Source organism: Microtus pennsylvanicus, chromosome X (assembly GCF_037038515.1).
Source record: "Microtus pennsylvanicus isolate mMicPen1 chromosome X, mMicPen1.hap1, whole genome shotgun sequence".
Lineage (NCBI taxonomy): Eukaryota > Metazoa > Chordata > Mammalia > Rodentia > Cricetidae > Microtus > Microtus pennsylvanicus.
The window spans coordinates 142,266,868-142,411,046 of NC_134601.1; the positions used below are offsets into that span (position 1 = coordinate 142,266,868).

At 40.7% G+C, this 144,179-nt stretch overlaps 1 protein-coding gene and 1 pseudogene across 1 annotated transcript; one reads left to right on the forward strand and one right to left on the reverse strand.

The window, feature by feature from the left end:
- Positions 1-1,898: 1,898 nt before the first annotated feature.
- On the reverse strand, positions 1,899-57,553 carry Dipk2b (divergent protein kinase domain 2B). The gene is made up of 5 exons (XM_075958130.1): positions 57,207-57,553; positions 34,393-34,657; positions 12,350-12,523; positions 8,995-9,283; positions 1,899-7,893 (listed from the first exon to the last, which is right to left on the reverse strand). The coding sequence occupies exons 1-5, from the start codon at positions 57,440-57,442 to the stop codon at positions 7,553-7,555; spliced, it is 1,305 nt and encodes a 434-aa protein (XP_075814245.1). The 5' UTR covers positions 57,443-57,553; the 3' UTR covers positions 1,899-7,552.
- Positions 57,554-134,710: 77,157 nt separating this feature from the next.
- Positions 134,711-135,382, forward strand: LOC142841630 (mortality factor 4-like protein 2; annotated as a pseudogene).
- The last annotated feature ends 8,797 nt before the right edge of the window (positions 135,383-144,179 follow it).

Sequence of the window (144,179 nt, forward strand, 5' to 3'; positions counted from 1 at the left end):
CAGTTTTTTAGTGATACTATTCTGGTCTGGGTCCTCAAACTATGATTATAGAAGTCTTTGCTTTTAGGATATGGACTCAAGTATATAGGTACACATGTGTGATCTTCCCAAAATAGCCCAGAAAACAGTAGGAATATAAAAGGTGGAGCGCGAGGCATCAGAGCCATCCAGGGAGAGAGATGGGTGAAGAGGGAGGGGTGGTAAGATAATGCAGGCATGGGGAAGAAAGCAAATAAAGAGCAATGCAGATACAGGGTACACAGCAGGCATTTGGACTTTTCTATCACCTTTTCTGAAGGCTTGAGGTCATTTCAAAATAATGTTGGGACTCAAAACCAGAAGGAAAACAAAAGGAGCAGGGAACTGAAAAAGATGACTGAGTGCTCTGGAAAGCACATGGGGGTTGTAGGATGTGACCTGGTCGGGACATGATGAGGGGGTTATTCGAGGAGTTTCTCATGTCAATCTCTTCCATGAGGTTCTGGGATTAGGGATCACTCATCTATTCTCTAGCCTGGAGGTATGGGAGAGGATTGGGAATTTTGAGTCTTCATGCACACAAACTTTCAGGCCCTCTCTGCACATGCACTGTCCAGTACATAATAGAGTGTCTTATTCTTTGTTGATCTTTGAGGGCCTTGACATTGGATCTGAAAGCTGAGGAATCGGGCAGACATCCAATTGCTTTTAAAAAGAAGCCTTATACAAACCACAGCCACCTTTTTGCCCTCGTTTCTGGTGTGATCTGATGTCAGTCTCAAGCTTTTGGAGGGAAGGGTTTTGTGGTATGAGTTGATCTGGTTCTCACATTCTTTGCTGCCAATTTAGAATCCTGTTCTTTTGCTTCTAAATTGTTTGCTTTTGGGCTTTCAAAGTTGTGATTCTGTTTTCTCCTCTCCCATGTTACTCTGTCTTGTAATTTATACCTATTAAAAATACTACCTACTCTCATTCAGTGAAGGTCATGAATGTTCAACCCATGACTAATTTGCAGTTGGTCTGCACACACATCTCTGCATTCTTGATGGCTTCCTCTGGACGGCATCCCAGAAGTGGAATTACTAGGTAGAGTGTGCCATCCCTTTTTAGGCTCCTTTCCCTTCCTCTCCCCACTACTCCACTTTTAAGGCTCTTGACGAACTTTACCAAATTGCTTTTCAATAGTTTCCATGACTTGCTTCTTTTCCTGAAATTTTGCCTTCCCTGGGTAGGATCTTTAAAACATAACATATTAAAATATTTGTATTTTCAGCAAGCCAAATACTTTTGGCACAATTCCCCTTAATGAGTGATTTTCTTTTCAGAGAGTTATTACAGGTACAGGCAAGATGCAAATGGATTTGGCTAAAGTATGACAGTGGAATGCCAGGGTGGGGAGGTGGGTTAGATTGTGTTTGGTAGCTGCTCTCCAAAGAACACTGTTGTTTGTGTATAATAGGGAAAGAATCTGGGCTCTGAGTATCTGTTTTCTTCAGCTGTGATACAAGTAGCCCTGGTCCCATGATGGACACGTTCACATAAACAAATTGGATCAAAGAGATGGAGATAAACGACAGTAACAATGGAAATGGAACAGTAATGCTTCTACCCAACTAACACTGCCCTCGACTATACCTCCTATGGGTGACCTGAATCCTCTTGTGATGCTAATTCAGTTTCCATGTGCTTCTCATAGTTAGGGCTATTGTGTCACATAGATAATGCTTTGGTATTTTGATATGTGCATTTTGTTTTGTGCAGCACAACCCTGACATGCCAGACAACAACATGAATGTTGTGGTATACACTCACACACACACACACACACACACATGTGCACACACACACGCGCGTGCACACACACACACAGAGCATAGCACACAATATAAAAAAAGTTTTTAAATTACAAAGCTACAAAATAGAATGTAGGATCCATTTATTATCTTCATTCAGGTTCCTCATATGTTAACACATCACTCAACCAAAATCTTCACTGATACTCAGAAATTAATATTCATAACAGCCCCATTTATTGACCTATAGACCATATTTGACATTTACCAATTGTCCTACAGAGAAGGAGATGCGCACCCTAGAGGGGTGGAGTTGGATTGGCATGGTCATTTAAGCCTTAGCCTCGGTGTTACCCACAGCTGGCTTGGCCAGCACAGCACAGCCCTTTTGTTCTCCTTAGACACAAACAATTTCTCAGAATGCCAACATCAAACAAGGCCCCTCTTTGACTAAGAGGGATCAAGACAAAACAAGGCTGCTCTGTACTCATGACTTAACACAAACAACAACATGAACATTGTAGAGACAGAATGAGCAAGCATCTCTCACCCTGACCTTAATCATGAAGAAGCTAAACTAAGGCTGCTGTTTTCCTGATGGAGCTCCAGACATGCTTCATCTTTTCCAGCCTGTACTGTGGATGTCATTTCTTCCAATTCCTCATAGGATGCAGTTTAGAATATTTCAAGTGAGCAGGCACATACATGGGATTTTATAGCTCTTCTTCCTGCACACAAATCAGCCTGTTTTAAGTGCTTATGGTGCGTTTCCTCATGTGAGTTCAGAGTCACTCATTGTCCTTCGGTACAAGGTGGCACTCGGTTGTATGGATGCCCTGGAGGTTATTCTGTAGAAATATATTTCCAACATTTTGCTATTATAGTGCACACCTGTTTATTTTATCACAAATGAAGTGCTTATTGCTTAATTGCAAAGACTAACATTCCTGCAAACAGTAACTTGGATATATTGATTTTTGCTATGCTGACTGTGGCAGGATCCAAAGGCATACATGTCTGCTTCCTTGGGATTGCCACGCTGGCCCTCTGGTCACAGTACAGGCCTGAAGCCATTCTTTACTCATGCAAATACTCAAGCAAACCTGCAAATGCTGTTGTCCCCTGTTTGGGTGTCAAGCTTTTCCTATCATTTGAAATTCCTTCAAGAGCTGCAAGCTGATCAGAGAATATCCTATGTTCTTGTGAGCTCAATTGGGCCAATGTGTGTGAAAAGCAGGGGTAAGGTGGATAGGGGAGCCACAGCACCATGAGCTAGCTAGGAGACTGGTGCTCACTGGGACATTATGTCCTTATTTCTCTTCACATAATGAGCACAGATGGACTTGGTAAGGCTCCCTGTACCATGTTCACTGGAAGATTCCCTTCTGAGCCTGCTGGAAGGCCAGGCTAGGGAGGGAGGTGGGGACAGAAACTGCCCAGCTGCCTTTCATGATTGACCAAGGGTCTGAATGGGAGAAGCACCAAAAATGACCACAGTCAGACTGTCAGCAGCCAGAGGGCCAGTTGCCTCCTGGGGAGGAGTCAGAATTTCCTTCAAAATGTCACTATGTTCTCTATAGAGAATGCCTCTGTTCTTTCCTTTCAAAAAGAGACCCACATCACTTATAGGGGACAATATTTCTGCAAGAGTAAATCTCTTCCTCCATATTTTATACACAAAAAGAGTGAGTTCTGGAAAAAATAAATAACATGGAGAAAGTTATACAGTAACAGGATAGTCATGATTTGATAACAAGTCAGTCTATTCCAGAGATCTGGACTTTCCAGCAAAGACCTCAGTTTCAACAAAGCATTTCTGTTAACACCAGAGAAAGTGTTCAGACTTAGGGAATCACTTATAGGCAGAAGTCAGACGATGCAAGACCACAGTCAGGAAACGTAAAAACAATCACACTTAACAAAACACTGAAGCCAGCATTCTCCTGTGCTAAGTCAGACTTGTGGGTGAGCTGGCATTATACCTTCCTGATAACTGCAGTTGGTGGAGTCTGATCTCATAAGCCTTCGGCATATATTACATTTCATCACTGTCCTAAACTTGCTCCCTTTGGTGTGAAGGTTAAATGAGCCCTCAGCCAATGCCAGTAAGACTCAATGTCAAGTGTAAGGGGAATCCGTATCTGCAGTCTGTCCCCTGGGCCAGCTTGGTGAGCCTGTAACCTATAGAGCAGAGGGCCTCAGCTTAGCTTTGCTGGTTCAGTTTGCAACTATTAGTTGTTTCTGTACAGGTCCATCTCAAATTTTCATTTGTCTTTGGGCCCCACAAGTCACATAGCCAGTCCTAGAGGCTAAAAGGCATAGCTGACAAAAACTGGCGAAATAATGCCTCCACTCAAATCCCAGGGAGTAGAGAGAAGCTGGTGATAATTTTATTCTGGTTGGAGGCTCTTGAGTTCTGACTCAACTGTTTCTTCCATCTGATGGGTAGCCAGTATGGCGTATGAACAATGGAGGGAAGGGCTAAAGAAGGCACTCATTGTTCTCAGCCTCTGCTCTGGGTCCAGCCCTCCCTTGTTGAGGGAACACAAAGTTCTCCACATCACTCCCAGACTCAGGAAGCTCCCAGACGGATGGGGAAGCAGGACACAGGTCTTCCTGAAATCATACTCAAATGAGGCACAAACATGTGGACCAGAATTTCAGGGACAAGGTTCAGAAAGTGTTCTGTAGTTGCTGGCCTATTTTAAAGGCTCTGCATAAATGGAGGACTGAGCAGGCTCTTCAGTGGTGTTTAGAGCTTTGGAGGAAGGAAGCCCTTAGCCTTGCACGGGGCTACAGCTCATGCTTCCCATGCCAAGACATGCTTCTCTTGTCCTGGGACCGAAACTAGGGCCGTGAGCATGCTAAGCAAGGGCTCTACCAGTGTGCTACATCATCAGCCCAAGGACTACTTTCCATTTGCTCACGGTAGACTGTGGACAAGTATTGCAGTTGGAGCTCTCTGGAAGCTGATATTCAGTAGACTTTGGAGTATGTATTGGATTCCTGAAGGTATTTAAACAAATCACTATACAGGAGGTGGTGTACCAATAGATTTATATCCTCTCACAGTTCTTGGGGATCACTGGGTTAAAGTTAGGGTAGCATTAGAGCCATATTCCCTCTGGGGGATATGGCAGAAGGTTCATTGCTTGCCTCTTCCAGATTCTGGTGACTGCTGGAGGCTTATAATTGCCCTCATTCCAATCTTAGCCTCTGCTTTCACATCACTAGTTCTTCTCTCTTAAAAGTCCCCTGGCCTCCCTCATAATGAAGACACATGGGCTGCCATTTAGGACCCATTTAGATAATCCTGGAAAATCCCAGCATCCTTAACCATATCCCATATAAGGCAATTGTCACAGTTTCTGAGGATTAAGATGTGAACATACTTTTCTGGAGCTACCATTTTGGCACAAAATGGGCACAAGTTGTCTAGCCAACACCGTGAAAAGAATTCAGAGGGAAAGGAGGAGTGGGGGAAGTTGGACTGTGATGAAGGACCAGTAAAGTCTTGGTCTGATTCATGGAGAGTTTTGGAATAAAAACTACCCATCAGAGTTGTAGCTAAGTGGGCCAAATTGCCTGAGACATCACATCTTGCCAAGCCCAATGACTCGGTATGGATAAGCCTTAGGATGGGTGTGGCCTGGAGTGAAGCCACAGAGTGACCAAGGCAGAGCCCAAAGGGCTGGCAGTCAGTGCTGTCTGCCTACTACTCTCCTGCGTTGGAGAGAGAGGTGCCCTTTGTAGAAGGAGCGGCAGAGAATAAACAGATGGCAGGTAGTGGGGAGTATATCCCTTGGAGATAAGACCTAGGAGGGGGCCTGGATCTTCAATCACGATGAAAAGAGCAAGTCTGCTTTGTTCTCAAAAGGCATGAGAAAAGGGACTTCTCAATCTCCTGATCTTGCGAAAGGTCACTAGCTGAGGAGCTATTTCCAGGCCACTCCAAAGTGTTAGGCCCTGCCTAAGAGTTGTTTGTCCTCCTTTGGCCTGCCCTGCGGATCTGCACACAGCTGCAAAAACATGTAGTTTGCTTTAGCTTGTACTAAAAACAAATATCCCACTATTTTCCAGGGGGTACTCAGAAAGTTTTGTTCTTTGCTCTCTCCTGGGATGCGATCAAGGAGGACATAAGATGTCTTTGTCTAGATTCAAGAGGTGTCTAGGGCTATTTTCCCTTCTAAGACTCAGCAGCTTCACTCTTTAGAGTCCCAGGTCACTGGTCCAGAGGAGAGGTCTTCATTTGTCCCCCCTTCTTGCCTTCCCCACAGATATGTGATAGAGGAATAAGAAGAGGGTTACAGTAAGCTACATTTTTCAACTCACCCTGGGGCGTCACTCAAAGTCACTTACAGTATTTAGTGGAAAAACAATGGTTCTGTTGAGAGAGGCCAGGCCTGGCATGTGTACTGGAGAGTCCTGAGGACAGTCTTATGTTCATGTGCACCTTTGGGGAGTCTGAGACTGTAGCCCCTTCCCTGGGTTCTGGTCAGGAGGCTGTCTGGGAGCACATACCCCAAGCAAGTCAGTAAGGAGATGTGGTCGGACTTCATTCTCAACAGTCAACCAGAAGACATCAGCTTTAAAGCTTCTCAAGCATGACAAGCCAGTCCTTGCAGCAGCTTGGCCTGCCATCCTCACTGTTGTGGTTTTCAGGGGACAGAGAGTGTCTGGAGCAGTCAAAAGGCAAAACTGAAAGGTCCCCCAGTATACCACAAGATAGGGATTCATGTTTAAATGTGAATGAAATTAGAACTGAATTGTCCAAGATGGGAGTCTGAGACTGATGGGGAAGGCAACAGGTGAATGAACTGGTAGGGAGGGTTTCGGCATTATCCAAGCAAATCACATCCTCCCTGGGCCTCTGTTTCCCCATGGGTGCAGCAAGGCTTGTTGACTGAGTGTTCTGACCTCCAAGGTGCTGATTTAGAGGTAGAAGAAAGGAGGTAGATTGATCAATTCCCAGGAGTAGAAGTCTAGTAGGGAGGCTAGGCAAAGGTCTAAGAGCCCTTTATAATTATTAAGGAGGCATGCACAGAGGCCCATAAGCCATGTAGTTAAATATTTTAAAAGCACAGCAGAGGAAAATGCATTCCATTGGTTGACCTTTAAAAAAATGGTTTTTTTGTTTTGTTTTTTGTTTTAAATAAAACTTGTAAGGCCACATTTGGATGAAAATTTTAGGACTCCTTTGAGTCTTGCACTGGAGCACGTGGTACGGAAGAGACCAGGCCCTGGTCCCAGGCTGAAGTTACAATGAACAATGAAACCTGTCTGGTACCCTCAGGCTGCTGTGCTCTGAAATCTGTCTTTGTAACTAAGCTGTAGTCACACTTGGACAGCCTGTTCTGCATAGCCCTGAACACACAGGGCTAATACAGCAGATCTGTTGGTGGGAGACATGGAGCTCTCTTGGTGTATGGCTCCATATTGGTCTTGTAGATATCCAGAAAAACTTTCTTGCATTGACTATTTTTTTTTTTTTTTTTGCTGGCAGGTCAGAGTGCAGCACGAGTTTGCCTGTCAGCCTCTGCCTGTTTACCTTCCCCATAGCATGTCCTCTCTAAGAAAGCTCATGTTTTGACACTTGTCTTTTAGAGGACTTGAAGGCAAGCACGTTAGACGAGTTTCTTTCACTAGTTTTGAGTGTTTCTTAGGAAAGGAATGTACTTAAATATTTAAACTGAAATTGCTTCTTCTATTTGGTGTCAACTCATCCATGGACATGGAAGAGCTTGTGGATTGTCCCTTCAAGCTAGTTAGGCCCCAGTCATTCAGAACTTGTCATTATACTTGCAGTCTGGGTAGCGGTAGGCAAATCTAGAGTCACAGGTTCTCAGTGGTCTTAAGATGTCCTTCAGTAGGTTGGTGGCCCCTAAAACTTCCATGTCTGTGCTGGCATTCTTGCTACACAGACTGAGAGCAGAGTCTATTTTCTCTTGCACAGGGGAAGGAAACTTTCCCTGGAGAAGTCGAGGCAGCAATTGTTGACACACCAGCACCAGGTTTTGCTTCTCAGGGACAGTGTCACAGGAGGACAGCTGGACCGTGCAATCAGACACCAGGCAGCTAAAAATGTCTTCGTTCTCTCCAGTCCTGGAAGCTGTTTGGCTGCCTAGAAGAAAAGTGGAAAATATCAGATATTGTAAACCTATTCTTGTGGGGGTGGGGACAGGGTGAAGGGGGACTGCCAATTACAATTGCGGAGTGAAATGCTTTAGTATCCAAGCATTTCCCTGTCATCAGATGTAGGGCTCAAGAACACAGCAGCCCCTTTGGAGAACAGCATTGAGTAATACTGTCCTACAATTAGGCTAAAGCCCAAGCATGGAAAACCCACTTGTCTCTACCAGAAGCTGGGCTATAATTATAAAAATTATAACCACATTGTTACTTTTCTTTTATTACTGAATTAGGGAAGTGAGGATGGTATTAGGATTGGTTTTATTGTACCATTAGGATAAAAAGTCAGGGAGGAAAACATGTCATCCAAAATATGTGTTCAGCAGGTTACAATGGAACTGATGTTTGCATAGCTGGGATCAATCTCTCTTTTAATTTGATTCTTCTTAATAAAGGCAAATCAGGAAGTGAGGAAAGGTTTTTTTCCCTCTACAGAGTTTGTTTAAAAAAAGTGTCAGAAATGGGAAAAAAATCTTTTGTCCTGTTATTGGGCTCAACAAATTTGGTCACCTTGAGAAACTGGGGCTTAATGGTCTCTAGAACACTTGGCTGAGCCGTTGTGAACAATGAGAACTGTGACTTGCTCACACACCTCGTTCAGTTCCCTGTTTGTGTAATTTTCAAACCTTACAGGGTCAATATGTCAACACTAACTGCAAAGTGAACTAGGCCAGCAGTTGTATCTTAGACCAAGGCTAAGAGCATCTGAGGAGAAAGGGTCTGAGGGGGAGAGGGGCCTGTGACTTGTATGTGAGTGAGATCCAGAACTACCCTGGGAGGGCTCACTGGGGGTCCATACCACCACGGACAATGCCCCTTACAGGCAAGACCAAGTTCATTTTCCCTTTGAAAATAAAGAGAAAACCAAAATTCAAATGAGGGTGAGGAGACATTGTGCTATGACCAATAACATTTCCCAACTTGGATTACTCTGTGACATACAGAGAGTACAAAGGCCCAGGTCACCCCTCTTTAGCCTTGGTCACCCTAACATCCCCTTTGACAGCTGCTCAATGAAGCCCATGCTGAGTACCTTCCTGCTTGTCGATGACACCTAGTGCACTGGCATCCCGGATGAACAGATGCCCATTGTCAAAGATGCCAAACATGTTTGCATCAACATGGGTGAAGTAGAAGAAATAGTTCAAATCATTGCTCCTCAGGGACTCCAGGACCCCAAGGAGTTGGTAGGCAAGGTCAGCAGCTTGCTCTGGGGGTGCATCGTAAAATTCTTGCAGTGGTCTGGTGCTGGTACTGATCAGGAATCTACCACAGGAGCCCAGGTACTTGGGCAGTGGCCAGCCCTCTGCCCCCGGGAAGATCTGCCAAGCCAGAAGGAGCAAGAATTAGACACAGAGAGATCTCACAGAGCCGTTTGTTTTCTACCTCTCACCCACAGCCCACACAAATAAGTCTTACTGCCACCCTGGATCTCAAAACATGCTGGCAAAACATTTCCCCATCTTTTCATACCTTTTGGAACATAGCAAGGCCCTGCCCTCCCCCTACTTTGAGAGTGTGTTGCTAATGGAAGGAATCAGGAAGGAGGCCGCTCTCATTTATGCAGTGGATCAGATTTTACGATTTTCTCCAAGTGGAACCTGAGAATGCTAACCAACCTTCAGTGATTTTCAGTGGTATCCAGGATTCAGGGTATTTTTCTTTTAAGTTGTGCCATTTAAAAAATATGACTAGTCTGTACTTTCCAAGATATCATTACTTAGGAAGAGGCCATGGAAAAAAATAAAAGAGAAACTTCAGGGCAACTGAAAGACAAATAATAATAATAATAAAAAATAAATAAATAAATAAATACATTACAAATAAGGTATCATCTGAGCTGGTTTCTTCCAGCTGCTCAGGAGGATGAGGCAGGAGGGTTGAGGTCAGCTTGGTCAACAGAGCTCATGAATAAATAAATGAATAAATACAACTACCTGGTTCTAAAATGGGAAAGAATAATTCTGGTGGCTGTTCCCGCTGCTAGACTGGATAATCCTGCATGGTTCAGGTAACTACACACTTAAAGATTCTTCTCCACTGGTGGGAAGCTTCCAGATAGACTAACATTGGTCTGGGGAAGCATAGCCCAGCCTCTGTCCTTATAAAAAGCTCTCAACTTGTGGATTTGGGTGATATAAAGTTAGGAAGGAATCCTAGCTGTTTTTTCTTGGCCATTTTTAAGTTTTTTTATTTGTTTTTGTCTGTTTTTTGTACATCATAAATGAACCCTGTATCTCCATCATTCCCACCCCTCCTTTCCTCCTCCTAAGTCCTGTGTCCCCTTTCTTTCTCCAAAATTCATGATCTATTCTTAATTATTGCTACACACAGATACATATATTTATAGACATATATAATCACACATATATATTATATACAACCTACTGAGTCCATTTAGTGTCACTCATATGTACATGTGACCAGAGTTGACCATTGGAATTGGACAATCTATGTGGGAATTTGTCCATGGAGAAAGATGACTGATTCTCTTTCTCTCAGTAGCCATGGGCCACTTGTATTCATCTATTGGTAGGGCCATAAGGAATATTCCCTGTCTGTGTTAGAGCCTCAACTGTTGATCATTTTCTCAATAAATCTGTGTCTAGAACTGACAACCAAAACTATAAACACCACTTTCCCCTTTGTTTACCTTAAGAAAACAAAGTAAGTCTGAGTGATGCATCTTAGTAGCAGACCACTTATCTGATAAACACAAGGCCCTGGGTCCCATCCCCAGCACTACAGAAAATAAAATAAAAAGTAGACTTCAAAGTTCTGTCTGTCTGTCTGTCTGTCTGTCTGTCTGTCTGTCTGTCTCTCTTTCCTGTATCTTCTACCTCTTTTAAGTCACGTTATAAAGAGTCATGGTCTTTGAGCTTCCCTAACTGGAGTACCTTATACACTATGTGCCTCCAAGGGACAACCTGGACCTACTGATCTTGTTTAAATATGCAAAACCACTCTTTGGTCCCCTACCACACTCTTTCTTGGTAATGCCCAGGGTTGAGTGGGGTGTCTCAGCCACATGGTTCCAGGTCAGGTCTCTCAGGAACCAGACCTTCGGGTAACCAAGGTGACAACTAAAGTTAGAGTAAAAGTTGTGAGTAAAAGGCCTCCAAGAAGACCCCTGAGCATGTAGGGCAAAGAGCAGCTCCTTCTCTGCTGCTAGCATGTCAAAGACACTAGGCAGGTTTAATGGGTAGCTTTTGTTGTCTCTGATGGCAGACATCTTTGTGTTTAGGTGATAGTGGCTAAGGCACTTCTCCCGTCTTATTCCCAATGGAGATGACAATATCATTCTGGAGGTTTGTAGTGAGAAATAATTGACAACGATAGCCATTATTCAGCACACCTGGTACGCAGCAAGAACCTAATAACCAACAGTCTTCATTGTGTAGTCATCCATTAGTTTTTTGGCAAATATTTATGAACTATCTGTGTTGTGGCTCCTTTCTTCCCTACCTGTATTTTTATATTATGGTATTTTAAAAGATGGTCTCATGCCAGGTGGTGGTGTACACCTTTAATCCCAGAACTCAGGAGACAGAGACAGGCAAATCTCTGTGAGTTCAAGGCCAGACTGGTCTACAGAGTGAGTTCTAGGACAGTCAGGGTTACACAGAGAAACCCTGTCTCACCCCCCCCCCAAAAAAAAAAAGAAAGAAAAAAAAGAAAAAGAAGATGGTCTTATTATACAGCCCGTGTCACCATGCCAAGCTTTCCCTCCTCTTTTCCTTTTCTCCCTCTCCCTATTATTCTCTTTCTCCCTCCTCCTCCCATCCCATTCCTTCACCCTTTACTCTTCTTCCACCCCTTCTCTTCCCCTGTGACTTCTGGTATCTTTTCTGTCCATGATGTGACTTATGTATCCATGTCCTGACCCTTGTTCTGGGGGAATTTAGCTCCATGAATTCTATGGATAACTGTTAACATGGTGTCTCTATCTTTTTCACTAAGTGTGTCCCGGGCCCAATATGTCCTCATTTATTTGACCACTTCTCAATAATTTCACTTTCAGTTTTTTTTCTCCTTTCCAAACACAGCTTCAAGGTATATCTCTGGGTAGCTGTCTCACCAATCCATGAAACTTGCTCAGATCATGTTTCTCTTAGTGGCAGAGATTCATGAAGGCCTTCCTGTCTGCCTCAACTTGTAAATTTGACTGCTGTTCCCTGTCACCTACATTCCCAGCCCTGCACTCCCATACCTCTTTCCTCACTAGCTGCCAAGGCTGTCAAACACTTACCTGATGTTGCAAATGTATGAGCCCAGATTTGTGGCCCCAAGACATGAAGCAAGAAGGAGAGAAAAATCAACTTATGGATGGCCTCTGAAATTCCAAGGTGGTAACATAACCTGGAGAGCTTGTGGGGGTCACCAAGTACCTGCAGAATGATGGGGTGTGCATTGACAGCCAGTGTGTAGAGGAGACGCAGCTTGTCACGGTCGGTGAAGTGGTCCATGAAGATGCTGCCAGCATCAACTACTTCAGCATAGCGTCGAACCACACGATCCAAGAGTCTTTGGGAAGGGCAGCGCAGGAAGGGACTGGGCAGGCCCTGGAGACACATGAGAGAGACCCAGGATGAGTTACTGGACTCTTGTAAGGGACACAGATATCGGACTGGGAGTCTAGATAAATAGTAGAGGAAAGATCCATAAGTGGTTGAGGATGCTGAGCAAGAGGGTAGAGACCCCTGGGAGGAACATAGAGAACGGGAGAGGGCATAGAAGGCCGTGCAGGAATTGGGGCACTGGGGGGTTGGAGGCCAGCTCTGCCTCTTTGAAAGTTTGAAGTTTTGCTTTTTTTTTTTTGCTTCCATACAGAAAAAAAAAATCAAAATCAAAAGAGAATTAACAGTACAAGTCGTACTGCTGTCCATGTGCTTATAGTGGAAGCTCCTTTCCCATGAATGCCTGCTTAGAGAAGTAGAATAAGAATAAGGCTGTCTTGGATGGATCCAGAATTTCCGAGGTAAGGACTCTTCCTAATGGGACAGACGGTAAAGTTAGCTCAATCCCCTTGAGGATTTAGATTTGGAGATCCATCTGAGACAGAGGGTCTATGAGAGAGCTATGAAGAAAGCAAGAGATACTGTGAACCAAAGTGATTGGAAACTTACGAAAGAAAATTTAGAACAAAAAAAATACAACGTTGTTTCATTCTAGAGCACAAGGCCTATAAACTGCTATACTAAAAGCTAAGTCAGAGATGGTGCCATGTTTTGACTTTGTCCCTCAAATTGGAACTTTAAATCCCAGTCATATGTTAATGGTATTTGGAGGTGGGATCCTTGAGTGGTAATTAGGATTGGATAGTCAGGAGGGTAGTCCCAATAAAAGCATTAGTGGCTTTTTAAGAAAAGGAAGAGAGACCTAAGCTACAATGCTTGCTCTGTATCTCACATAATGCCTCTGCTGGGTCATAATAGAGCCCACACCAGATGCTAGTGTCAAATTCTTGGACTTTTCATCCTCAAAAACCATTAGTGAGACAAACAGCTATTTTTTAAAACTTGGGGATGGTGTTCACACATGCCAATGGGAAACAGATGAAGACAGCAGCACCACAAATTCCTTTTCCAGAGAGTGGCTTCACTGAGTCTTTGTTCCTTGTCCCAAGGAAGCCAAGCAGCTTTAGCAATTCAGGGAAATGCGGCTTTACTGAGGCACTGAAGGAAAGGCAGTGGTTAGGATAGGAAGCCCTGAATCTATTGAAACTTAACCTTAGCCTCAGGAAACTTTACCTTAACCCTTTCTCTCACCTCACAGGAATGACCCTTCAAAAAGTTCTTTTTAAACACTCAGCATCCTGGGTTTCAGAAAACCACATTATGGTTAAGCTAAAGTGTATATTAATCACTCAAGGTTGCTCTCACTGACTTGATGTTTTCAAAAGCAAATACTGCTCGATTTATCACTGCTGAACAATCTGAATATCTGTTCTGATGGAAATATAAATGTATGAAGGAAACGAACACCAGTTATTCTGAGAAAGAAAATCTATGACCAGAAATATGGCTTTTCACCTTAAAACTGGAAGTTGGCTCTTTTCAGTAAGGTTGCCTCCAACAACTGACTTTAGAATGCTGAAAGAAATGTCCAGCAAAGGAAGTTTTACTTTGAGGAAATTGGCTGTTCTCAACCTCTTCTAACCTCTAGGAGAAGACGTGAATTTGAATAAACTTACTTCCAGTTATACACCTGAATACCTTTTACACGACTGTGCACTTAAGTATGCTTGTAAAACAGAGCTAAGGTTAACCATGCATCACAGTTAATCAACGGGCTACTATTAAGACAATGAAATTTAATAATTGTCTCAATTGTTATGGATAGTTAAGCTCACTGTTACTAGAGGAGGGAGGGGAAGATTTAAGTATATGGTCCCTAAATAATTTCAATTTGTCTTTGAAATCCATAAGTTAGGGCAGGCTATGATAGGTCTCTTTCCCCTTAGGAAGTTGCTCTCTGCAACCTAGGCTGATCAACCCAGAGTCCCTGATATTAAGGCATTGGTACAAAGTCACCCTAAAAGGGTAGAGGTAGAGAAGGAAATGAGCCCATGGGGAGTGCTGAATTTGGAGTTTGTCTTAGATCATGTTAGAGTGAATAGCATACTCAGGACAGTTGAGTAGACATTAAAGCCATATTCAATTAGCCGAATGACTTGTTAGGAAGGGTAAACAATATGGAAGGTACAGTCTCTCAAAGACCAAGTTTTTATATAAGACAGGTCCTCTCACTTCTGATGACATCTTTCCTTAGGCAGGGTTTCTGTTTGTTTAGATTCTTGGTACTTTGCAGAGACTCTAAGTTGTTCTCTGAGGAGCAGAGCAGTTGTAATTATGTCCCATTTTGGTTGCTGGGGGGAAGTTCCCAGGAGAGGAGTAACGAGTGTGTGAAGTTGTATTGGCTTTATCCTTTTTCCTGCCTCTACCAGAGTCTTCCAACACATTTCTGTCTTACCTCTCCAAACTGACTGCCTATTTCTCTTTATTCAACCTAAAGAGGGATTTCTGCTTGGATGGGTAGACAACATTCACAACCAAGCTTGGATTTCAGAGACCTTCAGAATGCAGTGTGATGAAATAGTTTCAAGCACATCCATTACAGAAAAGCTGGCAGGTTTGAATCCCAGATCTGTCACTTAACAACTGCATGTTCTGGGAGTTTTTTATCTTATATGTAATGTAGGGATAATTGTTAAGGGGATCATTTGTCTTATCTTCTGAACCAGGAGCTTTTTTGAGAGTGAAAGAGGTGATTTCAAGAATTTGATTAATTAAAAAAAGATAAACATACTTGTATTACATTCACCTCCACTACCTTATCTAATCCCTCCTCTACTTCTATTGACCTCCTCTTTACAATCAGTCTCCCTCCTACCCTCGTGTCCTTCCTTTCCTTCTCCCCTGCCTATCCAGGCAGTCACAGTTTCTGTGTGTTCGTGATTCCATAGCTGTGCCATATCCAGAAGACATACTTCACTGCACTCCTCCTGGTTACTTCCCACAGTCCTTCCACCCACTCTTCCTCAATGATCCCTGTATTTTAAAGGGGGAAGTGTTACATAGGTGACCCTTAGTAATCCAAGCACTCAGCCGTTACTTATTCTTAGCACTTTGATCAGTTATGGGTTTCTGCTTTGACCATTATCTACTACCAAAAGAGGCTTCTCTGATCTATAAACGATACGTTCTCTGTCCTACCCTGTCCCATAGCTGCTTCCAAATAATCATTCAGAGGCTTATATTAATTATTAATGCTCAATCAATAGAATACATATTCACAGCATACAGAAATATCATCCCACAGCACTGACCGAATCTGAGAATTCAGAGAACCACTTGCCTCTACCTCCAGAGTGCTGGGATTAAAGGCATGTGTCACCACTGCTTAGCTTCCTTTTTGACTTTAATTGGTTCGAACACACTTTTTGATCCTTGTAACTGAAACACACAGGAACAGAGAAGGCCAGCAGGAAGTGAAGCCAGGCTATAAATCCACAAAGCCCAAGTGACAAGCTTTCTCCAGAAGTGCTCCACCTTTGAAAGGTCCCATAGCCTCTCCAAATATTGCCACCAACTGCGGACCAAGTGTTCAATACATGAGCTCATATATTTCTCATTCAGAGCTCACACCACAGTGAGCTCATAAAGCAGTAAGTTTCTTTGTGGCTTTTCCATATATTCTTAGTTTGGTTGACCATCTCCCCAACACCAACCTTTCTCTTATCTGCCTCCTTCCTCTTTCCTTTAAATATTTCCTACCCCAGGATTCTCCCCTTTTTCTTCCACATGTTATGTTCTTCTCTTTTAGGCTTCTTCCTCTCACTCTGTAGTAGGAGACCACTTGTTTGTTCCCGGTTGCTCAGCCCCGAAATAACCACATAGAAACTGTATTAATTAAATCACTGCTTGGCCTATTAGCTCTAGCTTCTTATTGGCTAGCTCCTACATTTTAATTTAACCCATTTCCATTGTTTTATATTTTACCACAAGGTTCGTGGCCTACCGGCAAGGTTCCAGCTGACAACTCACATCTTTCCCCTCTGGCGGCTCTATGGTATCAATTGACTCTGCCCTCTTTCTCCTAGCATTCAGCCTAGCTTTCCCCACATAGTTCTGTTCTGCCCTGCTATAGGCTCAAAGCAGTTCTTTATTAATGAATGGCAATCAAAGCATACAGAGGGGAATCCCACATCATCACCCCATTAAAAAATGTGATTTTAACAATGAAATCAGTACAGTAGGCATTCAATGAGGCCACTTGAAAGAAGTCTGAACAACCTATTAATTATACATGCTCATGAGTGGGTTGAAAGGATTAAACTATGTAGAAAGCTAATAGGTATTATGCCTGTTGACTTTGTGAGAATAAAAGTAGCAGCTAATATTATTGAAAGCTTGTTCTGTGCTGGGTAAATGTTGTATTAATTTTTATACTTTTAGGGGAACAGACTTGGTGGTAACTCACAGTGGAGATTTGTTTGCCAGGGAGTTGAAAGACAGATTCATAATTTTGTATACAGTGATGGTGGCAGTGATGGAGCCAGGATTCTAACCCAGGTTTGTCTGAGTGCCAGTCCATATTCCCTCTTTGTATTGACTCTCCAGTCTCTGTTGGGCCTTTTCTCTCCAGTACTGGCAGGGAGTCCAGATGAAGGAACTGGGTCTCACATGCCCTTGTTTCTCCACAAATTCCCTTCTAGATATTGTATGGCCTATGGTAAGTGCCATACCACCTGGCTCTTCTCTCCCTTCCCTACTTTCTCCATCAGTTCGTGTTAACCCCACTCTATGTGGGTGTATCCTGACCTACTTTTGCCATGAAGTCTCTAATTCTTTTCTGAATCCCTTCCTGTTTAACCTGTATACCACATTTAAACTTCCTTATGGAAAGACCCCACTGTCCTCAGTTGCTTTTCTCTACAAATTCTCAGAACCTGCTTAGACCTTCTGAAGAAGCACCCTGGGGGCCAGAACCCAGTGATATATGTGATAAGAAGCTCTTCAGGATTCCTGATGCATGTTGGCAGCTGAGCACCATTTCCAACAAGTGATGTTTAGCTACGTGCTCCCAGCTCCAGCCTGGTCATCCAGGCTGTGTTTGTAAGTTCAACACAGTGACAATAGGTCATGACACTTCCAACTTTCCATAATCACACCTTATTTTCTATTCTCTTTGTGCTGCCGACAGAGGATACATAACTTTTTCTCTACCTCATCCTTCCTCTTCAGGCCACACCTCCTCCAAGAAGCTTCCTGGATCTTGCAACACTCATTTTCGTTTTTCTCTTGTTACCTGTGCCTCATAGGTCTTAGGCTATATGCTCATCACATGTTTCTTTAGTCATCTGGTCCCTTGTGGCCAGGACTTTGGAATTTCACACTTCTGTAACTTAGTAGTTTGTGGGCAGCTTTGAAATTTTAAGAAATAAATTCTTGTTCACAGACTGATATAATGTAGTATGTAATTATGTACTTTCTTGGGGTATGTGCCCTAGTCTTCAAATCCTGAGAAGCTTAGTAAGGCAGCTGGTATTTGGTCCAGGAACTCTGACTTCTCGTGATGTTGGGGGAGTAGAAAGCATGAATAACATGGAAGGATCCAGTTGACCCCACAGGTCATAGCATGGACTTCCAAAAATAGATATATACAAGAAATAAATGGGCCATGAAACAGACATAAGTGGACTGAGCGAAATGTCTTGCAGCTTCCATGATTCAGTCCTAGCATGGGGGAGCCTAAAGCAGGAACACCAAGTTCTGCGCAGCCTGGACTTCAGAGTGAGGTCCTGTTTAAAAAACAAACAAACAAACAAACAAAAAACAAACACCACCACCACCACCAAACAATTGCTTAGCAGATTTGCCTTGTCATGTAGAAGTAGAGGACCATCTTGGCTCAACATCCTGTACTGTCATGCTTTGTGTCTGTGTAGCCATAGCCCTCGTCAGGCTCCTTCCCCTTTGTGTTTCCATGGCTCTTATGTTTCCATGGCTCTTTTTGGTGAACCATTGGTATTCAGAATCTCACCTGGTTTTGCTCACAGGGTTGTCGACATCCTGGACTACCTGGCAGATGAAAATCTTAGCTGGCTTTCCTTTCCTGCTGGGGACTCTTCTTTCTTTCCTCCTGCTTCCTGTTCTGTCCTGCACCTTCCTCTCTCCCAGTGCCCCTGGAGCTTTGCCACTGAAGCATTTGTGGGTTGCTCAAAGATTTTCACTGGGCCAGATGATATCATCACTGTGGCAGGCAAAGTAGTTGACAGCTGGGGCAGGCAGGGCAGCTGATACAGAGTAAAATGTTATTCAGTGATCTGTCATTTGGATTCAGGCATGCTAAGGTGGATCCTAATTCTCCACTGGGCCATTTCTTTTTATGGGCTACTGATTTTCTCTTTTCTTCTTCTTTTTCTAATAAAAAAATAGGAAGCTAAGCATGTCTGAAAGGTCTGGTCCAGGAGGCTCTGACAATTCTGACTGTCAGAAAAGCACTCCTGTTGGCCTAAGAATGGAGGGGGGGCATTGCTAGGTTTTTTTCTCTACCCATCCTTGAGTCCTTCAGGTGCTATTATACCACATGTATTAGGCAGGATTCAAATAGAGAGGAAGATTTATGGGACTTTTCCTTTTTGTGCTGGGAATAGATCTCAGGGTCTTGCACCTACTAAGCCTGTGTTCGGTTTCTGAGCTATAGCCCCAGCCATTGTATCTTTGTTTCATTTCTATTTTAACCCTATGTTTCCTCTTGTTAGTATCCCCACTCCTGTACACCTAGAGTGGCTTCACAGGGTACCATCTACTGTGCCTTTTTTATGGTGGAAGGAAGGGCTGTGGGCAGAAAAATGTAAGTAGCTTCCCGGCAATGAGATAGTAGTCTCAGAAACAATGGGGAAAGAGGTCTAGAGCTGGGATCAGTCTCAGTTAAGCACCCCTGGCCCTCAGAAGGAAGTGTTAGCAGTCCTAACTCACTGTGATTGTCTCTAAGCTCAGATCCAGCCATTGCATTTCAGATAAAATCAGAAAGAATTGGGAAAATAGACCAATCCAGTCATGCACATATGTTAAACAAAGCTTCTGTCAAAATTTATGCAAAGTGTCTTATATAAAGAAGGGGTCATAGAGATAAATAAAAGAAGGTCCCTACCTCTAAGGAATTGGCACTATTATGAGCCAGAATAAAAAGTCACAATGTTCACTGTGGGATAGAATACAACAAATGCTCCAGGAGGTGTAAATCAGGCGTTGTGGAAAGCAGAACAGCAGGGGAATCTGGATATGTGCCACAGAAGTGGCCATATGTGCCTGGCTTTGAGGCTGAGTTGGATTTGGGTCAGTGGATATTTCAAGTCACTGCTCTTCAGGCCACAAGGTCAAAATTGACAAAGAATAGAGGCATATAAGGAATAGAGTTAAAAGCTATCTCTGGCCTGAAACATACAGACATGGAGAAGACTGGAAAAGAAAGCTGAAAAATGAACCATTTGAATGTTGATCACATAATGTACATAAACTTAGAGGCAAAGTTTATAGTTCATGAAGATGCTATGAGCATACTTTAAAACTTTTAGTGAGTGGGAGGATGGCAAGATGGTTCGGCACTTGCCGAGTTGGATGCCCGGGACCCACACCGTAGAAGGAGAACATTAGCACCTACAAACTGTCTTCTGATTTCCAAACAGGATATGACATGCTCTCTCTCTCTCTCTCTCTCTCTCTCTCTCTCTCTCTCTCTCTCTCTCTCACACACACACACCTCTAGTGCAAAATGCTCACATCCTTGTGGTTACTTGTTCTACTATAATAACATAATAAAACAACAGAGAGTAAGCAGTGTTTATGGTTGTAATTTCTAGAGTCAGGAGAAAGGCCTGTGTTCAAATCCAAGTTCTAAAATTTACTAGCAGTGTAAGATTTGAACACATGTTTTAGATTCCCCATCTAATGGGGACAAAATGTTTCAGGCTTCAAAGATCAACTATCACCAATGTGTATGAAGTATGCTTGGTCAGTATGTGGTAGCTTTGAAAAGGAAATTTATCTCAAGGACATAATAAGATTCAGACAAAGCCTTTGCACTAACATGTTCTTCAAAGTATATTTTGATAAGTGAAAAATCAAGCAATAACAACATTCAACAATAGTAAATTAAACTGTGTTGTATCAACATGATGAAATAATGTTTATCATTCCAATAGCAAGGGGACTAGTATGGGATATGCAATTAAGGCATAGGGAAACATTACACATAGAACTCATCTGCAGCCAAGTTAAATTAAACACGACTAGAAAAGGTCTAGAAGGAAGAACTGCAGTATGTTCAAGTTGTTGCCTCTGTTATAGTTGATTTTCACCTTCTTAACTTCCTAATGTTTTGTTCCATTGTTTTATGGTCTTGGGTATAAAATTCAGGGCTTTCTACATGCTAAGCAAGCACTCTGTGACTGATCTACATCTCCAAACTTCATTTTTGTAAACACATAGAGATTATAATTTTTTTCCCAAGACAGGGTTTCTTTGTGTAACAGCCCTGGCTGTCCTGGAACTAGCTCTGTAGACCAGGTTGGCCTCAAACTCAGAGAACCACGTGCCTCTGCCTCCCAAGTACTGGGATTGAAGGCATGTACCACCACGCTGGATGAATTTTTATAAGTAGGTTTTTTTCTCAGTATCCATGGGGTATTAGGGACTACCCTATAAGTGCTAAAAGTCCCTTGTGTAAAATGGTAAAGCATTTACATAAAACATAGGCTTACATCTGTCTGTATATGCCAAACAATCTCTAAATCATTTTTAATACTGTTATTGGTTTAAACTGAAAATGTTCCCCAGAGGCTCATGTTTTGAACATTTGTTCCCCAGGTGGTGGTACTATATTGGGGGACTGTGACACTTTTAATAGGTGAGACCTAACTGGTAGTTGGCTAGGGTAGATCACTGAAGGCTATAGTGTGTTTCCCGGTTCCAGTATCAGACTGTGTACTTCCTGGACTGTCTTTCTACCTCCCAGGGAACAGAGACTAAGGGTGCTATGTAGGAGGGTTACCTTGTTGGAAGGAGAGCCTTCCTCATACTGGCAGGTCCATGCAGAAACAAAGAGATCTATAAGAATCTACCTATAATATACATATGTGATAAAGAAATAGTGTTTGGGACATAAATATAATTTGTGTAAGTTGTGAAAATCAATAATAAACACAGAAAACCTTACAAAATGGACAAGTACCTTATCAAAGATCAAAGAAGCCAATAAATACATGAAAACAGACCCTATATTATGTTATCAGAAAATACAAGTGAGACCATGTGAAATACTCTAGACACCCACTAAAATACCTGAAGTGCAAAATTAATAAGAATGAGCCAACGCAGATTGAAAAGAACAGTCAGTACCCTCTCTTCCATTGCATATAGGAGAAGCATATATTGCATACTGCATATAAGAAAACCAGTAAAAAGTCCCTTCAGACTCTGTCCATATGTAATGTTATGACCATGGAAATTCACTTTGACATGCTTAAGTTCAACTGTAGGCACAAAGAAAGTTGACATCAATCATTCTGAGTGAAATAACCCAAATCGAGAAAGACAAACATGGTATGTTCTCACTCACAAATGGATATTAACTGTAAAATAAAAGACAGCCATGCTACAATCCACAGACTTAGAGAGGCTAGAAAACAAGGAGGGTTTATGGTGGTGGGGCACTCAGATCTTCCTGGGAAGTGGAATAAAAGAGATTTCTTGAGAGAATTGAGGACTGGTCAGGATGGGAACGTGAGTGATCAGCTTGGGGGTGTGGAACTGTGGGAGAGAGTACTGAAACAGACTACTGGAAAGGGGTGCATTTGGGGTCAGATAAAAATCTGGTGCAAGAGAATCTCCCAGGAATCCACAAGGAAGACCCCAACTTAGCAATAGTGGATAAGTAGCCTGAACTGACAATCTCCTGTGACGAGCAGTTTTCATCAGAGAGGCTTCATCCAGCAATTGGTGGAAACAGATGCTGACCCACAGCCAAGCATTAGGCAGAGTTCTAGGAATCCTACAGAAAAGGGGGAGGAAGGATTGGAGGAGCCAGAGGGGTCAAGGACATTACAAGAAAACTCACAATATTAACTAAACTAGGCTCATAGGGACTCACAGAAATTGAACCAACAACCTGCATGGGACTGACCTAGCCACTCGGCATATTTGTTACAGTTGTATGGTTTGATCCTTTTGTGGGACTGCTAACAGGGAGAACAGAGGCTCTCTCTGATTCTTTTACAGGTTCTTGGGATCCTCCTCCTCATACTGGGTTGCCTTGTTCAGCCTTAATACATGGAGGAGGAGGGTACTTAGTCTTATTGCAACTTGCTATGCCCTGTTTTATTAATACTTATGGGAGACCTGCCTTTCATAAACAGAAACAGAGGAAAAGTGGAACGAGTGGTGGGAACTGTGAAAGGATGGAGGAGAGGGACTGGGCGGAGAGGAGGGAGGGAAAACTGCAGCCAGGCCATAAAACAAACAAGCAAACAAACAAATGAGAGAATGTTGACATAAATTTCAATTGACAATAACCCAAAGTAAATGCAACTCAAATGTTCATCAATGGCAGAATATGTAACTTGTGTCATCCAAAGTAAACTATCATATTTTTAGAAAAAAGAAAATTAACTATTGATTCAGTAACTTAATGAAATACTAACATTATAATACTGTGTTATTTCATTTAAATAAAGTTCAAAAACAAGCAAAAATCGGGAGATAGAGGCGGGTGGATCTTTTGAGTTTGAGGCCATCCTGGTCTACAGAGCGAGTTCCAGGACAGACAGGGCTTCACAGAGAAACTCTGTCATAAACAAACAAACAAAAAACAAAGCAAAACAGACAAAGAACATCCAAGGTGGTTCAGCCCAGAAAGGTGACTACTTTTAAAAGGAGATAGAGTGAGCTTTTAGTTGAACTGGAATTGAGAAGTTGCCTGGGATATTGTACTTTTATTGCTAAAATCAAGTAGTTCTGAGCAGACTGGGATGGTTTGTCATCCTAGGAAGGGACTTTTTACTGGAAAGGGACAAAAAAAAAAAAAAAAGCCTTCTGAGGGGCCAGAAACATCCAGGATCTTGTAGATGGTGTTTCTGAGTGAACCCACATGTTACATTTTACCCAATATACTTAAGATTTATGTAATTATGTAATTCATACTTTAATTAGAAGTCTTTAAAAATAGCTATTTGAGCTGAGTGTGGTGACACATGCCTGAAATCCCAACACTCAGGAGGCCAAAGTTGGAAGATCATGAGTTTAAGGCTAGCCTGAGATAAATAGCAAGACCTTGTCCAAACCAAACCAAACCAAACCAATCAACCAGTCAACTAAACAAACAAAAAAGCAAATCCAAAACCAAACAATCCGAACACTTGGCATTGTACAGAGATTTAAAAAAGGCTTGTTAAAAAAGGTTATGGGAAGAATTTTGGTCGTTAACAAACTGAAGGGTCTGCTTTTTTTAAGGTTTGACTGTCTTCTTTGCCAGATGATGAAACTTCCATCTGAAAAGAGTGGAACAAAGTCTGGTGAGTAGCAGCAGAAAGCCAGCGGCACCAAACAAGCTTGTACTCTTCTGAACCAGACCCGCAGAGACTTTGCAAACAGTATCTCTGGGCCATGGGCAGTGGATGCAGGTATCAGAAAAGACTTAAAAGCACGTTTTAGATATTCCAAAGGAGCACAGGGTGGATTAGAGAAATCGGCTCATCTTGGATCATGGTAAATATCCTAAAGTAAGGCTGTAGTGGGATGATTTAGAAACTTCTGGGAGGATACTTGATATCATGAAGCAACTGAGAATCTGTTAATCAAGTATTTCCTAACTGGCTTTCTTCTTTGACCTGGTGATTTTATTTCTTTTTAAATCTCAGAAGTGAAATGGACTTAGAATATATGTACTTAGTGAGATATTCAACAATGATTCTTAGTATAACACTGAACATCTTGACTGCAACAAAACAAAGATAATGCTAACTGGGTTTGCCTGAAAACTAATAGATAAATTTCCATGGAACAATAAGGTTTTCTTTTTGGCTCTGTCCCATGTAGAAATTTTATTAACAACTGAAACTAAAGTTCTGTTAATTAAAACTGAGGGTGATGTGTACTTGGGATGATAGTAGTATGAGAAGGAATCAGACTCAGGAGGCTCGAGAGCTGGCTCAGCAGTTAAGATCATTGGCTCTCTTTCCAGAGAACCAAGCTTTGGTTTCCAGTGCTCATAACTATTTGAATTGCAGTGAATCTAAAACTTGCCTTTGGTTTCTGCAGGCACCAGCATGCATGTAGTGCACACACGTACATGTATGCAACACACACACACATTAAATAAAAATAAATAAATATGACTCTTTTTTAAAATCAGGATCAAGCTGGTAGACTAGAGTAATGGATTTAATCTAGGATAATATTTAGTGGGTTAAATTAAATGTTCTGTTCTTATGAACTAAAATCTAGCCACAGAGTTTATGGTTGATATAAAGATGAATACACTTCAATATGAGGGCAATGGGCAGATGGGAAATAGGACTAGGGATCTTAAGACTAGAGACACAACAACTTAGGAAGACGATCTTAGAGGAATTGAATAGAAATAATTTATATGCAGGAAAGTTACAAGAAGATAGATTGACAGTGCATTTTTTAGGAGACTTCTGTCCCAAGACAACCTATTTTTTCCTGAAGGAATGAGTTTTCTGTCATTGTGTGGTAAGGTAGATAATCCTTTGTTGTTGTTGTTTTTCCCTTACTTTAAACAGTGATGTTTTAAGTTTATTTCAAGAACCTATGACATATGCTTGACAGAAATCTAGCTGCTCCTGACTCTTGCAGCTCTGCCTTCCCCAGTGTGATGGACTGTATCCCCTAAAACTGTGCCCCCCAAATAAATTCTTCCTTCCCCTCTCAAAAAACCTTAATTAGAGCCGGGCGGTGGTGGTGCACGCCTTTAATCTCAGCATTTAGGAGGCAGAGGTAGGCTGTGAATTAAGTCCAGCCTGGCCTACAAGAGCTAGTTTCAGGACAGACTCCAAAGCTACAGAGAAACTCTGTCTTGAAAAACAAAAAACCAAATCAAAGCAAAAACCTTAATTATTGAATCAGTGTGTGTGTGATGGGAGCACATGATATGGTACTCATGTGGAGGTGAGAGGATACCTCGTGGGAGTGCGTGGCTTCCTGGGATTGAATTCAAGTCCTTAGGCTCGGTGGCAGATACTTTTACCCAGTGATCCACCTTACTGGCCTCAGACATTTATTTTTATCTTGCTCTGTGACCTGTTGTCATATACAAACTGAGAGTAAATTTACTTCCTAACAGGAAAGGTTTAGGAATCATGCCTTCCACAGAAGTCTAGATAATATTTAGAGAGGAGAGTTGACTCAGTTGGAAAAATTATGTCTACTAGAAGTGGCCCTGATTTCGTATTGAACAAACATGCACTTTGTATCTTTTTGTATTATTCTTCCACATGAAGGACCAAACTCTTTTGACAGCTGCCCAAGACAATGCTGCACTGATTTCTGATTTTCTGCTGAACAGTGGTTTGGTAAAGACTAATAAGTCATATACATAGTGGTAATATAGAATTTTCTTCATTGTTATTTTCTCCTTATTACAATTTCAATACCTTGTTCCGTGATCTAAAGATTGCTGTCAAATCCCTCATTTTTTTCTTTATCTTTTTATTTTTGTGTCTGATGTTACTACAGTTTGATTAGAGAAAGTGGTCTTTAATATTTATAGTTCCGAAAATTAAGTGGTTTTATGACCTGATAAATACTTTTAAAATATGATGCATAAGCTGGTTCTGTATTTTTTTCTTCCATATATCTTTCTTTGCATGTAGAAAGTATTCAGTAATTACAATGTTTAGTCTCTGCTTCCTTTGTGTTATGTGAAGATATTTGTAGACACAGCCAGTCCAGAGGCCTCTAAACCAGATCACATTTATAGGAAAAGCATCTGCTTCATGACCGCAGGTACTTTTCTCTAAGCTATTCTGTATATGAGCACCAATTCTAAATAAACTATTTTTCTCTATATCCAAAGAAGTCTGGAAAAGTCTAATTTATAAATTAGTTATGGTAAAATGTTAATGATAACTCATACAAAAATACAGTAATTGTCACGCTAGGAAGTTGGCTGAGTTCATAAAGTGCTGTCTGTGGAAGCATAAGGGCCTAAGCTTGGATCCCCAGTGTCCATATAAAATCTGGGGATGGTAACCTGAAAGTTGGTGAGTAGAGACAGGATCCTAGGGACAGCTCTAGGTTCAATAAGAAACTATGTCTCACAGAAAAGAAAACATAGAGAGGCACTTTAGGGAAATCCTGATACCAATTAAATGAAATATAATAATTATAGCAACGTACTATAATAAGACTTATTTCAAAGCTATGAAATATTTGCTTCTGGCATTTCCTGTTTGATATTTTTTGAATGACTGTGGGAACTAGAAAATGGAACTATAAATAAAGGAAGGGCTACTGCATATCAAAAGAGGGGTAGTGAGATCTCTAACGAAGCATTTCATAGCAAAATGGAGGCTTGATGTCTTTTGAGGGGTTTGGCTCACTACTGTGCAAATGCCGGGCAAGGTTAAAGCCCCCTTTCATCGTCTGTCTTGACTGTCCAGACTTCAGTTCTCTTTCAACTGGGGGCTTCTCTTTTTCTTTTTTTTGAGTAACACATGGGCAGGCCTAGGACCTGTCTCATGCTTACTTTTAACTTAGTCTTCTCTTGCCTCCTTTTTCTTCTTAAACTTGGCCATGCTGAGCCTGAAAAAGCCTTTCAGCATGTTTTGTTTTCATTCATGAGGTCCATGAAGAATGATTTTGGAGTTATTTTATCAGATCAAGTGGGTGACTTACTTGCCCCTTTATCGCGAATCCACAATGCAAAGGACGGTCTGGAAATTAGTATGTCAAGTGTCTTAATTTTGTTTTTGTTTGGTTGTTGTTTTGTTTGTTGAGACAGGATTTCTCTGTGTAGCAGCCCTGACTGTCCTGGAACTCAGAGATCCATCCGCCTCTGCCTTCTGAGTGCTAGGATTAAAGGCGCGTGCCACCACCTCCCAGCTTAATTATTTTTCTATTGCTGTGGTAAAACACTATAACCAAGGTAACTTATAAAAGAAAATATTTGATTTGGGTTTATGATTTTAGAGAGTTAGAGTCCTTGATGGTGGAGCAAAGGCATAGTGGCAGGAACCGTTGGGAGCTTACATCTAGATGTGCAAGAAAGAGGCAGAGAGAGGAAGGGTGAGAGAGTGAGGGAGCTAAAGAGATAGAGATAGATAGATAGAGGGTAGGAGAGAGGGAGAGAGAGAAGATTAGGAATAGCAGGAGTCTTTTGAAACCTCAAATTACCTCATTTTACCCCCAGTGAAACACTTCCTCCAACAAGCTCCCCAATCTTTCTTCCAGCAAACATATGGGATCATTTCATTCATATAGCCTAGGCTGGCTCTTCACTTGCACTCAGCCTCCCAAATGTTGGGATTACAGATGTACCTCATCACACTAGGCTAGTCATTTCATTTTTGACCCCAGTGTTAGACAAGTATGAAGACGATACAGCCAGCATCAAGCTATTTTTATGTTCCAACAGCAATATATTCATGCTAATATTTAAACAAAGGACCAAACAAAAACCTGTTGAAAGGTTTGGAAGGGTCCTTGACCTGGTGGCTTGTGAGGAATTAAAATTTTATATTCTGAAAAGTAACCGTGAATCTCATATAAAATTGCTTCCATGATAGCACTTTGTCATTCTATGTCTGATATCAGAATACAGATAGTGCAGTCTGTCACCACACTTGAAGTGGCATCTTCTAGAGTTTAGGGACCTGGTTCCCTCCTAGTGTCCTTCCAGTTCTGTAAACATCCCTTTACATATTTTTGAGCTAAATCTAAACAACAATGAATTCACCTCGTTCAGCAGTTGCAGATTAGCCTATATTGATTGAATGATTACACTGTATTTTGGTGAATTTTATCTATTAAAAAAAAAGGAAACTAGGAAGTAAAATTGCCAGGCGTCCTGGTTTAAACAAAGCTGTTGAAAGACTCTGTAATGCCATCTAGTGGTCAAAAAGCTCGTCTTCAGTCTAGCGCAATCTCCTTGGAGGTTTCCCGACCTGCAGTTAGGACTACGTCCCTGGAAGATTGCTGGGTTCTTGAAGGAATGGAAGACAGACACGATGGAGGGTATGCTTTTCCCTCTCCAACACCTGCCTGGCTGGGGTTCTTTGCACTTGGCATAAAAACAGAGGAAGCCTTCTTTGTGATTTTACAAACAAGCATATCGCGAAAAACAGTGTGGTGTTCTTGGCTGAGCTGATGTTCGGGGACTGGGGGGGGGGGGGCTAGCAATTTAGGCTGTGGGATATTTCCATTAGAACAATGCAGGAAAGTCACGGTTTAATTACTGTAAGCGCTGGGAACACACAGCCACATAAGCCCTGAATTTTCAACTTCCTCTTGATTCTTGATCCTGCCACCATCTCTGGCAGCTCCCCCTGTAAATAATTTGTGGTTCCAGGGAGTGTCCTTGTGACAGAGCTGTACTTGGCTCTGTAGGAGGGGAGCCCCAGACTCCAGAGTCAGCCTCTAATAGTGGTGACCACTGGCCCTTTCACCCATGCCGACTTTATTACCAAACAAGACACAGTGTAGAGATCTAAGGTCCACTGGTCAGCTGGATGGCTCCTTGGCTCAGTTCACTTCCATTTCTGTAATTTTTCCCCCTCCTCTCCTGTTGTGGGAGCTATGGGTTGCATTCCTGCTGCTCTGCTCCCAGCTGTCTGGCTAGCTTATGCCCCAAAATAATGACACACAAATTGTATTCATTTAAGTACTGCCTGGCCCATTATATCTAGCCTCTTCTCGGCTAATTCTCACACCTGGACTGGCCCATTTCTAATAATGTGTGTAGCACCCCAAGGTGCGCTTACCGGGAAGATTCTAGCCTATGTCCATCCTGGGTTGGAGCTTCATCGCCTCTGCCCCAGAGAGGAGAGCTATCGAGTCTGAGCTCACTTTCTCTTCCTCCCAGCATTCTGTTCTGTTTACTCCACCCACCTATGTTCTAACCTATGAGGACCAAGCAGTTTCTTTATTTTTTAACAAATGACCTTCCTCCATCACTCTCCCCTCTGCCTTTCCAGTTCTCTGAACAAGGCCTGCTAGTTTATTGTAGCCATTTTTTACCTTCCCCAAATATATGAACACACACACAATGTTCTCTCTCTCTCTCTCTCTCTCTCTCTCTCTCTCTCTCTCTCTCTCTTTCTCTCCTCTCTTTCTCTCTCTCTCTCTCTCTCTCTCTCTCCATCTCTCTCTCTCTCTCTCTCCTCTCTCTCTCTCTCTCTCTCTCTCTGTCTCTCTCTCTGTCTCTCTCTCTCTCTCTCTCTGTCTCTCTCTCTCTGTCTCTCTCTCTGTCTCTCTCTCTCTGTCTCTCTCTGTCTCTCTCTCTGTCTCAGTCTCTCTGTCTCTCTCTCTGTCTCTCTCTGTCTCTCTCTCTCTCTGTCTCTCTCTCTCTGTCTCTCTCTCTGTCTCTCTCTGTCTCTCTCTCTGTCTCTCTCTCTCTCACACACACACACACACTTAAGGGATATTGCTTAGATCACTGTTACAAAGTGGCACTTGAGGAAATGAGAGTTGGGGTGGGCAGCTTCAGTTAAACACTGACAGATGCCAGGGCTGGCTTGGCTGGTAGGCTGAGCTGGCTCTGGGCTATTTGGTGTAAATTGAAAGATGAGGTACATATCCTTTCAATACATCCCATAATAGCTCCCCATTTTGTTCATACAACTCATACATAAGTAAAAACAGGATTTCCCAACCAGAAATAAGGACGCATGCCTGATGGATTGTCAGAAAAACAGGGCAGAGCTGTTCAGCCAAATCAAGGATGAATGGTGTCAGAGGTCTCATTTTTTTCTGGATGAGAATAGGAACAGAGGCTGCTTGTTTGGAATGCTATTGAGAAGGATTCTGTAGCTATATTTGACCTCCAGGAGAGGAATAGGTGGGTATGGGGTTGGTTTTATGATCTTCCACAATACTTGATCATTTGTAGACAATGTTGGAGTGCTTGTGTAGAGTCTAGGCTAGATGACTTACAAAAACAAGCTTCATCCCAACAATACTCACTCTGAATTCTCTCCTATTCTTAGACCTTGTCAACCACTAATTTTCTTTTTGTCTCTGTTCATTTGCCTGCTGAGACCATTTCCTATAAATAGAATCACACTTGCCCTCTGGTGTCTGGCTTATTTTATGGACCATGTTTTCAAGGTTTAGCTGTGTGGATGTGAATCAGTATTTTTTCCCCTGTTACGGCTGACTAATAAATAGTTTGTGGTTTGGACACAGCACATTTTATTTAGCCATCCATCAGTTGATGGACATTGGGGCTGTTCCCACCATTTGGCTATGATAAGTAGCACTGTTATGAATATTTACTATAACACTTTTTTAAAGTCTGGTTTTCAATCCTTCTGGGTTAGGCTAGGTGAGGGATTTTTCCCTCCAGTGTTAGTAGAAAAGGATCTATTTGAAACTAAAATTTTCTCAAGCTAAGAAGAGGCTTGTGGGTGATAGTCAGATGAGTCCTAGGAGTAGAAAATTCAAGGGCAGTTAGCTTTTAGACTCCAAGGGCAAAGGTCTCTGGGGGAAAAGTATGATAAAAAAGGGAGAAGATGCTGCCAGAAAAGAATACTGAGAACTTTGATCTTCATGAATAGAGAAATAATGGAGTTTTTCCTGAATTTATAAACTGGTTGGTGATATTTTTTCTGTTTTTTAAATAATTTTTTTTCTGTTTTTTAGGTCCAGTGGGGATGAAAAGATGTGTTAGGGGAGGGCCAAGGAAAAGTGAAAATAGTCTGGTTTGGGCTGTTTTATTGAGTGTTGGGAAGAGATATTGTTTGGGTAGGAAGAAGGGAAACTCGCAAGCTACACGTCAAATACAAAAGGAAAAAGCAGACAAAGAAGAATTTTGCATAATGAATAAAACAAAGAGGCTCAATTTTTACCAAAACTCTACATGCATTTCTGTAGTGATGGGGCTTTTCTAAAGCATTTCCTATCTCTACGAATATGAGGATGAAGGAATCAGGCAGACAAGGAGCATGTACTGCTGTTTTAGAAATGAGAGAATCCAGGACCTCACAGTACAACGGTAGCATGTCTGCCTCCAGAAATGAGAAAATCCAAGCCTAGCCCAGCACTTGGTGATGGTAAATGTCAGGTGCATCTGTGAAGTAAACGTGGCAGAGTCACAGAAGTCAAGGAATGTCAGAACCTGGAGGGTCTTATGTCAAAGCAGCGTAGGATAAGTCTAAGGCTTAAATTCAAGGCCATTGGTCAGTGAATAAAAGACTTAAATCAGTACTCTGGTCCTTGTCCCCATAGAGACTGTCATCGCAACATGAAAGAGTTGGTAGTAAAAGTGGTCTTATCTGTCTCCACCACTGAGCCAAAAGACTAGGGCAGGAGGTTGTGTGTGATTCATCTCCAAATCCACAGCTGAAGCACAGTTGTTGAACTTGTTGAATGTTTGAATAAGAACCAGAAGCACCCAGTTTTTCTTGGGACTCTGTTTCTTCTCATTCTGCCACAACTTTTAGTGGGAGATCCTAGATTCAAGCACAGTTTTTAAATTCCATGGAGCTCTGGCCTATACCTTGATGTCTACATATATGAACACAGGTGATCCTAGATGTATCAGAAGGGTGCTCTGAACTTGTCAAGACCCAAGGGATAACTCACATCTATTGTTAATATGGAAGTGTCTAGAACTCAAAGGGAAGAGACTTTACCTGAGTCTAGAGCAGTGGTTCTCAACCTGTGGGTTGTGACCCCACTGGGGTCACATATCGGTTATATACATTATTATTCATAACAGTAGCAAAATTACAGTTATGAAATACCAATCAAATACTTTTATGGTTGGAGGCCACCACAGTATGAGGAACTGTATTAAAGGGTCTCGGCATTAGGGAGTCTGAGAACCACTCTTGTCTAGAGCCTAAGACTCATCTAGCCACATTATAATGTCTTTTGTGGAAGGTATGGTGGTTGTTGTGCTCACAGATAAGCCCTAGGGGAACCAGGAATGTTACAGGGTTACACAGAACCCGTTTTTAACCCATAAGAGTGGGAGCAGAGATGACTGATGATTTTGTACTATCTGTGTGGCCAAGATATGAGCTCATCAATGAATCAGATCTGTTTTTCTGGGAGATGTCACATGTACTTTACAAAGAGTATTATCAATGTAGTGTAGCGAGCTGCATGGAACCACACCTGATGGAGATGTATAATCAACTCCTATGGCTAAAGTCTGACTTATGCCTGATCACGCAATGATCATCAGCTGCTTGCATATGCGTGGGCCTATGGGCAGTGCCCACCTGGCAATCTGGGATTGGCAGCCCATGCGTACTTAAGGGCTGGGAGAGGTTTGCCCGGGGGAGAGGTCAAGGAGAGAGAGAGAGAGGAAAAAGAGAGAGGAGAGAAAGGGGAAGAGAGAGAGAAAGTGAATAAAGTCCTGGAATAAACTGCAGTGAGAAGAGCTCCGGTGGTCGCGTCATCCTTGCTGGACGAGGTAGAGTCGCGACAATGTAGTCATGTCTTAAATTTTCTTGTGCACATGGGACTGAGTGATTTATAAACAGGAAGTTATTTACCAAATTTTGCTGTGTTTAAAAACTTAAAAAAAACCCTCCAATGCCTGAAAAACTATTTGTGTTCATATTACCAAAGTTTGAACCAACACTGGCTACTTAGTCATGCTGAACCAAACTACTGCTTTGCTTCCCTGCAACAGAATTGCTTGCCTGTGGGTGTGGTGGTAGTAGAGATTCCCACAGACTTTAGAATTTATCTTGTACACTAGGAAGTTCCTTCTTTTGCTGTTTCCCAGTTTCCAGATGGAAATATTCTTGCCTTGAGGGACTGTGTACCTTGGGATGGACTTGTGAACAAGAAGGTAGGGCAGAAGGACAACCTTGGGAAGCTCAGCTTTATCCAGTGTCAGATGGTGGCTTTGAGACCAACCCTGCACTCTTCCTGATGCCTGCTTTCAACAGTCTCCACATGTACCAGTCAGGTTTGCTAAAGGGGCAGAGCATGGTGTGTGCGTGTGTGTGTGTGTGTGTGTGTGTGTGTGTGCATGCACACACACACGAGTGGTGTAGGAGGTCCTTCTGTATTTGTGTTGATTTTATTGGTTGAATAAAGAAGCTGCCTTGGCCTTTTTGATATGGGAGCCCTTGGGTGGGTGGAGTAGACAGAACAGAATTCTGGGAGGAAGAAGGCAGAGTCAGAGAGAGCTGCCATGAAGTCGCCAGAGTCAGACATGCTGAATCTTCCCCGGTAAGCTATGGCCTCATGGTTCTACACAGATTATTAGATATGGGTTAAAGCAAGTTGTGAGAGTTAGTCAATAAGAGGCTATAGATAATGGGTCAGGCAGTATTTCAATGAATACAGTGTCTGTGTAGTTATTTCGGGCATAAACTAGCCAGGCAGCGGGACTAGGCCCACGCTGCTCGTTGACTGGACTCCACCTTGTGTCATGGTCCTCCTGCCTTTGCCGGCTGAGTACTGAGATTATGGGCACATGCTCCCATGTGTGGTGATTCCCCAACTATAACATTATTTTTATTTTCATTGCTACTTCATAACTGTAATTTTGCTACTGTATGAATCATAATATAATTATCTGGATTTTCTGATTGCCTTAGGTGATTCCTGTGAAAGGGCCATTCAATTCCCAAAGGGGTCATGGCTCACCGGTTGAGAACTACTGAGCTGTGAGCTATGAATGGATATCTCCTGCCACCCCTCATTCTACCAAGGCCCACACTCACCTGCACTAGGTCAGGTGTGAGTCGCTTGGCCTGCAGCCATTTCTGGAACCTCCCTGTCTTTCGCAGGATGCTCTCAATGCTGCAGGTTTTGGGAGCCGATGCAGAGGCACATATTCTTTTGTCAGAGATCTCGCTTTGGTACTTGCTGACCAACCGAGAGACCTCCACAGGGCGCCAGGTTTTCGAATCATCCGAGTAATTTGCAGCATAAGAAGGCAAGTCCTGAGGAGGCAGTCTCAGGTGGGAAGTCATCAAGTTGTCAAAGCTGTGGGAAGCATAGGATAAGCCTGTGAGGCAGAGGTGAGCCAGGGAGACGGGGCAGCAACCTGTCGGAACATTTCTTTCCCTTTGCTGTGTTTCAAATTCCTTTTCCAAGAGGATTATCTGGTTTTGGCCAAGCTCAGAAGTGTACATGTGATGCCATAAGAGGTCACACAAAAACTACCCTCTTCCCCCAGTGTACAGAAGGCTCTTTGAACTTCAACCCCATTTAAAGACAATAGCTTTACACCTCTGTTTCTTTTCATGCCCCACTCTCCCCTTACACATGTAGAAATTGAGGCTGATAGAGTCTATGTATCTTGCTCAAAATGGAATATAATGTTGACAGTCAGAGGTATAAAGCACCAAATCTATCCTTTACCTACTCTGCTTGTCCAAACCACCCATTCTTTGACCAATGCCTGGGTTCTGGGAATACAGTTCTCCAAGAAGCTCTTGGGCCTGAACTTGAGAGACCACTCCACCCCCATATCCAACACCAAGGAGCCCCATCGACATTGATTTAAGTCATCAGCACCAAGCAAATTTCAGGCATCCATGGCAGCTTCATGTCTGTTAAGTCTAAGCCATCTGGCTCCAGCAGCTGTGTGACAGTGCACTGTGGCGCAGTCAGCTTTGAACCCTCCTCAGGGGAGAGGCACTGGCCTCTTGTCATCTGCTGGTTTTCTAGGCTCCATGGTTACACTTTCTAGCAGAGTCATCTCTCCAGCTGTGCGCTGACATTTTGATTAGGGAAGAATGTTGAATCTGCTTTTGATTTATGTCTGAAAAAATTACTCAGAAAAAGTTTGCATTCATTATTATTAACTGAAGGTCATATTGCAAATGCAAGTCAGACTATATCAAATACTGAACTTAAAAGGGCGTTTTCCATTCTTGTTATTGAGCACTATCGGGAAGTCATTGGTAATGAGTTTTAGCTAGTATATTTTCAATGAATTAGCATTTCAATGAACCCAAAACTGTATATTGTTTTATTTTCTTACTCATATAATTCTTTGTTGTTTAAAGAGATTACAAGTTTTCCACTGATTGCTTGTTAATTGCCATGCTGGGGAGGAATCTCAGGACCTTGCGTTTGCTACCGAAATGTGCTACAACTGAACCACACTATCAGTTCATTCCTAGTATTTTGATAGGAAGGCAAACCACAGAAAAAGTTTAAAAGACAAAAGGTCAAGGTCAAGAAAGAATAGCCGGAGATCCCAGGTTTCTGAGTCCCTTCTGTATTAGAGCGCCAGTCTCTTATAGTTGGGAAAGAGCTGCCAGCAAGCTGCTCCTGCAGTATAACAATGCAAACAGCAATGGATGCAGGCCCAAGAGGTTCTGTTTAAGAATCTTGCCACAGGGATATTGAAGAAGAAGAACTTGAAAAGTGTCATCCCAATGGAAGTTTGAAGACAACTGCAGAGAACCACTTTCCCCTCTAAGAAGGATTAGAAAGGGCTCAGGGTCCAGAGACAGTCCTGCTTTCATTGGTTTCTCCTGCTCATGAAGTTCCAACCCCACAAAGGTCCTGGAACTTAGAATTTCCAATGAGAAACAGTAACTTAAATTTATGAAGCCTTTAAATATGTCATCTTCTTTCCTAAACTATGTGTATTAATTCATTTAATCTTTTTGTATTACACCCAGAGTATCAAACATACTAGGCTCTACCACTAAACCACATCCCTAACACATAATCTGTTGTAGGAGGCTGCTCATTCATTTCCCGGTCACCTAGACTCCCAAAATAACCGCACAGAAACTATATTATTTGAAACAGTGCTTGGCCAATGACTCTAGAGCATTCCTAGCTAGATCTTACATATTAAATTAACCCATTTTTATTATTTTATATTTTACCACGAGGCTCATGGCCTACCGACAAGGTTCCTGCTGGCAGCTTGTGTCTTTCTCCTCTGGCAGCTCCATGGCTTCTCCCTGACTCCATCCTTTTTTCCCCAGCATTCAGCTTGGTTTTCCCTGCCTAGCTCTATTCTATCCTATCACAGACTCAAGCAGTTTCCTTTTTAACCGATGGCATTCACAGCATACAGAGGGAAATTCCACATCACCATAATCCTTTCAATATACCTATGATGTTGTTATCATTACAAATTGTGCAGATGAGGACCCAGAGGCATGGGATGGCTATATAATGTTTCCAAAGATATTTGACCAGGACTTGGAAGAAGTAACATCAAGCCTGCAGAGTTTGCAGCCCTCACAATGTTGCAATTGTTTATTCCTTTATAGTCCATTTTATGAGTTAGCTCATGGGAGCAGGTCAATAATATTATTAAAGGCCACAACCGGCAAGTCCTGAAAGCTTATTCTTACCCCCATTTCCATCTTGTTTTGAGGATGAAAAACTGAAGACAGATATATGTGGTTTCTCTGAAGAATCACAATTACTCATAAAGGGAGGCAGCTCCTAGGGATTCCTTCGGCCAATTGGTAGAGTTGAGGGGAGAGAGACTTCCTACTCTGTGGGGCCATGGTTATTGTTCTTTTTCTCTGTTTTCATTTTCTGAGGAGGCTTGATGAGATGACAACGTGTCTTTGTAGGTGATCGGCAAGTTCAGTGATGGCCGAAGGGATTTCATAATGAATTTGAAGGAAAACAGACAGGTTCTCTCCCAGTCAAAATGGTGTGACATTTAGTGCTGCAAAGGGGAAGTGTGTATCTCACAGTATCAACTGCCTCCTTCACAGACTAGAAGAGTGTTGGGGAAAACATGCTCTGCTCTTCATTCATTAAAATGCCACTATTCTGGAGTTTGGAAAACAAAACAACAACATAAAATCCAGGCACCTTTGTACTCTTTCTTTTGAATGGAGATCAAAGGCATGATTGAGGTAAGGCTGGCTGCAAAAAGGGCAGATGAGCAGGGCCATACTTCCTCAGAACTGGAGAGAATCAAGGTGAGTAGGGCAGACATGTGGTTGCTAGTGGTGGTGGTGCTAGGGAAGACGGAACTAGAATTGGAATGAAGTATTCTCTTTTTACTGTGTTTGCACATACCTTTTAAAATATTTCTTGTCTCCTCTTTTCATGTCCCAGATTTATGCTGAACCCCCAAAACACCCATCTTCTTTCTAAAACTCTCAGGATACAGTCATGGTCTTTAGCACAGTCTACAGTGATCTTTCAAGGCTCATCACCTGCTGTGCTTTCATTCTCCTTACACATTTCCTTTGGTCTCACTAAGCTACTAGGTACCCTTGGATAACTACATTATTTCAGGTTCTTGACATGCCCTTCCCTTTGTCTGAAACACTTTCCTCTTGTTTCTTCTCTGGATGGTACCTACTCAACCTTTTAAATCCTTGACAGGTACCTCTCCTGATCTTTATTTGTTTTGTTTCTATTTGAGATGGCTTTCTTTCTATATGTTCCCATGACATTCTGCATTGGACATTTTATATATTGTGCTTTAAATATTACTTTGTTTGTCTGTTTTCTCAATAACAAGATCCTCATGGGAAAATATTACAACTTTATAACTCAAGAGTTTAATAGAATGCTTTCTACCAAGTTGGTACTCAATACCTTGTAGTTGGATGAATGAATGTTTGGATGTATAGATGGACCATGGTGGCTATTTGGATGAGAGGAGAGAGATGATCAAAGGACACGATCATAGAATGCACAAAATGATGGTGGTGTAGAGAAGAATGTATGGAGGACTTCCTGGATGAATAGCCAGTTGGACAGTGGATGAATGGGCACATGGATGAATGGATTGTATAGGTCCCAGAGCTGACAAGACTTCTGAATTGGGGTCAGAAAATAAATTAAGGCAATAATTACTGTTCTCTTTGTTAAGAGCCAATCTTTACTACCATCTTGAGTGGATTTCAAATTACCTGAGACATACCTCTGGGTATGCCTTGGAGGGTGTTTCTAGAGAGGTTGGACTGAGGTAGGAGGATGCACTCAGAATGTGGTAGCACCATCCTGTGTACCAGGGCTCCTGACCGAGTCAAAGGGTAAAAAGGAGGAAGCTGATTGAGCATCAGCAAACACCTATTTTTATTTCTCATCTGCCAATACTATGCAGTCAGCTGCTGATGCCTCCTGTGGCTACAGAGCTGCCTAGTGTTCCCTGACATACCTTCCCTGCTATGATGGATTGGATTACTCTCAAACAAGGTACAATTAAACCATTCCTCCATTAATATACTGGGTTTTTTTTGTCATGTATTTGGTTACAGAGACAAGAAAAGTAACTACCAACTCTTTTTTGCAGGGGACCAAAAAAGGAAAGGGGAAGGCAAAACAAACAAAACCTAACTTGTTTTCCCGGCAAGCCCTTCACTAGTCAGTAAGAGGTGTATGAACATTCTTTAAGGTTTTGAGAGTAAGAATTAGAGATGTTAGCCCAATTACATGTAGTCAGGAGGATGAGATAATGAATCAGCCCTGGTTCAAGCCCAAGATTCCCTAGGAGGGATCCTGGTCATACATGCCTCCCAGAATATTTCTTTCTTCTCTTCTCTCTTTTATGTGCCTCTGCTCCATACCAAGCCCTTGAAACATTCTGGATCTTTCCAAAGCACTTAGGGTAGAGTCATGTTACTTAGCACAATTCACTATGACCTTTCTAGGCCCACCATCTACTGTTCCCCTTATAAACTTGCTTTGGTCTTATGAAGTCCCTGTTGACTCTTGAGTAAACCACATATTTTAGGTCTCTGTCAATATTTCTAAAACACTGCCACTAAGTACCCCTGCATGCACAATATGGACAAATATTAATAGATCTAGTGGTTGGAAGCATCACCTCAGCTCCCTGGCACCCCTTTATACAGAGTCTGGAAAATTTAGTCGGGGGCTTCACCCCAGCCCCCTGGCATCCACTTTTGGAATCTTGGACAGAAATCTCTATTCCAAGTTCCCTCCCATGGGAGTCTCCTCAGTCCAAACTCCACCTCCGAAAAAGTCCACCAAAAGGAGACCCCTCCCCAGGGAGGGTCAAGGAAGCCCACCAAATGGTGACCCCTCCTCAGGGAAGATCAAGACCACTCTCACAGGCTATTTAAACTACCCTCTAGAGAATAAACATGTGGTCTTCCCTTTTCATCTCTGGTGGTCATTTCAGCTTTTCTCCCTCCCCTTTGTGTTTTTCCAGGACCACCCAAGAGTGAAGGCACTCAATTAAACCTGGGTATATTTTAATTCAGTCTAATTTGGTCTGATTGGGGTTATTTGCATTGGCGGAGAAGTTTGTTTAAGAAAATACTTAACATTTGTAATATTAATATATGTAATAACATTATTTATTAGTATTAATATCAAATCAAATATTTGTGAATGTGCAAGAAATGAGCCTTATAGATAGGAGTACTCTTTCAAAGATGTATGCATGTATATATGTGTAGGATTTCCAAATATTGTTTATAAATGTTTCTTTACATTTAAAGGAGAATATGCTATAGAGATCAATACTTTGCATTGGTATGAATCTTGGTTTATTGATAAAAATTTAAGATCAATTTTGTTATATATATTTCTAGTCTTGATTAAGGCAGTATGCTTGTGCAGCTCATTTAAAAATACAATGTATAATTAAGAAATACAGGTTAATAGTCATCTATAATAGTCAAGCTTATAGCCATGCTAGTTAGGTTTTCTAAATATATAGAGATATATTTTAGTTAGGTATTCTTCAGATCTTTCAGAGACCTTCAGAATATGGTATTTAAAATGTTTTAAAAACTTAGGACTTTTCATGACAATGAGACACATCTGGTCCTGGCAGTACCAATTACTTCAAGAGGATGATGGGCATCAAAGAGGCTTCTCATGGAGTTGGTTAGCCATTTGGGCAAGAAACTGCTCTTGCCTGAACTGCTTGACTGGACTTGCAGGACCCACAGAAAAATGACTGCTGAAGCTGCCTAAAGAAGGTGAGCAGTCCTTCAGGGTTCCTGTTTCATGAAAGAGTCTGCCAGACATTCTGCAGGACAACAAAGAAAGTGACTGACAAACTGCCAATATAGGTGGAACTATCTTTGACATTTCCTGCTTCCTGGAAAAGTCTGCCAGACAATATGGGCCTATAGGCTGAAGATGGGTGCCCCATTGTTACAGAAGAACTTTAGGTGACTGTCTAGGCAGTGAGATGTCTCTGTCAATTCTAGAGTTTTGGAAGTTGCTTACAATGCACTTTATGTTTACTTAGGTAATATTATATTTTTCTGGAGTCTTTGATGGAGTAAAAGAATAGAGTTATAATTATAGTTTTCCGTAATTATGATAAAAATAAAGTAAATATAAATATTGTAACTATAATTCTTGCTTGATACCGGTTTTGTTATAAGTAATTTTACTGTGTTAAAGTTAAAACCTTCCTTTTTTGGAGAGGGACATTTTATACTCATAACAGGAACAATTCATCAGGATGAAGTCTCAATTCTGAATATCTACGCACCTAATATAAAAGCACCCACGTATGTAAAAGAAACATTACTAAAACTCAAGGCAGCCATCAAACCACACACACTAATAGTAGGAGACTTCAACACTCCTCTCTCACCAATGGACAGGTCAATCAAACAGAAACCTAACAGAGAAATTAGAGAATTAATGGAGGTAATGAAGCAAATGGACTTAACAGACATCTATAGATTATTCCACCCGAACAGGAAAGAATATACCTTCTTCTCTGCAGCTCATGGAACCTTCTCGAAAATTGACCACATACTCGGTAGCAAAGCTAACTTACACAGTTACAAAAAAATATTAGTAACCACCTGCGTCTTATCAGATCACCATGGATTAAAGTTAGAATTCAACAACAATGCTACCCCCAGAAAGCCTACAAACTCATGGAAACTGAACAGTCAACTACTGAACCATACCTGGATTAAGGAAGAAATAAAGAAAGAAATTAAAGTCTTCCTTGAATTCAATGAAAATAAAGAAACAACATACTCAAAATTATGGGACACTATGAAAGCAGTGCTAAGAGGAAAGTTCATCGCACTAAGTGCCCACTTAAAGAAAACAGAGAAAGCACATATTGAAGACTTAACAGCCCACCTGAAAGCTCTAGAAAAAAAAGAAGCAGACTCACCTAGGAGGAGTAGAAGATTGGAAATAATCAAACTGAGGGCTGAAATCAACAAAATAGAAACACAGAAAACAGTCCAAAGAATCAATGAAACAAAAAGCTGGTTCCTGGAGAAAATCAACAAGATTGATAAACCCCTATCCAAACTAATCAAACGGCAGAGAGAGAACACGCAAATTAATAAGATCAGGAATGAAAAGGGGGACATAACCACAAACACAGAGGAAATTCAGAGAGTCATTAGATCTTACTACAAAAGCCTGTATGCCACTAAACTGGAAAATGTAAAAGAAATGGACACTTTTTTAGATAAATACCATTTACCAAAATTAAACCAGGACCAGGTGAACAATCTAAACAGACCTGTAAGTCGCGAAGAATTAGAAGCTGTTATCAAAAACCTCCCTACCAAAAAAAGCACAGGGCCAGATGGGTTCAATGCGGAATTCTACCAGAACTTCCAAGAAGACCTAATTCCTATTCTCCTCAATGTATTCCACAATATAGAAACAGAAGGGTCACTACCAAATTCCTTTTATGAAGCTACAGTTACTCTGATACCAAAACCACACAAAGACTCAACCAGGAAAGAGAATTACAGGCCGATCTCACTCATGAATATCGACGCAAAAATCCTCAACAAAATACTGGCAAACTGAATCCAAGAACACATCCGAAAAATTATACATTATGATCAAGTAGGCTTCATTCCTGAGATGCAGGGCTGGTTCAACATACGAAAATCTATCAATGTAATCCAGCATATAAACAAACTGAAAGAAAAAAACCATATGATCATTTCATTAGATGCTGAAAAAGCATTTGACAAAATTCAACATCCATTTATGTTAAAAGTCTTGGAGAGATTAGGGATACAAGGGTCATACCTAAATATAATAAAAGCTATATACAGCAAACCAACAGCTAACATCAAATTAAACGGAGAGAAACTCAAAGCCATCCCGCTTAACTCAGGAACATGACAAGGCTGTCCACTTTCACCATACCTCTTCAATATAGTGCTGGAAGTTCTAGCAATAGCAATAAGACAACATAATGGGATCAAGGGGATTCGAATTGGAAAGGAAGAAGTTAAACTTTCGTTATTCGCAGATGATATGATAGTGTACATAAGCGACCCCCAAAACTCCACCAAAGAACTTTTACAGCTGATAAACAGCTTTAGTAATGTGGCAGGTACAAGATCAACTCCAAAAAATCAGTCGCCCTCTTATACACAAAGGATATGGAAGCAGAGAGGGAAATCAGAGAAGCTTCTCCATTCACGATAGCCACAAACAGCATAAAATATCTTGGGGTAAATCTAACCAAGGAAGTGAAAGATCTATTTGATAAGAACTTTAAGGCATTAAAGAAAGAAATTGAGGAGGATACCAAAAAATGGATGGACATCCCTTGCTCTTGGATTGGGAGGATCAACATAGTAAAAACGGCAATTCTACCAAAGGCAATTTATAGATTCAATGCAATCCCCATCAAGATCCCATCAAAATTCTTCACAGATCTGGAGAGGACAATAATCAACTTTATATGGAAAAACAAAAAACCCAGGATAGCCAAAACAATCCTATACAATAAAGGATTGTCTGGAGGCATTACCATCCCTGACTTCAAACTCTATTACAGAGCTACAGTAATGAAAACAGGGTGGTACTGGCATAAAAACAGAGAAGTCGACCAATGGAATCGTATAGAAGACCCAGATTTAATCCCACAAACCTATGAACACCTCATTTTCGATAAAGGAGCTAAAAGTATACAATGGAAGAAAGAAAGCATCTTCAACAAATGGTGCTGGCACAACTGGATGTCAACCTGTAGAAGAATGAAAATAGACCCATATCTATCACCGTGCACAAAACTCAAGTCCAAATGGATTAAAGACCTCAATATCAGCCCGATAACACTGAACCTGATAGAAGAGAAAGTGGGAAATACCCTACAACAGATGGGCACAGGTGATCGCTTCTTAGGTATAACCCCAGAAGCACAGACATTAAGGGCAACATTGAATAAATGGGACCTACTAAAACTGAGAAGCTTCTGTAAAGCAAAGGACACTGTCACTAAGACACAAAGGCAACCTACTGACTGGGAGAAGATCTTCACCAACCCCACATCAGACAAAGGTCTGATCTCCAAAATATATAGAGAACTCAAGAAACTAGACTTTAAAAGGCTAATTAACCCAATTAAAAAATGGGGCACTGAACTGAACAGAGAATTCTCAACAGAAGAAGTTCTAATGGCCAAAAGACACTTAAGGTCATGCTCAACCTCCTTAGCGATCAGGGAAATGCAAATCAAAACAACTTTGAGATATCATCTTACACCTGTCAGAATGGCTAAAGTCAAAAACACCAAGGATAGCCTTTGCTGGAGAGGCTGTGGAGGAAGGGGTACACTCATCCATTGCTGGTGGGAATGCAATCTTGTGCAACCACTGTGGAAGTCAGTGTTTCGGTTTCTCAGGAAATTCGGGATCAACCTACCCCTCGACCCAGCAATACCACTCTTGGGACTTTACCCAAGAGATGCTCTATCATATGTCAAAAGCATTTGTTCAACTATGTTCATAGCAGTATTATTTGTAATAGCCAGAACCTGGAAACAACCTAGATGCCCTTCAATGGAAGAATGGATGAAGAAAGTATGGAATATATACACATTAGAGTACTACGCTGCGGTAAAAAACAATGACTTCTCGAATTTTGCATGCAAATGGATGGAAATAGAAAACACTATCCTGAGTGAGGTATCCCAGACCCAAAAAGATGAACATGGGATGTACTCACTCATAATTGGTTTCTAGCCATAAATAGGGGCCACGGAGTCTACAATAGGCGAATCTAAAGAAGCTAAGTAAGAAGGTGAACCCAAGGAAAAACATATAGTTATCCTCTTGGATAAGGGAAGTATACAAAATTGCCGGGGAGAAAAGTGGGATGTTGGGGGTGGGGTGGGATGGGGGTAAGGGGAGATGGGGAGAGAAAAGGTAGAAGGAAAGGAGGGGGGACTTGGGGAAACAGGAGGATCGGGATAAAGGAAGGTTGGATAGGGGAGCACGGAACCCCATTTCTTAGTTAAAGGACCCACTTTAGGATGGGCAGGAGACTTGACCCTAGAGGGGATCCCAGGTGCCCAAGCTGAGGCCCCCAGTTAGTTCCTTGGGCAGCTGAGGATAGAGAACCTGAAATGACCCTATCCTAGAGCAATACTGACGAATATCATGCATATCATCCTAGAACTTTCATCTGGCGATGGATGGAGATAGAGACAGAGACCCACACTGGAACACTGGATAGAGCTCCCAAGGTCCCAAGGAGGAGCAGAAGGAGGGAGAACATGAGCAAAGAAGTCGGGACCACGAGGGGTGCACCCACCCACTGAGACAGTGGAGCTGATCTACTGGGAGCTCACCAAGGCCAGCTGGACTGTTACCAAAAAAAGCATGGGATAAAACTGGACTCTCTGAACATGACGAACAATGAGGGCTGATGAGACGCCAAGGACAATGGCACGCGGTTTTGATCCAACGCAATGTGCTGGCTTGGTGGGAGCCTAGCCAGTTTGGATGTTCACCTTCCTAGATATGGACGGAGGGGGGAGGACCTAGGACTTACCACAGGGCAGGGAACCCTGACTGCTCTTTGGACTGGAGAGGGAGGGGGAGAAAAGTGGGGGGAAGGGGAGAGGGGTGGGAGGAGGGGGAGAAGAATGAGAGGAGGGGGAGGGAAATGGGAGGCTGGGAGGAGTTGGAAATTTGTTTTTTTTTTCTTTCTTTTCTTTATTCTCCTTTTATCAATAAAAAAATACATAAAAAACCCTTCCTTTTTATTTAGACAAAATAGGGAGGTGATGTGGGGTTCCCCTCTTTATGCTGTGATGCCACTGGTTAATAAAGAAGCTGTTTTGGCCTATGATTGGGCAGAATAGAGCTAGACGGTAAAATCAAACTGAATGCTGGAAGAAAGAAGTGGAGTCAGTGAGACGCCATGTGGCTGCTTAATATGTAAGCATGAGCTAGAAATATGCATAAGCTAAGAGGCCATACAGTGCTGTAATTAATATAGTTTTTGAGTGATTATTTTGGGCTGCTGGGAAATAAACGAGCAGCATCTGACTATGTATACATACATACAATCCTAAAAATTAGTTTTTTATTCATATATACCATTTTTCAGAGTTTGTCACAGGGAATTAATGAGAGGCACAAACTCTTGCTGCAGTAATGTTTGACACATCATTGTTTATAATATTGAAAAAGTGAAAAAATTCTGTTGTCTCATGCTTGTGGGTTAGGTAAATATATAACTGTACCAATATCATGAAGCCATTAAAATCAAATTATGGAGGAGAATATTGAATAATGTAAACAAATATTCTTCACATACTATTAAACTCCCTAGAGAATATTGGATCTTTATACGGGTGGACATGTGCATGCATGCATGTGTGTGTGCGTGTACACATGTGTATTTGGATGTAGATGCTACTGTTTGTATGTATGTGTGAAGGTCAGAGGTTGATGTCAGGTGTCTTTCTTAATCATTACCCATTTTGTTTTTTGAGACAGCCTCTCTCACAGAACATAGAACTCTCTGTTTCAGCTAGGCTGGCTGGTCAATGAGCTTCAGGATCTTGTCTGTCTCTGCCTTCTCAATACTAAGATTACGTTTTTAAATTTTTTTAAGCTATTGTCTGCGAGGTCCTAGGCCAAGGAACAGTTCCTGCTCCTGCACTGAGGCTACCCCCCCAGAGGGGTGAGTGTGCACCCGCCCGGCCGGAGGGGAGTGCATGGCATCTCCAACTCCTGCTGCAGGAGCTTCTTGGCTCCGCACAAACCTCGCCCCACCCAAAGTTTGCCTTTTTGTCTACAGGGTCCTTCAACCTCCAACAGTCCTGTCCCTGTGCTGAGGACAACCTTTCAGACCGGTGAGTGGGTGCCATCCATGGGGAGGGGCAGAACTTCTGGAAAGGAGCACCTGGACCTTTCAACTCCTGCTGCAGGGGCTTCTTTGTTCCACACATCCCTGCCCCCCCTGAAACCTGCCCTATTGACTGTGAGGTCCTTGGCCCAGGAACAGTGCCTACTCCTACACTGAGGCTATCCACCCAAAGGGGAACAGTTCACCCAGAGTCAGTCAAAGCATAGATTGGACCAAGACACCAAGATTCTCCTGGCTGCTTTTGAAGGAAGAGATGGGCAGGCATCAATGCAAGAATTCCTCCAACAACCTGAAAGGCAACATGAAAACACCAGATTTCAGGGATCACACAACAAGAAGACTTGAACACCCTATTCCAGAAGAAGTAGAAGAAATCGACTTTAAATGTAGCATTATGAAAATGATAGAGGATCTTAAACAGGATGTAAAAAACTGCTGTAAAGAAGTGGAGAAGACAAACCAAAAGGTAGAAGAAATTAATAAATGTCTCAAAGATACCCAAGAAAACCACGATAAAGCAATCAAAAAGGTAATGGAAACAGTTCAAGACTTGAAAAATGAAATGGAGGTAATGAAGAAAACACAAACCGAGGGAAGGCTGGATATGGAAAATCTGGGTAATCTATCAGGGACTACAGAGACAAGCATAACAAAGAGAATATAAGAGATAGAAGAAAGAATCTCAGACACTGGAGATACTATAGAGGAAATAAACTCATTGATTAAAGAAAATAACAAATCCAACAAATTCTTAACACAAAACATCCAGAAAATCTGGGACACCATGAAAAGACCAAACCTAAGAATAATAGGGATAGAAGAAGGAGAAGAATTACAGCTCAAAGGCCCAAAAAATATATTTAACAAAATTATAGAAGAAAACTTTCCCAACCTAAAGAAGGATATTCTTATGAAGGTACAAGAAGCATACAGAACACCAAATAGACCAGATAAAAAAAAAGCATCCCCTCACCATATAATAATCAAACAACAAAACATACAGAATAAAGAGTGAATATTAAGAGCTGCAAGGGAAAAATGTCAAGTAACGTGTAAAGGTAAACCGATCAGACTTACACCTGACTTTTCAATGGAAACCATGAAGCCAGAAGGTCTTGGATAGATGTACTGCAGACACTAAGAGACCATGGATGCAAGCCCAGACTACTATATCCAGCAAAGCTCGCATTTACTATCAATGGACAAAACAAGATATTCCAAAACAAAAACAGATTTAAACATTATTAGCCACAAACCCAGCCTTACAGAAAATACTAGAGGGAAAACCACAAACCAAGGAAGCCAACAACACCCATAATAACCCAAGCATCTAAAAACCCTCCACTAGCACAACTCAAACAAGGGAAACACACAAACACTACCACCAGGAAAAATAACTGGAGTTGGCAACCACTGGTTATTAATATCACTTAATATCAATGGACTCAATTCACTTATAAAAAGGCACAGGTTAAAAGAATGGATACGAAATCAGAATCCAACATTCTGCTATTTACAAGAAATACACCTCAACCAAAAAGACAGACACTACCTCAGAGTAAAGGGTTGGGAAAAGGTTTTCCAATCAAATGGTCCAAAGAAACAAGCTGATGTGGCTATACTAATATCTAACAAAATTGACTTCAAACTAAAATCAATCAGAAGAGATGGAGATGGACACTTTATTCTCATAACAGGAAAAATTCATCAGGAGGAAGTCTCAATCCTGAATATCTATGCCCCTAATAAAAAAGCACACACATATGTAAAAGAAACATTACTAGAACTCAAAGGATACATCAAACCCCACACTCTAATAGTAGGAGATTTCAACACTCCTCTCTCACCAATGGACAGGTCAACCAGACAGAAACTTAACAGAGAAATAAGAGAACTAACAGATGTAATGAACCAAATGGACTTAACAGACATCTATAGAACATTCCACCCAAACACAAAAGAATATACATTCTTCTCAGCATCTCATGGACCCTTCTCAAAAATTGATCACATAGTTGGTTACAAAGCAAAAATCCATAGATACAAAGAAATTGTAGTAACCACCTGTGTACTATCGGATCACCATGGAATAAAGTTAGAATTCAACAACAATTCTTCCCCTGGAAAGCCTACAAACTCATAGAAACTGAACAGTCAACTACTGAACCACACCTGGGTCAAGGATGAAATAAAGAAAAAAATTAAAGTCTTCCTTGAATTTAATGAAAATAAAGACACAACATACTCAAACCTATGGGACACTATGAAAGCAATGCTAAGAGGAAAGTTCATAAGTGCCCACATAAAGAAAACAGAGAAAGCACACCTTAGAGACTTAACAGCACATCTGAAAGCTATAGAAAAAAAGAAGCAGACTCACCTAGGAGGAGTAGAAGACTGGAAATAATCAAACTGAGGGCTGAAATCATCAAAATAGAAACACAGAAAACAATCCAAAGAATCAATGAAACAAAAAGTTGGTTCTTGGAGAAAATCAACAAGATCGACAAACCCCTATCCAAACTAATCAAACAGCAGAGAGAGAACATGCAAATTAATAAGATCAGAAATAAAAAGGGGAACATAACCACAGACAAAGAGGAAATTCAGAGAATCATTAGATCTTACTACAAAAGCCTGTATGCCACAAAATTGGAAAATGTAAAAGAAATGGACATTTTTTTTAAGATAAGTACCATATGCCAAAGTTAAATCAAGACTAGGTGAGTGATCTAAATAGACCTGTTAGTCATGAAGAATTAGAAGCTGTTATCAAAAACCTCCCCACCAAAAAAAGCCCAGGACCAGATGGTTTCAATGCAGAATTCTACCAGAACTTTCAAGAAGAGCTAATACCTATACTCCTTAACGTATTTCACAAAATAGAAACAGAAGAGTCATTGCCAAACTCCTTTTATGAAGCTACAGTTACCCTGATACCAAAACCACACAAAGACCCAACCAAGAAAGAGAATTAGAGGTCAATCTCACTTATGAACATGGGCACAAAAATTTTCAATAAAATACTGGCAAACCGAATCCAAGAACACATTAAAAAATTATCCATTATGATCAAGTAGGCTTCATCCCAGAGATGCAGGGCTGGTTCAACATATGCAAATTTATCAATGTAATCCATCATATAAATAAACTGAAAAAAATCATATGATCATTTTATTAGATGCTGAAAAAGCATTTGGCAAAATTCAACACCCCTTTATGATAAAGGTCTTGGAGAGATTAGGTATACAAGGTTATTACCTAAAAATAATAAAAGCTATAAACAGCAAGCTGACAGCTAACATCAAATTCAGTGGAGAGAAACTCAAAACCGTTCTACTAAAATCAGGAACATGACAAGGCTGTCCACTCTCTCCATTCCTCTTCAATATAGTGCTTGAAGTTCTAGCAATAGCAATTAGACAACATAAGGAGATCAAGTGGATTCGAATTGGAAAGGAAGAAGTTAAACTTTCTTTATTTGCAGATAATATGATAGTGTACATAAGCAACCCCCAAAACTCTACCAAAGAACTCCTACAGCTGATAAACACCTTTAGTAATGTGGCAGGATACAAGATCAACTCCAAAAAATCAGTTGCCCTCCTATACACAAAGAACAAAGAAGCAGAGAGGGAAATCAGAGAAGCATCACCTTTCACAATAGCCACAAATAGCATAAATTATTTGGGGTAATTCTAACCAAGGATGTGAAAGATCTATTTGACAAGAACTTTAAGTCTTTAAAGAAAGAAATTGAAGAGGATACCAGAAAATGGAAGGATTCCCCTTGCTCTTGGATTGGTAGGATCAACATAGTAAAAATGGCAATTCTACCAAAAGCAATCTATAGATTCAATGCAATCCCCATAAAAATCCCAACAAAATTCTTCAAAGACCTTGAGAGAACAATAACCAATTTTATATGGAAAAACAAAAAGCCAGGATAGCCAAAACAATCCTATACAATAAAAGTACTTCCAGAGGCATTACCATCCCTGATGTCAAACTCTATTACAGAGCTACAGTAATAAAAACAGCTTGGTATTGGCATACAAACAGAGATGTTGACCAATGGAATTGAATCAAAGTCCTGGATATTAACCCACAAACCTATGAACACCCGATATTTGACAAAAGGGCTAAAATTATACAATGGAAGAAGGAAAGCATCTTTAACAAATGGCTCTGGCGTAAGTGGATTTCAAAATGTAGAGGAATGAAAATAGATCCATATCTATCACCATTCACTAAACTCAAGTACAAATGGAATAAAGACCTCAATATAAATCTGACCACGCTGAATTTGATAGAAAAGAAAGTGGGAAGTAGTAGTCTGCAACACATGGACACAGGAGACCAATTCCTACGTATAACTCCAGTAGCACTGACAATAAGAGGAAAAATGAATAAATAGGACCTCCTGAAACTGAGAAGCTTCTGTAATGCAAAGGACACTGTCATTAAGACAAAAAGGCAACCTACTGAATGGGAGAAGATCTTCACCAACCCCACATCAGACAAAGGTCTGATCTCCAAAATATATAAAGAACTCAAAAAACTAGACATTAAAACTCTAATTAACCCAATTAAAAATGGGGCACTGAACTGAACTGAGAATTCTCAACAGAAGAAGTTCAAATAGCCAAAAGAAACTTAAGGTCATGCTCAACCTCCTTAGCGATCAGGGAGATGTAAATCAAAACAACTTTGAGATACCATCTTACACCTGTCAGAATGGATAAAATTAAAAACACCAATGATAACCTATGTTGGAGAGATTGTGGAATATGGGGAACACTCATCCATTGTTGGTGGGAATGCAAACTTGTGCAACCACTTTGGAAATCAGTGTGGTGGTTTCTCAGGAAACTGAAAGTCAACCTACCTTAGGATCCAGCAATTCCACTCTTGGGAATATACCCAAGAGATGCCCAATCATATTACAAAAGCATTTGCTCAACAATGTTCATAGTAGCACTATTTGTAATTAGCCAGAATGTGGAAACAACCTAGCTGCCCCTCAATAGAAGAATGGATAAAGAATGTGTGGCACATATATACTTTAGAGTTTTACTCAGCAGCAAAAAACAATGACATCTTGAACTTTGCATGCAAATGGATGGAAATAGAAAACACTTTACTGAGTGAGATAACCCAGACCCAAAAAGAGGAATATGGCATGTACTCACTCATAAGCAGATTCTAGCCATAAACAAAGACATTGAGCCTATAGTTCGTGATCCTAGAGAAGCTAAATAAGAAGGTGAACCCAAAGAAAAACAATAGTTATCCTCCTGGATGTTGGAAGTTGACAAGATTGCTGGGCAAAAGTTGGGAGGAGGGGCCGTGGATTGGGGGTAAGGGGAGATGGGGAGAGAGAAGGGAGAAGGGGAGGATTGGGGAGAACTTGTGGGAATGGGATAATTGAGATGGAGGAAGGGTGGATATGGGAGCAGGGAAGAAGTTATCCTAACCAAGGGAGCCATTTTAGGGTTGGCTAGAGTCTTGGCTCTAGAGGGGTTCCCAGGTGTCCAAGGGGATTTCCCCAACTAGTTTCATGGGCAGCAGAGGAGAGAGTGCCTGAACTGGCCCTATCCTATAGTCACACTGATGAGTATCTTGCATATCACCATAGAACCTTCATCCAGCGATGAATGGAGATAGAGACAGAGACCCACATTGGAGCACTGGACTGAGCTCCCAAGGTCCAAATGAGGAGCAGAAGGAGGCAGAACATGAGCAAGGAAGTCAGGACTGTGAGGGGTGCGTCCACCCACTGAGACGGTGGGACTCATATAATGGGAGCTCACCAAGGCCAGCTGGAGAGGGACTGATGGAGCATGTGATCAAACTAGACTCTGTGAATGTGGCTGACAATGAGGGCTAACTGAGAAGCCAAGGACAATGGCACTGAGTTTTGATTCTATTGCATGGACTGGCTTTGTGGGAGCCTAGTCTGTTTGGATGTTCACCTTCGTAGACCTGGATGGAGTGGGGAGGATCTAGAACTTCCCACAGGGCAGAAAAGCCTAACTGCTCTTAGGACTGGAGAGGGAGGGGGAATGGGAGTGGGGGGAGTGGGAGGGAAATGGGAGGACGGGAGGAGGTGGAGATTTTTAATAAATAAAAAAATATTTATTTTTTAAATCAATAAAATTTTATTGTTTTAATTTGAAACATTCTTAAAGTTTTCAAAAAATTAACAAACAATAGGAGATGATGGTAATGAATTAGTCAGCATCCAACCTGCCATATTGGAAGCCATGGCAACAGGGTTATCATCTCTAGAGGCAAATCTTTCATTAACATTGTGAAAACTGCCTTCCTATTTTAGTGAAGAAAAATTGTTTGATTTAATTATAAATTCTACAAAAGAGAACCATAGAAAAGGTGCTTTGACTAATAATAGGATATTTCTGCTTTCTGATATAGGGCATTATAATTTAGTGGAAATATTTAATATAGGATTTATTTTATAATTGTTTTTATTGAGCTATATATTTTTCTCTGCTCCCCTCCCTTCCTCTCCCCTTCCCTTCTATCCTTTCCCATAATCCCCATGCTCCAAATTTACTCAGAAGATCTTGTCTTTTTCTGCTTCCCATGTAGATTAGATCCAAACATGTCTCTATTAGGATCTTTGTTGTTGTCTAGGGTAGGTAGAATTTAGAATTAACATAGTAAAAATGGCAATCTTACCAAAAGCAATTTACAGGTTCAATGCAGTGCCCATCAAAATCCCAGCAAAATTCTTTACAGACCTTGAAAGAACAATACTCAACTTCATATGGAAAAACAAAAAAACCAAGGATAGCCAAAACAATCCTGTACAATAAGGGAACTTCTAGAGGCATCACAATCCCTGACGTCAAACTCTACTACAGAGCTACAGTACTGAAAACAGCCTGGTATTGGCATAAAAACAGACAGGAGGATGAATGGAACAAAATCAAAGACCCAAATATTAATCTACACACCTATGAACACCTGATTTTTTACAAAGAAGCTAAAAATGTAAAATGGAAAAAAGAAATCATATTCTACAAATGGTGCTGGAATAACTGGATATCAACATGTAGAAGAATGAAAATAGACCCATATCTATTGCCATGCACAAACCTCAAGTCCAAATGGATCAAAGACCTCAACATAAAGCCAGCTATATTGAACCTTCTAGAAGAGAAAGTGGGAAGTACACTTGAACACATTGACACAGGAGACCACTTCCTAAATATAACCCCAGTAGCACAGACAATAAGAGCATCAATAAATAAACGGGACTTCCTGAAACTAAGAAGCTTCTGTAAAGCAAAGGACACGGTCAATAAGACAAAAACAGCAGCCTACAGAATGGGAAAAGATCTTCACCAGCCCCACATCAGACAGAGGTCTGATCTCCAAAATATGCAAAGCACTCAAGAAATTGGTCATCAAAAGAACAAAAAATCCAATAAAAATGACGTACAAACCTAAACAGAGAACTCTCAACAAATGAATCTAAAATATATACTCACTCGTAAGTGGTTTTTAGACATAAAGAAAAAACAGCCTACGACTCACAATTCCAGAGAATCCAGACAACAAAGAAGACCCTAAGAGAGACATAATTTTATTTATTTTTTAACAGGGTATCTGGGGATTTATCTGTTACCACTTACCAGTTCTGGAGTTACAAGGCCATATTTGTGTGTGCTGGGGATCCAAGTCCAGTATTTGTGTGTGTGCTGGGGATCCAAGTTCACAGCAAGCACTTTACCCATGAATCCATCTCTATAGCCCATTTGAGAATGAATTCTATACGATTTTTATTTTGAATTTTTCTTAACATTTCTAAAATAAGCAACTACAGTGCTTATAATAAAAGAAAATTATTTATAAGGTAGTGAAGCAGGGGATGAGCAAGTCCATACATTCTTTGTCTCTTTATGTTGAGGTTAAACATTCTCAACATAGAGTGCTGTAATCCCACCAGCCTGCCATGTTTGATGTTTTCCTGTGTCCATCTGCATACTTCCTTTTTAGGTACATATGGAATGTCTTAAATTCTAAAGAAAGAGTGTTGCATGAAAAAGCATCTAGAATTTGATGAAGGAGGGAGGGAGCTTAGAGCTGTTCTTTGGAATCCTGCAGTCCCTTTCTCTCCCAGTTTAAACTGGATCTGTATCTTCATTTGCTGCTCTCTCAGAGTAATCAGCACACTTCACTATGTTCTTGGTTCTCTGCACCCCACTTCCTAGGTGGGAATTTCTGAGTTCAAATTCAACATCTCTGTATTTCCTTTCACAATTCATCAGTCAACAAAATGAACACAGAGCTGAAGCCAGATGGCTTTTTTTCTGCCCTCTTTTTCTGAAGTGATCTCTCTTCTGGTTCTTCAGTCCCTAAGAGCAACCCCAGGCCACCCTGCCTATGACTTTCTGGAAGATCCCCCTGAAACATGGATTTTTATCTCCCAGCTTAGCATCTTTCCCATTGTCTGCAGCAGAGCAGTCCTAATTAGGGATCGTTCAACTTTGCAACCTTCACAAAGCCTTTAGTCAGCCGGAGAGCACTTGGCTGCATTCGAAAGGCCCTGCGTTTCGAAAAAGAAAACAGAAGCCAAAAATTCTTAATAGCAAATGTCCACATAAACTCTCTAAAACATCTAAAATTATAAGAGGAAGTTTAATAGATCTAGGGATATAGCTCGGTGTTAAGAAAGCACTTTTAGAGCAGAACCAGATTGGAGTCCCAGCAGCCAACTGTCTGTAACTCCAGTCCCAGAGGATCTATCCCCATGTTTTGGCTTCCTCAAGTACCAGCCATGCATTTGATGCACAGACACACATGCAGGCAAAACACACACAATCATGAAATAAAATAAAAATTAAGTTTAATGTTCTCGCTCTCTCTGTCTTCCTCTCTCTGTCTCTCTGTCTCTGTCACTGTCTTTGTCTCTCTCACACACATACACACATACACAGACACATGGAGTTTTATGCAACCATAAAGAATAACATAATTATGTCATTTTTAGGAAAATGGATGAAATTGAAGATCATCATAGTAAATGAAATAAGGTAGACTCAGAAAAACAAATACCACATTTTTCTCACATGTGGACCTAATTTTTTAAAAAAAATATATGAAATGAAAATAAAGAGGAACGATTTGAGAAGAGGAAGGTTATTGGGAAGAGGCGCTCAAGAAAATGTAATGGGGTAAACACCACTAAGGCACATAATATACGTGCATGGCAATGTCATAAGGAAGCCCATTATTTTGTAGAATGAATATGTCGTAATAAAAAAGCAAAATAGAAAAAGAAATTTAACATTTTTGATTGAACTTTTCTATTGTTTCTTTTTAGTAACTTAGTGTAACAATCATAGATATCTGGCTAATGGAGAGGTTGTATATTATTGCTTATGCCTTTTGTTTGGTCACAGCATCTTACAGGCAGAAGGCTAGGTTTCAGTGAGGTAAGAGGAGGAGAAAGGGTGTCGGTCAAGTCTTTGGTTCTGAAAAATACTGAAAGCTAAGTTTTCCATTTCTTGGAAATTTTTAAACATTAAATTTTTAAACATTAAAATTTTAAACATTAAAGGGATTGTGCCTCACGTGTCATTCCAGGCTTCTCCTCTACCCGTATCCACCTATACCCAGGGCTTCAGCCACCAGTACCTCTCATCTCTCCCCACACACTTCCACCCATGTTTACGATCATTCTTCTGCCTTCCCCTTGCAAAATCCGCAGTTCACCCTGAAAGACCTTGCTCAGAAGTCCTCTCCCCAGAAAATCTCTCTCTGTAATCTGTGTCCCCTGTCTGGCACTTCTGTACTCTGGCCTGCATCAGACCAAACGTCAATATTATTTGTAATATTGTCCTTTCTCCTGCCCACCGAGAACACAAGGAGAAAAGTTATGGTGGCTGCTCCCACGTAGTCCCAGCTGGTTTCTAGCCTTGTTAAATTTCCTGTGACTGTGTACTGATCAGCATGAATGCCTTTTTCTGATGAGAGACAAACATCTCACAATGAACTAAGCTCTGATTTTCCTCAGATCATTATCACACAGCAGAAGACAGGCTCTAAAATGTTGGAGCAAACTGTCTTTGTATCCCAGGTTTGCCTCGTGCAAGTCCCTTAATCCTGCCATGTCTGTAATGTCTGAATAATGGGTGCAAACTGTCAACACCTGAGATTGGAATGGTTTAAAATGTCTGCCACATAGTAGCTTTCTATATATTTTATTCTTCCCATTATGAGGAATGAGTAGGAACACTCAACAGTCTCAGGCCACCCCAGTCATAGAAAAGAAATTTCAGCCTTCAGTTTCAAGTGGAACCTTAGATTTTAGCATTTAGGGCTAGAATTTGGTTTCCACCCTTGCCCTTCTATGTCAAGCAGTTACCACTGTTAAATGCCTTCCTCTAGCTCCCACCCATAAATTAGATCTCTTCACACTAAGAGAAGCTTAATTTGCTCCTCAGAGTTATTTCATGAAGATTCTGACCTTATTTCTTCTTTAAAGAACTTCTTACAAATGGATGTCCCGATGCAGGCGTTGCATTTATCAAGACCGAGGAACGTCCTTCCCAGAGTGTAGCTGCTTCTGACTCGGGGTACCAGGGACGGAGGGAGAGAAGCTGGTGAGGAGAAAGAACAGCTCAGGGTTGAGACCCACAGCAGCAGCCGGGCTGGCCAGCGCTGGTGGAAGGTGGCAGTGTCAGCTCCAGCTAGGGGCTCCATCCTGCTTTTTGCGCTGCAGCTGCGGTGGTGAGCGGAACACTCAGAGCAGCACAGAGACCAGGCTTGACCAGAAGGAAACTGTCAAAAGCAACTGGCCTCAGGATGCTGACCCTATCCCAGCCTCTGAGGTTTCTGTCTGAGGATGCTAAGGAGCTAGCAGCTAATGGGGTTGGGCAGGAGATGAGGAAATCCATGGAGGATGCTGATAACGCATTTCCAAAGTCATTCTTCCTCTGTATGGGGAGGCTGCCTCAGTCTGGGGAGGGGCACACTGGCAGATTTCAGGAAGGACAATGGTTATGGCTTCCCTGTGTAGTCCTTTTGACAAACACAGGATATCCCAGCTGGGCAGGAAAAGTCCATGCAGGATGTGTGTAGGACCTAGGTTCCACCTGGGAGTTTCAAAGAATCCTGAAGGCCTCCACCCTCCACTGTTTTTATTCTGGGTACATCTGTCCCTGTGGAAAACACACACACACACACACACACACACACACACACACACTACACACCTTGCATACCTCCACCAACATGTGCATATACACATCTGCTTCATCCCACCCTACTCCATCACACATAATACACATATACCTCACACCACATAGATATGCACTCCACACACACATTTAACACCTCACAAAATGAACGCCACAAGACATACACAGAGTCTAATACACATACAAACACATGCATCCTATCCCAAATCTCTATCCTACAACCCCTGCAAACACACACATGTACACCACACCACATCTCACACACACTTCACATCACATATACATATACTACACAACACACACAAATAACAAACACTTCATAACATACAGATACATGCACACCACACTCCTCTTCCCAACCCTCATGCACATACCACCCCACATCAAACACACACACACATCTCACAGCACATATATTTCACAACAAAACCCCATAACACACACACAGAGTTTAACACACACTGCACCCCTATCTCCATCTTCCTTAACACACATGTATACACAACCCCATCTCTCTTTTTTTCTCTCTCTCATACATACCTTATATCACATATAGAAACACCCCACAACACAAACCCCATAACAAATACATATACAGAGTTTAACACACACACATGCACCACCACCACCCCACACTAACTTTCCCTTCTCTGAAGCTGCTAATCTGTTCTGCACTTAACCAGTCATACTCCCTGACTTTCAGCAAATTCCATAGTGAGATAGCTAGAGGTTAGCTTGCTGGCCATTAGGCAGCACATTTAACACTGATTTGAAAGCTTTTTGCTGCTTAAGGAATAGAAAACCACAGATTAGTCCATTTCTTGCTGATCTGAGAACAGAGAGTAGAAAGAAGCTGGTGGCCTCTAGAGCTTGATGAGGGCAGCAGCGGAAGGAACCCTGCTGTACACAGCTGCGTTCAGTTCTCTTTGTAGGGCTGAAAGCCCCTCTTTTCTTTACCACCTTGCCCCATCTCTCAGCTTTTACTTGACTTGGGACAATTTAAGTGTCCAGGATTGACTTCCCCTGGATACTAAGATGAGGTTCACAGCGTGGAGTAGATGGGAATAAACTGTGAGGATCAAATCAGGTTGCCTGACTTTGCACAAGGGTTGGGAGTACCTTGCTAGGATACTGTGCATAGGAAGACAGAGTTGGGGGAGGAAAAAGGAAAGTGGGAGGCAATGGGGATGGTGTTAGGGAAGTGAGGAGTTTGGTTAAACATTAATGAGAAGAGAGGCTAAGGACAGCTCTCTAAGGGTTAAGCATATACTTATTAGCTGTCTTTGTGTTCTTGGTGAAGAGTTTGATCATGTTTGTTATTTATTGCTGATTTAAGAAACGTATTCATTTATTTCTGTGTATGTGTACATACAATGTTACATGTTCTGTGCCATAGTCTGTTTGTGGAGGTAAGAGGACAGCTTTTGGGAACTGGTCCTCTTTTTCTATTTTGTCGAGGTACGATCCCTCTTGATTCTCCCATGCTTCCTATTGCAGATTCACTGGCTTCCAAGGTTTAGGGGATTCTCATGTCTCTACCTCCCACTCGCTGTAGGAGTACTAGGATCACAAACATGTACCATGGTGTCCAACTTTTACATGGGATCCAGAGATCTGTACTCAGGTTGTTATTCTTGTGTGTCAAGTGCTGCTACCCACTAAGTTATTTCCCTGTTCCTATTATTAATTTTTGAGATTTCAAAAATATGTTCTACATCTTAAGTCTTTGGTGGCTATGTGATTCTATAGTTTAGACCTAGAATGTCCTCCACAGACAGATGTGTTAAAGTCTTGTTCTCCAGTCTGTGATGCTGTAGGAAGGTTATAGAAACTTTAAGAGGTGGGGCCAGTAGGCGATCCTTCTAGGCTGGCTCATGACGGAGACTGTAGGCCCATAGGTCTCTTCATCACTTTTTCTTTGCATCAACACTATGAGATATTCTTCTGAGTGCTCCCTGCTGTGATGTACTGCCTCACAACAAACTCCACTTGAGCTTTTAAACCACTGAAAACCCCAAAATGGTGCACAGAAATAAACCTCTTTTTCTTTATAAATTGGTTTTCTCATGTATTTGTCACACTGGTGGGAAGCTCTCTGCTAGGTGGCTTGTGAATATTTTCTTTCAAGTGGTATATTCCCCATTAAGAAAAAATCCTAAGGAGGGGCAGCTCCACCAGTGCAAGAAAATCCAATTAGGTCAAATCAAACCAAATTAAAATGCCCATCATTTTATTAAGTATGGTGCTCTCAGGTGGCCGAGCGCATGGTGGGGAAACAGGAAAGCGGGGAGCACATTCAAACCCAGAACCATATGTTTCTCCTCTGGGAGCCCACTTAAATACCCTGTCAGGACCTGGCATGCTGGGATTTGGAGTCCAGACCAATATATTCCCAGGTCAGGGGGGCTGGAATGGATGCCAGGGGCTGGAGTTACACTCCAGACTTAACATTCCAGACTCTTTGGATATAGGGGTGACAGGAAGTTGAAGTGATAGGCTTTCTTTGGAAAAAAGGGGGCGCAGACTCAAGTCTGGTTACTTCCTGCAGGCATAGGGTGACACGGGTGGGGAGGAGAGAGCTGGGTGTTGGTGGGTCCATGTTCAGCGGGTGGTATAGCATTCTGATCACTGTCATCCCGGAAATGCCAGGCATTTGTTTCTTAAGGGAGGTAAGAAGGCAGGTGTCTAGGAGAAAAAAAATGTTATTATTGGACCTATGAAATGGGGCTAGCCATGGGATGAGATACAATAGCAGATGAAACCAGATTTTAGTTGGCAGGTGTCTGTGATCCAGAAGAGCTGGTACCAATGAAGTCCCAGGAACTGGTACAGGTGCTTTTGAAATGTTGTCCTGGGAGCATTTTGTAGGTTGGTCTTGACTTAGGCAACAAGAGTAACCTGTAAAATATGCTTAAAACTGGCTGGGGTTAAAAGTTAAAAGCTTTGGATTTTACCAGACCTGATTATTGATATAGGATAGAAAACCTGGTAATCCTGAACTATGAAGCCTGTTAAAGAACAGTACCTTTAGATGTCAAATGCCTTAGACAGATCTGGGAGGAATAGACGAGCAAAAATTGAGACAGCTTTTCGCCAGCAGGCAATCTCAAGTCCTCTCCTTGTCCTTGGAGAACATCAGGCTTAGAAGCAGTATTTGGCATTAGCTGTTGAGTGTGAGAGGCCCATAGATTTTTCCTGTGAGCGGGAAGAATTTACTTTACCTGTCTTGGCAAGAAAAGCAGATCAGTTTCCTGGGTAAAAGGCCTCTTTGGCTTCTGTGTTGGTGGCTTTGCAAACCAGAGCAAGCCTGGAGACGGCAGGTCTTTTGTCTTCTTGGAGGACACAGGGTACTGCAGAAGCTGGCTGTCTTTGTTAGAAGCTCTTGTTAAAATGCCATGATCTCAGAACTATAAAGGCACTTGAGAACCAAGTATTATTACCTGGTACTTTAAACTGGGCATATAAACTAAATTTTTAAAGCTGTTGTAATCTGGAAGCACACATAAACACAAAATTCAAATTCACATCACAAAAACACAGTTACACACTTAAATAAACACAGTGAGCACATTATTCTAACAGAGAAACAGATAGGACAGCCTTAGGGAACCTGTGTCAGCTGACTAGGCATTGCAAGAGAGAACAGAAACATAAAGACAAAACATTTTTGTAGGAGTTTTAGAGTGGAAGGATGGGGGAAAAACGGATTTACTGTCAGCAGGGAAGAGCAGGGCAGGAGCATTCTGAGCATGGATGGCAGAGGCCATGTTTTATATATATATTTTAAAATGCTGCAAGATCCCCAGGAGCAGTAGGCAGCAGAAATGCTGTAGGTCCCAAATGGTGGTAGCGGGCCATGTGGTGGCAGGCAGCAGGCTCTGGGAGCAGCCAGTCCCAGGCAGAGATGGCTGCTGGTCCCCGAGCAGTGGCTGGTCCTAGGCAGAGAGACACATGGCGGGAGGGCAGGAGACAGAGACATGGATAGACATGACATGCAGAGTGAGGTTGAATGTTTATTCAGGGGGTTATGGAGGGAGAAGGGTGAAGGGGGGAGAGAGAGAGAGAAAAGAGGAGAAAGAAACAGAGAAGGGGGGATGCAGAGAAGTTGGCAAAGCCGCCTCTCTGAGAGGAAGATGGAAAAGAGAGCAAGCTCAGGCCGGAAGCTGAAGATCAGCCTGCCTCAGCAGATGGGGGAGGGAGTGGGCGTGGTTTGTCTCTTAAAGAGACAGAACAACCATTACATTCCCATCTCTTTTTTATAATAAAAAGGCCAGGCGGTTAGGCACCACAGGTCAAAGGAATTGGGGTGGCGGATTCTCAAGACTGCTTCCTGCTTATTTGTGGGCATCATCTTTGGGGGGAACCTGAGAAGGCTCAGTGCTGGCCACGTCCTGGCATAGCTGGTCCCTTTGCTCCTGTCTGGTGTTTGTGGCATTGTTGCGGGAGGTCCTTCCGCTCCTCCAGCCTATAGCCACTGAGATACCAGCCCATTGGGGCGTGGTCTCTTTCCCTTTAAAAAAGCGGCCACTTCCCTCTCCTCTCTCTCTTCACTTCCTGCTCCACCGGTGACTAGACTCTCTTCCTGGTTGCGCAGAGGGCTGTTGTCTGGGACAGTGATCTGTAAGTTTTTTCCCCTTTAAATAAATATCACCCTATTAATCATAATTCCAAACTGGTGTGGCATTGTTTGCGACTTATGCCTACACCTGGCGCCCAACATTCGGTTTTAGGACCTCTCCTTCCCCCGCTCGGCTGCCGGCCGCGAGTTCGGCTTGGCGCGAGCCCCCCCCTTCCTCAGCTGCGGCCTGTGCCTTGCGGCGGCGGCCTTGTGGCCTGTGTCTTGTGCGAGGAGCCAGCAGCTTAATATAAATCATCACGCACTGGCTTTTCTTGCTGCAGTTCTTTATATTTTCCCTTTAGACACCTCAGATTGACTTCAAGTCTTCACGCACCCTATCATCCGCCTCCCCACGTGGATTTAAACTCCACAGGCCCATGTAGTCTCCATGCGCATGGTTTGCTCTTTTCTGAGTTGTTTTTAAGACTCCCTTTCAAGCACAGCTCTTAAGTGGCATGAACCAGAGCACGCGGTTGCTGGTTGCTGAAAGCTGCAACCCCTCAGGATGACTCTGTCACGTGGAGGCATAAGCGGCTTCCAGGTTGCTCTTCTCTACCCCTGGATTCTGGGTTTCTGGTTCTGTCTCTGGAAATGATTTAATTACATTTACTTTGTTGAGAAACTCGCATTTTCCAGTTTTTTTATTGATAAAAGGAGAATAAAGAAAAGAAAAAAAAACAAATTTCCACCTCCTCCCAGCCTCCCATTTCCCTCCCCCTCCTCCCACTCTTCTCCCCCTCCTCCCACCTAGGACTTACCACAGGGCAGGGAACCCTGACTGCATTTTCCAGTTTTTAACATCTACTAAGGCACTGAAACAGGATCCCATTTTCATCGCGACTCGGCAACAGCGCCACCTGCTGGATAATAGGTAATACGGCAGTTTTCATTTCTAAAGCAAATTTTACTGCCTTGTTTTCACTAATACAATGGATTAGTAAATTTATATTTACTAATTCAATGGATTACGTCATACAAGGTTTATATGATTATGGGGATACCTTAATTTGCTTGTTACTAGGTTTCAGTTTTCTTTTCCATATTCTATCATTAAGGAAGGATATGGCACTCCTAAGAATGATAGAATCTTTACGAACTAATAATGAACAACTAATTGACAGGATTAAAATTATTGAAAATCAGAGGTTATCTGAACAAGTGGATACTATGACAGACAAAATTGACTCCATATCCAAGGGTATTAGAAAGTTACCTGAAAGGGTTCAGGCTGTTGAATTTGACGTTCAGACCTTATCACAAAGTTTTGATAAGGTAATAGACAGAATGTACCACCAAAATGGGAATCTACATGATATACAAGAAAAGTTTAAGGAGGACATGTTATCTTTGAAGGAAAAAATTAAAGCTTTGGAATCACAGGTGCATAATGGGGACCAAAAAATTGATACCTCAGTGAAATCACTGGAAATATATACAGGTCAGGAGATTCAGAATTTAAGAGAGACAATGATAAAAAGATTTGAAAAGATTGGAGAAATTATAGCAGCCGGTGAACAGAGTAAGGAGGCACAGGACAGGATACAATGCCTCCACCAGCTATTAGAACTGGCTTACCCAGGATTCTAGCAACATACCCTATACTTAATTCTGACAAAGCATCAACTTCTAAAGGCTCAAAGGGAGTCAGAGAAGCTAGATGGACGCCAATAGCAATGAATGATCTGAAAGAAATTAAGCAAGCTGTTGTTAATTTTGGCTTGCACAATGCATATGTAAAGGAAATGATAAGGACTTGGGCTTGTAATGCTAGAGCTACCCCCTATGATTTCCATCATTTAGTGTCTGCAGTTTTAGATAATGGACCTTCCTTGATGTTTGGAATTTATTTCAGAGAAGAATCCAAACATATGGAACAGCAAGGAAGAGCAAAAGGTGTTGAGGTTTCCCAAGATCAAATTCTTGGTGCAGGAGAATATGCTGATCCACAGGTCCAAGCTCTTTATGACGATGAAGTACTGTGTCTATGTCACCAAGCAGCTTTAAATGCTTGGAATAGGATACAAGATCCAGAAAAATGGTTGAATCATATACCAGAATTAGGCAGGGACAGAGAGAACCCTTTATTGACTTTTTGCAAAGATTAATTAAGGCTCTGGACATAGGGGTAACAGACCCAGATGCTAGACGAATACTTCTTGAATCTTTAGCTTTTGAGAATGCAAACATAGAATGCAAAAACATAATTGGGCCTTTAAAGTCTAGATCAGCACCTATGGATGAATGGATTCAGCATACAATGAATGTTGAGACGTTTAGCTATAATGATGAATCTTGGGTAGGAGAAGCGATTTCCAAAGCAATGAGGAGACATCAAACTGCCAGGTGTTTTAATTGTGGTAAATTGGGACATTTGCAAAGGGATTGCCGGCAAAGGATTTCTAGGAATAATATCTCTTCTGGGAATGACAAAAATAGGAGACCTCAGCCTTCACGTATATGTAGGAGATGCAGTAAAGGATGGCATTGGTCCAACGAATGCAGGTCAACAACAGACAGACAGGGCAATCCGATATCATTGGGAAACTCCTTGAGGGGCCTCTCACAGGCCCCCAAGCCAACAGTGGCCCAGTCATTCCCAGTCACAGTGGAGAATGTGCCTCACCAAGAAAATTAAAAGCTCCAATTTCTGCTGTAAAAAGTAGTACTGGTCTAAATGATGAATTACGTGTGGAGGATGAGTCAAAAAACCCAGTAGGACAGAGTAAACATATATTTTGGCAGACTTCTATTAATGATCAAAGACCAAAGCTAAGAGTCTGTATAAATGGCACTTTTATTGAAGGCTTATTAGACACAGGGGCGGATGTAAGTATCATTACCCCAGAATCTTGGCATCCAAATTGGCCTCTTCAAGAGGTAGATGTTCAGTTCCTGGGAATTGGAACCCTATCTCGTGTAAAACAAAGCACAAGAGGGGTTGAATGCATAGGGCCGGAAGGGCAAATAGGAAGACTAAGGCCATATATAGCCAATATTGCCATAAATTTATGGGGCCGTGACCTGCTACAGCAATGGAATACCCAGATTAACATTCCTGTAGTTCCAGGAACTCATAATTCTGGGAAGAATATGATGAGGTATTATGGAAAAAAGGTCACCAGCCATTCCGGCTGTACAAGAACATACAGCAAATACCAAACCTTTAGAGGTACCAACAGCCCTACCTTTAAAATGGCTAACTGAGAAGCCAATATGGATCAAACAGTGGCCTCTAGCTGAAGATAAATTACAGGCATTGGAACAGCTGGTGCAAGAGCAACTAGATGCTCACCATATTGAAGAATCAACCGGCCCTTGGAATTCTCCTGTGTTTGTTGTAAAAAAGAAATCTGGTAAATGGAGAATGGTGACAGATTTAAGGGCTGTCAAAAAGGTCATTCAACCTATGGGCCCACTACAATCTGGAATTCCTTTGCCTTCTCTATTACCAAAAGGATGGCCTCTTATTGATTTGAAAGATTGTTTTTTCACTATACCGCTACAAGAAAAGGATAGAGAAAAATTTGCCTTCACAGTGCCTACTTATAATAATTCTCAGCATAATAGGAGATATCAATGGACTATCCTCCCACAGGGTATGCTCAATAGTCCTACATTGTGCCAATATTTTGTAAGTAAGCTATTGGAAATAATTCGTAAACAATTCCCCAAGTCATAATTTATCATTACATGGATGGCATCTTGTTATCTGATTCAAATAAAGATACTTTAGAAAGGATGTTTGAAGAAATAAAGAAAGTCTTATCTAGGTGGGGATTACAAATTGCCCCTGAAAAGATTCAAAGAGGAAATTCTATTAATTACCTAGGTTACAGAATAGGGTTAGAGAAAATTAAAACACAAAAGGCACAAATTAGGAGAGACCAGTTAAAGACTCTTAATGACTTCCAAAGATTGTTAGGAGACATTTCCAGTCTACGACCAGCTGTTGGGATAACACCTGATCTAATAGTTCATTTAAACAAAACCTTAGATGTTGTTAAAGATTTGAATAGTCCAAGAAAACTGACAGCTAAAGCAGAAAAGGAAGTGACAATAATTGAGGAAAAATTACAGGAGGCACATGTGGATAGGGTGAACCCAAATCTTAGCTGCATCCTAGTCATATTGCCTTCCAGAATTTCTCCTACAGGGATTCTAATGCAGAGGGAAGATATTATTTTAGAGTGGATATTTTTTTATTGAGAAAAGGAAAAAAAACAAGTTTCTACCTCCTCCCAGCCTCCCATTTCCCTCCCCCTCCTCCCACACTTCTCCCCGTCATCCCACCCTTCTCTCCCTCCCCCCACTCCTCTCCCCATCCCTCTCCAGTCCAAAGAGCAGTCAGGGTTCCCTGCCCTGTGGTAAGTCCCAGGTCCTCCCCCTCCATCCATATCTAGGAAGGTGAACATCCAAACTGGCTAGGCTCCCACAAAGCCAGCACATTAAGTAGGATCAAAACCCCGTGCCATTGTCCATGGCTTCTCATCAGCCCTCATTGTTCGCCATGTTCAGAGAGTCCGGCCCTATCCCAAGCTTTTTCAGTCACAGTCAGGCTGGCCTTGGTGAAATCCCATTAGATCAGCTACACTGTCTCAGTGGGTGGGTGCACCCCTTGCAGTCCCGATTTCTCTGCTCATGTTCTCCCTCCTTCTGCTCCTCATTGGGACCTTGGGAGCTCAGTCCAGTGCTCCAGTATGGGTCTCTGTCTCTATCTCCATCCATCACCAGATGAAGGTTCTATGGTGATATGCAAGATATTCGTCAGTATTGCTCTAGGATAGGGTCATTTCAGGTTCCCTATCCTCAGCTGCCCAAGGAACTAACTGGGGACATCACCTTGGGCTTCTGGGAGCCACTCTAGGTTCAAGTCTCTTGCCAACCCCAGGGTGGCTCCCTTAACTAAGAATTGTGCTTCCATGCTCCCCTAGCCAACCTTCCTTTATCCCAATCCTCCTTTTTCCCCAAGTTCCCCCCATCCTCCCCTTCTCCCTTTTCTCTCCCCTTCTCCCCTTACCCCCATCCCACCCCACCCCCAAGATCCCAATTTTCTCCCCGGCAATTTTGTCTACTTCCCATAGCCAAGAGGATAACTATATATTTTTCCTTGGGTCCACCTTCTTACTCAGCTTCTTTAGGTTCACCAATTGTAGACTCCATGACCCTTATTTATGGCTAAAAACCAATTATGAGTGAGTACATCCCTTGTTCATCTTTTTGGGTCTGGGTTACCTCACTCAGTATAGTGTTTTCTATTTCCATCCATTTGCATGCAAAATTCGAGAAGTCATTGTTTTTTACCGCTGAGTAGTACTCTAATGTGTATATATTCCACACTTCATCCATTTTTCCATTGAAGGGCATCTAGGTTGTTTCCAGGTTCTGGCTATTACAAATAATACTGCTATGAACATAGTTGAACAAATGCTCTTATCATATGATAGGGCATCTCTTGGGTATATTCCCAGGAGTGGTATTGCTGGGTCCAGGGGTAGGTTGATCCCGAATTTCCTGAGAAACCGCCACACTGATTTCCAAAGTGGTTGCACAAGTTTGCATTCCCACCAGCAATGGATGAGGGTACCCTGTCCTCCACAGCCTCTCCAGCAAAGGCTATCATTGGTGCTTTTGATTTTAGCCATTCTGACTGGTGTAAGATGATATCTCAAAGTTGTTTTGATTTGCATTTCCCTGATCGCTAAGGAGGTTGAGCATGACCTTAAGTGTCTTTTAGCCATTTGTACTTCTTCTAATGAGAATTCTCTGTTCAGTTCAGTGCCCCATTATTTAATTGGGTTAATTAGCATTTTAAAGTCTAGTTTCCTGAGCTCTCTATATATTTTGGAGATCAGACCTTTGTCTTTTGCGGGTTTGGTGAAGATCTTCTCCCAGTCAGTGGGTTGCCTTTTTGACTTAGTGGCAAGCATAACCAGCAGGATACAAGAGATAGAAGAAAGAATCTCACATTCTGAAGATAAGATAGAGAAAATAAACGCACTGATCAAAGAAAACATCAAGTCCAACAAACTCTCATCACAAAACATTCAGGAAATATGGGACACAATAAAAAGACAAAACCTAAGAATAATTGGAGTAGAAGAAGGAGAAGAAGTGCACCTCAATGGTCCAGAAAATATACTTAATAAAATTATAGAAGAAAACTTTCCCAACCTAAAGAAAGATGTACCTATGAAGGTTCAAGAAGCATACAAAACAGCGAATAGGCTGGATCAAAACAAAACATCCCCTCACCATATAATAATCAAAACACAATGCATACAGAATAAAGAAAGAATATTAAGAGCCGCAAAGGAAAAAGGCCAAGTTACTTATAAAGGTAAACCTATCAGACTTACACCTGACTTCTCTATGGAAACCATGAAAGCCAGAAGGTCCAGGATAGATGTACTGCAAAAACTAAGAGACCATGGATGCAAGCCCAGACTACTATACCCAGCCAAGCTTTCGTTCACTATAAATGGAGAAAACAAAATTTTCCAGGATAAAAACAAATTTAAATAATGCATAGCCACAAATCCAGCCTTACAGAAAATAACAGAAGGAAAATCACTAACCAAGGAGTCCAACAATGACCACCATAACTCAGACATCTAGAGACTCTTCACCAGCGCAACTCAAAGAAGGGAAACACACAAACTCTACTACTAAAAAAGTGACTGGAGTTAACAACCACTGGTCATTAATATCACTTAATGTCAATGGGCTCAACTCACCTATAAAAAGGTACAGGCTAAGAGATTGGATAAGAAAACAGGATCCAACATTCTGCTGTTTACAAGAAACACACCTCAACCACAGAGACAGGTACCTACTCAGAGTAAAGTGCTGGGAAAAGGCTTATCAAGCAAATGGACCTAAGAAACAAGCAGGTGTGGCCATATTAATTTCTAACAAAGTTGACTTCAAACTAAAATCAATCAGAAGAGATGGAGAGGGACATTTTATACTCATATCAGGAACAATTCATCAGGATGAAGTCTCAATCCTGAATATCTACGCCCCTAATATAAAAGCACCCATGTATGTAAAAGAAACATTACTAAAACTCAAGGCAGCCATCAAACCGCACACACTAATAGTAGGAGACTTCAACACTCCTCTCTCACCAATGGACAGGTCAATCAGATAGAAACCTAACAGAGAAATTAGAGAATTAATGGAGGTAATAAATCAATTGCACTTAACAGACATCTATAGAATATTCGACCCAAAGAGGAAAGAATATACCTTCTTATCTGCAGTTCATGGAACCTTCTCAAAAATTGACCACATACTCAGTAACAAAGCTAACTTACACAGTTACAAAAAAATATTAGTAACCACCTGTGTCTCATCAGATCACCATGGATTAAAGTTAGAATTCAACAACAATGCTACCCCCAGAAAGCCTACAAACTCATGGAAACTGAACATTCAACTACTGAACCATATCTGGATTAAGGAAGAAATAAAGAAATTAAAGTCTTCCTTGAATTCAATGAAAATAAACAACAAACTCGAACTTATGAGACACTATGAAAGCAGTCCTAAGAGGAAAGTTCATAGCACTAAGTGTCCACTTAAAGAAAACAGAGAAAGCACATATTGGAGACTTAACAGCCCACCTGAAAGCTCTTGAAAAAAAAAGAAGCAGACTCACCTAGGAGGAGTAGAAGACTGGAAATAATCAAACTGAGGGCTGAAATCAACAGAATAGAAACACAGAAAACAATCCAAAGAATCAATGAAACAAAAAGCTGGTTCCTGGAGAAAATCAACAAGATTGATAAACCCCTATCCAAACTAATCAAACGGCAGAGAGAGAATATGCAAATTAATATGATCAGAAATGAAAAGGGGGACATAACCGCAGACACAGAGGAAATTCAGAGAATCATTAGATCTTACTACAAAAGCCTGTATGCCACAAAACTGGAAAATGCAAAAGAAATGGACACTTTTTTTAGATAAATACCATATACCAAAGTTAAACCAGGACCAGGTGAACAATCTAAATAGACTGGTTAGTTGCGAAGAATTAGAAGCTGTTATCAAAAACCTCCCTACCAAAAAAAAAGCCCAGGACCAGATGGTTTCAATGCAGAATTCTATCAGAACTACCAAGAAGACCTAATACCTATACTCCTTAAAGTATTTCACAATATAGAAATGGAAGAGTCATTGCCAAATTCCTTTTATGAAGCTACAGTTACTCTGATACCAAAACCACACAAAGACTCAACCAAGAAAGAGAATTACAGGCCAATCTCACTCATGAACATCGATGCAAAAATTCTCAACAAAATACTGGCAAACCGAATCCAAGAACACATTAGAAAAATTATCCATTATGATCAAGTAGGCTTCATCCCAGAGATGCAGGGCTGGTTCAACATATGAAAATCTATCAATGTAATCCATCATATAAATAAACTGAAAGAAAAAAACCATATGATCATTTCATTAGATGCTGAAAAAGCATTTGACAAAATTCAACATCCCTTTGTGATAAAAGTCTTGGAGAGATTAGGGATACAAGGGTCATACCTAAAAATAATAAAAGCTATATACAGCAAGCCGACAGCTAACATTTAATTAAACAGAGAGAAACTCAAAGTCATTCCACTAAACTCAGGAACACGACAAGGGTGTCCACTCTCTCCATACCTCTTCAATATAGTGCTTGTAGTTCTAGCTATAGCAATAAGACAACATAATTGGATCAAGGGGATTCAAATTGGAAAGGAAGAAGTTAAACTCTCTTTATTTGCAGATGATATGATAGTGTACATAAGCGACCCCCAAAACTCCACCAAAGAACTTTTACAGCTGATAAACACCTTTAGTAATGTGGCAGGATATAAGATCAACTCCAAAAAATCAGTCGCCCTCTTATACACAAAGGATATGGAAGCAGAGAACAAAACCCTTATAATTCTGTCCAGAAGGCAGAATTATATGCCATTCTTATGGTGCTAAGTGATTTTAAAGAACCTCTTAATATAGTTACAGATTCACAATATGCAGAAAGAGTTATCTTGCATATTGAAACTGCTGAATTTATACCAGATGACACAGAGTTGACTTCATTTTTTATCCAGGTACAAGACATAATCAGGAACAGGGTTTGTCCGATGTACATAACAGACATCCGGTCCCATACAGGTCTGCCTGGTCCTCTAGCCCAAGGCAACACTGAGATTGATCAATTATTGATTGGAAGTGTGTTGCAGGCCTCAGAATTTCATAAGAAGCATCATGTCAATAGTAAAGGCCTAAAGAAAGAATTTTCCAGTACTTGGCAACAAGCTAAGGACATTATAAAGAGATGTCCTACTTGTTCTTTCTATAATCAAACACCGTTGCCTGCAGGGAGTAACCCAAAGGGTACTAAGAGAAAGGAAATCTGCCAGATGGATGTGTTCCACTTTATGGAATTTGGTAAATTAAAATATGTACACCACACCATAGACACTTATTCAGGTTTTCAATGTGCTACTGCCCTGAGCTCAGAAAAGGCTGATTCAGTAATCACACATTTATTGGAAGTTATGGCCATCATGGGTATACCTGCACAAATAAAGACAGATAATGGTCCAGCATATGTATCTAAGAAAATGAAACGCTTTTTTGATTATTATAATATAAAACACATTATAGGTATACCAAATAATTCTACAGGTCAGGCAGTTATAGAAATATCAAATCGTACTATAAAGGATATGCTGAACAAACAGAAAGGGACCGAAAATACCCCCAGAAATAGATTACATAATGCTTTATTAACCTTGAATTTTCTTAACGCTAATGAGAAAGGAACGACAGCAGCAGAAAGACACTGGATAATGGAAAAGTCTGCTGAACTAAATCAACTGATTTATTTCAAAGATGTGCTGACCTCTCAATGGAAGCCAGGAGATGTGCTACGTTGGGGAAGGGGTTTTGCTCTTGTTTCCACAGGAGAAGAAAAATTGTGGATACCATCAAAATTAATAAAGTTTCGATCTGAAGAGGAGAAACCTCTTGGAAAGGAGAAATGACAACTCATCCACAATGATGATATTCATACAGGTGGTAAGAAAAACATACTAATGACCCACGGACAAAAGGGCGAACTTGGGGTGCAGGGAGGGTTCGAGTAGAACACAGGAGATCCTGCCGCACAAGCTGAAGGTGCCCACGCTCCTTTTCGGGAGTCCTTGAAGCCTGCCCGATAGGTAGGCACTCACTGCTCTGGGTGGGTAGCCTTAGTGTAGGAGCAGGAAACTGTTACTGAGCAAAGGACCTTGCAAACAGCGCAGGCTTGGGAGCAGGTTTGTGTGTAAGAAAGACAGCCCTGTAGAAGGAGCTGGGGGAGGGGGGTTTGTGCTCTCTTCCAGGACAATCCGCCCCTGGATAGCACACACTCACCCGTCCAGATGGAACTCCTCAGCACCTAAACAGGGACGCCTGGTAGCCCAATGAGCCAGGGACAAAAGGAAGAACGTGGCAAGCAGGGCGGGGTCCAGTGGAGCACAGGAGACCTTTCAACACAAGCTGAAGGTGCCCAGGCTCCCTTGCAGGGGACCTTGAGGCCTGCCCAGTATGCAGGCACTCACCACTCTGGGTGGGTAGTCTTAGTGTAGGAATGGAAAACTGTTCTCGAGCAAAGGACCTAGCAGACAGCAGGGCAGGCTTCTGTGTTCTGCGTTTCATGCAAAAATTTGTCATTGACACAATTTTTTATAGAACTGGTGATATTTTTATGTGGTGATAATGTCTTAATCATTCATATTTGTAGTTTTTCAATGTCATTTAGCTAGGCATGTGGGCTTGTTTTGTTAGATCTGTATCCAGTTAGATCCAGGAGAATGATGGGCAGGGTCTAGTTAAGTAAAGAATTTCTAACTTTCTTTCTTTCTTTCTTTCTTTCTTTTTTCTTTCTTTCTTTCTTTCTTTCTTTCTTTCTTTCTTTCTTTCTTTCTTTCTTTCTTTCTTTCTTTCTTCCTTAAGATTTCTGCTTAAGCTGTATAATTTTGATAAATAGAAATAATACTAAGATATCTTTCATTATTCAGACTGACATAAGAAAGTAATAGTTTTCTCAGTCACAAAGACAGTTAATTTTAAACTTTAGAACAACTTCAAAAAATCTGGTTTTCCATGGAGATGATATCTGGTTGCCCCTAGAGACAAATTCATGAGGTTATTTTCCTAGGTACTTATTGCTGATTCAAGGTCAGAGTTCGAAGCAACTTTAGTAGACATACTTTCTCAGCAATTGACTTTTCACACATAGTTCCAGCCTCAATTTATCTTATAGGCTCAAGGTTCAGGCAACTGTTTACTTTCTATCTGAGAACCCTAACCATCTAAACTATGTGCATGACCATGCATTACTCACTGTCCAGTAATGTAAACTCCCCAGCCTAAGAGAAACTATGTGACTTATCTTGTGTTATGAGAATGGGTCGGGCCCTGATAATGTAACATATAATTGTCCAAAGTTTTGGGTGTGGGAGAAGGAATGAAGAGCTAATTAGGAAGCTGTGTGGAGCTATGTAGAGGAGTGAGAGAGATTTTTCAGAGAACATTTTTAAGATGAAGTAAAAGAGAAAGTTACCATCAGAAAGCACGTGTGTTTCTTTATTTTTCCTCCTAGATAGAAAAAGCCTAGCCCTCAGATAGATAGGAATTTTTCCTAAGCACTTGCTGAATTTGTAGGGTTTTTTTTTTCTGCCCTAGTGCTGACTGGAGACTGGCTCCCCCAGCTAGTAATAACCAGCTGCTAAAATTCTGTTTTTCTACTTTGCTAATATTTTATCTAATTTATATTGAAATAATCTTTAAAGTAAAAAATTATATTCATCCAAATTTTACCTATTTTAAATATGAAGTCTATTGTCTTTGATTCTAATTAACTTGAGTTTCTATCATTTCTGTCTCCCTCCTTTTTTCCCATAATGATGGATATTAAACCAAGTGACTTATGTTAGTCAGGTCCTCTACTACTGAGCTAAGTTCTTAGCTTTAAACAGAAACTATTAGTTCTGGAAATCTACCTTTTTCAATAGCTCTTTATTGTTTTTTTCTTAATTTTTTAAATTTATTTATTTATTAAGGATTTCTGCCTCCTCCCTGCCACCGCCTCCCATTTCCCTCCCCGGATCAAGTCCCTCTCACTCATCAGCTCGAAGAGCAATCAGGGTTCCTGACCTGTGGGAAGTCAAAGGACCGCCCACCTCCATCCATGTTTAGTAAGGTGAGCATCCAAACTGCCTAGGCTCCCCCAAAGCCAGTACGTGCAGTAGGATCAAAAACCCATTGCCATTGTTCTTGAGTTCTCAGTAGTCCTCATTGTCCGCTATGTTCAGCAAGTCCGGTTTTATCCCATGCTTTTTCAGACCCAGGCCAGCTGGCCTTGGTGAATTCCGGATAAAACATCCCCATTGTCTCAGTGTGTGGGTGCACCCCTCGCAGTCCTGAGTTCCTTGCTCGTGCTCCCTCTCCTTCTGCTCCTGATTTGGACCTTGAGATTTCTGTCTGCTGCTCCAATGTGGGTCTCTGTCTCTGTCTCCTTTCATCGCCTGATGAAGGTTAATATTCAGGAGGATGCCTATATGTTTGTCTTTCGATTCACCTTCTTATTTAGCTTCTCTAGGATCACGAATTATAAGCTCAATGTCCTTTATTTATGGCCAGAAACCAAATATGAGTGAGTACATCCCATGTTACTCTTTTTGGGTCTGGCTTACCTCACTCAGGATAGTGTTTTCTATTTCCATCCATTTGTACACAAAATTCAAGAAGTCCTTGTTTTTTACTGCTGAGTAGTAGTCTAATATGTATATATTCCATACTTTCTTCATCCATTCTTCCATTGAAGGGCATCTAGGTTGTTTCCAATTTCTGGCTATTACAAAAAAATTCTGCTATGAACATAGTTGAGCATATACTTTTGTTTTATGATAGGGCATCTCTTGGGTATATTCCCGATAGTGGTATTGCTGGGTCCAGGGGTAGGTTGATCCCGAATTTCCTGAGAAACCGCCACACTGCTTTCCAGAGTGGTTGCACAAGTTTGCATTCCCACCAGCAATGGATGAGTGTACCCCTTTCTCCACAACCTCTCCAGCAAAGGCTATCATTGGTGTTTTTTATTTTAGCCATTCTGACAGGTGTAAGATGGTATCTTAAAGTTGTCTTGATTTGCATTTCCCTGATCGTTAAGGAAGTTGAGCATGACCTTAAGTGTCTTTTGGCCATTTGAAGTTCTTCTGTTGAGAATTCTCTGTTCAGCTCAGGGCCCCATTTTATAATTGGGTTGATTAGCCTTTTACGGTCTAGTTTCTTGAGTTCTTTATATATTTTGGAGATCAGACCTTTGTCAGTTGTGGGGTTGGTGAAGATCTTCTCCCAGTAAGTGGGTTGCCTTTTTGTCTTAGTGACAGTGTCCTTTGCTTTACAGAAGCTTCTCAGTCTTAGGAGGTCTCATTTATTCAATGAGGCCCTTAATGTCTGTGCTGCTGGGGTTATACGTAGGAATTGGTCTTCTGTGCCCATGTGTTGTAGAGTACTTCCTACTTTCTTTTCTATCAGGTTCAGTGTTTTCGGACTGATATTGAGGTGTTTAATCCATTTGGACTTGAGTTTTGTGTATGGTGATAGATATGGATCTATTTTCATTCTTCTACAGATTGACATCCAGTTTTGCCAGCACAATTTGTTGAAGATGCTCTCTTTTTTCCATTGTATACTTTTAGCTCCTTTATCGAAAATCAGGTATTCATAGGTTTGTGGGTTAAAGTCAGGGTCTTCTATTCGATTCCATTGGTCGACTTCTCTGTTTTTATGCCAATACCAAGCTGTTTTCATTACTGTATGTCTGTAATAGAGTTTGAAGTCAGGGATGGTAATGCCTCCAGACAATCCTTTATTGTATAAGATTGTTTTGGCTATCCTGGGTTTTTGTTTTTCCATATATAGTTGATTATTGTCTTCTCCAGAACTGGGAAGAATTTTGATGGTATTTTGATGGAGATTGCATTGAATCTATAGATTGCTTTTGGTAGAATTGCCATTTTTACTATGTTGATCCTCCCAATCCAAGAGCAAGGGAGATCCTTCCATTTTCTGGTGTCCTCTTCAAATTCTTTCTTCAAAGACTTAAAGTTCTTGTCAAATAGATCTTTCACTTCCTTGGTCAGAGTTACCCCAAGATATTTTATGCTGTTTGTGGCTATCGTGAAAGGTGATGCTTCTCTGATTTCCCTCTTTGCTTCCTTATCCTTAGTGTATAGGAAGGAAACTGATTTTTTGGAGTTGATCTTGTATCCTGCCACATTACTAAAGGTGTTTATCAGCTGTAGGAGTTCTTTGGTAGAGTTTTTGGGGTCGCTTATGTATACTATCATATCATCTGCAAATAACAAAAGCTTAACTTCTTCCTTTCCAATACGAATCCCCTTGATCCCCTTCTGTTGTCTTATTGCTATTGCTAGAACTTCAAGCACTATATTGAAGAGGTATGGAGAGAGTGGACAGCCTTGTCGTGTTCCTGAATTTAGTGGGATGGCTTTGAGTTTTTCTCCGTTTAATTTAATGTTAGCTGTCGGCTTGCAGTAAATAGCTTTTATTATATTTAGGTATGACCCTTGTATCCCTAATTTCTCCAAGACCTTTATCATAAAGGGGTGTTGAATTTTGTCGAATGCTTTTTCAGCATCTAATGAAATGATCATATGGTTTTTTTCTTTCAGTTTATTTATATGGTGGATTACATTGATAGATTTTCATATGTTGAACCAGCCCTGCATCTCTGGGATGAAGACTACTTGATCATAATGGATAATTTTTCTAATGTGTTCTTGGATTCGGTTTGCCAGTATTTTATTGAGAATTTTTGCATCGATATTCATGAGTGAGATAGGCCTGTAGTTCTCTTTCTTGTTTGGGTCTTTGTGTGGTTTTGTTATCAGGGTAACTGTAGCTTCATAAAAGGAATTTGGCAATGACTCTTCTGTTCCTATATTGTGAAATACATTAAGGAGTATAGGTATTAGTTCTTCTTGAAAGTTCTGGTAGAATTCTGCATTGAAACCATCTTGTCCTGGGCTTTTTTTGGTAGGGAGATTTTTGATAACTGTTTCTAATTCTTTGCGACCAACAGGTCTATTTAGATCATTCACCTGGTCTTGGTTTAGCTTTGGTATCTGGTACTTATTTAAAAAAATGTCCATTTCTTTTGTATTTTCCATTTTTGTGGTATACAGGCTTTTGTAGTAAGATCTAATGATTCTCTGAATTTCCTCTATGTCTTTGGTTATGTCCCCCTTTTAATTTCTGATCTTATTCACATGTTCTCTCTCTGCAGTTTAATTAGTTTGGATAGGGGTTTGTCGATCTTGTTGATTTTCTCCAAGAACCAACTTTTTGTTTCATTGATTCTTTGGACTGTTTTCTGTGTTTCTCTTTTGTTGATTTCCGCCCTCAGTTTTGTTATTTCCAGTCTTCTACTTCTCCTAGGTGAGTCTGCTTCTTTTTTTTCTAGAGATTTCAGGTGTGTTGTTAAGTCCCCAACGTATGCATTCTCCATATTGTTTAAGTGGGCACTCAGTGCTATGAACTTTCCTCTTAGCACTGCTTTCATCGTGTCCCATAGGTTTGAGTATGTTGTCTCTTTATTTTCATTAAATTCAAGGAAGACTTTAATTTCTTTCTTTATTTCTTCCTTGACCCAGGTGTGGTTCAGTAGTTGACTGTTCAGTTTCCATGAGTTTGTCAGCTTTCTGGGGGTAGTATTGTTGTTGCCTTCTAACTTTATTCCTTGGTGATCAGATAAGACACAGGTGGACACTGATATTTATTTTTATCTGTGGAGGTTTCCTTTGTTTCTGAGTATGTGGTCAATTTTCGAGAATTTCAATAGCTCTTATAAGCTATTTTTCCAGTGAAGATAGTGTTTTTTTTAAATAATTGTTTTAGATTTAGGGTTTCATCATGATATTTTCATACATATGTGTTGTTATGCTTTCTTATTATTCATTTTTTCCCACTATCCTCCCCATGCTCTTCTTTATCTCTTCTAGCTGTTTTTAGTAATGCTTTCCATTACCCAATCTATTTCCCTTAAGAATTTTTCTTCCTGGATGAAGAAAGTGTGGAATATATACACATTAGAGTACTACTCAGCGGTAAAAAACAATGACTTCTCGAATTTTGCATGGAAATGGATGGAAATAGAAAACACTATCCTGAGTGAGGTAACCCAGACCCAAAAAAATGAACATGGGATGTACTCACTCATAATTGGTTTCTAGCCATAAATAAAGGTCAGTGAGTCTATAATTTGATATCCAAAAGAAGCTAAATAAGAAGGTGAACCCAAAGAAAAACACATAGCTATCCTCCTGGGTAGGGGAAGTAGACAAGATTGCCAGGCAAAAAAATCGGGATCTTAAGGGTAGGGTGGGAGGGGGTTAAGGGGAGATGGGGAGAGAAAAGTGAGAAGGGTAGGATGGGGAGAACTTGGGGCAACGGGATGATTGGGATAAAGGAAGGTTGGATAGGGGAGCAGGGAAGCACATATCTTAATTAAGGGAGCCATCTTAGGGTTGGCAAGAGACTTGGACTTGGGGCATCCAGGTGCCCAAGGCGAGGTCCCCAGTTAGTTCCTGGGGCAGCTGAATATAGGGAACCTGAAATGATCCTATCCTATAGCCATACTGATGAATATTTTTCATATCACCATAGAACCTTCATCTGGCGATGGATGGAGATAGAGACAGAGACCCACACTGGAGCACTGGACTGAGCTCCCAAAGTCCCAATGAGGAACAGAAGGAGGGAGAAGATGAGCAAGGAAATCAGGACCACGAGGGGTGCACCCACCCACGGAGACAGTGGGGTTGATCTATTGGGAGCTCACCAAGGCCAGCTGGACTGTGACTGAAAAAGCAGGGAATAAAACTGGACTCTCTGAATATGGCAGACAATGAAGGCTGCTGAGAAGCCAAGGACAATGGCACTGGGTTTTGATCCTACTTCATGTTCTGGCTTTGTGGGAGCCTAGCCAGTTTGGATGTTCACCTTCCTAGACCAGGATGGAGGGGGGAGGACTTTGGACTTTCCACAGGACAGGGAACCCTGACTGCTCTTCAGACTTGAGAGGGAGGGGGAGAGGAGTGAGGGGAGGGGGAGAGGAGTGGGGGGATGGGGAGAGGAGTGGGGGGAGGGAGGGAGAAGTGGGAGGCTGGGAGGAGGCGGAAATTTTTTTTTCTCAATAAAAAAAAGAGCACAAAAAAATTTTTTTTTCCTTTCTCATGATTGTCCTTTGGTTTCATAGCTTACAATCATACATATGTAAATATATACACAACTGTATGATATATTTATATATACTATATATGCATATTCATATAATTTTAATCTATGTTCTGCATAAGAGAGGAGACATACAGTATTTGTTTTTCTGAGACTGGCTCATTTCATTTAGCATAATTATTTACAATTGTATCTGTTTGTTGAAAATGTGATGATTTCAGTTTTTTTTTTGTAGTGGCATAATATTCCCTTATGCATACATACCACATTTTTATATGTGTTCATCTGTTGACAGGTATCTTGGCTGGTTGAATTTCCTGGTTATTTTAAGTACTACAGCATGAAACATGGATGTGCAAGTATCTCTGGTGTGCATTAACTCAGATTCCTTTGTGTATATACCCAAGAAAGGGATAGCTATGTTGTTGTGACCCACATTTTTGGGGTGACTTTTACTGCGATCCTATCTGTGGTGAGTTTGTATGTTTCAGGGTAAGGGTGCGAGGATTAGAAATGTTAGGTTCTTAACAACTTTGAATAAGTGCGAACTCTCTGATCTTCAGACAAGTTGGAATAGGCTCACATTTTTGGGCCTCCACATATTCCTCCCTTTTTATTAACTTTTATAAAGCCCGAGCTTTTGCTACAGGACAGATTATCATGTCTGCCTTAGGTGAACATTTTTTGCTGTTTTTTAGACTTACCTGTCTTTGGTAGAACCTGAGGGAAAAAGGTCTTACCCATCTCTGATTGCCAACCTCGGTAAGCAAAGGGTTAAGGGAGTGTGTATTTTTAGGTACCTTGTGCCTTTGAGTCAACTTTTTGTCAGGAGAGTTTACCAATAATGAGATAGTCATGTGCCAACAGATGTTTTGTGATACACATGCTCCTACAGCTACAGTATCTCCCAATTAAAGGAATGGAAGATCATGAGACGTGGGAATGCCCTTTTGATTTTGTTCAGGGTGTTTTAAACACTTTTTAGCTGTATTAAAATCTAAATTTGTCTTATTAAACATGGTAAATCCAAGAACTTACTGGTAATGTCAAACTTCTCTTAAACCAGTTTTAATCTTTTTTTAATCAGTAACATTTTATAGTAAAATAAAGCAGTTATAAACATTAACATGTCAATATCATAATTCTAGTGTAGAAATAACAATTAATATGCAATGTGTCAAATCACAATTCTCTTAAAGCTGTTCTGATCAAAAGACAAGAAAAACTTTCTGTGATGGGTGAGAGTCCAACTGCATTACTACTTTTAAGTAATTGTCCCAGTCTCTGAGCAGCAGCAAAAACCTTTAGGCTACCCTACCCTCTTCGTTTTTGATGAGAGCCTTCAGTCACTCCTTGTAATGAGTCTTTTTAACCCAGAGAGGAATATTGAGGACAGCAGATTGAATACCACACTGGCAAAATGAGTTCTGTGTCCTAAGATAAAGTGTGGATAAACTGTCAAATATTTAGTCAGTGTCCTTGAACTGGTTCCAAAGTAAACAAGATGTGCCAAGGTCTGGAAGTTTGTGCATCAGGTCCACCAAGAAACTAGGAGTCAACAGTCATCAACACAATCTTTTTTCTTTTCTCAGACTGCAGCATGATGTTGTAAGTAAGGAATACTGGTTTAGAAATCTTTCTGCTGTACACATAGTCATTTCATCAAACTTTGTTTTCTTCCTGTAAAAAAAAGCACAGACATATCCTTGACCCCAAATTAATACAGGGTTGTATCCTTTCCACAAGCCAGTGCAAGGGTCTTTCTACCTTGCTTTAGCAAATTTTGCCTTGGTGTCATCATACCAAAATCTACCTGTGGCAGACTGCTCATGGATATACAGATTTAAGGAGCTTAGAGTTAAAAGAGAATGATTTAAGGCATTATGTAGTGACTGATGGTTTAATCCTCCTTATTTATTTATTTATTTATTTGAAGTTGTGTAGTATGAGCACATTAATTGCATGCTTTTTTATTTTGTTTATTTTATTTGATGGTATTTTGTTTAGCAGCTTTCATAAGCTGCTTCGTGGAATTAGAATCATTACTCCCCTTAATAGTTTTATGGAGGGGCTTAAGATCCTTTGTAAATAACAGTCCATAGGACCATAGCTATTAGATATTTTGTTGAAAGTTTATAAGCTATTTTCCTAATCTAAACTGTATATTTGCCTAGCTGACATGTTCAACTTGCTCATTTACATTTTTACAGACACCTGTTTGGGCTGTGCAGGGCCGTGTTGTGGCTCTCAGCTGATGTTGGGCTGTGCAGTGGGGTGCAAGTCATGCTCTCTGCTGCTTGACCAGGTCCAACCAGGAACTTGGGATCAGGAAGCTAGTCCCTCATTGCCTGCTGTGCCTGGGCTGGGTGCCAGCTATACTCAGTGGTCCTGCCACAAATAGTGACCAGCTGCCAAATTTAGCTCAGGTTTATAGGTGTCCATCAATGTGGCATCTCTGAGACTGCCACATTTACAAGCTTAGGTGGGTATAGTCACATTGCTTTGTTTTTTTACTTTTAGTTACCTCTGACTTTTTATTTTAAATCTTGTAATCACAAAATTAGGAGAATCACAGAATTTCTGTATCAGGCCATGCTGCCTCTAGCCATTTCCTGCCAACCGGCTCTGGGCACAGCCATCCAAGCTTTTTTGTCATATGCTTTTCCTGGCTCCAAAGCAGCACGGTGCAGGCCAGACTGAGCTGCCTTCATTGCGTGCATGTGTGTGGCCTGATACAATCTCAGTGTTAATCCAGGCCATTGCAGGACTGTGTGTGCCGAGCTCCCTTCTCTCTTCCCACTCACTCAACAACAAGCAGAGGCTGTGGCTCTGTGACCATAGCCTGACTTTGTATGGCACACCTTGTGTCCCGTGCTTCCATAATTCTTCCACCCACTCAGTTGCAGCAGATACAGCTACATGACCATAGCACTGGCTATTTTTGGGGATGAAGGCAGGGCTGCACTTCGGCCTTTCAGAGTCTAGGAACAGCCCAGAGCTGGAGTGGAGGACGTATACTGTTTATACAATTTACAAACTCTAAAAATTTTTGCATTTGTTTCTACTTCACCCTCAGCTGTTTTGGCTTTCAAAATACATCTAAGGAACTGTACTTAGTTGAATACTATTTCTTGTCCCATATTTACAAATATTGATAGCTTTACTCCCAATACAATCATTGCCCCTTTCTATTAATTTTCTGTATTTACACGAGCACTCACCTTTTATTCTTACACCTGCAGTGTCTCATTTATGGGCAATGTCCATCATATTTTCCCCCTGTATCACTGGCCAAACATCTGTGCATTATCTGTCATGAGTACTAAGCACCATGTTCCTGCACCATATGTAGGGAGTCACCCCCTGTTGGGCACCATATATCATGGGCCACCTTTTGTGGGTGACTTCTGCTGTGATACTAGCCTTGAAGAGTTTGTAAGTTCCAGAATAGGGGTGAGAAGATTAGAAAGAACAGAGATAAGAAAGAATCACAGAGGCATGTGGAGGCCAAAGAGGCCAAAGGTCAGAGAGTTTGGGATTTGTTTTTAGTTTGAGATTATTGTACTTCTAACTTAAACAAAGGTCTCACCTAGTTGTAAATCAGAGTTCTACTCTTTCAAGGGTATTGTCAACAGGTATGGCTAATTGCCAGACCTCATGCTCCTGAAATAGGGAAGTAGTTGGTTCTTACTTAAAACAAAAGTCTAAGGATCCAAGTAAGTTCCAGTTCCCTTTATGGAAATAATTTAGGATTCTACCCAGGGAGTGGTTTGCCTATGGAGTGTTTGTTCTAGGGCATGAGTCAAGGGCGTGAGTGATGAATGTACCCTGTGACTTTCAATTTGTATGTTAATGCAGTCCTTTTGTTCTACTCCTACCTTTTGAAATCAGGGGTATATTAAAATGTTGGTAATTAAACACAGACAAATTATCAGTACTCGCTGAAATTCTGTCCCAATACTATCCTATCTTTTTCTGTGTTTTATTATTTTTGTTCCACACCTTTGTATTCCTTACTGTATTTTTAAATTTCTATGCCTCCACTCTCGAAGAAAGGTAATTTTTTTGAGGCTGGCCCCCAATAGAAACATAAAATAGTATTGGGAGAGTAACTCAGTGCCTCTTGTAAACTGAGTTTTGACTTTTGAGTTCTGAATTCTGAGTTTGTCTGTGTTTAATTTTCCATACACATTTATTTTTAATTTTTAAAAATACTGGCACGTCCCCAGCGGGCCATATGGTGGCAGGCAGCAGGCTCTGGGAGCAGCCAGTCCCACTGGGAGCAGCCAGTCCCAGACAGAGACAGCTGCTGGTTTCCGGAGGTCCCACCTGGTGCAGTTTCCCAGTGGCCAGGGGTTGAGCAGTTTGGTCCCACCATGCGGGCGGGTATGAGCAGGTGGCGGGTAGAAGGAAGATACACCATACAGAATAGAATTGAGTATTTATTACTTAGAGGAAATAGAGAGTGTGGGGGAAGAAGGAGAAGAGAAGAGAAAGACAGAGAAGAGGAGAAGCGGAGAGACACGTGCGCGCAAAGAGGGAACAGTAAGAGATTCAAGATGGCAAAGAGAGGGGAGCAGGGGTCACCGGGAGTGGGAGTGGCTTGCCTCTTAAAGAGTCAAAAACCATAACATTTATAACCCAATACAAAAGGGGGGGAAGGCAAAATACTGCTTTAACATGATACAAAGAACAGCTAGAACAGTAACTTGTTTTAATACTTTGAGACGTCAAGCCACTAATTTATGAGAAAAGCATTTTGTCCTTAGGCAGTAAACCCATCCTAGATCAAGTATCCTCAAGGCAGCCACTTCCAAGGTCAAACCTCTTATTTCAAAAGAAGGAGCAAAAGTAGGCTTGAGTTTTTTTGAATTTAGGTCAGGGTGGAGTGGATTTATCTCCATGGACCATCTTAATGTCCAAAATCCCAAATAACCACACCCTAGGTCAAGGTGTGTAGCCACAGTTATTATTAACAACTTTAAATAATCATAAACTCTTGGACCTTCAAACAGGATAAAATAGGTTCAAATTTTTGGGCCTTCACACTATTTCATATGTTAGTTCTAGTTTCAATGTTTTTGGGTAATCTGCATATAGATTTCTACAGTAGTTATACACGTTTACAATCCTACTATCAGTGAATAAAGGCTCCTCTTGTTCCAAGTCCCCATCAGCATTTGCTGCTGTTTCTTCTTCTTTTCTTCCTTTGTCCCTACTCATCTTCTTTCTGTTTTTAGATAATCATCCTACAAAGATATTGAATAATTTTTCCAATATTTATTGACCATTTATATTTATTGTTTTGACATTTAGCTTAGTTATTAATTAGATAATATATTTGGTGTTTAATTTTTTAACAGATCTTTATATACCTTAGATATTTGTCCCCTGTATAATGTGTAGTTGGTAAAAAGAAATTTCAATCCTGTAGACTTTCTTTTCACTCTGGTGACTGTTTTTAAGAAGCCTTCTATTTTCATGTAGTTCCATTTGCTAATCCTTGGTTTTCTTTCCAAGCAAGAATAATAAAAACCCAGAGTCAGATATTGGGGTTCAACCTGAAGATCAGAAAAGCAAAGAAGCCAGCCACTGGTTTTTACCTCTACCTCAGACCAAAAATAGGCAATCCTGCTTCCGCAATTCCTCCTATTGAGAATGAGAGTGAATTCCTGTCTCATCCCATTTTATATTCCTCTCTAGTACTGGGATTAAAGGCGTGCACCACTACCGCCCAGCCTCTATGGCTGACTAGCGTGGCTGCTGGGATTAAAGGCATATGCCACCACTGCCTGGCCTGAATGGCTGATTAGTGTGGCTGCTTTTCACTGATCTTTAGGCAAGCTTTATTTATTAAAACACAGCTAATATGCTACTATACTTTTCTAAGATATTAGAGTCTTCTTCAGAAAGTCATTGCTTATGCCTAAACTTGAGAGGTTTGACCTGTTTTGTTTTATTTTATTTTTTAGTGGTTTCAAAATGTCGAACTTTACCATAAGTTCTTTGATCCACTTTGAATCAATCCTTGTACTGAAAAAAAATTGTGGCTGTTGTCAAATCTTTGTATCTGTTACTGTAGTTGCCTGCCCCATGAAGAGTAATGAGGGAACATAAAATCAAGTGAAAAAAATTCACTAGGAAGACTCTTACGTAATAAAATAAACCAACACAAAAAGTGATAGGAAGGGGAAAACCAAAACTGGAGGATACATCCATTCAAACACATGTATAAAATTCAGCAAAGAAATAGGCAGATCAGAAAAGATTGCTTTCACCTATAAAAAGATTTGTTTTGTTTTTAATAACATTATGTGTGTGTGGATTAGTATGTTCATATGAAAGCAAATATGGTAGTTGCCAAAAGAGGGGGTCAGAGTTTCTGGAGTGTGAGTTACAGTTGTGAGCTACCTGATATTTGTACTGGGAACTAAACTTGAGTCCTCTGAAAAGAAATATATTCTGTTACCTGCTGAGCCATCTCTTAAATTGCGTCATTTTTACCTTTTAAAATATTAACATATTTGTTTTCATTTTCTCTTTGATCTAATAAGATCTAATAATAGAAGAGATTATATACCACAATTAAAATATATTCAATGAAAATTATACCTATTTCCTTTTATTGTATGATTTTTCAAAGACAATAATATGCTAATAACTTTTTGAGTTTCTAGGAAGGTAAGACATATGCAGAATTTCTTACAGATTTTGCCCTTATAACTTTTGGTGCCACAATCAATTGTTTTACATGTTAGGGTCAGAGATTGGGCATGCATTGTTCCAGAATAGTGACTATTTAAATAACAGAAAGTATGTGCTAATTGCTTATTGTGAACTCAGGTTAAGCTGTAGCTAGTTTAAAAATCTTTAATCACTGTACTGTGTAGTAGAATATTCAAACTCATTCCTCTTAACTGTGATGTTGCTTTCACTGATTAACCACTTCCCTACTTTTCTCCTCTCCTCTCCAATCTCTGGTAACCATTGTCTTACTCTTAACTTCTATGCAAATAATTTCTTGATATTTGAAGTATGAGTGGGATCGTGTCATTTTATGCCTGACATATGCCACTTAGCACAACAATCTTTAATATCATTCACATTGTTAAAATGACAGGATTCCTTTCTTTTTATGGCTGGACAGTATTCTCTTGTGTATAGGAATCACATTTCATACATTTATTCAGCTAAGTGATGGATATTATATTGATTCCATACCTTTGCTATTGACCTATTAATTTCATTTTTCTTGTATCAATATTATATTGTATATTTCAATATATCTAAGAAAGGATTTTGAATGTGGCCACAAAGAATGATAAATGTTTGATGTGACAGTTATTCTAATCACCTTAATTTAATCATTATATGATGTATATGTGATTGATCTACCATAATTTACCATATAAATATGTACAGTTATTATTTATCAATTAAAAATAAAGCAAAATGAAAAAGAGGAAAAGTTAGTCTAAATATAAACTCAACAATGTTACAGATTTTCATGCAGCCTTGATCTCTTGTGGTCTGAGGTGAAAAGCTCCAATAAATTCATTTCTCCTGAGTTTTGTTTCACTTATCAAAGAACATTTTAACGTGATTCAATATTCATAAGTTCATGTTGTCTGAACTTAGTTACATATTTATTCTATTTTATATACATGAAGTATTATTTAGTGAAACAATTGTTTCATTTATATGTACACTTTGTGTTGTAAAGCAGATTGGTTTCATTATGCCATGGCTGATGGAGTCAGAAAGAAAGGTCCCAGGATAGCAGCTGAAAGGCATCTCAGACAGCTGTGAGGATGAAAGGAGAGGAGTCAGGTGCCAGGAATCCACCACATCCAGCTTCTGTTAAGGATGGCTGCAGAATTTTCCATGCTCAGTGGAAACTGAAAAGCTCTGAGAGGCCCTTGTTCAGTGGACTGGAGACAGCGATTTTCCTCCATGGCCTCGCTCTCCTTGTGTCCTATTGTTTTGTTTGCTATTTACTGCTGTATTTCTTATGAGATTACAGAGGTATGCTGGACTAAAATAGTCTCATATGGGTTCTTTGTTACAGTGTTATGAATTGAACTCATGACCTTGTTCATGCCAGGCAAGTGGACTACCACTGAGTTCACCCCTAGTCTGGCCACCCCTAGATGATTCACTAAAAGGCATGCAGTCATGGCTATGATTTATTACAGTCAAAGCTAACAAAGCACAGCCATACAAAGTAATGGATAAATAGGACAAAATCTAACAACAGTTATTTTTCTAAAAGTCCTCTCTTAATGGAGTCACAAACAAGTTGGAACAAGACATGCATAAGGCCACCAACCATACGAGCTTATAATAATTCATCACGTGGATTTTTATTGGGCTTTGTCACATAGGCACCCCTGCCTGGCACTTATTCAAGCTTCCAGGAAAACAGATGTTCAGTATAAAACATGCTGATCATATAAACAATGCTGGCACAGTGAGCAATATTGTCAGCGAGGGAAGGGTTAGAGCTCTTCCCAAACCTAAGTTCTCAGACATGTTTGAGGCAGGCTAAACAGTGAGGCTGGCTATATGAGCTTTTCACAGAACAGATCATTTTATGGCTGGGAGGTTATGTGACACTGCACTGGATCCATTTTTATGATGTGGTCCTGGCCATTGTCCTTGAACACAGTGCTACAGAGATGAAGCCTTGTTATGGGAAGGAGTTCAGGAAAGCAGGGAATACAGGCTGTATTCCAAGAGCCATGAACACAGAAAAGAGTCTAAAATTAAGTAGGCATTGATATTTTATACACGTAGCTTTTGTTACTTTTTTCAATAAGAAATTTATCTAGATTTTAAAAGTAATAAAAAGCTGAGATGATATGTGTTCTAGTTAGCTACTGTACAGCAAGGCACTCCAAGCCATAGTGGCTTACAATATTATTCATCTAATGAAAATGTGGGTCAGTAACCCAGGCTGAGCTCAGCTGGGCATTTCTTCTGTTAGTCTCAGTTATACCTACTAATACATCTGAAGTTAGCTTTGCAGTAACTAGTATGTGCTCGTTTTCTTCCATTTAAAACATTCTAACCTCGAGAAAGAGGGAGACTCCCAAGACCCAGGAACTAAGGAAGTTTACAAGTCTCATTAATTTCAGAAAGTTCCAAGATTCATGAACCCTCTTCTGCAACATCAAACAATTGCTGAGAAAGAGAAGACTCTTTGCTGGAGCTTCCTGCAAACTGGGAAACAGAGGTCCAGGAATGAGGCTTTCTCAAGTTATCATTCATACTGGAGTGGGCTTTTTGGTGATATAAAGGTCCATGAGTCAGCCATGCTCCTTTAATTAACCTGAATATGCTCTTCGGTTCACCAAAATCAGACTTCAGTGGAATTTTTCTTTTGTCTTTTGTTTTCCTCTTTGAGATCAGCAGATGCTTGTTCATGTGTCCCGAGGAAAAGTCAAGCAGCAGCTAGTGATTCTGCTGCTAGGGATGGACTTGAAGCCACTGTGGTGTCTCTCAAGCCAGATCTTGTTCACATAAGCACAGGTACAGAGGCTTTAACATGCCAATGCATTTTGGTCTCTCGTTTCATGAGTACTAATGTGCCAGCTTGGATTAAACAGATTAAAGAAAAAAGAGACCCTATCCCTGAGGCAATAATTTGCACTACTATGTTCGGAGATATGTATGATAAGAGAGAAGGAATGTGCAGTCATCTTTCAAGTTATACACTATGCTGTCAGCTCACTGGCAAAATCCCATTATAGGAATCAAAACAAAGAACTAGTATTACATTTTAAAAAGACTGTAATGTCACTGTAGGGCTTGACATTTATTTATGCCATTGGGAAGACTTTGTCATTTATTTTATTTTATTTTATTTTGAGAAAGGGTCTCTTTACATAGCTCCAGCTGTTCTGGAACTCAGTAGACCAGTCAGGCCTTGAAGTCAGAGATTTGCCTGCCTCTGAGTTTTAGAGTGCTGGGATTAAAGGCCTGTACCACAATGCCTGGCCAAACATTGTTATTTTAATAAGGTCTGAATTAAATATAAGAAGAATATGCAACTCATTTTAGGGCAAAACAATCTGATAAAAATATACACTGACAACTATTGATTCATTTGGAGTGTAAGAAAAATTATGGACTAGAAACTACACTGGAACTCCTAAGTCCAGAGTATTCTAAATTGTAGAAATCATCAATGAAACCTGCTTGTCAGTTCCCTGTCCCTTTCCTTAAATTGCTATTCGTATATCACACTGTGGATACTGTCTCTTCTCATGACTCACAGGAAATACAGAGCAAAAGGCAGATTTCTTCTTTATAACAGTCGCGTTAACAGGGGAACCCAACTATCACAAGGTGTGGTCGTGTCATTTCTTTGTAGGTGTACTCCCTAATCTCCAGGTAAATGTATTCCTATTGAAAACACCCATTTTGTAAACAGGGGAGTAGGACACAAACAGGCTATAAAGAAAGTGACCCTATGTCACTTTGCAGATTAAAAAACTACTTTGTACTTATCTCTTAGTCTTTTGGGATTCTCATTCTTGGGAGAGGCCGCCATTCTCATACAACTGGGCAGTAGTGGCGCACACCTTTAATCCCAACACTCAGGAGGCAAAGACAAGCAGATCTCTGAGTTTGAGGCCAGCCTGGGCTTCAGAATGTGTTTCAGGACAGCCAGGGTTACCCAGAGAAACCCTGTTCTGAAAAACCAAACCAAAAAAAAAAAACTGCTTATGCAGAGACCATAACCATGACCAGATGCTGAAGCCCTAGTGCAAGCAGGGCTACTCTGAAGAAAGGAATTTATGACACAGGGCTTCCTCTCCCTATTCATCCAGGCAGTGGATCTGGAACAAAGAACCTTGCCGTGCCTAGAATGAGAAGAGATTTTCACCTCATAAGAAAGTTTCTCTTTCTAAACTGAGTTTTGTTCCTAGCATCTGACATCAGGTAGTTAACAGCCGCTCATAATTCCAGCTCCAGAGATCTGATGCCCTTTGCTGGCCTCCATGGGTACCCTACATATGGGGCATGTACACACAGAAAGATACAAAATAAAACTAAATCCATAAAAATGAGGAATGTTTATGATTCCATTTTCCTTTGCATTTGAATCACGGCAGTCTGAGGCTCATGCTTCTTTCTTCCCTGAGAAGGACCAGTTTAATTGGTTCTTTAACTGAGATGTACATATTCTTCAGTCTCGTGGCTTTTTATGACTCTTAAAGAGGCCACAAGGTGACCTCAGTACCTAGTTTCCAGGTCACATGGAAAGATGCTGTAGACGTTCCAGCTGAGGTTCTAGCCATGTCTCAGTTGTCCAAGCTGAAGCTCTGCAAGACCGAGAGAAATTGTCTCCTGTCATTGGCCCAAACTCCTACCCTCCAAACTCTCTGGGTATTGCCAAATGACTGTTGCTGGACATAACCACATCACGCATGTTTGCTATGCCATGGTAGTGAGCGGAAGATAGTTCCTTTTCCTGGTCCAGAATCAGAAGAATAGTCATACATCTCTGCTAGAGAAGCAGCATTAGAAGGAGGATGCACAACTTTCCTGTTTGACAGGGACCTTGAATTCCTGAGAGCTGTGGTTTCCAGACCTGAAATCAGGAAGCTGAGAGGAAGTGCTCACCTGAATGGAGGATGAAGCCCTTCTAGGAGGGCTTGGCTTTGTAGTGTAACTCTTGTTTTGTAGTGCTAGAGATTGAATTTAAGGCTTCACACAAACTAGGCAAGTGCTTCACCACTAAGCTACACACTCAACCTCTATTGACATTCTATTTGCAGACAGAGTGTCACTAAATTGCCTACTCTGGTCTCAAATTTATAATCCTTGTTCTCCAGTCTTCTGAGTAGCTGAGATTATAGACATATGCCATCAATCCTGGCTGTGCAATTTTTAAAAAAATTGACAAACTATTTTTCAATAACAAAAGTTCAAGTTAACAGTGAAGCAAGTGAGTGAGGAATAAGTCCTATCATTATTTAAAATATTATTATATCCTTACAAGTTTACGCTATTTGTTTGTTTAGAGTGTTCTCATACCAGCACATGTGTGGAAGTCAGAAGACAACTTGCCAGAGTCTATTCTCTCCTGTGGGTTGCAGGGATCAGATTCTGGTGGCAGAACCTTTACTCACTGAGTCATTTTGTCAGCCCTACTATATTTATTTATCAGGACATTTTTTTTTCCTGCACTGATTTTTTAAAAAAATTTCTTTATCGAAAATTTTGGGGGTTTCACATCATGCACCCCAATTTTGTCCACCTCCCAGGCCCCCATATTCCCTGTCATCCCTGTTGCATCCTCCTAATAAAAGAAAACAAAGCAAAGTAACGTGCATAGATTTTTATCGTAAAATGTTGCAAAAAAGTTATTTGCTTAGAGACAGTGCCTTGCTGTGGAGTTCAGCCTGGTCTTAAGTGATCCTTCTGCCTCAGTCTCCTGAGTGCTGGAATATACCACCACCTGATGATATGATTTACCTTGATCGCTGACCTTTTTAAAAAAATTTTATGTGTATGGGTATTTTGCCTGCATGTATGTTTATTGTGTACCATGTGTTGTTCCTGCAAAGGCCAGAAGAGGGCATCAGATCCCCAGTAACTGTAGTTGCTGATGATTAGGAGGTGCCAGGTGAGTGGGTGAGTTACAGGAACAGAATGTAGAGCCTCTGTAAGAGCAGTCAGTGCTCTTAACTCGTGTGCCATCTCTCCAGGTGCAATTGTTGATTGCTGAAGATTTTGGTGCTCCCTTATGTTTTTCATCTGAGGTAGATGCTTTTTCATCCTGGCCCTGCTACCTGAGCAAGACTAAGGATGCTGATCACTTTCAAGAGGAAAGGTGTGACAGGTGGGGAGGGTCAAGGGTTTGCTTTCCTGTTTCTTAGTACATGGTTTGATGGTATTTTAAAAGCCCCATTTCTTCAGTGTAATGGATCCTTCTAGTCTCTCAGACCTGCTTACCTGGTACTGAGTTTCTGACCCTGTCTTCTATGGCTTTGCCTGAAGATTCACATCCCTGGGGTGACCCTTAGCAAAGACATACAGGTGAAGAATGAGAAAAGCCCAGTTGTTCTGGTACCCAGATCTTCCAAACTTTTAAGAGTACTTTGTAGCTCCTTACATGTGCAGCTGATGCTGGGGTGTCACCTGAAGTCACAGTCTCACATGGTTTCCTCTGACACTCTCTTCCTACCTTCTCTTGGTAATGCTTCCTTTGCAAATAAGTCCTACCCACACCCTCACTTCAGAGGCTATTTCCAGAAGAAGCTACTGTTGAGCAAAGTTTAAGAGTCCAAGCTTAAAACCCCCGAGAGCTTTGTCTCTGGATTTTCTTCACTCCTCCTCCTCCTCCTTTTTTTAAAATTGATTCTGCCTGTAAAATCAGGTTTCCTTAGCAACTGTACTCATCACTATAGCAACTGTGAGATATGGTTACCAAGGCAAACTAAACTTTCTGAAAAGAGAGAAGCCCACTCATCACTTGTCTTTGTGGCTTTTTGCTTCAGCTTCCTACTTTTTCATTCCATGGCAGTTGTGCGTGGGCTGTTGGGTTCTTCACTTCTCTTAAAATGGCTTCTTTCAATGAGACTTGCAGGAAGCCAATTGAGCATGTTCTGTACTGCTGAGGAGGCTGAGCTCCTTGTACTCAGGCTAAAACCAAGGACATAGCACTCACATATGCTTTGATCTCTACAGTGAGACCAAGACATAAAATAGAACCCCTATGCCCCCAGGGCCAGTCACTCTGACCATTGCTCCCTAAAGTGTTCAGGAGGGGGAGGTGGTGGGCTGGTGCAGTCATAACCCCTTTAACATATGATGTTTTACTGTAATTTGAAGATGTTTCTATGAAAGATGCAGTTTTTCTTCAAGACACTTGATTTTTCTATATATATGATTTATTTTCAAGCCAAAAGGATATATAAAAAGCTGCTAGAAGCTTTACATAAACTTCTGTCTCCTTACTGATGCCTGATTTTCTTTTCTTCTGAGCTCCTGTCTCTCTGTCTTCAGGCTGACCCTAGTTTGGCTGACGGAGAGGCCTGGTGGGTGGTGAGGCACCCTCTTTCCACTCTGCCCTGAAGCCTACTGCCTTCTGTGAAGATCAGTGTGGGAGGTCAAGGCTGAGAGAATGGAAGTACCTTGCTGGCTTTATTTTTAAAAAGCAACTTGCCACACAAAGCCTCTGTTATTCTAAAAAGCCTTTCTTTTCCCGTTCTCCCGTTTCCATGGAAATGGAGCTAGTCACCAACCTTTAAGTCAATGGCTGCAAGAGTTATATGCTGCTTTTTGTTCTTGTCCTCATGAAAGGAAAATACCTTTATTTCTGTTTGTCATCTTTGTTAATGGACAAGTTACTGTCATTGTGAAGCCTCCCCAGTCAGCCACCTGTCATGAATGTGTCCAGCAGAGAGAATTGCATATGCTTTTTAAAAAACCCTCTTCTTTTTCACTGCTACTGAACCCATGAATTGGTGGTGCCTCTAGGGAGCAGCAGGAGTTGGGTAAGGCAGAGTAGATCCATCTTTCCTACTCAACAGTGTGGCTTGGAGACTCAGGAACGGAGATGGACCCCTGCTCCACACCAGTCTTTTTTCTCTCAGTAACTCAGGGGGAACCCATATCCCAGCACAAGTGTTCTGTATTTCAAGCCTTTCCATTTCTTTCCCTGATGCTGTGTTTCCATCCTCCAGTTTTTCAGATCTCACCATCAGTGACTGGCATCCAGAAGGTTATCCCTGGTCACAAATATCATCTCACCTGTATATATAAGACCTCCACTCCAGAAGTAGTCCTACCCAAATTGTGACTGGAGTTTTAGAGCAAAAGTCCATGCTCCAGTAGCTCCAACAGGCTAAGCTCAGCCACCAATCCAGTGTGTCAGAGATGAGTGTTGATGAATTAGAGAAAGATCATTTATCAATATTTGCATTGAGAAGAACCCCAAATTTGTGTTTGGGGTACTTACATGACCTCTATGTCTAAATAGAGGAAGAATTGGGGTGGTGGAAAGTGGTACACAGTTAAGTAGTCCTGCTCAAGGTGTGATCTGGTTGATCATTATGTGAAGTTCTAGCTCTAAAAGTTTGTCACAAGAAGCCCTTACTACTATTATTGCTTGCGAGGCTCAATCTCATTCTTTTAAAACAATCATTCCTGTTCCAGGATGTAAGCTCACCATTAAAGATAACTGTCCCCAGTTCAGTGTGTTTACGGTGGGGGTCTGACCTCTGAGGCTCTATTGTTCCTGTAATCTATGGTGACTGACAATCCGTACCTTCTAAGTGTCTCTTATTAATATAACATCAGTAGGAAGGAATGTTGCTTGGAGATTGAAAAAAGTCTGAACAGATAGGCTTTGCTGAATGTGATGGGTCTTGTCTACTTGATGGCTCTAGAGTCACCAAAGAAAAAAGCTTCTGTGTGTATATCTTAGTTATGGCTTCTACTGCCATGGTAAGTGACCAAAAACAACTAGGAGGAGGAAAGGCTTTATTTCAGCTTACAGCTTGTTGTTCCTTATGCATGCAAGTCAGGATAGAATTCTGGAGGCAGTAACTAATGCAGAGGCCATGGGGGGAATTCTTCTTACTTGTTTGCTCCCCCTGCCTCATTCAGCCAGTTTTCTTATATCATCCAGGACCACTCACTCAGGAGTGGTATCACATATCAACCATGATGGCTCAACAAACATCACTTATCAGTCCAGAAAATGTACCACAGACTTGTCCATAAGACAGACTGGTGCAAAGGGTAGGGGACATTTTCTCAATTGATATTCCTTCTTCCAAAAATAAAATATGTCAGCTTGTATTAAGTTGACATAAAAAAATAACCAGCACAGTATTCACATGGAGGATTATCTAGATTAGGTTAACTGATATGGGAAGATACAGCTTAAATGTGGATGGCCCCATGCCATGTGTTGGACTGAAAAAAAAAATAAAAGAAGGGGAACTGGACATCAGTGTTCATCACTGTCTGCTTTCCGACTGTGAATGCAAAGTGATTGCATACCTCCTTCTCCTTTCACTATGCCTTTCCTGTCAAGATGGACTGTATGTTCTAGAACTGTAAGCCAAAATAAACTCTTCCTTAAATTGCTTTTGTCACATCAATGAGACAAGTGACTAATACATTTGTTTTCTTCTCTTGCTCTATTACTGTCAGATCCTCATTTATGTCTGCCTATATTTCTAGACAGCTGGATATCCATGTTTCATCAAACTGGTTATAAAAATGGTTATTTTAGTTTTGGTCTTCAGGTCTTCAAACAGAATGGTTCTGTTATATAAACTACCATAAAATGAACTTGTTACACTTTCCTACGGTTAGCCTGGCTTTGTTAAAGGGGTGTCTGACTTTGAATATAGTCAGAAAGGAGTTCACCTTCCTTTCTTACTCCTATAATAGTACTGGTATGCTGGTAAATGTCTAACATCTGACATCATAATTTGTGACACTGACCATTTTCTATGGTGTAAATACATCCACTGTGGCTGATTTCAAACTCCCGATGTGACATTACTCAATTATTAGTTGGGAATAATGACAAAGTGGCTGTTAAGAATTTCTGGGATTATACTCTAACTCTTATTATAACAACACAGATCAGCAATGACATAGATATGAGGATACTAGACCCAAGTCACTTGTCCCCAAAATCAACTGTTTCATTTGTGCAACAGGTCTCCTTTTGGAAGATCTCAGAATGAGCCTGAGATTTCACATAAAATTATACTGTGGCACCAATTTCTTCCCTTTCCTCCTCCTTTTTTTAAAAAAAATTTTTAATTTTAAATTATATTCCCCCTCTTCCCTTTCTTTTTTTGCTTCCCTAATTATCTTACTCAGAGTTACTCTTCTGTAGGCACTTCAGTAAGAAATAACCTGCAAATAACTCCTTATCTCATGGTCTGCTTCTAGGGCAAATTGACAAGATAACTAGCTCAATGTATACTTTTATGGGCAGAAAGAACTTACTTTTCATTTTTTCTTAAATATACATAGTGATGAAGACCCTGGGTGTAGTAATAAGGAGCGGAGGCGGGGCTGAGTCCCCAACACCCCAGCCGCCTGCTCGGCTAGCTTATGCCCCAAAATAATTACACGGAAACTGTATTCTTTTAATCACTGCTTGGCCCATTTCTATCTAGCCTCTTCTAGGCTAGCTCTCGCACCTGGACTAGCCCATTTCTAATAATCTGCTGTAGCCCACCAGCTGGCTTACCAGGAGTGATCTTAACCTCCGTCTGTCTGGAGTTGGAGAATCATGGTGAATCTCTGACTCAGCTTCTTTCTCCCAGCCTTCCGTTCTGTTTATTCCGCCTACCTAAGGGTGGGCCTATCAAATGGGCCTAGCAGTTTCTTTATTGCTTAACCAGTGAAATCAACAGATTGATATATGACACACCCCCATCACTTCCCCTTTTTCTGTTTAAGCAAAAAAAGAAAGGCTTTAACTTTAACATAGTAAAATTACATATAGCAAAACAGTTATTAAGCAAGAATCACAGTTACAATATTTATATCTATTTTATCTTTTATCATAAAAATGGAAAACTATAAATACCTATCCATTCTTCAACTCCATAAAAGACTCCAGAAGGATATAATATTACCTAAGTAAACAAGAAATCCAAAGCTCTAGAAATGACAGAGACATCTCGCTGCCTGGACAGTCACCCAAAGTTCCTCTGTACTGTTGGGGCATCCATCTTCAGCCTTCAGGCCCATAGTTTCCAGCAGACATTTCCATGAAGCAGGAAATTTCAAAGACAGTTCAGTCACTATCTGTTGTGTCCTGCAGAATGTCTTGCAAACTCTTTCATGAATCAGGAACCCCGAAAGATCATCTCACCTTTAGGCAAGTTCAGTAGTCCTCTCTCTGCGGGTTCTCTGTGTCCAGTTTATGCAATAGTCCAGGCAAGAACAGTTTCTTGCCAAATTGGCTATCAAACTCCATAAGGATCCTCTTCGATGCCCATCTTCTCCTTGAATTAGATTGGTGCTGCCAGGAGCGGATGTGTCTCCTTGTCATGAAAAGCCCTAAGTTATTAATACATTTAAAATGCCATATTCTGTAGTCTTTGAAAGATATGAAGAATGCCTATCTGAAATATATCTCTATTTATCTAGAAAATCTAAGTAACATGACTACAAACTTGACTATTATTTATGATTATCCATCAACAACCTATATTTCCTAATTATACACTACATTTTAAAAATGAACTACACAATCACAACACCTTATTCAAGATCTGAAATACATATACATATAACAAAATTGGCCTTAAAATCCACACCAATGCATATTATTCATACCTATATTATTTCCCCTTTAAATGTAAAAGAACATTTATAAACAATATTTTGGGAACATGGGCACAGTTTTTTCTCTCCAAACTGCTTCCTGCTGAAAGGGGGCATCATTAATTAGGTCTTTCATGGTATAACCTGTTGCTAGTTTCATCTCAGTTGGCAGTTGAGCGAAGCAATTTTCTGAAGATGTTCACAACAACCTTTCAGGAGGGCGTGGTCTATCATACCAAATTGTAATAGAAGAAATCCACAGGGTCTGGTCCTCTGTGAAAACAAAAGAAGACCCTCTCCAAAGCATCATATTCTTAGACCCAAATTTTGAAATCTTAATACACTTATATCCATTCTGGTTCTACTTGGCAGCCCATATAATGAAATGTCTCTCTGTACTTAGCTCCTTCACAGTCAAAAATTTTAAAGAAAACACAATGTACATAATCCAGACTCTCTGTGAATTTTCCATTTTTACGTGGCTTATTTTTCTTTATTTCTTTTAATCTCTTAACTATCTGTACTCTGTCTCTTTAAAGACTTTACCTTTTTTTTTAAACCATTAACTTTATTCTCTATATTCTTTTTCTTCTCTCTCCCAAGCCTACGTACATTCATCCAACAGTGTGACTCATTTAGTGGTCTGAATCTGTCCTATTGTGAATCTGCAATTTTTTACTATCCAGGAGTACTTTTGATTTGCGCCTTTAAATCACTAGGCGCTTAAGAATCTAAGCTGTGACATTCCTAGGTTAACTTTTTGCTTTTTGAGCGTATATCTTTGACCTGGAATAACTCTGTAGACCAGGCTGTCTCTCAGAGATCCGCCTGTCTCTGCCTCCCAGGCATTGGGATTAAAGGTGTATGCTACCACACCTTGAAGTCACAGAGGTCAATCTCCCTCTGCCTTCCAAGTGTTGGGATTAAAGGTGTGTACTACCACACACAACAACTCTCTTCCTTTTTTTTGTTTTTTATTTTAAGAACTTCAACTTTTAGTCTGCATATATTTTTAACGCACTTTAAACCATTCAGAAATTTTCTCTGTCTTTGAATCTCTCTTTACTATATATCTCTCTTTTTCTGACCACATGAGTCTTTAATTTACCAAGCAATCTCAGTAGGACTAAAGGCGTGGCTTTGCCGGCTAGATGTAGCCCATTCCTTAGCTTTTCAGCCTCATGGCTGAGGTACTGGCTGTAGCCATGTTTACTGCCACAACTCTATGGCATTTCAAGGTCCCTGCCAGCAAGCGGGCTTCAGCAGCCTGTGCTTGCAAACCGCACGAACCGCCTGCGTAAAAGAGTCAGAGTTTGCCCTTGCAGGACAGCCCAGAAAGCCGGCATTTTTAAACAGCGCAGCTTTTTTTCCTGCTACGGCTGAAAACCGAAAAGCATGCGTTCAGCTTTTCGCCAACACCATTTAAGTGTTTCGTCACAGGACCTCTTAATGAGCTGCAGGGTTTTGCAGCTAAAGCTGAGTCAGGAAGCTTCTCTTAGATGAGAGAGCTTGCTTGCCTCTAGCAAGCAGAGTGCTACAAATCCTTTAAAGCCAGAGTTCACGCTGGCAGCACAGCCCCAAGAAGCTGCGCTTTAAAATGACACAGCGTTTTTTCTACTGCTGTTGCCGAATCAGGAAATCTCTCTACAGCACGCCACCAACAAACAGCAAAAATCTGTGTTAAACTCTCTCTCCCTTATTTTTAAGCCTTCTCAGGTTTTTTAAGTGGGTTTAGTCCATCACGTCGGGCGCCATTTGTAGTAATATGAGCAGTGGGCTACTTTCCCAGCACCCGGCCGCCCGCATGGCTAAGAGCGGTGGGTCAGGCTGCATCCCACCACCTGGCTAGCTTTACCCAAAATAATTACACGGAAACTGTATTCTTTTAAACACTGCTTGGCCCATTTCTATCTAGCCTCAACAACAAACCTACAGATCACAGGCAACAGATAACTTCTCACCAATAAAACCAAAAGAAGGGAAACACATACACTACTACTGAAAAATAACAGGAATTAACAATCACTGGTCATTAATATCTCTTAATATCAATGGACTCAATTCACCTAAAAAAGACACAGGCTAAGAGAATAGATATGAAAGGAGGATACAGCCTTCTGCTGTTTATAAGAAATACACCTTGACCTCAAATACAGATTTTACTTCAGAGGAAAGAGTTGGGAAAAGACTTTCCAATCAAATGGACCTAAGAAACAAGCTGGTGTAGCTATCCTAATATCTAACAAAATAGACTTCAAACTAAAATAAATCAGAAGAGATGGAGTACTACACTTTATACTCATAACAGTAACAATCAATCCATCAAGAGGAAGTCTCAATTCTAAACATATATGCCCCCAATACAAGAGCACTCACATATGTAAAAGAAAAAAACTAAAGTTTAAATTGCACATGAAACTCTACACACTAATAATAGGAATCTTCAAACCCCCATTCTCCCCAGTGGACAGGTCAACTGGACAGAAACCTAATAGAGAAATAAGAGAACTAACACATATCATGACTCAAAAAGAATTAACAATCATCTACAGAACATTCCACCCAAACCCAAAGAATATGCCTTCTTCTCAGCACCTCTTGGAACCTTCTATGAAATTGATCACATACTCAGTAACAAGGCAAACCTCAATAGATAAAAAATTGAAATAACAACACTGTACCATTTCTCGATCACCATGATTTAAAATTAGAATTCAACAGCAACATCAATTTCGCAAAGCTCACAAACACATAGAAATTAAACAGTGCTCTATTGAACCACCCCTGGGTCAATGAAAAAATAAAAAGAAATTAAAGACTTCCTAGAATTCAACAAAAATGGAAGCACAACACATCCAAAGCTATGGGACACCATGAAAGCAGTGCTAAAAGGAAAGCTGCCTACAAAAAGAAAGTGGAGAAACCTCACACACACCTGAAGCACACCTGAAGGTCTTGGAGAGATTAGGGATTCAAGGAACATATCTAAACATAATAAAAACAATATACAACAAGTCGATAGCCAACATCAAACTAAATGGAGAGAAACTCAAAGTGAGTCCACTAAAATCAGGAACAAGACAAGGCTGTCCACTCTCTCCATAGTTCTTGAATTTCTGGCTAGAGCAATAAGAGAAGAGGAGATCAAGGGGATTCAAATTGGAAAGGAATAAGTCAAATTTTCATTATTTGCAGATGATATGATAGTGTACATAAGCGACCTCAGAAACTCTACTAGAGAACTCCTACAGCTGATAAACACCTTCAGTAATGTGGAGGGATACAAGATCAACTTAAAAAAATTAGTAGCCCTTTTATATACAAAGGATAAAGAAGCGGAGAGAGAAATCAGAGAAACATCACCTTTCACTATAGCCACAAATAACATAAAATATCTTGGGGTAACACTAACCAAGGAAGTGAAAGATTTATTTGACAAGAACTTTAAGTCTTTGAAGAAAGAAATTGAAGAAGATACCAGAAAATGGAAAGCTCTTCCATGCTCTTGGATAGGAAGCATCAACATAGAAAAATGACAACACTACCAAAAGCAATTTATAGATTTAATGCAATCCTCATCAGAATCCCAACCCAATTCTTCATAGACCTTGAAAGAATGTTACTCAACTTCATATGGAAAAACAAGAAACCCAGGCTAGCCAAAACAATCCTGCCAGAGGCATTACCATCCCTGACATCAAGCTCTATTACAGAGCTACAGTAATGAAAACAGCTTGGTACTGGAATAAAAAAGAGGAGGGAGTGGGAACTGGGATTGGTATGTAGAATGAAAAAGATATATATATATATATATATATATATATATATATATATATATATGTTCAGTTATAGATTTAAGAAAGGTTTCCACAGTTTTACTTTCCTTGTACCAAATGATTATTAGTACAAATTCTAGAAAATGGGTAAATGGTTTTCTTTCTAAAGTTTTATTTAGAGAGTCACAGAGTTGAATGCGGAACTTGTTAAGGTCAGGGAACCTGAAAAAGCAGCCCAGTTATCATTAGCTGGTGCACTTTTCTTGCTAGGATTGGTTGACCAAAGGTGACGATTAATTCATTATAGCCATTTCTGCCCTCAATCTCCTGATAGAAGAAACTATTCATGAGTGGGTATTCACTCTAAAGATTTAAAGTAGAGCTGACTGATTCTTTTTCATATATAAAAGCTTAGATTTGTGATTCTTTTAAGATTTCTTGTAAGATTACCTTTTGAGATAAGTAATAAAGTGATTGGTCCTTTCTTTGTAACTGCAAAACACAGCCTGCTAGTACAAGAATATCTTGTTTGCTGACACACTATTAATCTAAAACAAGTTGCTTGAGTGTGAATGTACGTGGGTTCTTGGGATAATTTGTTTTCATCTGTAATATGTAAAATGCTTAATTATGTAAGGGATATGGAAAACATGGTGCTTCTTATTTGCATTCATTGCAATCGTTCACTTGAAAAATAGAATGTAACTACATTGTAATTTTTATATTGCCTGAAAGATTTTGCTGAGATGTATGAGGTACACAGGAAAGAGTAAAGATAGAGCTAAAATGAATTATAAGGAAAACTTCAAGAATGAGAGAGTTAGAAGGAAACCATCAAGAATGAGAGAAGGAAATCACCAGGAAATTAAATAGAGAATATGGAAGAGAAATAAAGAAAAGGTCTGAAGGAAACCATCAAGAAAGTGTCTTTTTCCTTAACCCCCTCAGATAAAAAAGTCATAGTATGAGCCAACTCTGTGGATTCCTTTTGAGCCCTGCACTCTGCTGGAGGCTGTGCTTCCAAGGCAGCAATAGACATGAAAGTGGGGAGGGAACTAGTTGGAAAAAATATGGGAATTATCAGGAGTTGGAAGGGGATAATTGAGGGTAATGGGGAATGAATACAATTATAATATATTATATATGTATGTGAAATTACAAAAATTAACTTAGTTTAAAAAAGTTTTGTAGTGTGATAGATAGGAATATTCTAGCAGCTGTTGGGACTTACATTCAGTAAATTTTAGAGTTCTGTATATTAAGAATTGGAGGCTATAATGAAAAAGAAAATAATAATATTCCTTCCTTGATTATTCTTTGAGTGAATCTTGCTATCATTTAAAAGAATTAATTTCCCAGATTTATTGAGATAAAACTTATAAATATAAGTTTATGTATTTAAAATGTATAATGTGAAAAAGGAAAAAAGTGTATATATATAATATCTTACCACAAATGTATATATTTGTACACACACATACATAAACACACACATATATATGTAACAAATATAATCAAAGAAAAAGAGGCATGGGAGGGGTCCAAGGGAGGATAACTAGGAGGTGCTGCAGGGAAGAAAGAGATGGGAAAAGTGGTGTAATTCTAATTCAATTAAAAAAGGTAACATCCACACATGAGAAGAAACATGTGACAAAAAAAAATGTTTAGCCCTAAATGGAGAATACATATCACTCCTTTCCTCCCAAGGTTCAGGGGTCATTGTAGAAGAGGAGAAAAAAAAAAAGAGTGTAAGAGCCAGAGATGGTAGAAGACTTCAAGTGTCTTTTGAGCACAACAGAGTTGCCGCACATATGAATTCACAGTAGATGCAACAGCATGAACAAAGCTTGTACAAGCCTAAGTCAGACCAAATCCTAGCATGAAGATGGGAGTTGGATACGAGCCTATCCCTACCTGTGAAACTACTGACAATTGTTAGCTGCTGAGAGAGGGTGAGAGTTTTCCCTATGATTATAGCTTCCTGGTAAGACTACCATGCTCCAGTCGAATACCACATATCAAAGAACATTTGGGCAGCAAAAATTGGTCTCAACAACTTAGGCAAAAGGGAACATAAAGTTGAGAGGATGGCCCCACTCTTCCCTGCTCCCATTGGTCTCCTATTCCTCTGCTAGTTTGTCTTCTACTCCCACGTGCATGTGTGTGCTCCATCTTTCTCTTTGAGTTCACATCTAGAAAGAATTGGGGTATGATTATGATCAAAACATGTATGAAACTCACAAAGAACTAATAAAAATTGTAACATACAGTGTTTTATAAACACATGCATTATGAATGTATTTTTATTAATACATCTACCGTCTCACATAATTATTGTTATTGATTTATACCGTGGATTTATTTCTGAGGTTTTAGTACTGTTCCATAGGTCTATTTATCTGTTCTTTATAGCAGTACCAAACTATTTCAATGGTTGTAACTTTGAAAAGTATTTTGTTATCAGGAAGTATGATACATTCAGGTTTGTTTTTATTAAGATTGCTTTGGACTATTTTGGGATCTCTGTACTTCCATACGAGTTTTAATATTTTTCCTATTACAATGAAAAGTGTCATTGCAATTTTTATAGAGATTGCACTGAATCTTTTGCTTTGGACAAACCCTGAAATCTATGAGGATATTCTGGAGAAAATTTGAGGGTTAATGTCTGAAAAGTTAGGAAGCTGTGTGTGAAGAGAAACATTTATCTGAGGAAGGGAGTTTAGTGAGAATGACAAAAGCAGTAAAATCAAGAATCGTCATTTGCTGAGAGCTTACTTTCTTTGAGCACATTGCTCAGTACTTTGCTAGCATTATTGATAATATGTTTTCACTTAACAAGTACCTGCTGTGCACTTAGTTTGTGACAAGCATTTGTCTAAGCACTAGCAATAGCATTAGTGAACAAAGCAAATTATTTCGAGGGTGCAGCTCAACTCACGGGTGGTATAATATTAATATTTACATAAGGACATGTCTTTTTTTGGTCATGTGGAATCTGTATATAGTGTTGGGTAGATAGAAAAGGTAATTTAGAATGAGCTACGTGGCTATCAGAAGGAATGAGAAGTGTGGAGGTCCAGAGGCAGAAGCAGACTTGGTAGACACCAAGAGTATCAAAGAAACTTGTGTTTTTAGAATAGAATAAAAACAACAACAACAAAAACCAGAGTAGTGGAAGTCATTACAAAGGAAGCAAAGGGCCAGGTTCTGTAGGGCCCGATATAGACAGTTGGAAGTCTTTGGATTTGACTCTGAGTCAGTGGGGGACTGTTAGAAGGCTCCAGATAATGACTATGATCTGAGCCATGATTTAAGAAACTGTCTCTGACTGTTTTTCAACAGGGAAAGAATGAAACATGGAGACCAGTGAGGAGGCTAGGCCAAGAATCTAGATGACAGATGGGGCCAGCTTGGCCAGAGAGGTGGCTGGGAAAGTGAAAGGAAGTAGGTGAATTCTGGGCTTCGCTTGAAGACAGAGACAGAATCTGCTCACTTAATTGTCTCAGCAGCATGAGAAAATAAGACTAATCCTGAGTTTTAGAAGAAGTAAGCCAAAGGTTAGCAACCTTTCCTAGAGCACACAGTTGCTGGCTGGATGGAGTGAGGTGCACACTATTCTGTCAACAGCATTTCCAGTGACCTTTGCTAGAGACTTCATAGCCCCTTTATCTCATGAGTATGGCCAGTGTGCAAAGAATCCTGTAATGGGTGAAAATTCCTGTGAAGACATGGCCATTAAATAACACTTGGAACCTGTGACTATGATCTTATTTGGAAAAAGGCTTTTAGCTGATATAATTGTGGTTCTACAAGATAGGGAAATTATCTTGGGTTCTGGGTTTGCTCTAAATTCAGTGACTAGTGACCTTGTAAGAGCAGAGGAAAAAAGAAGTCTGAGAGAAGACAAAGGGCAAAGATAGGAGTAATGCAAGAGACTAGGATCAAATTCTCACCTAGACCTTAAGAGAAAAATGACCCCATGCACGCTTTGCATTTAGACTTCTGACATCCTGACTGTGGGATAGTATGGATTATAATAATAATAATAATAATAATAATAATAATAATAATAATAAGGGTTTTTGAGACAGTGTTTCTGTGTGTAGCCCTGACTGTCCTGCAACTCACTCTGTAGACTAAGCTAGCCTCCAACTCAGAGATCCACCTGCCTATGCCTTCCAAATGCTGGGATTAGAGGTGTGTGCCATCACTGGCCAGCAGACTTTGTTATTTTAAGTTGCCAAGTTTGTGGTAGTTCATTAGCACAGTTCCATCTTTGTAAATAAGAGTCAGATAAGAAGTGAAGCTCTCTTCAGCTCTACAAGAATAAATCGGGGGCAAACATTCTCATATAAACTTCTGGAATGTCATCTCTTCATCTCCACATTACAGGGGGACAAAATCATTCCTGGTTGGGTTTTGGGGAAGAGTCATTTCCATAATAGGGCTGGTGAGAGGACTCAGTGAGTAAAAGAGCTCCTGCTGAGCCTGAGGACCCAAGTTTAACCCTCAGAATCCATCTGGTGGAAGGACAGAATGGACTTTGACAAGTTCTCATTTGCCCCAGCACATGGGGCATGGCACCCATGCTCGCCTTCCCTGCCAAAATATAAATACATGAACAAATGTAGATACTATTAATTTCCACATGCTTGAAGTGTTTTGAGGACTAAAGGCACATAGCACACCAACTCTGTGTTGAGTGGGGACAGATGGATATCCTCAGAAGGAAAGAAATCAAATGGAATTAGTGTCAAAGGAGTCTTCCTGAGGATATTTAAATCTCAAGTTGTTACCCAGTCACTTTAAGCCTTTTATATCTGCAATACATGTGAATGACATATATTAGTCCATTTAATTATTCTGAGTTCAGGCAAATTAGTTTAGATTTAAATGAGAAGATTTTTTATAATAGACTTTCATCGGCTGAGTGTGATTCACGTGAACCCGGCATGTCTGTGACTTTGGTTAGGGGAAAGTCTCAGATTTCCTATGCTGTGATAAACCTCAAACTCATAGAAAGTGCTGACAGCTCATTCCTTAGAGGGTTTCTGAAGGCTGTTGTGCATTAGTTTGGCTGAACAGTTGGGAGGAAAGCAGGTTTTCAGCAAAGATGCTATCATGAAACAGATTGGAGTAGCATTCTGCTGCTTGTGACAGAATAAAAGCTCTATAAGACTGAGCAAGGGACAGTGTGATGGCTTGAAAATATGTCTGGAAGTTCTTAACTTTCATCTTGTTGAGAGCAGGTGTGTCCTGCTTTAGGGGTAAGTACATTTTCAAGTATTTGGCTCCATTTTGCAAGCATATGCATAGATAGGGAAATTCTGCACCTTGTGTGCATGTAGACACCCCACATGTTCAACACCACTAGCACAGATCGATAACTAACTTTTCTAAAGATGGAAAAGTACCACCATATCAATAAACCAACGTACATTAGGACCCTATGAACACAAGACTTTAACAAGCACATCAGACTGAGGAGGGGTGTGACATCCTTATCTGGACCCTATAAAGAGGCAGACATCTAATATTGTGATTACAACAGCCCCCACGAACCTGCCATATGACTACCCTGTGTGTGCAAGGACCAGAAGGCAGAGAACTCTTACTCATCCTGGGGATTTAGCTCAGCTGTGTCCTCACTACTGATAGGACTTTTGTGAATTGTTTTGTGTTTTGTTCATTCAATCATTACCTGGACTTGTCCTATACCTCATTTCCATGGTCCTGAAGTCATACACTTTACCTCCATAGCATTCATGGTTCCCTCTGTAGTTCTGTTCAACTCTGGTAGCAAAAGCTTGTCCCAGAAGTGCCTCTAGAAGCTCTCTAACTAGGTCCATTCGTATCTAATCACTGCAATGATGCTGCATCTCCATAAACTCTGTCTCCTTCTCTCACAGTAAGGCCTCTGAATTCCTGGTACCCTGGGGGAGGGGCTTTTCCCACTTTTATTGCCATTCTGTGGGTGCGCGCACACATACCCCCCCCCCCACACACACACAGAGAGAGAGAGAGAGAGAGAGAGAGAGAGAGAGAGAGAGAGAGAGAGAGAGAGAGAGAGACTTTATTTTCATCCTCTAGAATAAAGGTAGGCATTTGTTATAAAGAATAGGATAATGTTACTTTTAAATAAAATTCCACACAGCTTTTTCTTGGTTCTTTTTCCCTTTGGACATACACTTTAGGATCTCTGAGCAATCCCATAAGAAATGAAACTACTCTGGAGCCATCAGTTCGGATTGATCACATAGACTTTTGAGAAGACCCAATTGTTTTGGACCACAGATGTAGGAGTCTCTCCACCAAAAGTACAAACCAATGAATGAAAAAGCCTTTAAGACAATCTCATCCCCAGCCACTACCTGATTGCAGCTTCATGGGAGATCTTGACTGAGAAACTGTGAGCTAAACTCAGTTATTCCACAAAACAGGGAAACATAATAAATGATTGCTGCTATTCCACACGTGTAGTGGCATTTCAATTGTATTTTAATAAATAAACACTGCCTGAAGATCTGAGAGTAAAATAGTCCTACTGGTCAGTCTTACAGACCAGGTTATGGTAACACACACCTTTAATCCCAGTAGCCACAATGACACACACCTTTAATCCCAGTGGTGCACATCTTTAATTCCAGTCCTAGAGAGGAATATAAAATGGGGGCAGGGGAACAGCTCTCAGACACACAGTCTCATTCTGAGATTCCTGGAGGCAGGATCACCATTTCAGACTGAGGTCAAGGTAAAAGCCAGTGGTTGGCTGTTTTGCTTTTCAGATCTTCGGGTTGAACCCCAATTTTTGACCCTGAGTTTTTATTAATCACATTTCATTTGGTGCCCACATGGATTCTGACTCCAGGCCTACCTGTTCCGGCACAAAATAAAGGCAATGCAGATATCAAAGAATATGTACCAGTTTATTGTTAAACTTACTAAACCAAAGTTCCAGCGTAGCACAGGTAGCGAGGAACAAAAGGGCCGAGCCGCCTCTCCGCGCACACTTTATTGGCCGGGATTTGCCTGAGGCAAACCCCGCCCTCTAAAGGGAGCTGATTTAACCCCTTCATCTCCCCCTTTTGTCTAAATAAGACACAACTAAACCAAATATAACTATAACAATAATAACAAATGATAAATATAACAAACAATATTGGGAGCAAAAGTTTTGCTAAAGAGTAACTACAATTAAATAATCTTCAACTCCATCAAAGATCTGAGAAGGGAGTAAATATTACTTAACAAAAAAGAGATATCCAAAATGTGCAACAAATGACAGAGACAACTGACTGCCTGGGCAATCACCCAAAATCTCATTTGCAATGTTGAGTCAACCAACTTTGGCTAAGGCCTAACATAACTGACATACCATTCTCAAATGCAAGGAACTTTCTTAGGATTATCCTACCCTGTCTTGGCAAGATAAGACAATCCTGTTTATATCTTAGTCAGTAGTTGAGGTATGGGTTTTTCTTAACCCAAAGGCCAGTTCTGCCAGGAAGACAAGCTCCCAGTGGAGTGTCTTTGGTGCTCAACGTTCTCTCGGGAGTAGAGTGGTGTTGCCAGGAGTAAATTGTGTCTCGATGGCACAGAATTCTAGGTTAGATTAAAGGCCATTTTCTACAGCTCTTCAAAGAAGCTGAAGATTATACTATCTATACTGAAAATAATCTCTATGTATCTAAAAGACCTGATTAACCTAAAAATAATATGACAAACATGTAATTCTCAATACCTATCTAATTTGAAAACTAAGGGAATAAACAATTGTGCAATGTATGAAGACAATGATCTTCACTTGTAAACAATGTCATTACTTATCAAATGTAAACAATGTTATTACATAAATAGGACCAGAGGTAGAAATGTACATTGTGATATGATAGATGTATCCATACAATATAAGCATACTCTTATACCAAAATAGAGGTAGGAACACTCACATTCAATATTCAATATATCAATATACAAGAAACAGTACCAACATAATTTTCTAAAAACAGTAAGTCACAAATACCAATCATCCCATCAACCCAGTTAATCCCCCTCTTTTTTTTTTTTATATATATATATATATATCCCTAATTCCATACAATATCTCCCCATCCCCTCACCCCTAAACCAACCACTAAAAGATGTCCCTAACCCTGTGGGCAAACTCTGTTGGGAGAGGGGACGTCGTCCTCTTAGATTGCTTCTAGCTGACATGGGGGCGACGTTCTTCTTAGGGGCCCCTGTGAAAGCAAACGATGGTAAAATTCCCAAATTAACCTTTGACTTAAGAAAACTATAACTAGTCTCTGTGTGTTTCGAGAAGGTCCGGCCAGAGCGTTGTCAAAAATGTGCATCATATGAAATTGTCTCTTGCAATTGGTACCAAAAAACAGATCCAAAATTAGTGCTTAAAAAAAAAAAAAAAATTCATGACGTCATAAAAACCAGATTGAGTTGATGTTGTGGGGCCCCATCTTCATCCTGGAAACTTCAAAAATTACTGTAGGAAAATATGTTGCTTGTTATGGGAAATTTAAACATTAACAACAAGGACTTATACTGACATATAAAGAAAGACACAGATGTGAGGGAAGGCAAAGAAAGTTTATCAAGTATAAAATTATTCTTATTCTGTCCCATTTCATGGCTCCTGACCTGAGACAGAAACTTTGAAATATCTCTTATCAACAGGCTTGGAATTGAAGAAGGACTGAGCCATAGTCCAACTCCAAAACCAGCTCTACACATTTATAAAGAAGTGTTCAATAAAACATATAAATATACATAAATATATATAAAACCAATACTTACGATACGTATAGAATTTTATTGTTGATGTTTAATGGGTCGTATCTATTTTCCATCCATCAGTAATTAAATATTCAGGGTCCCTCAAATTCTTTGGAGATGAATATTTTCCTGTGGAGATAAGAAAAGAACCCTGCCCCCATCTTATTAGTAAACCTTACCATCTGTATGTCGGTCATCCTTGTGAATGAATTGTTATTTATCTTTTCCAAGTGACTTCTCTTCCTCAAACCGAACCTTTATTAATTTTGACGGTATCCATAATTTTTCCTCACCTGTGGAGATAAGAGCAAAACCCCTTCCCCAACGCAGCACATCTCCTGGCTTCCATTGTGAGGTCAGTACATCCTTGAAATAAACTGGTTGATTTAGTTCAGCAGACTTTTCCATTATCCAATGTCTTTCTGCAGCCGTCGTTCCCTTCTCGTTAGCGTTGAGAAAATTCAAGGTTAACAAAGCATTATGTAACCTATTTCTAGGGGTGTTTTCCACCCCTTTCTGTTTGTGCAACATATCCTTTATAGTTCGATTTGATCTTTCTATGACTGCTTGACCTGTAGGATTGTATGGTATACCTGTAACATGCTTGATATTGTAATGATCAAAAAACCGTTTCATCTTCCTAGAGACATAAGCAGGACCATTATCTGTCTTTATTTGTGTAGGTATACCCATGATAGCCATGACTTCTAATAAATGAGTGATTACTGAATCAGCTTTTTCTGAACTTAAAGCAGTTGCCCACTGAAAGCCTGAATAAGTGTCGATGGTGTGATGAACATACTTCAATTTGCCAAATTCTGGAAAGTGGAACACATCCATCTGCCAGATTTCGTTTCTATGAGTGCCCTTTGGATTAACTCCTGCTGGCAGTGGCGTTTGGTTATAGAAAGAGCAGGTAGGGCATTTCTTCACAATCTCCTTAGCTTGTTGCCATGTAATAGAAAACTCTTTCTTCAAACCTTTGCTATTAACATGATGTTTTTTATGAAATTCAGAGGCTTGAAGCACACTACCAATCAATAATTGATCAATTTCTGCATTACCTTGTGCTAGAGGACCTGGCAGACCCGTATGGGATCGGATGTGTGTTATGTACATAGGGCAAAGCCTGTTCCTGATCAAATCTTGAACCTGGATAAACAATGAGGTTAGTTCTGTATCATCAGGTATAAATTCAGCAGTTTCAATATGTAAAATAACTCTTTCTGCATATTGTGAATCAGTAACTATATTAATAGGTTCTTTAAAATCTCTTAGTACCATAAGAATGGCATATAATTCTGCCTTCTGGACAGAATCATAAGGACTTTGTTCCACCTTACCCAAGTCTTCTGATTTGTAACCTGCCTTCCCTGATTTATTGGCATCAGTATAGAATGTACGGGCTCCAGTTATTGGAGCATCACGGACTATTCGAGGAAGGATCCAAGAAGTTCTCTTTATGAAGTTGAGCCGCTTGCTTTTTGGATAGTTGTTATTAATGTCTCCCAAAAAATTAGCACAAGCTCTTTGCCATGGTTCATTATCTTCCCATAATTTCTTTAGTTCATCAGCAGTGAAAGGCACTATAATTTCTGCTGGGTCTATGCCTGCTAGTTGACGAAGTCTCAGCTTGCCTTTTATAATTAACTCAGAGACTTTTTCCACATAAGTTTTCAGTTTCTTACTTGGTTTATGTGGTAAAAAGATCCATTCCAAGATAATATCATCTCTCTGCATTAAAATTCCTGTAGGAGAAATTTTCGATGGTAATATGACGAGAATACAATCGAGCTCTGGATTCACTCTGTCCACATGTGCCTGTTGTAATTTCTCCTCAATCATTGTCAGTTCCTTTTCTGCTTCAGCTGTTAATTCTCTGGGACTGTTTAAATCTTTATCACCATCCAAGGTCTTGTTCAAATGAATTATTAGATCAGGTGTTATCCCAATAGTTGGTCGTAAACTGGAAATGTCTCCTAACAGTCTTTGAAAGTCATTAAGAGTCCGTAAGCGATCCCTCCGAATTTGTGCCTTCTGTGTCTTAATTTTTTGCAAACCTATTCTATAACCTAAATAATTAACAGAATCTCCCTTCTGAATCTTTTCAGGAGCAATTTGCAATCCCCATTTAGGTAACAATATCTGTATTTCTTCAAACAGCCTGTTCAAGGTATCTATGTTTGAATCAGATAACAATATGTCGTCCATGTAATGGTATACAATAGATTTGGGAAATTTCTTGCGTATTATTTGCAATGGTTGGTTCACAAAATATTGGCACAGGGAGGGGCTATTTAACATACCCTGGGGGAGGACGGTCCAGTGGTACCTCCTCGAAGGTTGAGAATTGTTATAAGTAGGCACTGTGAAGGCAAATTTTTCTCTATCTTCTTTTTGCAAAGGTATAGTGAAAAAACAATCCTTCAAATCAATAACTATGAGAGGCCATCCTTTTGGTAATAAAGAGGGCAACGGAATTCCAGATTGCAGAGGGCCCATAGGTTGAATAACCTTGTTGATGGCCCTGAGATCTGTCACCATTCTCCATTTACCTGATTTTTTCTTAACCACAAATACAGGAGAATTCCAAGGGCTGGTAGATTCTTCTATGTGTCCAGCATCTAGTTGCTCTTGTACCAGCTGTTCTAAAGCCTGTAGCTTTTCCTCAGCTAAAGGCCATTGCTTTGTCCATATTGGTTTCTCAGTCAACCATTTTAGAGGCAAGGCTGTTGGTATTTCTGAAGGGACATCAATTGCTTGTTCCTGCACAGCCCTAATGGCCGGTTTTGTCCTTTTGTAATAACTTTTAATATTCCTTTCAGAAATATGGGCTCTAGAAGTAGCAGGAATGTTAATTTGAGTATTCCATTGTTGTAATAGGTCACGACCCCATAAATTCATTGCAATATTGGCTACATAAGGCCTTAATTTTCCTATTTGTCCCTCAGGCCCTATACATTCAACCCATCTCGTGCTCTGCCTTACTCGAGATAGGGTTCCAATTCCCAGGAGCTGGACATTTACATTCTGAAGAGGCCAATATGGATGCCAAGATTCTGGGGTAATGATACTTACATCAGCACCTGTGTCCAGTAGGCCAGTAATAAAAATGCCATTTACACACACTCTCAGCTTAGGTCTTTGATCATTTATAGAAGTTTGCCAAAACACACGTAACTCATCTTTCTGATTACTATTGCTTGTAACAGTAGGCATGTGGCTTTCTAATTGTCCTGACGAGGCATGTTCTCTGCAGAAACTGGGAATGTCTGAACCATGTTTGCCATGGGGGCCTGAGAGGCCCCCCCTCTCACGTTTCCCGTCTGTATCAGGTTGCCTTGTCTATCTCTTGTAGACCTGCATTCATTCGTCCAATGTCTGCCCTTCCCACATCTTCTACATAAACCTGAAGGCTGATTCCTTCTATTCCTGTTATTTCTAGAAGATGCATTATTATTATTTCTGAAAACCCGTTGTTTACAATTCCTTTTCATATGACCCATTTTGCCACAATTAAAACATTTGGTATTCTGGTGTCTCTTTTTACCATTGGAAATTGCTTCTTCTACCCATGCTTCCGTGCCATAGTCAAATGTGTCAACATCTAGTGTATGCAAGACCCATTCTTCCAAGGACGCTGATCTGAACATTAAAGGCCTCAAGATCCTTTTGCATTCCACATTAGCATTTTCATAGGCCAAAGACTCAATTATTATACGTCTTGCTTCTGGGTCAGGTATCCCCATTTGTACAGCTTTAGTTAATCTTTGTAAAAAGTCACTAAAGGGTTCTCTCTGACCCTGTTTAACTGTGACAAATGATTCCATTCTCTGTCCTGGGTCTTGTACTCTGTCCCAAGCCCTTAAGGCTGCTGTAGTACACATAGAAAGTATGTTTTCATCCAAATTAGCTTGTTCCTGAGGGTCTGAAAAGAGCCCTTCACCTAGAATTTTATCTAGGGAAACGTCAATTCCCTTCGCCTTTTCCTGCTGTTCTAAAAGTCTAGCCTCTTGCCTGAATAAGCATTTCCATTTTAAGTGCGGTCCACTCTCAAGGACCGCGGAGCTCAGCTGGAGCCAGTCCAAGGGGGTTGCTTTGCTTGTTGTGGCCCAAGATTTTAGCATCTCTTTAACAAAAGGGGAGTGCATCCCAAAAGACATGATGGCCTGTTTAATTTCTTTGAGATCATTCATACGGACAGGCTCCCATGTATCTTCCTTGATGACCCTAGGGTTTCTGGAACCAACCACCTTTTCTGTTGTTATTACAGGAAAGGCATGTAGAGCTGTAGGTAGAGCTTTGTGAAAATTGTCCCGGAGGGATTTATCCACAGATGTAGTTAAAATTTGCCTTTCTACCCTTTGCTCTTCTTCTTCAGAATTTAGAAATTCCTCAATCTTTTCAATTCTATTCACCATTGCTTTTTGTAATGTCTGAATCTCCTGCCCAGAATTATGTTCTAAAGCCTTCATTGAGGATTCTAGAGTATGAAATTTGTCCAGTAGAGATAACTTGTCATCTTTGGACATAATTTTTATGGCATAAACCGTGCCTTCTTGTATTGACAATCTTTCCGCCAATCTGTCATAAGCTTTAGACAAAATTCGATTGTCACATTCAGCAGTTTTGATTCTCTCAGTTAACGTTTCAGTTCCTACAGAAAGGGACTGCTGAAACTTACGATCCAATTCAGCTGTTCCTTCTTCCATAGTAATGAATTTCTCCTTAACATCAACCTGTACTTTTTTTAGATTTTGCTCAGTTAACCGAGTCATGTTAAACAAAGATTTGTTTTCTTCCTGGAGAACTTCAAACTGATTCTTGAGAAGATTGTTGTCATTCTCAATTGTTTTTAAACGTTCAACCTCTGCCTTAAGAGATTTGATCATTTTCCTATTATCAAACCAAATAGTGCTAAGGAAAAATAAGAATCCCAGGAATATCCATATATGCGGTGTGGTAGACACCTCTTGTAAGATCTCCCAAACGGTGCATTCAAAAGAACTATTGAAATAGGCTGCGGTCACGTTGTCAGACATTATTTAGAAAAGAAAAAGTTCTCTTACCTGTAATAACTGGTTCCTGCCAGTGGTGGCGAAAGAGCCCAGTTGAATCCACGTGTCCTAAATCTGAAATAAAAGGACTCAAAAACAAAATTGAAACAGACACCAAGCTGATAAGTATTTTTTGCCGGGGCTCTCAGGCCGCTGTCACGTGACCTGAGCGCTGGCGGCGGTGGGGGTGGTGGGAGGGGGAGCAGACACAGGCAGCGCGCGCGCCGCGGGCGGTTGCGCACGGGAAATCTGGCCGGGGCGGCTCGGAACAGAGCTTTAGGCGCTGTTAAAAAGGCTCTGTGGATATCAAACTCACTGCTTGATACTCTAACAAGCGGCAGGGAAAATCGAGTCGCTCAGAGTCTCAGCTGTTTCAGCGCGCGCCCAGAGAGACTGCTGAGAATCTCAACTTCTTCCGCGCGCGCCCAGAGAGACCGCCGTAGCGACCCCGGGGTGCAAGAGACTCCGTTCGGGGCCGGTTCTCGGCAAAGCCCCACGGGGGAGGCGCCAGATGTTCCGGCACAAAATAAAGGCAATGCAGATATCAAAGAATATGTACCAGTTTATTGTTAAACTTACTAAACCAAAGTTCCAGCGTAGCACAGGTAGCGAGGAACAAAAGGGCCGAGCCGCCTCTCCGCGCACACTTTATTGGCCGGGATTTGCCTGAGGCAAACCCCGCCCTCTAAAGGGAGCTGATTTAACCCCTTCACCTACCTACTGACCAGCAATACTAGAACTCAAGAGCTAGGGACAAGAAGATCATTAATTTGAGGTCAATATGAGCTATAAGTAAGAGGCATTTTCTCAAATATACATTTTTTCTTTAAGAAAAAGGTTTGTTTTTATTTATCTGTTTTTATCACAAGTGTATAGGTTCCAAGAGTATCAGTTTCCCTGGAGAAGAAGTTATAGGCAATCATGAATTGCTTGACATGGGTGCTGGGAACCAAACGTGAGTTCTTTGGGAGAGCAAGAAGTATTATAAACTGCTGAACCATCTCCCTAGCCTCCAACTGCTTAATTTAAACAAATAAATAAATACATTTATTATTTTTTCATTTAGTAAAGTATCTATATATTCTTTGATTTGTCAGTGTTAAGTAAAAGCAATACTTTCACTTAGCTATTATTTTAATTAATGTTTACTGCTAATTTGTTTGGATTTGGAATCACTCAGAACCTACACCTCTGGGTCATTGAGAGTTCCCACAGAGGTGTAACTGAAGAAAGAAGATCCACCTTGATGTGGGTGGCACTAAATTTGCTGCAACAACTCTTGTTTAGGACATGTGTATGTAAATTTAACTCAACTGTGTGTGTGTGTGTGTGTATGTATGTATGTGTGTGTGTATCTATGTATGTGTGTGTGTAACAGATTCAACTCTATGTTTATGTGCATGTATATATGTAAATTGGATTCAACCTTTTGTGTATATGTACATGTAACTTGGATTCAACTCTCGTTAAAAATAGATCTACTAGGAAAACAGATATTTTAAATAGCAACCACTTGGCTCTCCTCTATCTTGGCAGATGACTTCATCAATGTAAGCAGCCATGTTTCTGGGAGTCATCTTACTAAGGTTAAAGAGTACATGCCATGTGATTTAACCACCGTCTTAGGATGACCATGTGGAATAGAACAACAATTGTAAAACTTCTTAGTCCTAATGAGCTCCCTATTTATCAATCGTATGTAGCTGGGTTTTTCTTTGGAACCCCAGCTCACAAAAAAGAACAGGAGATTGATTGTTAATTATGAAAGCTTGACCTTTAAATTAGGCTTCTTTCTAACTATCTCTTACAACTTAACCCATTTTTATTCATCTACATGCTGCCACATGGCTTGTGGCTTTTATCTCTCTTCTTGCGTGTCTTGCTTCCGCTGCATCCAGCTGGCAACCCAGCTTTCTTCTTTTCTGAGATTTCTCTGGCTTCAGAAGTTCCACCTAACCTCTTCCTGCTTAGCTATTGGCTATTCAGTTCTTTATTAAACCAATCACAGTGACACATCTTCACACAGTATAAAGGAATATTCCGTAATAATTGTGTCGTTTTATAGACTAAGGAAGGAGCAACAAGACTCCAAAATAGGATTAGTGTGGATTTTCATGTGATGATAAAATTTTAAGGTTGTATTTGCTACCATACACTATATATGTGATTCAACTCTGGTTTAGAATGTACTGTATATGCTGATAAAATTTTATGGTTATAAATGTTTAATTCAGATTAACAAAAGTTGATTTAAGGTGTACATCTAACTACTTATGTCTTTGCTAACTGTTCAATACCAATCTGCTAGAAAATTTAAATAAAGAACAACATAAGTTGATAAATAAGGCAAGTATATTTGATAAATGACATTCATAAATTCCTAAACTTCACAGTAATATTTGTTTAGTTTCTTTGTCTTTGCTAATCTTGTTAAGCTTTAGGTGTTTGAATAAACCAAGTCATGCAAGAAAAGCAACTATGACATTCTATAATACACTATAAAAGATCAGTAAATTTCCCAGTCTCTCCATGAACTAAACTTTACTGCATTTATGGTTTATTTTGATGCTAACAAATTTTTGAATCAAATCTTTAAGGCTCAACTTAACAGGGATACAGCTATAAAATCCAAACCTTATAAAAACTATTAACTTATTGTAAATTGTTAAAGATAATTACATTATAAATGATCAAATTATTTTTATTTGGAGAAATTATTTTTTTAATTTGTTTTTTTTATAAAAACAGTCTTTTGCCATTTTACATACCAATCTTAGTTCCCATTCCTTCTGCTCCCTCCACCTACCTACCACCTCACCACCCCCTTTCACTCCTCAGAGAGGGTAAGGCTTCCTATTAGGAGTCAACAAAATCTAGCACATTTCTTTAAGGCAAGATGAAGGCCTTCCCCACTATATCTAGGCTGAGAAAGAGAATAGGTTCCAAAAAGCCAGTTCAAGCAGTAGGGATAAATCCTGGTCTCACTGCCAGTGTCCCCACAGTCTGCCCCAGCCATATAACTGTCATCCACATTCAGAAGGCTTAGTTTGTTCCTATGCTGGTTCCCTCACTGTCAGGCCAGAGTCAGTGGACTCCCATTAGCTCAAGTAAGCTGTGTCAGTGGATATCTCCATCATTGCCTTGACCGCTTTGCTCATATTATCATGTCTCCCTCTCTTCAACTGTTTTTTGGAACTCAGCCTAGTGCTCTGCTGTGGTTCTCTGCATCTGTTTCTGTCAGTTGCAGACTGAAGGTTCTATGATGACATTTAAGATAGTCATCAGACTAATTACAGGACAAGGCCAGTTCAGGCACCCTTTCCTCAATTGCTTAGGGTCTTATCTGGGGTCATCCTTGTGAATTTCTGGTAATTTCTTGAGTGCCAGGTTTCTTGCTAGCCCCATAATTGTTTCCTCAATCAAGAAATCTCTTTCCTTGCTCTTCCTCTCTGTTCTTCCTCCGTTTCAACATCCTATTCCCTCAAGTACTCCTTCCTCCCTTTCTTTCCTCCTCCCCTCTTCTCCCTCTGCCCTCCCTTCTCCCCCAACCCCTATGCTCTCAATTTTCTTAGTAGATCTTGTCTATTTCCCCTTCCCAGTGGGATCTGTGTATTTTTCTCTTAGGGTTCTCCTTGTTACCTAGCTTCTCTGTGGTCATGGACTATAGACTTGTTATCCTTTGTTTTATGTCTAATATCCACTTATGAGTGAGTATGTACAGTGCTCAGTTTTCTGAGTCTGGGTTACCTCACTCGGGATTTTTTTTTCTAGTTCCATCCATTTGCATGCAAATTTCATGATGTCATTGTTTTTTTATTGCTGAGTAGTACTCAGTTGTGAAATGTACCACATTTTCTTTATCCATTCTTTGGTTGAGAGGCATCTAGCTTGTTTACAGGTTCTGGTTATTATGAATAATGCTGTTATGAACATAGCTGAGCAAATGTCCTTATAGTATGATTGAGCATCCTTTGGGTAATACTACTCCAAGTACATTTTATGTTATTTGTGGCTATTTTAAAGGGTGATGTTTTCCTAATTTTTTTCTCAACCCTTCTTTCATTTGTATATATAGGAAGGCTACTGATGTTTTTTGAGTTGCTCTTGTATACTGCCACATTACTGAAGGTGTTTGTCAGCTGCAGGAATTCCCTGGTAGAATTTTTTGGGTCACTTATGTATATTATCATATCATCTGCAAATTGCAAAGTTTGAGTTCTTCCTTTCCCATTTTTATCCCCCTAACCTCCATTTGTTATCTTATTGCTATAGCTAGAACTTTGAGTACTATGTTGAATAGATATGGAGAGAGTGGACAGCCTTGTCTTGTTCCTTATTTTAGTGGAGTCGCTTTGAGTTTCTCTCCATTTAATTTGATGTTGACTGTTGGTTTGATTTATATTGCTTTTAGATATGTTCCTTTATCACTGACCTCTCCAAGACCTTTATCATGAAGGAGTGCTGGATTTTGTCAAATGCTTTTCAGCATCTAAAGATATAATCATATTTTTTCTTTCAGTTTATTCATATGGTGGATTACATTGATAGATTTTTGTATGTTGAACCATCTCTGAATCTCTGGGATAAAGCTAACTTGATTATAGAGGATTATTGGATTTAGATTGCCAGTATTTTATTGAGTATTTTTGCATCAATGCTCATGAAGGAGGTTGGTCTGTAATTTCTTAGTTGAGTCTTTGTGTGATTTGGGTGTCAGGGTAACAGTAGCTTCATATAAATAGTTTGGCAATGTTTCTTTTGTTTCTATTGTGTAAAAAAATTTGAGGAGTAAAGGTATCAGCTGTTCTTTGAAATTCTGATAGAATGCTGCATTGAAACCATCGGCCCCTGGGATCTGTATTTTATTTTTTTTATTTTTGGTTGGGACACTTTTGATGACAGCTTCTATTTCCTTACAGGTTATAGGTCTATTTAAATTGTTTATTGGGTCTTGATTAAATTTTGATATGTGGTACCTATCCAGAAAATTTCCATTTTTTTACATTTTCCAATTTTTGGGGTACAGGTGTTCGAAGTATGACCTAATTATTCCCTGAAATTCTTCAGTGTCTGTTGTTATGTCCCCCTTTTATTTCTGATTTTGTTAATTTGAATGTTCTCTCTCTACCTTTTGGTTAGTTTGGATAAGGATTTGTCTATCTTGCTCATTTTCTCAAAGAATCAGCTCTTTGTTTCATTGATTCTTTGTATTGTTCTGTTTGTCCTATTTTATTTATTTCAGTCCTCAATTTGATTATTTCCTGTTGTCTACTCTTTCTGGATGAGTCTGCTTCTTTTCTTCTAGAGCTTTCAGATGTGCTGTTAAGTCGCCTGTATGAGATTTCTCCATTTTATTTATGTAGGAACTTAGTGCTACAAACTTTCCTTTTTTATAGTGTTCCATAGGTTTGGGTATGTTGTGCATTTATTTTCATTGAATTCTAGAAAATATTTAATTTTTCTTTATTTCTTCCCCATTGTTGATTAAGGTGAACATTGTTTAATTTCCATGTGCTTGTGAGCTTTCTGAAATTAGTGTTGCTGTTGGATTCTAATTTTAAATCATAGTGATCTGATAAGATACAGGGAGTTATTCAATTTTTTGTTTTTTGAGGTTTGCTTTGTTATCTAGTATATGATCAGTTTTAGAGAAGGTTCCATGAGGTGCTGAGAAGAAGATATATTCTTTTGTGTTTGGGTGAAATGTTCTATAGATGTCTGTTTAGTCCATTTGTGTCCTGATGCCTATTAGTTATCCTATTTCTCTGCTAAGTTTCTTTTTGGTTGTCCTGTCCATTGTGAGAATGGGGTGTTAATGTTCCTACTATTAGTGTGTGGGGTTTGATATGTGATTTAAGCTTTAGTAATGTTTCTTTTACATCACTAAAAGAATGTGTGGGTGCTCTTGAATTTGGGGCATAGATGTTCAAGATTGAGACTTAATCTTGATGGATTGTTCCTGTGAGGAGTATGAGGTGTCCTTCTCCATCTCTTTTGACTGATATTAGTTTGAAGTCTATTTCATTAGATAATAGGATAGCTACACTCACTTGTTTTTTAGTTCCATTTGATCGTAAAATCTTCTCCCAACCTTTACTCTAAGGTAATGTGTTGACTGCAATTTCTGTCCTGCCTGGTTCCAGCAGTCGTTAAGTCCCAAAGAAATCACACAGAGGTCTACATTTGTTATAAACTGACCTAGTAGCTCAGACTTCTTATTAACTCTTATAACTTATATTAGCCTATTATTCTTGTCTATGTTAGCCATGTGGCTCAGTACCTTATTCTGCGAGGCAGTCACACTTTGCTTCTATGGCTAACTGCAGAATAAGCTTTCTTCCCAGAATTCTGCTATATCTTGTCCCCCTGCCTCTACTTCCTGCCTGGTTGACCTATACTTCCTGCCTGGCTACTGGCCAATCAGCATTTTATTAAAATAGAATTGACAGGGTACAAACCATTGTCCCACAACAATAATGTCTGTCTTTGAGGTTGAGGTGTGATTCTTTTATGCAGCAGAAGGAAAGATCCTCTTTTTGTATCTATTCTGTTTGTGTGTTTTTATAGGTGAATTGAGTCTATTGATATTACGTGATATTAATGACCAGGGATTGTTAATTCCTATTATTTTTTGGTGTTAGCATTTGAGTGTTGCCCTTCTTTGGTGTTTGCTGGTGTGAGGTGTGAGGTTGTTTGTTTCTGTGTTTTTGTAGGTACAGTTAGCTTCTTTGGGCGGGAGTTTTCCTTCTAGTACTTTCTGTAAGGCTGGGTGTGTGAACAGGTATTGCTTAAATCTGATTTTGTCATAGAATATCTTGTTTTCTCCATCAATGGTGATTGAAAACTTTGCTGGGTATAGTAGTCTGGGCTTGCATCCATGATCTCTTAGTGTCTGCAGCATGGTTTCCATTGAGAAGTTGGGTGTAATTCTGATAGGTCTGTCTGTTACTTGACCTTTTTCTTTGGAGCTCTTTATATTCTTTCTTTATTCTATATGTTTTGCATTTTGATTATTATATGGTGAGAGGATTTCTTTTGGGTCCAGTTTACTTCAGTTCTGTACCTTCATTGGCATATCCTTTAGGTTGAGAAAGTTTTCTTCTATGATTTTCTTGAATATATTTTCTGTGCCTATTCTTAGGTTTGGTCTTTTCATGGTGTCCCAGATTTTCTGGATATTTTATGTTAAGGATTTGTTGGATTTAATGCTTTCTTTAACTGATTAATCTATTTCCTTTATTGTATTTTCAACTCCTGAGATTCTCTCTTTCAATTCTTGTAATCTGTTGGTTATGTTTGCATCTGTAGTTTCTGTTTATTTACCCAGCTTTTCCATTCCCAGAATTTCCTCATTTTGTGTTTTCTTTATTGACTCTATTTGTATTTTCAAGTCTTGAACTGTTTGATCTGTTTGCTTCACCTGTTTGACTGTTTTTTCCTTGGTTTTCTTTAAGAGATTTATTGATTTTGCCAGGTGGTGGTGGCACATGCCTTTAATCCAAGCACTCAGGAGGCAGAGACAGGTGGATTTCTGTGAATTTGAGGCCAGTCTGGTCTGTAAGAGCTAGTTACAGGACAGGCTCCAAAGATACAGAGAAACCCTGTCTTGAACAAGAGAGAGAGAGAGAGAGAGAGAGAGAGAGAGAGAGAGAGAGAGAGAGAGAGAGAGATTTATTGATTTCTTCCAATTTTTTGTTCCTCTTTTCCACCATTTCTGTAAGGGAATTTTGGTCTCTATGATCTTCATAAATTTATATTTAAGGCTTCTTCTGGGTTAAGATGATCAGGTCTTCCTGTTGTATGATCACTGGGTTCTGGTGTTACCATGTTGTTTCGTTGGTTGTTGAATGAATTCTTGCACTGGTGCCTAGCCATCTCTTCCTCCAGTTGGTGCCAACAGTGGCTTTGCCTCTTCATCCAGTCCTTGCAGTTAGTGTCTGTGTCTTGGGGATCTTCTCTTGGATTGATTGTTGCACTTGCTATCTGTTTCTTAGGGAGCCATTCTTGGTCTGCTTTGTACAGTCACTGTCTGTCTCAGGGAGCCACTGAGATCTCCAGGAACAGGTAGGCATGGGAGTGGAGTGGGACTTATAGGTGACAGGGTCTGATTGATGGGGGGTGTTGGAGTAGCCTGCCTGCAGTTGATTTGCCTGCTCTCAGGCTAGTGAAGCTGAGGAAGGTGGGGGAAGGACCTGGGATTTTGCCCTGTACCTATGACCTAGAGACTGGGCTGTCCAGCTAGAGAGCTGGCTAATCATCTCTTGGTCTGCTCTGTGCAGTCGCAGTCTGTGTGTCTTCAGTGATCCTCTAAGGTTGTGGGGAATGAGTGGGTTTGGGGGCGGAGTGGGACTTGTAACTTACAGGGTCTTATCCATGGGGGGCTTTGGAGCAGCCTACCTGCAGGAAGCTTGACTGCTGGCTGGCTAGTAAAGCCGAGGCAGGTGGTGGAGGAACCCTGGGGGTTTTGTCCAGGTACCAAGGGCCTATAGACTGGGGTGTCCAGCTGGGGAGCTGATGACTCACCTCTTGGACCTCTCTGATGATGAAAATCATTGATGTGTTCAGAACTATACTTGTAGCCATGCTAAGTACTAATGTAATTATAGGGATAAGGTTTATTTAGCCTCTGGTATATATTTTCAACATTAAACCTAAAACGAGTAACTGACCTGGTAGCTGAAGAGTGATACTGCTCTGGAACCTCTGCCCCAATGAAATCAAGATTACCATGGAAAAACCTAGGGTGATTGTCCAGGTAGCCAGTAAATCTATGCTATTTTTAGTAGAGTTTAGAGCTGCTTGGTCTGTACGTCCTGCTTACTTGGGTGAAATTTATCCTTCCCAGATCTCTGATGGCATTGATGGCTAGGCTAATAATAGCCTAGCTAAGCTAATAGTAGCTTTGTCAGTATAACCACAGCAACCAAGGCTTCAGCTACCTTCTCAGTAATCTTCATGTGTAAAAATCAGGCTGCAGGCCTCACTCTCCTAGAGCTACTACCAGGTCTAGACACTGTTAACCTTACTACTAGACTCTAAAAAGGAATAAACTCAGATTTCAATGTAACTTTTTGCTGTTCCTTTATTTATAGGAACCCACTCACTTTATAGTCACAGCTCTCAGTATTCAACTACCCTAACCTGTCATAGTAAATGACTGGACAGAAAAAAGTGTAAAGTTTATGAAAGGTCTGAGGATATGAAAGTTTAAGTAAGTTGTAAGGATCTAAAAATGTGCTTTAAGATATGTAAATGCAAACTATAAAGGATTTAAAAAGTGTCTTAAGGTGTGTAAATGCAATTTGTAAAGATGCAAGAAAGGGATTTAGGATATATGTAAAATGAAAAATGTTTCATATTTCTTTCCTTCTCTGTGATATTATTATTATATTTAGACTTCAAAAGTTTAGAATTTTAACTTTAATCAATGGAGTTCTGGTAAACTAGCTTTGGTAAGCACTGCCTACTATTATAGTCATGCTTAAGATTTTAAATTTCCTTTGATTGTCTTGTAAGTATAGACTTAAAGTGCTTTCTCAATATGCTAAAAACCTCTGAATAGTCTATATACACACAGTCTTCTGGATAGAGGAAAAAGTGTTTGTGCTTCTAACCCTAAATCATTTTAGGTACCCAATTTTCTATTGTGACTCAAAGGTAGGTGTCTACTGCCTTGCCTACAGTGTGAATTTTAGTACAGACTACAAACAATGTTAATGCTAGCATATCTAAAACTTATCTTTTTTGGTAAACTTAAAAATTCTTGTAAGCTTTAGGGAATCAACTTGGATCCCCCTCTCACAAGTAAAACAGACTCCATATAAGCACTCCTATCAAAGAATAGGCTACATTTTCCCGCCTATTGCTTATTCCTGAGGGTTGAATCTTCTCTCTGGTCTTGGGACTCCCCTCCCTAACTTCCAGGACCATTGACCTAAAAGTTTCAAATGTACACTTTAACTTTACCTTTTGTTCCTAACATATATATATATATATATATATATATATATATATATATATATATATCTGTTTTTTGTTCCATATATATATATCTGTTCCCACAACCCACCAGCTCCAGGTGTTTCCTCAAAAACTGCATCCCAGAAAGCTTCAAAGTGACTAGCCCCAGGTGGTTCAGTTGCACAGCTGCTGCTGCTGCCTGCACTTCCTTAACCCCAGATGGTGCTGCAGAGACTGGATAGTGAGAGAAAAAGCTTGTTCTTCCTAAACTTGGCCAGCATCCCAGCTTTCTTGGGTCCCCAAAGATGTCAACACTCCCAGAGAGCAGGATGTAGTCTAAATCGCACGGTGTCCCCATTCCTGCTTCACCAGTCCCCCTTCCTATTTCCTCATTGTTTATAGCAAATAACTGAGAACCAGCCACATTCCAGAACCAGGCGTTTCTCCTGTCCAGCTTCAGCAACTCAGCATCAGTAGCCATATGAGACACCTTTCCACTGTTTCCTGTGCAAAGATAACCTGTCTCTCCCCCTCCCCCATCTCTCTCTCTCTCTGTTTCTCTTCTTTTCCATCTTTGGAGAGCCAAAGAATGCTACAATGATCACACCATGCAACAGACCTCCCACAAGAGATTTATTGGCAGAGGGGTAGAGCATTCTTGGCCCTCCAATAGCTACAAAATCCTAACACTACTCCTAGTGACATATCTCTTCCAACAAGGCCACACCTCCCCATCCTTCCCAAACTAGTCCTACAAACCAGGGAGGAACATTCAAGTGCATGAGTCTGAGAGGGCCATCATCATTCAAACCATTATTAGAAATGGACTAGACTATATTTTAGGGGGTCAGTAGAACTTCCTTGCTACATTATACTGACCTTTCAGGTATGCCAACATTATCAGGGTCATACAAGCTTTCATCAAAGTTTCAGAAAGATGCTGAACCTAGGAAATGTATGGCAGGATCAGGTTACCTTTAAGCAGCACCCGTGAGAGGCTGTTGGAAGAAACTGTGAAGGTGAAACTAAACTGAAATGGAGAACATGAAGAGATAGAGATGGCATGACCATGGAACATATGCCAAGAATAACTGTACACACAGAGTAAAACCAACCAAAGAAAGAGGTTGAGTGTGGTTCAGGCGACAAAGGTGGAGGGATTAGGCTTTCCAAGGATTTTGGAGCCTAAATGATCCCATGATGAGTCTTCCTTGTTGGGTTTGGTGTGATAATTCTTCAGTATTCCTCCATTCTCCATTCCTCCATTTTGGAATATAAATGTTTACTCTGTGCATCATGTATTAGAAGTATGTAACTATATTGTTATTTTATACATGTTCTACATATGGTAAACTTTGTATATTTGATTAAAATAGTAACAATGCCAGCTATTATCCTCCTGAATATTAACCTTCATCAGGCAATGAAAGGAGACAGAGACAGAGACCCACACTGGAGCACCGGACTGAAATCTCAAGGTCCAAATCAGGAGCAGAAGGAGAGAGAGCATGAGCAAGGAACTCAGGACCCCAAGGGGTGCACCCACACACTGAGACAATGGGGATGTTCTATTTGGAACTCACCAAGGCCAGCTGGCCTGGGTCTGAAAAAGCATGGGATAAAACCGGACTTGCTGAACATAGCGGACAATGAGGACTACTGAGAAGTCAAGAACAATGGCAATGGGTTTTTGATCCTACAGCACAGTACTGGCTTTGGGGGAGCCTAGGCAGTTTGGATGCTCACCTTACTAGACCTGGATGGAGGTGGGTGGTCCTTAGACTTCCCACAGGTCCAGGGAACCCTGATTGCTCTTCAAGCTGATGAGGGAGGGGGACTTGATCGGGGGAGGGGGAGGGAAATGGGAGGAGGTGGCGGGGAGGAGGCAGAAATCTTTAATAAATAAATAAATTAAAAAAAACAATGCCAGCTATTATTTAATGACAAAACAGAGTATTTTAAGTGAAACAACTTTTTATTAGATGTAATATGAGAAGTTGAAATTTTAAAAATTTAGCCTATTACCTTAAATGACCATGTTGTATTTGAAAATATGACAATACATGTTTTTGTTAACATCAAATTGTTATACATATATTCCAAAAGTATATTCCATTAAATATCAGGCTGCATGGAGAGACAATTTAGTTCAAAGTTGTAGTCCCCAAAGGAAATTATTTTTCAATTTCCAATTTAAAAAGTATAGTCCCAGAAACAATGACTGACTTGACTATAGAGAATCATTAGCTTTGCAAAGTTTTCTAAAACTAATCTTATTAACAGAAGCTTTAAAAAATTCTCTAAAACGTTTTCATTCCATACACTTAGCCAACAGATGAAAGCAGTCAGTCATGTCAAATCTACAATAAATAATGTAACATTGACTGAGATGGAAGAATGGTAAAATCAACTCTTGACTCCTCTTGCCAGTGGACAAGTCTCTAGGTCACCACATGCTGACAGCAGTAAGCATGCTTTTTAATATCATTTTATTTAAAATAGATCAGTTGTTTAGAGGCATAATTTGTAAAGCAAGGCAACCAAATTAAATGAGCCTTTGGCTTGTGGAATTTCTTAGGAACACCCACAAACACCAGTGTCAAAGCCCTTCTACTTCTTGTAGGCTTCAAGGTGAGAGCACAGGTATCGGCCCTGGAGATCTCTATCTGGGTAGAGACTAGATTGTGTTCCCAAAGCACCACAGGAGAGTGCGGGTTGGAGAGAATCTTCTTCATTTAAGTCATCTTCTCTTAAAGGATCTAAAGGCTTGGGATATGACTGAATAGAATCATTTGTTGACACTCTGGATATAAAACCAGCTGTCAATGATATGTCTTGGCTATACTGGGTAACATTGCAAAGTTGTGGGTTTAATGGCAGATGTCTGGCATCTCCTTTAACGAAGGAACATAGGTAGATCATGGAATTAGCTTTTACTAAGAGAAAGACTCAAATGCAAGGGTATCAGGCATTTCCAATTGAACTAGCATGCGGGTCCCATACCAGTCAGGTAATAGGCTTAAGTACAATGTTCCCTTGTTCACAGCATCCTCTCACATCCATTAGGGAGACATTGAGGGCAGAGCAATTGTCATTTGCCTCTCCGTTGTTTGAGATATTTAGGATGTGGGTGTAGACTCTAAGACCCTTCACTGAGTAAGAGAATCTATCTCCCCTGTTGTGTGAGACATGAGGGATAATTTACCTTTAAAATGAAGAGAATTTTGTTTTCTTTTTCTGATTTGGCGTACTTGGCTGGAGCTGGTCAGGTCTACACAGCCAGAGGCTGATGGAGGAAGGTCATTGGTTAAAAAATAAAGAAACTGCTTGGCTGGCCCTCATAGGTTAAAACATAGGTAGGTGGAGTATACAGAACAGAATGCTGGGAGAAAGAAGCTGAGTCAGTGAGTCGCCGTGATTCTCCCACTCCAGGCAGATGCAGGTTAAGATCATTCCTGGTAAGCCAGCTCGTGGGCTACAGCAGATTATTAGAAATGAGCTAGTCCAGGTGCGAGAGTTAGCCTAGAAGAGGCTAGATAGAAATAAGCCAAGCAGTGTTTAAAAGAATACAGTTTCCGTGTAATTATTTTGGGGCATAAGCTAGAGCTAGCCATGTGGGCGGCCGGGTGCCAGGGATGCAGCCCTGCCGCCCCTATTTCAACAAGAGGCAGAAGCAGCAGACTTCTGGCAGGTCTTACTTTATCCTTGTCCTGAAATGAGGCTAGCATGCAACTTACTGGGATGGGATGGTGCTCCATCCAAGGGAACTTGTGCTCCATCTAAGGGAACTGCTTGAGCCACGAGGTTTGCTGCAATGCAAGTGTATTGAAATTTAACCCATTTTATTTAAGTATTCAGTCTTTTATAATCAATTTTTATATACAGGATTTTTAGTATCATTTTACATTAAACAAACATTAAATTTACTTTAAACTTGTTTTGCTTTACTGTCGTTAGACTTAATATTGACAACAGATACAGAGCACAGTGTCATGGGAAATAAAAACTGTTCTCTCTCTTCAAGCTTGTCCCTGTAATGAATTACATCTGTAGTAAGCATGACTGACCAATAAATTGTGTATCTTAATTATCTGTAACAGTTTATAATAAATTAGTAACTCTACCATAGCATTAGGATTTTATAATTTTTTCCATGTTAAGTTTGAGCTTAAAAAATAAAATTCTTGAATTAAGAACCTTTAGTATCAAAGGAAACCTAAATCATAAATATAGCTCACAGAGAGACAGGGGACCTCATTTTTTTCTGCTCCTTTTATGATATACTTTTACAAATACCAGGTTTTTTTTATGACTCAGTTTTAAAACAAACCATCTTGGAAGCCTGGCATTGCCTCCTTAGTCTAGTAAATGGGAGATACAATGACAAGCAGAGGGCTCGGTGGGTACTGCCTAAGTTGTGGTCACTTTAACCATGTTTCCCACCATTATGGAAATGGGATAAATTGATTTTGTGTACTGTTTTGCTATTCTATATTTTATTAATTTCCATTCAAATATCCATTATTTTACACATTTTGCTTGTTTTAGGTTTATTTATTCCTTTATTCCAGTGCCTTGAGTCAAAAGGTCAGGTTAAAAGATGTGTGTTTATGTGTTTGTGTATCTTTGTATGTGTGAGTGTGTGTATATGGGTGCTTGAAGAGCCCAGAAGGGATCACATCCCCTGAAGCTAGAGTTGCAGATGGTTGTGACTCCTGAATGTGGCTTGCAGGACCCAAACTGGGTCCTTTGGAAGAACAGCAAGGGCTTGTAACTGCTGCACCATCTCTCCAGCCCCATTTTTTGGTTCAGAAACAGGCACTCATAGTTTAAAATTGTCCCTAAGCACTAATTTAGTAATGTCTTATAGATATTCATATATTTTGTCTTCATTTGCATTTCTATTTCTAACATATTCTCTCTGTAGTTGAACTTTCAATTCTCTTGCCTCAGCAGTTCAAGTGGCTGGGATTGTAGGCCTTTACCACCATTTATGGTGTTTTCAATATATATTCTAATTTCCCTTTCTAATTTCTTCTTTTACACATTGTTATACTATTTAGTTTAGACAGATTTTTATTTTCATATATTTCCTTGCTATCGACTTCTAACTTCATTCCATTGTGGTTAAAGTGCATACTTAATTCTACAGTTTTCTTTGATTTTTCTTCTTGCCAGTGTATGATCTAACATGGAGAATGTTCTACATTCACCTGAGAAGAATGTCTGTTCTGCTACTCTTGGGTGGATTGTAGTGTAGATGTATTTCTAAGACTATTTGCTTCTTAGTGTTGTTAGAATCTTTTATCTCACTGCTAACTTCTCTCTAGTGTCCTAATCCCTACGGAAAGTAGTTGCTGAAATCTCCAATTAGTATTTTGAATTGTCTATTATATCTCTGTGACTTTTTGCTTCATATGCTTTTTCTGTTCTTACATGATCATGTTCGTGATTGTGATCAAATTCCTATTACAATCAACCCTTTCATCAATAGAAAGCATTATTTATCCTGTATTTTGTTTTAAAGTGTATTTTGTTAGATACTTATGTCGCCACTCTAACTTTCTTAGGCTTGCAATTTATATCTTGTATATTTTCCCAGTTTTTTTAAACTTTCAGTCTATCTGTTTATTTTTTGAGATACACAGTTTAATAGATTAACTTATCCTTACATTCTCAGGGTGAATGGAAATGAACTCGTTGCCATGTTCAGAAGTGTACCAAATCTGGAGGCAATGTAAAAAGGGAAATGGAAAGAGACCTATTCTTCCTCAGAGGCAATAGGCTGCAGATGATACTGTTTTCTTTTTCTCCCTCTGGGCTGCAGGGCCCTTAAGTTTAGAGCTTCTCCACACCCTTGCACTCAGGATTGAAGAGAAGGGACCAAATGATTTAGGCATAGAAACAGTCAGAGGAAGGAAGTCACATGAATCAAGAAAGATGAGCAGGGCATACAGGCCTTTAATGCCAGCACTGGAGAGGCAGAAGTTTGGGGATCTTTGTGTGTTTAAAGACAACCTGGTCTTTAAAAAAAGTAAGGGAAGACTCCTTCCACGTCCCCTCCCCCGCCCCACAATCCACCACTATGACATCAGAGTGGTGGGCCAATCATTTGGCTATGGAACATAGTATAATTTACATATGACTACCAATTGGCCGAAGGGTGTAAGCCCGCCCCTAAGATGACGTTTGTGTACAGATAGTTTCCAGAGTAACCTCAGTTTTTGCTGGCGGTTAGACAAGCAGAGTGCCGCTCCTCTACCATCCTTAAAAAAGAGCTAAATTTGGTAAACAATCGGGAGATTTGGTCCTGGTTGTAGAACTAATTCAGACAACAGACTTCTAGGATGTGTGTCCAGTCAATTTTCCCAGATAATACTAGAAAACCTGGGAATTCGTTAGTATTACTTAAATGAGTTCCAGAAAGAAAGGACCTCATGTTCGTGACCAACATTTTGGGGAAGGAGATGACTTCAGGAAGCAGACACCAAGCTACAGGGAAGTCAGAAAGGTGAGAAATCGCCCCTCAGAACAAAAGTCAGCCAAGCCGAGGAATCGTCAACCAGCTCTTCCAGGAAGACCACAGGGTTGCCCTGCCACAAAATGTTGCTCGGTGGAGAGAGGTCGCTCCCATGAGAAAACCCGAAGAACAGAGAAAAATCCCTCCCCCGAGAAGTATCACCTTGCAGATAAAAGTCCCACTGCTGAGAAGCACTGCACTAGAGTTAAGAGCACCTTGGCTGAGAAGCCTTTGTTGGCTGAGAAACATCATGCTAAGAAGAAGAGTTCCTCTGCCAGGAAACATCATTCTCTTGGAAAACATCATACTACAGGGAAATTTTCCTCTGCCAGAAAGTCCCTCTCTGACAGGCGCCTCCCTGGGAAGAAGCGTCACTTCTCTCAGAAAAGACATTCATGTGAGAAGCATCTCTCTCTTGAGAAAGATCTTCCTACACAGAGAGGTCGCCTTATCAAGAAAAGCTGTGTTACAGAAAAACGTCACTCTACAGAGGAATGTGGACTGGCTGAGAGAGGCCGCCCTATCATGAGAGGCCGACCTGTAAAGAAAGGACTTTCTACTAAGAAGAGTGCATCTACTGAGAAAGGTTACTTTGATGGGACAGCTCGCTCTACTGAGAACCATCACCCTGAAGAGAAAGACCCCTCAGCCAAGAAATTTATTTCTGCAGAGAGCAATCACCAGCTAGTGAGAGGCCATGTGAAGAGAAGACTCTCCACAGAGAAGAAAGGTCACCCCGTGGGGAGAGTTCGGCCAGCTGAAAAAAGTCACCTGGCAGGGAAGGGTCGCTCACCAGAGAAGACTAGCACTGCAGTGAGAGGTCGCCTCTTCAAAAGCTGCCCTGCAGAGGAGAGTCATTTATCTAAAAATGGTAATTTTGCAAAGAGAGGACCCTCTCCTGGACAAGATCACCGCACAAGGAGGCATCGCTTCAGAAAAAGGTTCCCTCCAGAGGAGGGTTGCTCATTTGAGTGGGGTAACTCTGAGGAGAGAGGACACTCTGCTTGTGAAGATTGCCCTGCCGGTAGTGGTCCCTCTATCAAAAGCCTCCCTGCAAAGGAGAGTCCTTCATCTGAGAAGGATAACTGTGTAAAGAGAGGACCATCTCCTGGGAAAGATTGCAGCACAAGGAGGCTTCACCTCAGAAAAAGTTATCCTGCAGAGGAGGGTTACTCAATCGAGGGGGGTAATGTGGTTGCAAGAGGACCCTCTGCAGTTGAAGATCACCCTGCAGGGAGAGGTCACCTTATCAAAAGCTGCCCTCCAGAGGAGAGTCATTCATCAAAGAAAGATAACTCTGCAAAGAGAGGACCCTCACCTGGAAAAGATCGCCCCACAGGGAGAGGTCACCCTCAGAAGAACAGCTGCCCTGCAGAGGAGGGTCTGTCAGTTGACAGGGCTAGCTCAGCAGCAAGAAGACCCTTTGTAGGTGAAGAACATCCTTCAGGGAGTGTTCACCCCATTAATAGCCAATGTGCTGATGAGCATCATTCATCCGAGAAGGGTAACTCTGTAAATAAAGGACCCTCTCCTGGAAAAGACTGCCTCACAAGGAGGCGTCGCCTCAGAAAAAGTTATCCTGTAGAGGAGGGTTACTCATTCGATTGGGGTAACGTGGCTGCAAGAGGACCTTCTGCAGCTGAAGATCACCATGCAGGGAGGGGTCACCCTCAGAAGAAAAGCTGCCCTGTAGAGGAGGGTCATTTAGATGAAAGGGATAGCCCGGCAGCAGGAAGACCCTTTGCAGGTGAAGATCGCCCTGCAGGGAGTGGTCAGCCCATCAAAACCTACTGGGCCAAAGAGAGTCATTCATCGGAGAAGGTTATCCCTGCAGAGAGAGGACCCTTAACAGGAAAAAAGGGTCATTCAGTTGACAGGGCTGACTATGCAGACAGAGGATCCTTTGCAGCAAAAGATTGCCCCACACGAAGAGGTCAGGCTCCAAAAAAATCTACCTTCCAGAGGAGGATTGCTCACTGGAAAGGGGTAACTATGTACAGGAAGAACCCTCTGCAGGGAAAGATGACCCCACAGGGATACATAGGGCTCCAAAGAAAAGCCAACATGCAGAGAAACATCTACCTGCTCTGGGAATCTGCCCTCCCCAAACAAGTTGTCCTGCAGAGAAAAGCCTATCTTCCCAGTGCTCTACAGAGAAAATGCATGCTGGGAAGAGAGTTCACTTTGTTGAGAAAACATGCCCTGCAGAGAGAGAACTCTCTGCCGAGCAAGGTCCGATGGAAAAGAAAGTCATCTGTTTTGAGAAAATTCATTCTGGGGAGAGAGGTCAGTCTTCCCAAAGCAGCTACACGGATGTGAAAGGTAACAGAGTAGAGAGCAGGTACCCTGTGGGGAAAAGTCATCACTCCATGGAAAAAAAGCTTTCCTGTGGATAAAACCATCTTCTTCAGGATCTGCACCTAACATGCTAGTGCCAAAGAACATGCAGAATGTTCAAGAAAACAGAGTTGGCAGTGGTACCAGCACAGTACCACAGATTCCTCACCAGAATGTGGCTGGGACTGTCACCACTGGTCAATCTGGGCAGGCAGGGAAGGTGAGAATGAGAGTTGAATTGAAGTTGCCTGATGAACTTAAGCCATGTCTTGTTGAGGACTGGGAACTGATAAACAAACATAAGCAGTTATTCCAACTCCCTGCTGAGAAGAATGTAGATACTATTCTTGCGGAGTATGTCACTTTTGTGAAATCACAGGGAAAGCCTGATAATAGATAATATTCTGTTGATGAACTTGTATATGGAATAAGAGAGTACTTCAACAGGATGCTGGGCACCCAGCAGCTCTGCCAGTTTGAAAAGCTCCAGTTTGCTGAAATCCACCTGGCTTATCCTCATATTCCAATGTCTCAGGTTTATGGGGCTCCACACCTCCTACGATTATTTACTCAAATTGGGACTGTATTGACCCATTCCCTCCTTAGTAGGCATAGTCTTATGTGAGTGTCTACCTATCTGTATCATTTCCCTAAATACCTAGCTGAGAATTCCACTTCTCTATTCACTGCCAGCAATTACAAACTGACTGCCAAGCCCTGTGAGGGTCAGCTGACCACTCTCTGTTATTACCTGGATTAGTAAACATTTCTATGTTTGCTCTTTTTATTGTAGTTGTTCTTGAAAATTGTCAGAGTATACCAGGACTTAATATTTCAGTTTGCTTATTGTGAACAGAAATAAAAATACTAAATGCTTTATCAGTATTTCAACAACAAATGTTCACTAAAAGAAGTTGTGTTGTTTATTTGACAACATTGCTTGAATGTTGGTATTTCTATTCTTATGCATTATGAGTTTCTAGTAGGTGTTCATATTACATGATAACACACACTCATTCCTAGTGCTGGAAGTTCCACATAATGGATATGCTCCAAACATATGCATACACATAATTTACCACTTTGGAAATCAGTGTGGTGGTTTCTCAGGAAACTGAAAGTCAACCTACCTCAGGATCCAGCAATTCCACTTTTGGAATATACCCAAGAGATGCTCTATCATACTACAGAAGCATTTGTTCAACTATGTTCATAACAGCACTATTTGTAATAGCCAGAACCTGGAGACAGCCTACGTGCCCCTCAGTAGAAGAATGGATAAAGAAGGTGTGGTACACTTTAGAGTTCTACTCAGTGGCAAAAAACGATATCTTAAATTTTGCATGCAAATGTATAGACTTTACTGAGTGAGATAACCCCAACCCAAAAAGATGAATATGGTATGTACTCACTCATAAGTGGATTCTAGAAAGGACATTGAACCTATAATTCATGATCCTTAAAAAGCTAAATAAGAAGGTGAACCCAAATAAAAACATATATTTATCCTCCTGGATATTGGAAGTAGACAAGATTGCCAGGCAAAAGTTGGGAGCAGGGGGGGTGGGGATGGGTTGGGGAGAAGGGGAGATGGGGAGAGGGAAGAGAGAAGGGGAGAATTGGGGAGAGCTTGGGGGAATGGGATGGTTGAGATGAAGGAAGGGTGGATATGGAAGCAGGGAAGAAGATATTATTAAGGGAGCAATTTTAGGGTTGACAAGAGACTTGGCTCTAGAGGGCTTCTGGTGTCCAAGGAGATGTCCCTAGCTTGTTCCTTGGGCAGCAGAGGAAAGGGTGCCTAAACTGGCCTTATCCCATAGCCACACTGATGAATATCTTGCATATCACCATAGAACCTTCATCTGGTCATGGATGGAGATAGAGACAGAGATCTATATTGGAGCACTAGACTGAGCTCCCAATGTCCAGATGAAGAGCATAAGGAGGGGGAACATGAAAAAAAAAGTCAGGACTGTGAGGGGTATGTCCACCCATGGAGACAGTGGGACTGATCTTATGGGAGCTCACCAAGGCCAGCTAGACTGGGACTGAATGAGCATGTGATCAAATTGGACTTTCTGAATGTGGCTGACAATGAGGGCTGAAAGAGAAGCCAATGATAATGGCACAGGGTTTTGATTCTACTGCATGTACTGACTTTTTGGGAGCCTAGTCTGTTTGTATGCACACCTTCCTAGATCAGGATGGAGGGGAAAGGACCTTTGACTTCCCACAGGGCAGGGCACCCTGACTTCTCTTAAGACTGGAGAGGGAGGGGGAGGTAAATGGGAGGAGGGGAGGAGGTGGAAATATTTATAAATATATAAATTAGAAAAGAAAAATAAAAGGATTGGAGATATAACTAAGGAGGGCCTGGGTTTACTCCTTGGTTTCAAAAGTGAAAGAAAGAAGAATAATAGGAAGGACTGAGGAGAAGGAAAAAGAAGGATTGGTATAAATGAAAGGGGGACTAGAGAGGGGGAGTTGTTGAGGGGGAGGTAGTGAGGGTAGAAGAGAAGTAGGTTAAAAGAAGAAGAGGGGAAGGAAGAAAAGGATAGTTAGAGGAGGAAAAAGAGGAGGAGAAGAAAGAGGAGGGGGAGGAGAAAGACAAGATGGGGAGGAGAAGGAGGAAGAAAAGTAGGAGGGGGAGAAGAAAATGGAGGAAGAAGAAAAGAGTGGGAGGAGAGGGAGAAGGGTAATTAAGAAAAGGAAATGAAAGAAAAGAGGAGGAGTGGGGCAGGAGGTGTAGCAAGAGAAGAAGAGCCGAAAGAGAGAATGAAGAGGGAAAGGGGAAGGATAAGGAATGGAGGGATTGAGAAGAAGAGGAGAAAGAGTAGAGAGAGGAGGAGAGGAGAGGTAGAAGGGAAGGTGAGGGAGGAGGAACAGAGGAGGAGAGGTGAGGGAGGAGAGTGAAGAAGAGAGTAAAGGAGAGGGAAGAGAAGAAAAGGAAGGAGGAGAAGGATAAAGGAAGAAGAGGTGAAGGAAAAAGAAGGATGGAGAAAGAGGATGAAAAGGAGAAGGAAGTTAAGGAGAGAGGAAGATGAGAAGGTGAGGGAGAAGAAGGAGGAAGAGGAAAATAGAGGAGGGGAAAAGGAGAAGGAAGAAAAAAAGAGAGGAGGAGGGGAGAAGGAAGAGACAGAGGGAAATGAAGAATATAGAAAGGAAGGGGTGAGGTAAGGGATGAGGAAGAAAAGTAAGGGAAGAAGGATAAAGGAGAAAGGAAAGGGTGGTAGAAGAGGAAAATAACAGAATGTGGAACATAAGCAGAGACAAGACAGAGAGGAGAAGGAAAGGAGGAAAGGGAGGAGTAGAAAAATGGAATAAGAAAGGAGAGGAAGAGAAAGAGGAAAGGAAGATAACATGAGGGAAATACAGAAGGAGGGGCATTAGGAAGAAAAGTCATCGAGGATGAAGAAAAAGAGAACACAGAAGACATGGTAGCAAAGGAAAGGGGGAGAAGGTAAAGGAGAAGAAGTAGGGGAAGGAGGATGGAGAGAGAAAGTGGGGAGGAAACAATAGGAGGAAGAGGATAAGGAAAAAGGGCAAGGGAGAGAAAAGAAAGAGAATGAAGAGGAAGAAGAGGAATAGTAGAAAGGTTAGTAGAAGGAGTTAGAGAAGGAGGGAGAGAGCAGGGAGGAGAGGGTGAGAAAGAGGAGGATGGGGAGGAGGGAGAGTGCTGGGTTCAAACCATAGCTTTGTGCAGTCATGGTTGGGAGGGAAACAGAGAGAGCATGGGCAGGACCAAAGGTGGATCATGATCGGCCATTGTACATTGTGCATTGGGGAAACGACACCCTGGAGGCTGTGTCAGTGGAGAGCTTGCTTATCTAGAGAGGCAAGGGACATTTTTACTCTAGGAAGAATGGATTCTTGGGAATATGTGGTGAAATGTCATCAGTTTTGGGCAATAACATTGAGGGTGCTTCATTTGTGTACTCAGAGGTAGGAGGGCCCAGAGGAATGAACCATCATCGGAAATCCAGCCTGGGCTGTTTCAGTGGTCAGATAAGCAGTGACCAGTGCTATGATTGTTCATCTCTTTAAGAGACAAGCCACGCCCACACCCTGTAGCTCCTCCCTCCCTCACCATCTTGACTCTCTCTGTTCCTTTTCCCACTCTCGCTTTCTTTCTCTCTCTCTCTCTGCCCTCTTCTCATTCTCTCTCTCCTTCTCTCCCTTTTCCTTCCCATCCATAATTCAACTAATAAATATCCAATTATATTCTGTATGATGTGTCTGTCCATGTGCCTCCCACCCGCCACCTGCCCACACCACTCACCACTGGGAACTTGCACCTTCTCCAGGAACTTGCACTTTCCGGGGACTCATCGTCTGCGGGACCAGCCTATTGACACATTTATTTATTTTTTATTATTTTTTTTATTGAGAAAAGGAAAAAAAAACAAGTTTCTGCCTCCTCCCAGCCTCCCATTTCCCTCCCCCTCCTCCCACCCTTCTCCCCTCCTCCCACCCTTCTCCCCCTCCCCCTACTCCTCTCCCCCTCCCTCTCCAGTCCAAAGAGCAGTCAGGGTTCCCTGCCCTGTGGAAAGTCCAAGGTCTGCCCCCCTCCGTCCATGTCTAGGAAGGTGAACATCCAAACTGGCTAGGCTCCCACAAAGCCAGACCATGAAGTAGGGTCAAAACCCCGTGCCATTGTCCTTGGCTTCTCATCAGTCCTCATTGTTCGCCATGTTCAGAGAGTCCGGTTTTATCCCATGCTTTTTCAGTCACAGTCCAGCTGGCCTTGGTGAGCTCCAAATAGATCAGCCCCATTGTCTCAGTGGATGGGTGCACCCCTCATGGTCCCGACTTCCTTGCTCATCTTCTCCCTCCTTCTGCTCCTCATTGGGACCTTGGGAGCTCAGTCCAGTGCTCCAGTGTGGGTCTCTGTCTCTATCTCCATCCATCACCAGATGAAGGTTCTATGATGATATGCAAGATATTCGTCAGTATTGCTATAGGATAGGGTCATTTCAGGTTCCCTATCCTCAGCTGCCCAAGGAACTAACTGGGGATATCACCATGGGCTCCTGGGAGCCACTCTAGGTTCAAGTCTCTTGCCAACCCTAAGGTGGCTCCCTTAACTAAGAATTGTGCTTCCGTGCTCCCCTGTCCAAACTTCCTTTATCCCAATCCTGCTGTTTCCCCAAGTTCCCCCCTCCTTCCCTTCTCACTTTTCTCTCCCCATCACCCCCTACCCCCATCCCACCCCACCCCCAAGATCCCAATTTTCTCCCTGGCAATTTTGTATACTTCCCATAGCCAAAAGGATAACTATATGTTTTTTCTTGGGTTCACCTTCTTACTTAGTTTCTTTAGGTTTACCAATTGTAGTCTCCGTGACCCTTATTTATGGCTAGAAACCAATTATGAGTGAGTACATCCCATGTTCATCTTTTTGGGTCTGGGATACCTCACTCAGTATAGTGTTTTCTATTTCCATCCATTTGCATGCAAAATTCGAGAAGTCATTGTTTTTTACGGCAGCGTAGTACTCTAATGTGTATATATTCCATACCTTCTTCATCCATTCTTCCATTGAAGGGCATCTAGGTTGTTTCCAGGTTCTGGCTATTACAAATAATACTGCTATGAACATAGTTGAACAAATGCTTTTGTCATATGATAGGGCATCTCTTGAGTATATTCCCAAGAGTGGTATTGCTGGGTCCAGGGGTAGGTTGATCCCGAATTTCCTGAGAAACCGCCACACTGCTTTCCAGAGTGGTTGCACAAGATTGTATTCCTACCAGCAATGGATGAGGGTTCCCCTTCCTCCACAGCCTCTCCAGCAAAGGCTATCCTTGGTGTTTTTGACTTTAGCCATTCTGACAGGTGTAAGATGATATCTCAAAGTTGTTTTGATTTGCATTTCCCTGATTGCTAAGGAGGTTGAGCATGACCTTAAGTGTCTTTTGGCCATTTGAAGTTCTTCTGTTGAGAATTCTCTGTTCAGTTCAGTGCCCCATTTTTTAATTGGGTTAATTAGCATTTTAAAGTCTAGTTTCTTGAGTTCTCTATATATTTTGGAGATCAGACCTTTGTTTCCTGCGGGGTTGGTGAAGATCTTCTCCCAGTCAGAAGGTTGCCTTTTTGTCTTAGTGACAGTGTCCTTTGCTTTACAGAAGCTTCTCAGTTTTAGTAGGTCCCATTTATTCAATGTTGCCTTTAATGTCTGTGCTGCTGGGGATATACATAGGAAGCGATCTCCTGTGCCCATCTGTTGTAGGGTACTTTCCACTTTCTCTTCCATCAGGTTCAGTGTGGTCGGGCTGATATTGAGGTCTTTAATCCATTTGGACTTGAGTTTTGTGCATGGTGATAGATATGGGTCTATTTTCATTCTTCTACATGTTGACATCCAGTTTTGCCAGCACCATTTGTTGAAGATGCTTTCTTTCTTCCATTGTATACTTTTAGCTCCTTTATCGAAAATGAGGTGTTCATAGGTTTGTGGGTTAAAATCCGAGTCTTCTATATGATTCCATTGGTCGACTTCTCTGTTTTTATGCCAGTACTACACTGTTTTCATTACTGTATCTCTGTAATAGAGTTTGAAGTCAGGGATGGTAATGCCTCCAGACAATCCTTTATTGTATAAGATTGTTTTGGCTATCCTGGGTTTTTTGTTTTTCCATATAAAGTTGATTATTGTCCTCTCCAGATCTGTGAAGAATTTTGATGGGATCTTGATGGGGATTGCATTGAATCTATAAATTGCCTTTGGTAGACTTGCCATTTTTACTATGTTGATCCTCCCAATCCAAGAGCAAGGGAGGTCCTTCCATTTTCTGGTATACTCCTCAGTTTCTTTCTTCAATGCCTTAAAGTTCTTGTCAAATAGATCTTTCACTTCCTTGGTTAGAGTTACCCCAAGATATTTTATGCTGTTTGTGGCCATCGTGAGAGGTGATGCTTCCCTGATTTCCCTCTCTGCTTCCATATCCTTTGTGTATAGGAGGGCAACTGATTTTTTGGAGTTGATTTTGTATCCTGCCACATTACTAAAGCTGTTTATCAGCTGTAAACGTTCTTTGGTGGAGTTTTGGGGGTTGCTTATGTACACTATCATATCATATGAAAATAACGAAAGTTTAACTTCTTCCTTTCCAATACGAATCCCCTTGATCCCCTTCTGTTGTCTTATTGCTATTGCTAGAACTTCAAGCACTATATTGAAGAGGTATGGAGAGAGTGGACAGCTTTGTCGTGTTCCTGAATTTAGCGGGATGGCTTTGAGTTTCTCTCCCTTTAATTTGATGTTAGCTGTTGGCTTGCTGTATAAAGCTTTAATTATATTTAGGTATGACCCTTGTATCCCTAATCACTCCAATACTTTTATCATAAAGGGATGTTGAATTTTGTCAAATGCTTTTTCAGTATCTAATGAAATGATCATATGGTTTTTTTCTTTCAGTTTATTTATATGGTGGATTACATTGATAGATTTTCATATGTTGAACCAGCACTGCATCTCTGGGATGAAGCCTACTTGATCATAATGGATATTTTTTCTAATGTGTTCTTGGATTCGGTTTGCCAGTATTGTGTTGAGGATTTTTATGTCGATGTTCATGAGTGAGATTGGCCTGTAATTCTCTTTCCTGGTTGAGTCTTTGTGTGGTTTTGGTATCAGAGTAATTGTAGCTTCATAAAAGGAATTTGGTAATGAACCTTCTGTTTCTATATTGTGGAATACATCAAGGAGTATAGGTATTAGCTCTTCTTGGAAGTTCTGGTAGAATTCTGCATTGAAATCATCTAGTCCTGGGCTTTTTTGGTAGGGAGGTTTTTGATAACAGCTTCTAATTCTTCGCAACTAACCAGTCTATTTAGATTGTTCACCTCATCCTGGTTTAACTTTGGTATATGGTATTTATCTAAAAAACGTGTCCATTTCTTTTACATTTTCCAGTTCTGTGGCATACAGCCTTTTGTAGTAAGATCTAATGATTCTCTGAATTTTATCTGTGTCTGTGGTTATGTCCCCCTTTTCATTTCTGATCATATTAATTTGCATATTCTCTCTCTGCCGTTTGATTAGTTTGGATAGGGGTTTATCAATCTTGTTGATTTTCTCCAGGAACCAGCTTTTTGTTTCATTGATTCTTTCTATTGTTTTCTGTGTTTCTATTTTGTTGATTTTAGCCCTCAGTTTGATTATTTCCAGTCTTCTACTCCTCCTAGGTGAGTCTGCTTCTTTTTTTTCAAGAGCTTTTAGGTGGGCTGTTAAGTCTCCAATATGTGCTTTCTCTGTTTTCTTTAAGTGGGCACTTAGTGCTATGAACTTTCCTCTTAGGACTGCTTTCACAGTGTCCCATAAGATTGAGTATGTTGTTTCTTTATTTTCATTGAATTCAAGGAGGACTTTAATTTCTTTATTTCTTCCTTAATTAATGTATGGTTCAGTAGTTGACTGTTCAGTTTCCATGAGTTTGTAGGCTTTCTGGGGGTAGTATTGTTGTTCAATTATAATTTTAGTCCATGGTGATCTGATGAGACACAAGTGGTTACTAATATTTTTTATAACTGTGTAAGTTAGCTTTGTTCCCGAGTATGTGGTCAATTTTCTAGAAGGTTCCATGAGCTGCAGAGAAGAAGGTATATTCTTTAATATTTGGGTGGAATTTTTTTATAGATGTCTGTTAAGTCCATTTGATTCATTACCCCCATTAATTCTCTAATTTCTCTGTTAGGTTTCTGTCTGATTGACCTGTCCATTGGTGAGAGAGCAGTGTTGAAGTCTCCTACTATTAGTGTGTGTGGTTTGATGACTGGCTTTAGTTTTAGCAGTGTTTCTGTTACGTAAGTGGGTGCTTTTATATTAGGGGCATAGATATTCAGGATTGAGACTTCATCCTGATGAATTGTTCCTGATATGAGTATAAAATGTCCCTCTCCATCTCTTCTGATTGATTTAAGTTTGAAGTCAACTTTGTTAGAAATTAGTATTGCCACACCTGCTTGTTTCATAGGTCCATTTGCTTGATAAGCCTTTTCCCAGCCCTTTACTCTGAGTAGATGTCTGTCTTTGTGGTTGAGGTGTGTTTCTTGTAAACAGCAGAATGTTGGATCCTGTTTTCCTTTCCAATCTCTTAGCCTGTGCCTTTTTATAGGTGAGTTGAGCCCATTGACATTAAGTGATATTAATGACCAGTGGTTGTTAACTCCGGTCACTTTTTTAGTAGTAGGTTTTGTGTGTTTCCCTTCTTTGAGTTGCGCTGGTGAAGGGTCTCTAGATGTCTGAGTTATGGTGGTCATTGTTGGACTCCTTGGTTAGTGATTTTCCTTCTATTATTTTCTGTAAGGCTGGATTTGTGGCTATGCATTATTTAAATTTGTTTTTATCCTGTAAAACTTTGTTTTCTCCATTTATTCTTAATGAGAGCTTGGCTGGGTATAGTAGTCTGGGCTTGCATCCATAGTCTCTTGGTTTTTGCAGTACATCTATCCAGGACCTTCTGGCTTTCATGGTTTCCATAGAGAAGTCAGGTGTAAGTCTGATAGGTTTACCTTTATAAGTAACTTGGCCTTTTTCCTTTGAGGTTCTTAATATT

What these genes read in the sequence shown, in the direction of transcription:
- Dipk2b (XM_075958130.1), bottom strand. Translation starts at nt 57,442, where the DNA reads ATGGAGCCCCTAGCTGGAGCTGACACTGCCACCTTCCACCAGCGCTGG. An exon ending in TTCTTTAAAGAAGAAATAAG is followed by an intron (nt 34,658 to 57,206) that starts GTCAGAATCTTC and finishes TGCTTCCCACAG; the next exon opens with CTTTGACAACTTGATGACTT. An exon ending in CACACCCCATCATTCTGCAG is followed by an intron (nt 9,284 to 12,349) that starts GTACTTGGTGAC and finishes CTGGCTTGGCAG; the next exon opens with ATCTTCCCGGGGGCAGAGGG.